This window comes from Spermophilus citellus, assembly GCF_964194105.1.
Source record: "Spermophilus citellus genome assembly, chromosome: 5".
Taxonomy (NCBI): Eukaryota; Metazoa; Chordata; class Mammalia; order Rodentia; family Sciuridae; genus Spermophilus; species Spermophilus citellus.
The window spans coordinates 70,933,312-71,077,490 of record NC_138186.1 but is presented as its reverse complement, the minus strand read 5'-3'; the positions used below and the strand labels follow the sequence as shown (position 1 = coordinate 71,077,490).

General features: G+C 33.3%; 1 protein-coding gene across 1 annotated transcript; it reads left to right on the top strand.

Annotated features, from left to right (window-relative positions):
* The first annotated feature begins 23,986 nt into the window (after positions 1 to 23,986).
* BMP5 (bone morphogenetic protein 5) lies at positions 23,987 to 143,686 on the top strand. The gene is made up of 7 exons (XM_081293803.1): positions 23,987 to 25,186; positions 79,361 to 79,553; positions 104,470 to 104,618; positions 127,461 to 127,655; positions 136,858 to 136,934; positions 138,448 to 138,558; positions 141,853 to 143,686. The coding sequence occupies exons 1-7, from the start codon at positions 24,697 to 24,699 to the stop codon at positions 142,000 to 142,002; spliced, it is 1,365 nt and encodes a 454-aa protein (XP_081149929.1). The 5' UTR covers positions 23,987 to 24,696; the 3' UTR covers positions 142,003 to 143,686.
* The last annotated feature ends 493 nt before the right edge of the window (positions 143,687 to 144,179 follow it).

Sequence of the window (144,179 nt, the reverse complement as noted above, 5' to 3'; positions counted from 1 at the left end):
TACATAGTCTGAAAAATCATTATTTCATCTAGGAAATAAGTGATTAAACAATGACCTTGATTCTCTACTTTTAGAGAAAATTCAAAAAACATAGGTGCTTCAAGATGTGACATAGTACCTGGCATGGTGGAACAAGCCTATTATCACAGCTACTGGGGAGCCTGAGGAAAGAAGATTGTAAGTTTCAGGGTAGTCTTGGTTACTTAGAGAGATAGGATGTCAAAATAAAAATCAGAAAGGGCTGGGGATGTAGCTCACTGGTAGAGTGAACCTGGGTTCATTCCACCACACAAAAGGGAAGAAAAACAAAAAAGATGTTTTTGCCATTGGCTATTTTTCTTAATGTGCTAATATTCTCAGGACACAATAGAAGTTCTAAGCTTTGAAAATTTTAGGAAAAGTGTCTATGAAAGTATAATTTTTGTGGAGTCATAATAAAAAATAATCAGCTCCAATTCATCTTAAAAAAACCCCAAAGACAATAAAGTGGTTGTATGTGTTTTGACAACTTGTATATAACTTCAAGGTCAGGTCTGAACACCTGAGCAATAGATTTAACTTCTAACCTGCTTTTCATATTTTTATATTTCCATGTGGCACACTGAGATAAGACTACTTGCTTCCCTATGAGGACACTACACAAACTGATGCTTTTGAAACTTTACTCAGGTATGATCTTTGCAGGATATTTGCTTCATGTCCAGCCCCACCCTTGTTCTCTCCTGTCAAAATTCCAGGATATTTCAAATCTCAGTTTGGGTCCTGTAACCTTTTCTTTTTCTATTTTTCCCTATTATTCTTACTTTTCATATTTCTATAGCACTTAGCAATGTATCTCTAGCATAGTATATTTTTGAGTCTGTCTTTTGATTTAATTTATTTTTTAATCTAAAGCATTTGTAATATTTTAAAAATTGAATTATTAATCATCTGTATAGAAAATAACATCTAGGCAATATTATAACTAAATTCTGTAAAATTTTATAGGGTTATATTATTTAAGTCATATAAAAATTTCAGATAAGAGAAAACAAAGGAGATTCTCCTTCCTTTTTTTGTGACTCTAAAATAGCCTTGATATCAAACATAGATAAAGGTAATAAAATAAAAGTAAATTAAAGGCCAATCCATGTACGAAAATAGGTGCAAAAAATCCTGTAAAATGCTGGCAAATGAATTCAGGAAATATATAAAAAATATAAATTGAAAATCTTGTATTCTAGATTTAAGCCTGGCTTGACATTAGGAAGTGTAGTAGTAAATTTGTTATATTAACGGACTGAAATGAGGAAAACTTGACAGAAATACATAAATCATTTGATAAGATTCAAAGCTTTTGGAGGATTAAAAATATCTTAAAAATAGGAATAGAATGCAGTACATACTAACATTCTACAGAAAATAATACACTTTTTTCCTTCTAATTAAAAAAAATAGTTGTAGATGGACACATTATCTTTATTTATTTATTTTTATGTGGTGCTGAGGATCAAACCCAGGGCCTCATACCTGCAAGATAAGTGCTTTACCACTGGGCCACAGCCCAGCCCAGCAAGTAATATACTTAATGAGAAAATGTTAGATACATTTCTTTTTGAATCAGGAATAAAAGGTATGCTCATTATCACCATTTGATATTATTTAGGTTCTCTGGGTCCTAAGAGTAAGCATGCATGATAAGTTCCTCTGGCAAGACTCAGAGAACCACATTTCTCCTATAGAATCTGATAACTGAAGTAGTGTAGGGTGGCAATACAGACTTGCCAATTACATTGTCTTGAGTATTTTTCTCCCTGAATATCAAAAGCCTAGTCTCCCCATGTATAGCAAATATCTAGAACTGGGCTGTGCATTATGGTAGCCACCATGTACATTGTTATTGTTTGTATATGTAGTGTCCCCATAAAGCTTATGTATGAGACAAAGCAGGAATGCTGTAACCTAATTAGTATATTAATATATTTAGTGGATACATAATTTAAAAGGACTGCTGTGCTGGGTAGTATCTGTAGGCATGTGGGTTATGGCTGGAGGAAGCAGGTCACTAGGGGCATGCCCTTTTGCCTATTCTTTCTGCTTCTCAGCTGCCATGTACTCAGCAGCTTTTCTCTGCCATGCACTTCTGCCATGATATTCTGCTGCATATCAGGCTCAGAGCAATAGAGTCAACCAATCATAGACTGAAACTCTGAAATTATGAGCCCAAAATAAAATTTTGCTTCTCTAAATTGTTTTGGACAGGTATCTTGGTCATAGCAATGAAAAACTGTCCAACACACATGTGTAGCTTTTTAGCCCTTGGCAGGAGGCTAGTGTGAATTGAAATGTACATTAGGTCTAAAATGTGACACTGAATATCAAAGATGTAATACAAAAATGCAAAATATCTCAATAATCTTTTGATAACATGGTAAAATGCAAGTATGTTTGATATATTGGGTTAAATGAATACATTATCTAAATTAATTTCACTGATTCTATTGTAGACTTATAAAATGAAGCCACTAGAATATTTAAAGTCACATATGTGGCTCCACTGAGTTGAATTATTATTTTTGCTGAACAGCTCTGGACTGTGGTAAATTTCGGTCAGAGAGCATTAGTCTGGGATGGAAGGTGTGGGGATAGCATAATGCTAGCAGAATGAAGGAGGAGGAAGAGGCAGCCACATCATTCACAATGGTCTGTAGCCATCACGTCTGGAGGCCTCAGCTGTGCTGACTGAGGAATTGGAGCTGAAGACTTTCTGGTTCCAGTTTGAGGTGCTGCTGCCATGACTGTCTGAGGTGGTAGCCAGTTTGGGACTGTCATAGTGCCATGACTGATTCCCGGTGGCTTTCCTAGACATGCTAAATTTGGAGCTGGACCTTTGAGGCTGGAGCAGTAATCTTATGTAATAATAATTTTCCTGTTTCTTGCATTAGACTCTAATGTTCTTGAGGAAGTTTTGGAGCTTACCTTCTTCCTCTCTCATACTACGTAACACAAGGTGTTTGGGACATGAAATATGTTTCAAATTTATTTCCTTAATAAAATTGGAATTATTTCTTAGTTTTAAAACTTTCCACAGGACCATTATTATTTTTCTTTGTTCACTACCACCATCCTTTAGGATAATGAGAAAACAGGACCCTTTAGCTTCCTCACACTGCCCAGTAATAGAATCCCTTCCAAACACACAGTGCATGATGTCTTTAATGTATGTTGGAGATTCTAGTATTAGTATTATACTATTTGTGTACTTTATAATCAATTTTAAATAAATTCTCACAGCCCTATTGAAGAAGCCCTTTAATATATGATCTGTGAAATTCCAAAATCATAATTAGTATAGAGGTATTTGAATGTCTCAGTTATGAAGAGGCAGTAAAATAGTTCTATCTTATTTCTTTCCCTTGATTTTCTTTTCCTTGACTCATTTTGCACAAACATTGCTTACAGATTCACATACTTTCTCATATTCTGAAACATCTACAGAGTAAAGCTCTATAAGGGCTAAAACATGTGAGGCATGTTCTCTGATCTTCATACAACTAATTACCTCGTAGGAAATATACACACCAATAACTTCAATACTGACTCCATGTGAAAAGTGTGATAGAGGTTGTAAAAAAATTTAAGACTGTTAGATTACTCAGGAAAAAGGGATTTCTTCCACCTGAGGAGATCTAAGCAAAAGTCCTTGTTGAGAGGACATCCAGACTGAGTCTTAGATGGTGAGTAGAATTTGGACATGTGGTAAAATTGGAGAGAACATGATCTACAGGCAGAGGGAAAGAGCTGAGCTATGTTATGGTCTTATAAATATGAAGTGTAGCTATTTGATCTGAGCAACAGTTTTTAGGGATTTTTACTCTGTAAATTAAAGTACTGTTTGCTTTATTTGGTGAGAAATAGGAAAGTACTGAAAAAATGTAAGCACCACATGATGAAAGCTGTTCTTTAGTAAGTTCATATCAGAGCATTATATAGGTCACTTAGAAGACTAAGAAGACATTATACTTCAGGAAGTCTTGATAAGAGAAAGGGATAAACGATAGGGCAAGTGTAAAAACTACTACAGGGAAACAATATATAGCATTTGGCAACTTATTTTTAATAGATGATGCATTAAATGAAGAGAGAAGTACAAGCAAAGATCTAGCTGAGACCAAGGAACTAGTGAAAAAATTATGTTCTTCAATTCTGAAAACCACTAGTCAAACTTTCACTCTTAAGTTTCCTTTTGATGGCAAACCTTTCTTTCCCCTTTCTGTCACTCCCCTAAAGTTTTTTTGTTAAATAATTGTACTCATTTACTATTTCCATACATTGCTTTACATACACTTTGAAATCTAGTTTCTGTGTAGGCCACTCCACCAGAATGTTTTAGGCAAAAGTTTTTTGATGAACCTCTAAGTAGGACAGATTCCTTATCTTACTTGGCTTCTCTGAAGTAATTAATAAAGGTAATTAATCCATCCTTTGAATCTCCTATCTTGCTTTCTGTGACTTGACTATCTTTGTTTCTTTTCATACTTTTCTTGCTGTTTAAAGAACAATGCTTCCCCATCCCTATTCATATGTATTGGTGTCTCTTAATTTCTGTTTCTAGCTATTATAACCTGGTATCCTACATTTGTATTCCCATTTTCAACAATCAATTCTGTTTTTTAAAACAAGTATTTATTAAATACTCTCTTTGCCAGACATTTTATTGATGAATATCAAATCAGCTCTCTCCTGTGCTCCATCTCTCAGAAGTTCAACTACCTTTTTTTTAAAATTTTTTTTATTAGTTGCTCAAAACATTACAATGATCTTGACATATCATACATCAACTACCTTTTTGAGTCAATCTCTTTGATTGTCACCCAGGCACTGGAAAGATAACCTTCTTCATTATGACTGATCCTCAGGTTTGCTCTTCTTCCTGTCTTTTTTCCTTATGAACTGTAATTTCATTTATCCAGTTGCCCCAGTTGAAATTCCAGGAGCCATAATTGACTCCTCATTCCAATAGATGACAGCATAGACAGATGCTAGTGGTCAGAAACTGATGTCTTCTTTTTATGACATAGAATTAAAAACCTTCTCAAGAAAAGGGAAAGTTAAAGGACAATCTGAAAAGCACTGTTTTGTTTTAACAGAATTGACTAAAATATTATAGTGGAGATTTAAAATTGAGACTGAAGTAAATTTCAGAAAAAAAAGTTAAATTTTTGCCTATGTGAGTGTAAAACTTAAAAATATGGATTAAATGTGTAATATTACAATATACTTCTAAACATTTTTTTCAGAAAATTTTGTATGATATTCAGGATGTATGGGAACCAAGACACTTTGCAATCTGTTTCACATTTACTTCTCTAACCTCGAAGCTGGTTGTAACCACTCTCTTAGTCTACCTTTGAATAACAATGCCTTTTCTGATCTCTGTGTTTGCATTTACATTTTCCTACAATGCTCCTTAGCCAGTGTTCATTTGAATGATTTCCATTAATTAATTAATTCATGAACATTTATAGAATATCTAACTGTGTATATAGCATGATCTAGCACTGAAGTCCCAAAGATTGAAAAGCAAAAATTCCTGCCTTTAATTGAACTCATTATTGATTGGAGGAAGTACACAGAAGAGATAAGTTTATCAATAAGGCATTAATAGAGATATATCACAGTTGGTGTTCTGGAATCAAGGGGAGGATCTTAGAAGACATCTTGAAAGGCATGAACACATGAGGACAACCATGTTTTCCATGATCAGGAAGTGCTTTCTCATGTTCAGAACTTTTTCTTTTTGTAGTTAATCTTCGGTTTCTCCACTGAAGAATGAGTTAATTAAATTCTAAGCCAATGCCAAAATTTAAAGTGGTGAGATTTGGAAAAATAAGATGGCTTGGCCCCATTAGAACCCCGTTGAAATAGGACCTTCAGTTGGAGTGTAAGAGTTTCAATTTTGAAAAATTCTGGAGGTAACAGTGATTTACATATAAGTAAGAGTGGTTATTAAGAAATCTCTACTGCAGAGCACACAGAAGAAACACAAATGAGAGTTCTGTTGGCAGTTTGCATTTTATTCAGAATGTATCTTAGGTAAATCTTACAGAAATTCTTCTAGGATAATTTTAAGTCTGGGATAGGTACCCATAAAAAAATCTGGGCTTAGCTCTATCAAAATTATGCATATCTGTATACTCCCCTAGACTTGAAGGTAGGAATAATGTTATTTGCTAAGAATAAAAAACATATTTTACATCTTTATATAGCAAAAGCTAAAATAGTATCATAAACAGAGAATGTTTGATAGATAGTAAAATGCATACATTCTGCACAATGGAATATGGGGGCTCAGATTTTGAAAGGGAGAAAATAAATTTCATTTTTTACATAATGTACAATTTGTTGATACAGTTGTAAGTGACCAAAAACTAGTTTTAGCTTTAATTTTATATATGATGTTTTAGTTGTGTATAATTTTGTTCATATGTAAATTTATGTATGTTTTGCATATTTATGTATATATATAATAATTAGAGGAGCAGAAGAGGATGAAGAAATAATGAAAAAGACATTAGATTTTTTCCTAAATATAGGAAGAAAAGGAGAAGAATCAGTGCCATATAATTCAAGAAAAAATTTTAGGATGAAAAGTATATGGTCAAGATTGATAAATATAACTGAGATGTCAGGTGTTGAGAGCTACAAGAAAGCCAAGAAAAGAGAAAACATATTTTGTAATATAATTAGGAGATCAAAATTGACATGAAAGCAAAGAGTTTAGGTAAGTTGTGGGGACAAAATCTTAATACTAGTTGTTCACAAAATACGTAGTGTTAAAATAGAAGTCTGGCCAGGAGAGAGATTGAATGATAATTTGAGGGATTAATAGGTGAAAACAAGTAATTCAGACAGTCATCCATTGGTGTCCACAATGGATTGAATCCAGACCATCACATACCCATGGGTACCAAAATTTGGGGATGCTTAAGTCACTATGCGCAGAATTTGCCCATTATCTATGAAATCCTCCTGTGTATGTTAAATCATCTCTATATTACTTATAATACCTTGTATAATGCAAATAGTTGTTATATAATATATAGTTCAGAGAATAATGAAAAGAAAAAAAAATATGTACAAGTTCAATTCAGATGCATTTTTTCCTGAATACTTTTTGAGTCAGAGCTGGTTGAATTCACAGATGCAGAACCACGTATATGGAAGGTTGACTGTATTATATTGAGACATTGGTGAGGTAGGAGAAAAGGACTGAAAAGGGAGGGTGGTATAAAACCTTAAGAAGGGAATGGATGGTGGAGGATGACTTGGGCAAGATAGAATGGAATGGAAACATTGCCATTGTAGGGCACTGAAGAGTTTCAGGAGCACCTCTTTGCAAGACATAGAGGAAAGAAGGTAGATAGGGATATATAGTCATTTTGAGGAAAAAGTGAATTTTAGTTTTTCTAAAACTTTTCAATAACATAGCATCCACTAAAGTTGTGTAAAGTAACTATAGAATGGGAATAGAAGGTTGAGGTGACTAGCTAAGTCACTTGGAGAGCCGCTGTGAAGATTTTAAATACAGGTCAGCAACTTACTCATGGTAATAAATGACTTCCAAAGTAGTGATCAGAATGACTGTGAACAGAAACAGGACAATCAATAGGTATGAGAACAGAAAGAGATTAGTTTGATGGGGGATGCTAAACATTTTTTTTAAATGAGGCATTTACAGGTCTTATTATTCTGCATCAACTGAATTAAGCGAACATTTGGACTGCAGGAGTGAAACAGTTATGAGTGAATGAATTGAGGAATGTGCTGCAGGAATCAAATGTAAACCCAGAAAGAAAAACCAAAACAAAGGATAAGAGGTGATTTCAGTGAAAAGAGCATCCTTTTGTACTCCTCATTGGGTGTTTCTCGAAGTTTTCACTCCCAGAGTGAGTGGCCCATAAAAGTCTTATCGTGAGAATCTCTCTGATTCTCAGACGTTTAGATTTTACAAGCTGATACAATTTCAGATTTCAATGGCATACCATTCCAGTTTTAATTTTTAAATTTATTTTGGTAATTGTTTACAATAAATGAAATAGTGTATGCTATTGCTATCATTGTTTACATCAAATGTGTTTTAATATAGAAAAAGCAAGAAAAGTATAATCTCAGAATAAAGTTCCACAAAAATAATATTTGTAGTTACCTTAATGTCTGAGTTTAATTTTTATATACATATGAATATATTTGTGAGTGCATTTATCTATCAAATCATTGTTATTTTTTTTTTTGCTTTATTTTGTTATAAAATCTTTACCATAATCTGGTACTAGACTGATGACTTGCATTTGATTTGTGAGGAAATGATTTTTCACCTGAATGCTGACACATTTGGCATAATTAGGTATGGGGTGGTACAGAGAAAGGTACTTCAGGTAGGAAAACCTACAATCTAAACACCCTACTGCAAGCAAGAATATGGTAAGTTTGAGAGACTGAAAGAAGGCAGGTGTGATTGAGAAACAGAGAATGGCAGAAGATGAAGATTTATAATAAAGCTGAAAGAAGGGGAGGGAAAATGCAAAGATGAAAAGCCAGTTCTTTCCTCCCACTGACTACTTACCTCCTCCACCAGGAGCTGCCTTTTCTGATCATTCTGGGAATTTAAATGGTGAGGAAGGGAAGAAAACATACTGGGTTAAATATAGTCCTCAGAAATGGATGTCCATCCATAATCTCATAATGTGCCATCATTTGGAAATATGATTTTTGTAGATGTAATTAGTTAGGATCAAGTCAGATCATGGTGGGCCCTAAAGCCAATCTGACTTGTGTTCTTATAAAAAGAAGAGAAAAAGACACACAGGAGAAAGGACCACATGCAGAAGGCAGAGCTTGACATTATCCATCTCCAGGCGCAGCAAGACCAAGGACTGCTGATAACCACCAGAAGTTAGGAGAGGCAGAAGAAGGTCTTTGCCCTTTAGCTTTACAGAGAACATGTCTTGCTGACACCTTATTTTGGACTTCTGTCCTTCAGGACTGTGAGATCACACTCTTGTTGTCATCACTCGGTGGTCATTTCTTATGGCAGCCATAGGAACTAATATAGAGAGGTGGGAGCCACAGGTTATTTCTTACATGGGAGGAATAGACAAACTCTAGATAGGGCAGAGAGGTGGGAGGGAAAGAGAGGGGGCAGGGGGTTAGCAAGGATGGTGGAATGTGATAGAGATCATTATCCAAAGTACATGTATGAAGACATGAATTGGTGTCAATATATTTTATATATAACCAGAGATATGAAAAATTGTGCTGTATATGAGTAATAAGAATTGTAATGCATTCAATTGTCATTTATTTTTTAAAAATCAATTTTAAAAAAGTCTTCCTGTTCTTGATTCCCATTCACTGGGCTTGCAGATCTTCTTCAATATTTATCCTTTTCTAAAGCACTTATGTGAATTCTTTATTTTAAAATATTTAATTGAAAAACAATGATTGTGTATATTCAGAAGGTGTACATGATGATTTGATATCTGTATACATTGTATAAAGGTTATCATAATCAGATCAGTCCATCCATCACCACCCATGCTGTAAATCAGAACCTCAGAACTTACTCATTTTATAATTGGAAGTTTTACCCTTTGATTAACATTTGTCCATTTTCTCACCTCTTGTCCCTAGCAACCACTGTATACTTTCAGTTTCTGTATTACTTTTTTAGATTCCACACATAGGAGATTACACAGTATTTGTTTTTCAGTGTCTGTCTTATTTCATTTAGCATAATGTTCTCCAAGTTCATTAATATTGTTGGCAGGGTTTCCTTATTTTTATAAATAAATAGTATTCCATTGTATATACACACTAAATTTTCTTTATCCATTCATTCATTGATGGATATTGGTTGTTTCCGTATCTTGGCTATTGTGAATAATGCTTAAATGAACATTGGTGCAAATATGTCTCGAGGATGCTGATTTAAAAACAAGTAAATAAACAGAAGGAAGACCAAATAGTAGAGGAAGGGGAACAGGGAAGGGAGAAGGAGTTGGAAAGAGATCGTACTAAGGATTAATATGGAGAAAGCTGTGCTATATGCATTTATCAATATGTCACAATGAATCACACTATCATGCATAGCTATAATTCACTAAAAAGTAAAAGATTTTAAAATGTAAGTGAGAGAGGGGACCCACGTTGAAAGCTACAATAGTTTTATGAGCTAAATCTGGAATGAAGATCCCATTGCTTCTTAATGTTACTCATTAGAAATAAATCAGTAAGATTAGCCTACACCTAATGGGAGAGTATTATACTTATCAAGAGGACTGGGAAGCCATTTTAGAGGCTACTTATCTTACTCATCAGAACTCCAAGTCAAAGTGAGAAATTTCTTGAGAAATTCAAATTTCTACATTGTAGGCTATGTGAAAATCCTTAGCAATAGCAGTTTTGAAGTCACTCTTACTATTTGACTGCTGCACCACAGAAAATCTTTTCTGAATATTTCAAGCAATACTTAGGAATATTATTAGTGATGACTTCTAGGGTAGTTATTTTTTAAATTTATGTATAAATATTGTATTGAGACAAAGACCCTGAATCTGTTGAAGAGGAACCTGCAATAAATAATGAATGCTTTACAGAGATATCCAACAATTTATTTTTCGTATTTCCTTCTCTTTATTTTTTTTCTGGCACATATGGAACTAATTCCTCTGGTCTATTTTCTAGTTCATTTGTTTTCCCCTTTAACTGTGTCTAGTTTGATTTTTTAATCATTTAAAAAATTTGGTGACTATGTTTTTTATTTCTGTAAGAATTTTGTTCTTTTAAAAAATCATTTTGTGGGCTGGGGATGTGGCTCAAGCGGTAGCGCGCTCGCCTGGCATGCATGCGGTCCGGGTTCGATCCTCAGCACCACATACAAACAAAGATGTTGTGTCCTCCGAAAACTAAAAAATAAATATTAAACAAAAATTTCTCTCTCTCTCTCTTAAAAAAATCATTTGTTCTTTCAATCTCTTTTACTTCAGGTGGTTTTATCTATTCCAGTTTTCTTAGATGTGCATTATCTCTTGATGTTTTGTTTGATGACTCTGTTCACTCTAAATCTAAATTGCTTTCCTTGCTTGATTTCTAACTTTTAACTTTGAACTATTTTCAGTAATTATCCCCCACCTCCAGCCCCTGTTGGAAAACCATGCACTCTAGCTTATTGAAGTGATGCTAAGCATCCATGTTATGTTAGGTTAATTAGTTTACAACTAGTTTTTAATTTCTAGGCCTGAGAATTCTATTATTCTTAAGATCTCAGTACCATTGATGCTTTTTGTTTTAATTTTTTTAAAAAGATCATTTTGTTTTCAAATTAGAACCAAAAGCCAAATCAAATATTCTTGTTACTTCCCTAGGTATTATCATTTTATCCCTCTCCTCTGTCACTTAGGGGTCACCCCTTCATTTTCCTGGCTTTTCTTAGGAATTTCAGGTTGAATGACCAACCTCAGTATATCTGAGTTTATGGTAGTGTCTCTTTGTGGGGCATTTAATTTGTAGAAATGAGACTTTATTTGAGTCTGATAAAGCCCTGAACATCTGCTGAGTCATTTACACATTCTCTGTGTAAAATTCTTTTTTGTTGCCATTACCTAGGAATTTCTCTTTCTTAAGTTCATCCCCATTTTGTTATTTTGGTTATGTATTTGTTTCTGTTTCTTTTTGCATTTCTGGTAATCTAACCCACAGGCTTGCACATTTCTCTACTTTGATAGCCAGAGAGGTTCTTTGTTAATACAGTCGACCAGGTTGTGGAACTAAACTGGGGGGGAAAAAAAAGAATGGTTTGCTGTTCAACAAGTTTCTTTATTTATTTTATTTTAAAAAATTGCCTTCTCTCCTATTCTTGATTTTCCTTGTTTTGTCTCCACTTTTAAATAATCTCATACTTTCAGGTTCAACCCTAAATGAAAATCTATGTCTGTGTATATATCTTCACTTCTTCATACCCACCAATTAGTACCTAGATGTGCCTAGGCACCTACTGTATCATTTCTACCCTGTAATTTAAAACTACACACAAAACACTTATGAAGTGCAAAGGCATAAATCCTTATGGCTGAAAGAAATGCAATTAATACTTTGGTGAATTTGATTGTGACCTTGCAAAATCATGTTTTGTTCAGTAGTGGTGTGGTCTGATATAAACAGAAGTAATAGAAATGTACACAGTAGAGCCCAAGATATGACCATTTCTTTTTGTTTTTCATTACTGGGTCATTACTTGCCATTCTTTACAAAATAAACAAGAAGAATCACTCCTAGTTTCTAAAGTTCAAGAATTTTTGGATAATCTTAGAAGATTGGGAACTGAAATACTGAAAATACTGTAACTGAGAGACAAAAATTGAAGATAAATATTTTCATACCAACAGAGACAGGATTTCTACTTTAAAAAGCTGAAAGTATGAACATTTCCATTCAAAAAGGCTGCAGTGAACTTCTGCAGCTTTGCAATTTATATAACCAAAAGGTGGCAGTGTTCCATTTGGTTTCCTTAGGAACCACATTTTTACAGAGGTAAAATTTTCAGCTGTATTCTGCCCCCAGTTGATTTTTCTTAAAAAAATATTAAGCAATACTACTATCATCACATGTATCAAAAAATAACCTGATTGAAGACACATTATGTTTCACAGTGGGATCATTATAGATTTTGCTATATAGAATGGTTTGATCTGAAAGGCCAAAATAAAATGAAAGAGAGAGACAGAGACACAGACAGAGATTTAAAAAATCAACATAAGATGTTTCATATCTAAGGTATTTTGTTCTTAGACTATCTCTTTGGGGGTTCTACTCTGTCTTGAGTATTGATTGATTCATTTTATAATATTATGCCAGCAGTGATATATTTTCAGTCTAACTAGTTATTAAGAAAAATTTGGATTTTGTGTGCATAATGATGCATTTCCATCATTATGCTTTAAAGTTTTCTTTAAGAAGCAAATGACAAACATTTATAGAAATTGATGAGTAGATTGAAAATAGATGCAAATATATCCCTAAGTGATTAATATTATAATGGGCATAACAAATACAAATAGCTCAAAGAATTCAATTCCAAATTCTGTTCCAAAATCTTAAACGAAAGCTTACTTGAGGCAAAAATTCTCCTGTACAAGTAAATCCTGGCAAGAATCTACTTAACAGTCAATTATTATAAACAAAATCCAGGTTTCTTAATTAAAATACAAAATATTGGCTTACCCATTTACTCTGAAATAAGTTATGTCTTACAAAGACTGCAATTATGGTGGCGCCTTCTAATGCCATTGATGGTCAGAGTCTGTCAGTGTCTGTATAAAACCCTTTTACTTTTTTTTTTTCCTTCAGAACTTTGCAACAGTGCTCTGGATTGCTATTTCCTTAGCTAAAGCTTGGCGTCAACATTCTAAAGCAGAAGAAGTTTAGGGATTTTTGTTTTGAGTTTGGTCTGAATGCCCAAAGACTTTCATTTTTACTCTCATAAATGCAGGAAAAAGTAAACTCTTCCATTCATTATGATTATAATTTTGAACTCCAGAATTTTATTCATCTCCTTGTACTATATATAGAAGTTATAAAATGGCTACCTTTGGCAAACAATAGAAAATACAATCAATGTACTGCATATAGCATTTTGAATTTTAAATAAACTTTGAAGCAAAGGCTTTATGTATTTGCATGATAGCTATTTTTAGTTGGTGAACAAAAATAATATTTTATAATTGGTTTTATGAAAATGAATAAAAATACATCTACTTTTGAGTTATATGCAATAGTGGCAGGGTTTTTTTTTTTAATGACTCATTCATTAAAGTTCCTTTACTACATGGCCTATCTTAATTTCTGGTGCAGAACAGGTTAGGCTAGTTTCGTTTTCATCTTCCTTGTCTTCCAATTGAAAGAACCCAAATGACAGTCAAATCATCTGTGGTTGATCAAAGAGAGAAAGTAAAAGTCATGAAATAATTTTATACCTCAGACTCATATAATGATTACTTACTTCTATGTAGTATTTTTCAGGATTATGTAATTTGAAAAAGTAAAATAGTATCTCTTTAGTTCAAGGAAACTGTTGTTAAAAGTGCATCTTTCTAGGTTCAAAAGTTTATCTGGTGCACTTAATAAAACAGTGGTTAGTGTTGTTATAGGTTCTGTGGGCTAAGAAAATATTCTTTAAGAGTTAGGTGTTGTGACCTGTTGTTTAGCTCTAGGTTGATGCTTAGAAAAAAATTTTTTCAGGGGCTGGGGATATAGCTCAGTTGGTAGAGTGCTTGCCTTGCATGCATAAGACCCAGGGTTCAATCCCCAGCACTGCCAAAAAAAAAATTTTTAAATTAATTTTTTGTGATGACGGGAATTTCCAGGGCCTCATATATGCTACATATAGTATATAGTATTCTAGCACTGAGGTCTTTTAAAATTTTATTTTGTTACTTGGTCTTGCCAAGTTGCCTATGCTGGACCAAACTTGTGATCCTCCTGCCTCAGCCTCCTGAATACCTGAGACTTATAGGCATGAAGCACCATGACTGGCTTAGAAAATATTTTTAAATGAATATATGGATGTTTAGCATATTGGGCATCTATATTGGGCATGGGATATAATAGTGCATAGGAAGAAAGTTCTGTCCTCTAGGAAGTAGTGAAAACTAATGCTCTCTGACATTGACATTCATTACTTATTATGGGACAAGACCCATGCTAAGTAATGAATTTCTCTTTCTTTCCTTTTTCATTGGTTCTTTTTCCTTATATGTAACAGTAGAATTTATTTTGATTTGGCCAGGATTCATGATAAGCACACACTCTCCACAGAGCTACTACCCCCGCCCTCTTTTTAAACTTATTATCTTTTTATTAAACATCTTAAAATTTCTTTTATTACATGAGATGAATTATCTTCATGACTACATTTGATTGAAATATGATATCAAGATCATGATCAAATGCAGATTTTTGGATAGTTGTTTAACCTGTATTAAACTTTACGTAATGGAAACCATCATTATCCTCATTTTATAGACCAGGAAACTGAGGCAGAAAATAGTTACACAGCTATGAAATGTCAAACCAGGATTCAATTTCAGTCAGATTCCTGAGAACAGCTCTTAATCACCACGTTATCTTGCCTCTCCAAGTGTAGTAAGTCAGATTGATTCTTTTCCAAAATGTGCTGGTCAAGGATCTGTTTTGCATAACCGCAATCAGTTTCTTAAATGAATGACTTCACGGTAAAATTTGTTTGGAAAATGTTGCATACTATATTTCTCCATCACCCCCATCTTTGTTTATTCTAAATGCTCAGTAGCATGCTAAATGCTTTGAGTAATCTTTCTATAAAGGTATGGAAATTAAACAACTCTCAGCAGTTGTGTTCTGAATAATATGTTAGCAAATGTTGTCACAATAATTGCTTTGCATTAAATTAAAGAATATTTATATATGATGTCATTTAAGAATTGTAGCAATCTCCTAAAACATAAATTATAATATTCAATTTTTTAGATGAAGAAACTGAGGCAGAGATGTTATGTGAACTTTGTTCCATGTAACAAAATAGTAGCAAAACCAACATTTAAATCTATACTTTCATCTGAAGCCCCAAATGCTTTCCATCTTGTAGAACAGATGTCTCCATTGGTAAACACCATGTCCTTGCAAGCAATTACCTATATGCTAAAATTAAATGTAAATTTAAAGAATAAATGTGAATTTAAACATTTTTTCCCTTGTTCAGGAGTCGGAACAGTTAGCTAATCAAGCCTATTTTTCTTTTTTTAAAATTTTCTTTTTCTTTTTAACTTTTGCCATTGCACTGGGATACAACAATAAATAATATGAGATAAACTAATGACACAGTGAGGCAGTGAGGGAATATCACCAAGGAGAGAAATGCTTCAAGAGATTGTGAATAAAGATAACAGCATGAAATCCCAGGCTTTGTCTAACTTTTTCTGTCCTTAGACATAACAACCTTATTTTGGAGAATGATATTTCCATAGTAATTCTTAAGTATTTTTCTCTGCATTAAGTGATTAAACAGGAATAGAAACATTAGGTCTCTGTTTCTTAGTGTAGACCAACTAATAGTAAAACTTAATAAGAATTTCAATTTTACTGGGCTGTGACAATAAGTTATAAAACATTGATTTTAATGAAGCATTTTCTCATACTTTAACTTAATACCTTTGCCAATTCTATGGGAGATATTCCCCCCCATTTCATAGATGGAAAAACTTTGATTCTGTAAAGTGACTGTTTGCACTCCAGTCGCATGATTCCAAAGCAGCTTTTCCAAGGTCATTCAGACACTAAGTGGCAAAACTAAGATAAAAGTTTAGTTTCCTCTGTAAATCCCATGCAGTTTCCTTGCCAAATTCAATGTTCTTCAAATATCCCTTGTGTAATTCATGAAAGTGGAAAACAATGTAAGCAAAAGGATTGTAGAATTTTTTACAGTCTTTGAGTATATGTTAAGTGATAAGATAAAATGAATGCCTATTAGAATGCCTTTCAGATAGCATTTGATTAGTTGCAAATATAATAGTGTGCAGATTATAGGCCAATGAGTTTTAAGCTTGTACCCTGAAGTTGGGGGTTTTATCCTTCTAAGTGATTCTGATTCCACTGTATTGTGATGATTTATACTTCCTTTAGGTGGTGGTGGCGGGGAATCATGCTGGTACATTCTTGGGCTTACTTATAAAGCTAAGTACCCAGTGAAATCTGTATAATTAGAAAAGAAAAAACTCAAGAGTATTTGAACTTGCGCAGATTTTCATGGAAATAACTTTTGCCAATTAGAACCTTAGAGATGCGACCAGTTGTATTGACATTTGTTCCACTCTGACCACTGGATGTTATCAGACTGGTCTTGTCTAATGAGGCTTTCTCATTGATTTAAGAAATATATTTGAAAATACATGTAAATGAATAGTATATTTATATATACTATAATATATTTATAGTATATTTATATATCCCTGAATTAAATTAGAAATTGTAGACAATTTGGCTTAACTTTATTTTTATAAAACTGATTGGAAAATGATATACAATTGATAAAATATTAATTATATCTACAGATTTTTCTTTTCTAGAAAATGTGGTTAAACCTTAGACATTTAGAAGACATACCACGTAGTAGTATTAGCACCTACTATTAAGACAAATATATCTTACATCAGAATAAAAAAATTTGAAAATAAGAGGTTAGTGATTTTGACTCAGTGAGATTATACTTTATGGTAAATATGGATTGACATTAGCATATAATTTTAGTAGTGGTAAGTAATTAAGCTATTTTCTTGCATTTTTATTATGTGGCTGCATGTCATTAAAATTCAGACTTCTTATTATTTGCTTTGTTATTGTTGTTATTTGTCCAGAAATATTTAAACAATTGTGAATGTTTCAAAGGGATTTGTATATACTATGAGAATTCTGATCTTCTAGAGTTGTGTCAATAGACTACAAAATTTGCAATAATTTCCGCAGAAGCATCTTAAAACTAAAATACATTTATCATATGGGAAGAATATTATCTTATTGTAATTTTATATCACCACTGCCTTGTTAATGAACATGCAGCTGTAGAAAATACAACTCTTCAAGAAGGAAGAAGAAAGAACTAGAGATTGGTGGGGGAGGGTAAAATCCTTCTCTGTAGGAAAAGAGGAGTGGTGAAAGGTGAGAGATAAAGAAAACAGTAACACACTTGAAAGGGAGTTCTAGATAAGAAGACTAGGAAGGATAAGGCTTTAAAAACTGGAGACAGATAAGAGTTTATTGTGAAATGGAGGAACAAAAAGATATAAAGAGAATGAAATTTTTAGGAAGAGAGAATCAGTAGATTTTCAATGTTAAAAGTATCTGGGAAATAAAGATAGAAGATCCAGGGTAAGGGAAACTTCAAAAATAATCATGTATATGAGGAATGTGAGCGTGTGTGTGTGTGTGTGTGTGTGCGCGCGCGTGCGTGCATGTTCCTGGTGACACACCTCTAAAACCCAGAAAAATGGGAAAATTTTAGAACTGAACATACCCAATATGGGCATGAAAGTCACCTGTTGTGTGAGTTCAGACGACTGAAATTTTAAACTGAATTTTAAAGTTATATAGTGGAGGAGTGTTATGATTTTAATTCAAGAAAGAACAGCAAATGAGAGTAGAGAGAAATATGTAATAAGTAGATACCATTTTGAAAAATACATTATTACTCTGTGATATAGTAGCACTTCATGTATAACAACTTTCATTTTAAACTTGGTATTTACTTATGTGAGGTCCTGGGTTCAATCCCTGGTATTGGGAGAAGAGGAAGGAAGGAAGGAAGGAAGGGAGGGAGGGAGGGAGGGAGGGAGGGAGGGAGGGAGGGAGGGAGGGAGGGAGGAAAATTTAAGTTCTGTATTCAAATACAAACATTCAACGAATTCTTCTAGAAATAATTGATCTTTGGGAAGATCAAGGATTGTCTGTTTTATTTAATGTTATAGAAGGTATGAGAAAAGATAGTATTTATTGTATATATGGGTATAAAATGTTTTCTAGATGTAAGCATGGTGTATTTGTTTAAATAACCACTCATTACATACCATGGAATTTTATTGGCAATCAAGGAAATTGATTTTAATTTTAATTTGGAAATCTTTTATAATATTGAAACATAGTCTTATTTTATGCACAGTTGTTGCATGTTGCCAAAATTATTTCTTAGGAGTTCTCAAAATTGTCTACAAATTAATAGTATTACAAAATTCTGATGCTTGAGTCCCTTCCTTAGGGGTATGACCATAAATATTTCTTAAAATCTTCTCCTGTCCCTAATATGCAATTCTAATGTGAAATCTGGTTTTGAGGACATTTGCATTAGAGGGATATTATATACTTGCAGCTTATATATTAATAGTGATTATCCGTCTTCTCCATTGTTGGTCATATTTCCTCAGTATTAAGTATTAAGAAACAGAGTCATATCCTTTTAATGTTGCAGAATATTAATGGATCATGAGTAAATACACCTCTTTTTATTGCTAATGGACAATTTCTATCATGTATTTGGGACTAATTTGTTAGGCTCTAAATTTATTCTGCAGTTTCTGGAGAAGATTCTATGAAACATTGTCTGTTTCATGGGACAAAATATGCTAGTAGAACCCTTTGATTAAAATGTTACAAATAATAGTAAGCATGGGATCAAAACAATTTTGTGTCAGATAGTTTTAAATCTTCCTTTAAATTGTCTCATTTTGAACATATGATTAGTGACATAGATTTTATTTTCTACTGGTGATCACCTTGCTGCTGGGGAATTATGGAGTAAATTGGTAATTGTGCCTTGCACTGAACTATTGCATTTCTGTGGGTTTTTATTGTTCAGATGCTTGTAGTTAGAGTCAGCCATCTGCACAAGTGAAAAGTATGAAAAGTGTGGGTTTAAAAACTTGGGTACTCTACATGCCTTATTTGGGGCCTTTTCCCATGTGCCCTACCCCACCTCCCACACCAGAGTTTATTGTGTAGTTCATCTCTGTTCAGCTTTAGCATGTATGCTGTTAATTGCTAAAGTTTGTTAAAAAAATGTCTTCATTTTCGGGGCTTCTTGCATTATAATATGGGCTGTTAAAATGCCACCAAAATAAAACACAACACATAAAAAATCCATTGTAATTCAAGGAATGAGGTATTAACAGACAGGAACGTTGCTCATATGGGTCTGGGGTAACTTTAATTCAGTATAGGGTTTTCCCATAATAATAGACCAATAGATTTTGCAATTGATGATGTAACTTATTGTATAATGCTTTTCCTTCTGAGTCATGACAGTTGTCTCCTATTGATAGGAGCTTGTAATTGTATAACTATGGGATAAGACCTATGATAAGCAAGTTTTGTTTGTTTAGAAATTTTAATAGGTTGGGGAAACCTAGCAACTAAGAGATACAGCATTCCATCAACTTGTAAACTTAGTGAATCCATATAACTGTGCTTCTAGAGAGAACTGTTGTTAAAAAGATCCCTTGTAATATTGTTCATCTTTGTTAAAAAATCAGTTATTCAACAAACATTGAGCTCCCAATATATTTCACATTGATGTACAAAATAAGTTCAGCCCCTATTTTCATTCAGCTTGCATTCTAGCTAACATATGAAGGGAAAAAAGTATAAATATATTTTAATTAATAAATACATAATTCTATGCCCTTAATCAATTGAAAAGATAATTCTGTATGATTATAAAGCTGTAACAACATGAACCTTGTGAGTTTGTTGTCCTATCTGAAGTATGTAGTATGTAATATTTTCATCACAAGCATATGATAAATGTTTCTTGAATGAATAAATGAATTAATGAATAATCCCAAATGTTGGATTATTGTGAATTAATTTTTAAAATTACAAAGTGCTCTACAAATGAAGATATTGTTTCACAAATGACTACAGTATTGCTTACCGATCAGCCTACCTAATTATTTAAAATCTGTTGCTATGGATGATGGATGAAATATCTTGCCAAACAAACTGACCCAATGTTTTGGGGTGAGCTAATTGGGGTCTACTTGTTGGGTATAGTCACTAGACTGGTGGTCCTCTCATAGTGTTGAATTTTTAATGATTGAATATTGCTTTATTCTCTATAAGTAATTATTAGAACACCTACTCATAAAGTAATATAAAAAATCTTAAAAACACATAATAATTCAAAGCATTTTGAAAAGTCATCTGCTCACTTAAAACTACTCAGTAATGCCACCATTCATTAAAAATAATACCAAACATTCCAAAGTTTTGGTGAGTATTTTTACTATTCATTTCCAGGTTTTCTTTAACAGCTAGTAATCAAATGGAGGAGAAGCAAATCTAAGTCAGATGGTGGTGTTGTAGCTCTGCTCTGCCTTCCTTTGGACCACTGCAGTATACACCATCTTCTGTTTATATGTTTGGCTTAAAAAGAGAGTGAACTGAAGGCAATTTGATATCACAGATGCTGCTCTGTTATGCCCGTGCAGCTGCATTCACCAGCGTGATTCCAGAAGGGGCTACCTTCCCTGCTCTCTCCATTGCTACCAGCCTCTTCAACCTCCTGAGCAGCTTCAACTCCACCTTTTTGCCTTACCCACTCAATGTAACTCAAGATAGCTAGCTTCTGCTTAAAAATTTTATGATCATATTATAATGGTTTTGTATTATTTTCCAAATTTGAGAGATACTTTAGGAATTTAAATACCATTTACATTGGGTATCTCTAGAATTTGGTGTAGTCTTATTTTCTGAAGGGAGATTTTGTTTCAAGGAGAAAACAACACACCAGCAAACAACAACAAACTAGAAGTGAAATTGGAAGAACCTTCTAGAACAAAACAGGCTAGTAATCAACTCAAATTCCTGTTGAGCTAGTGTCTTTTGAAAAAGCTAGAAAAAAAATGAAATTTGTCAATTGGACATGGTTGATTTCTATATCCATGGAATAAATGTGTCTAATTTTAATGAGAAAAAGAAACCTGAACAGAAAGAATGAGTTGAGAATACTTCCTATGTGGATTCCATTGTCTCTGCTTCTTGCCAGAAGGTCATTATGTTAGTATAGACCCAGGCAAAAACTAAATTGTGAGGGGTGGATTTTTACTAAGGTTTCTCTTCCTGAAGTGTACTTTCTTTAAGAACAAGTCTTGTGATGACCTGGGTTGTCTTCAGTCTTCACCTTTCTTCTCCTGCATATGATTATTCAATAGGTTTAACTCCTTGTCTAATATCAAAATACATGCTTTGAAATTTGGAATGTTTATACTTGGCAATGACAAAATATTTTATCTTTCAATTTGCTTTCTTATACTAAGATACAAATCCTACCTAGAAATTCAAATGATATGGTTAAAGGCATTTACTTTTCATAAAAAACAAATCAAACATTTTGTTTAGGCACTAGCATTTCCCCTTTATTCCTGGAAGGTTTTGTCTTTATTTTCTTTTCCTCATTGCACATGTTGATCTTTTTGGAAAAAAATGAATGTTTGCCAAATCTAATCTTAAGTTAGAAGGGAAGGTAGGGGGAGGGTGAACACTAAAACTTGTGACCAAGAATAGTAGCAACTGATTTCCGAAAAACGAAGGCTATGTGCCTGGGTAAGTGATTAAGTTATAATTATGCCAATTGATATCATAAATCATACTTCGGGAAAATGAGTTTTTGAGACTTGTGACACCTAATCTCATTTTTATTTTTTACATGTATTTTAGGGAAAACCACCACATATGGAAGATAATAAGAATGATTTCTTTCTCTAGTGTGGTGCATTTTAACTTTATAACTCCATGCTTAGCCCTAGAAAAATGAAGCAAATTGATAACATTGATAATTTATTTTAAAACACAGAAGAAAAAAGTGTAACTTACTATATGTGGGATATGTATTATAAATACAGAGAAATATTTTACTTTTAAAGTAGCTTATCTGAATCTCTGTTGAAGACAAGAAATTATTAGTTTGATTTGCAGATTAAATAAACTATTTCAAGGATTTAAGTAGTTCAAACCATTTTTTTATTGTTGTTGAAATAGTATTTCTTCACTTACTTCCAATCTATACTTCTAGTATTCTTTGCCATCGCTGCTACTGTGGCATCCTGCATGACTATTAATAAAAAAAAAGTTTCAGCAAGGCACATACCACACAACATCATTGAGTTTTAGTGTCATGAGTTTGTATAAGACAAATGATGCACACAATAAGATTCTGCAAGCCCTTTCAGCATCTTGCATTTACCAATAATCTGAAAACTTGTGAGAAATATGACTTTTCTTTATGCACTCAGAGGAAATATGTAAAAAGAAATTAAACAAGAAACCAGGCGCCTCTAGGTAAAGGAAAAACATTAAAATTTCATAACAGTTCTAGAATTTGCTCAATAAATTTATGTTGGTATCAGAATGCTATTCAAGACAATGAAAGTACTGTGAGTCCTAAGGTTAAGTGAGTGCTTGTGAGGAAAATTATAGCTGCACAAAAATATTGTAGACTTCCAAATTTTAAAAGCATTAAACATTAAGGATAAACACGTACTTTGCTCATTTCCTTGGATTAAGTATGGTATTTTAGAAAGGTGTACACTTTCCCCATTTTACCCATCAAATTTTAGAAACTCAAATTTCAATCTACATGTAGTCATGAAGAATATTAAATCCCAGCCAACTTGTATTTATTTGCATGGGTTAAAATAAATTAAAGTTCTGAGAAATATTTATGGGAAATATCTAGTTTGTAAGACTGTCTACATTTCAACTGAAACAAGTTAAGAACCATGATACAACATCTTAGGATATATGTGTTTCAACTGTACTGATTCAATAAGAGAAATATGACTATACTTTTCTATTTAAAAATTTGATATGTAAAGACACTTATTAGAGCTGTGTTATCTACTGAAGTAGTGTAACAACTATTTTGTGAGATATATTTACAAATGATTAAATTTCTACTGTGGCATTTAAAAAAGTCTAGCTATCATTTAGAAACAACTAATTAACCCCAATTTTCAACCTGTTCTTTTACTTTTTTTAAGAAGAATACATCAATGATTTTTGAAAAGCTAGAAATAATCTCATATAGAACTGAGAAATATCATGTTAAATTAGCTACAACCAGAGACTTAATGTAGAAGTGTATTAAATGTGTGCCCTTAAAAGACAGAGAGTTCTAAAGGAGTGCTATATAAAGTGGGTGGCAAAGTTTTTAGGAACTTCGCTACTTGAAAAACCAGCTTTTATTCCCCCTGGAACTCGTATGTCCCATACATCACTGTTCTATGTTAGATGTGTGGTTATAAAATTGTGAAAATGGAGGCTTTTCTGGTAGCAAAAGGGTTAAGTTCTTTTTGCTTTACCAGTTTCAAATTACAATGAGAAGCCTCTTCTTTCCCAGCAGGGTTGTGCTTACACTACTCTTTAGATCTCTCTGGAAGAGGGCTGGTATATTTGTGCCTGCTGGAGGTGGAATTAACAGTAAGAAGGAGAAAGGGATTGAATGGACTTACAGGAAGGATTTCAAGTAAATTCAGGGAAACACATTTACTTGAATAGTACAACCTTGAGTCTTATTTTACACTAAGACGATACAAAAGATGTTAAAGTTATCACCAAGCTGCCGGACAAATATATATTCCAACACCAAGGTGCAGATCAGCATAGATCTGTGATTCAGAAATCAGGATTTGTCTTGGAAAGAGCTCAAGGGTTGAGAAGAACTCCAGAACAAGTGAAGATAACTTGGGAACTACAGTTTATCAGAAGATCAGCTTCCGTTAATTCAAATACCAAAGGCCTGATTATCATAAATTCATATAGGAATGCATAGGTCATCTGATCACATAATATTGGCCGTCTTCTGCTCCATCAATGCAGCAAAAACTCTTAGCAACTGTGGATAACTGTAAATCTGAGTTTCAGCTTTCCTAGAAATAACTACTCTTGACACATTCCAAAATATTCAAAATAGGACAGGAAAATCAGTGAGGATGTCGTGTTCAGAAATGTCACTGTCATGAAGATAGGTAAATTTGTTTTTACAGCTACTGGGAAAGTGTACCTCCTAGCAACTTAGATTTCTTTTTAAGAACAAGGACAAGAAGGACTAAAAATATCAACTTTTGCTTCTGGACAAAAATGCATCTGACTGTATTTTTACTTAGGGGTGTTGTGGGTTTCCTCTGGAGCTGCTGGGTTCTAGTGGGTTATGCAAAAGGAGGTTTGGGAGACAATCATGTTCATTCCAGTTTTATTTATAGAAGACTACGGAACCATGAAAGACGGGAAATACAGAGGGAAATTCTCTCTATCTTGGGTTTGCCTCACAGACCCAGACCCTTTTCACCTGGAAAACAAGCATCCTCTGCGCCTCTCTTTATGCTGGACCTGTACAATGCCATGACCAATGAAGAAAATCCTGAAGAGTCAGAATACTCGGTGAGGGCATCCCTGGCAGGAGAAACCAGAGGGGCACGAAAAGGATACCCAGCTTCTCCCAATGGATATCCTCGTCGCATACAGTTATCTCGAACAGCTCCTCTGACCACCCAGAGCCCCCCTCTAGCCAGCCTACATGACACCAACTTTCTGAACGATGCCGACATGGTCATGAGCTTTGTCAACTTAGGTATGTTGTTCATTTATTTTTTAATCTGTGTTATTACAGAGTGGAAGTTTTCCTAATGGTAAAGTAGCTGCTTGGTAGGTGGCCGTGTTTATACAAAGTCATTTTCTATAACTCTTCTCTCTAGCTTCTGTTTCCTTTCTTTCACTGATAAAAGGTAAGATTTTCCTTTAGGCAACAAAGTCATGTCTATATCTATATATTTAATGTGAAATGCTAGAATTAAAGTTATAGTTTGGGTAGATTTGGGTCTCTTCAGAGCTTGTTAAAATTTCAATCTTGCTTAAATATATGAAGAAAAAGGCCATAGTCTAAAAAAGGGAAATTTATGAGGATAAATGCTTTAGGCAAAAAAGAAAAAGAAACAAGCACATATGGGAAAGTAAAAGTAACATCCTGAACCATTTTTTTTTGTTGTTGTTGGAAATTTAAAGAACGTATACTTTCATGTACTACTTAAAAACTCTCATATAGGTGAAGCAATTACTATAAAATATTGATAGGAAATTTACCAAGATCAAATAATACTGTTAAATATTACTATCAAAGAATCTGGGATGCAATTCTGAAATTCTATGAAAACTATTTTAGAAAAGAAGCCTCAACATAACATTTTTTTTAACTATAATGATGAAAATATATCATACCTACTTGATTTTTTCCACAGGCAAGAGACATGTGAATCATGCTTTGATAATCTTTACCTATACATAATTTTTCTTTTATTTGAGGTAAAATATTTAATTGAGGATTTCTGTAAGTAGCAATAATATTTGTGAATAATTTTTTAAAATTATGTTTTATTCAATGCTGGAAATTTAGGGTAGTTTTTAAATGTCGACAATATCAAATAGTAAATTGGTGCCCTAAATTCTCTCTGACAATAATAGTAAAGAGTTTATCAGTTCAAAAAACTTTTACAAGGGATGTTGTTCTTTTAAATATTTCTGTAAAAACTAAAGGTTAATATACTATCCTTAAATATTCAAAGGAAAATAACATTGAATGTTTAATTTTTGAAGACTAAAAATTTTACCAACAAATTTAATCAACTGGAAAAAGCTGAGAACTTTATAATGCAAGAACTTTTAAAACACTATTTTAAAAATTAAAATCTGCTTTGACTTAAAATCGACATGTTTTATTACACATTTAATTAAAAACTTCCTCATATCTCAAAGCAAATATTCTTTGAAAAGTCAGATAGCAGCAAATCTTAATGACACATGGATGCTTTTATAATATATGTTGCTTAATCTGCTCTGCTTATTTGCTTTTAGCAATGACTCCTAGCATGAAGGATAAGGTGCTTAATAAATCATATGTCTTATGTTGGAGACAAAGCTCTCATTATTAAGTTTTAGTAAGTCATCATTTGTGGTACTGGTCAGGCATTCTGGAGGCCTTTTCTTCTATATATAATTAACAGGTTTCACTTGGACTTCTAAAACAGCTTAATTCCAAATTAGTTTGATTCCTTTTTCCTAGTGTAAGAGGCATGAAAATGTAACTCAGAGTACATTTAACTCTGTAGCATTTCTAAAGTATTTTCAAGACTTTAAATTTAAGCTACAGTATTTTAATAGTAAATTTCCAATCTAGCATAATTTACATATTCAAAAAAAATTTAAATCACTCAAAGTATCAGTTCAGGTCATCTACAATCTGACAGACATCCTCTTTTTAAAGTATTATATACTTTAAAAAATCAACTCAGTCATTAATTTATTCTAATAATGTTTTATTTTAATTGAGTATTTGATCGTTTGTAAGAGAAGTATATGATTATTTTATAAAAATTAAGTCTTTTTGAATTCAGGTGCCATTATATTTTAGAAATCTACATACAACAAGAAAGTAAAAAACAATAAACAGCTTTATTAAGTGATTTCTATGTTCTTTTTTTATTAACAGACATATTTTTAAATCATTGAAATTTTGGTTATATTGTTTATATTATAATAGCACAGTGATTTATAAGTTTATTACCAAGAAATATGTTCATTTATTTAATTCTAGAGAAACAATATTGGATATAAACTTTAGAAAACTATTTTTATTATACTTGAACTACTAAATAATGGCTTATCCTCACTAACAAACCATATCATTTCTTCATCATCTAATAATTCCAAACTAAATTCTTACAAGAAATTATTGATTCTGATACTGGCTGAATGATTCTAGTAGTCTCTGAGGAAAATAGAACCATGATTTTATCACCCTTATAACATGCTTTCTAATATATCCACTTCTTACACCCAATCACTACTTAGTAAAAACTTATTAACTTCCGTATTATTCCACAGTAAAACAGGTAAAAGCATACTCAGAAAAGGTATAAATGTAATATTATTATGAACTGCCCTAAGACTATTACCTGCAACATATTTCATGATCTTATAAGACCCAGGAGAATTTTATTTATTTTTTGTGTATCTTACAAGATGTATATATAGTGGAGACTAAGTGCAAATGAGACAAATTAACAGCAGAAATGGATTTGTACTCAGGAAGTAACTTGAACATGTAAATATGTGGAAAGAATCTGTTGATATTTCCCATAATAAGGTGAATTATATGGAAAGAATATATACTAGAATACTTTTAAAGAATTCTTTCATATTGTCATCTTCACGCCAAATAATGGATTTGGTGCATTTATCTTATCATTTAGAAAGACATATTTTCCAATATAGATTTTGCTTATCAAGAACAGTTAAACTTAATCCAGACTCAAAATCATATTTCATGAAATATCTACTTTTAAAAAATGTGCAATGTATTTGTTATATCTACTTTTTAAATTTCCAGTGAGATAATTTTGTGTTCATAAGTGGAAAATATAATTTTCTAAAAGGCAAAATAAAATGTAAATAAATAGATTTAAGTCATGTAAACACCTAATAAAAAACCCAAGTTGTCATTTTAACTTTAAATTATTTTAGGTGATTTGCTCACTTTGAAGAAACAAATACAAATGATTAATTGAATGAAGAGTAACTTTTTACTCTTTTGTTTGCTTTATTCTTAGGCCCGATTTTGTCAGTCTCATAGTAGGAGATCTTTGCAGGTTGAATTCCCTTGTTTTTCCCTGAAACTGCTGAATACTAGTGGAAGTTTTGCTAAATCAATACCACTTTATTTTGTTTGTAATAAAATCACCTTACTGGTAACTTTTTTTTTAGCCTCTCCTTTTCAACAGTGTTCTGAGTTAGTTTATATATTAAATACCCATGCAAAGGAAAGCAGTGATTAGATTATGTGCTTTCAATATTTAAGTATATTCTTGTTTATATAAAGAAAAAATGCAGTGTATTTCTAAGATTTTTTTAAAATTAGAAATCAATTTTTATTTGATCTTGACAGTATAACTAAAATGACATAACATTGTGGATGTTTCAGAGGAAATTACAAAAAAAAAAAAACAGTAAACACAGGAAATTTACTTTTGTATTATTCTTTGTATGTCCTTTTATGAAAAAGTTGAACTTTGGTTTTCTTAATGTTATTTTATTCACTGATCAGCTAGTTGGCTTGCAGTCAAATCTATAGATATATTTCAAGAATATACATTAATGCTCAAGCATTAAAGTATGTAAATATGATGCTTAAAGTTTTTCATGTTTTCTAACCACATATTTAGTGTGTTAGATATGAAAGAAAACAAGGCTTTCAAAAACTTTAAATTAACTCCTCCTTTTCAAAATCATTGGACTCTCATGATATTGGAAGAAAAAAATGTTATGTCTTAAATTGACAGATTTGAAGGACATCACTGATATTTATTGTTGTTTCTGGCTAACTCAAGTGCCAGTAGAGAGGAATTTATATACACATCTACCTGAAGATGCCTATCTATGTTCTCTGAAACAGGGTTATTAACACCTGTGTAACATAAACACAGCCATAAACACATGCAAGAATTCTTTTTTGAAGTGGGGGATGGGTTGAGAGGAAAGATAATTTGAAACCAGTGTAATACATGCTCATGGCCTGTGCCTGGAATAATAAATGCTAATATTGGATAAAACAGTAGTCATTCTTTAAAAATTTTAGCTTTTGAAGAGAAAGACATTATGGAGGGAAGAAAAAAATTTTTTTCTCTTCCTCAATGACCCTTTGCATCCATAAATGTGACCACAAGGATTATTATTCCACTTAAAAACATTTGATTGTCAAATGCAGCTACCATACATAGTTATAATGATAGTTTAATTAAACATTTTTGAAACTTGCAGGGGTCACCGACAAATAGCCAATTTCAAAAGTTTAATGAGAAATAACAATGGGAATAACATCTGAAGACAAGGCCTGGAAGGATTTGGGAGTCCCCCACCATCACCTCCAGCTCCTTCCCTTTTCTCTTCTCTCTTCTCACCCCACCCCCAGCATTCTTTGGTCCTTCCTCTTTAATTCTGTGGTCTCTTTAGCCCCAGGCTGTCTGGGCACCTCTCTCCCTACTAACCCCCCTTCCTGGGGTCTGCCTTTGGTCCTAGTTTCTTCATACTTAGAGGCTTAGATTAGTTGAAAATCAATTAGTTCCAGTTTGAGAATGTAGGTACAGTCTCCTGTTTTCTCTCTGGTTAAGAAAGAAAGGTTAGAGATGTGCCAATTGCAGCCTCCACCCACTGGGAGAAAAGCTCCCCAGGGCTTCAGAGCAGCCCTGGGTTTGCCAGACCCTGTAATTGTTTCTCCTTCATCCCCTTCTTCAGGGTCTCCTCATCTCTCTTGGAGGCTTCCATTGAGAGAATTTAGTATTTCTTTTCCTCTAGCCTTAGAGAATCATTAAAGAATTAAAAATGGAAATTCAAAGGAAAGTGAAAGAGAGGAAACAGTACAACATTGAACAAAAATAATTTATCAAAATCCAGTTCCCATCTAGTTTATAAAAAGCTTTTGTGTTTATTATCTTTAATTAGTACACATGTCACTATAGTGAAGAAATTATTATTCCTTTTTTTAAAATTCAGAAGAGATGATAACAGGATGAAGAGATCAAAAGTAATAATTGGAGGCATAGAACAATGTTGATGACACAGACAGAAAGAAAACAGTTTGTAAAAAATACTTGAAAGAAAGAAAGTGACTGAAACCAGTCATTAAAGGCTAGTCTTTGAGTTTGCAGGTGGAGGGTGTGTTGGGAAATCCTCAGTCTACCTCATACTGACACAGCAGCTAATTCAACACCCCCAACCACATCAGCTCCAGGGAAAAGCCTTTCATCCTTCCATACTAAAATACCAAAGTGGGGAAAAGTGGGCGGGGGTGTCTCAGTATGTGTATACAAGAAGCATACAGAGGGTCTACTCATATTTACAGTCATAAATAATGTAGTAGCCCAGCTTTAAAAGAAATAAAACAAAACAAAACATAAAAAACAACCCACATGTTAAAGGAAGAGGCTTCCCTGACGCACAGAGAGGGGCTGAGATCAGAGGAGCCACTGAAGAGTTGGAGGGAAACAATGAATCCTTGTTCTAAGTAATATTTATGAGTGCTTCTTTGCACCTTTGGCTCATATTTTATTGGCTGGGCTGTGGGATTTCCCCATTTTCTCATCTCTTTAAATAATACCCTTGGCTAAGATGTCCTTTAAAACACACCAGTCTGTTTTGACAACTAGCTCATTTACTTGGGAGGGGAAGGGGAACTATTTTGATTTTGATGTCAGATTGGGATGATTAAGATTCAGCTTACAAAGTTTGGCAGTAAAATAAAAATAGTGATGATAGTATTCACCTGCTTTTTTCAGAGATGTTTAAGAGGATCCTAATAATCAACTGGTAACCCCTTGGTTTATAAGAGTCTTGTCCAAAACATGGTTAACACACTACAATCTAAAAAGGTAGACAAAAAAATCTATTAAAATATACAGTGTTTAAGATGAGGAGGAAAGTCATTTGTAGATTGGTAAGAAAGATCTTTGGGCTCTCCTGTAATATTTCCATACCAAAGCCTTGTTTAATTATGCAGAATTTTATGTAGAAATTAAACTAGGATTCTGCAATTTTACAATTTCTAAGTCAATGAACACCTTCTCTTCATAATCCATCCTTTTATTTTTCTTTTCATAAACAGTAGAGTATTGGTGTTTGCATTATAATAAATAATTTTGTATTTTAAAAATGACCTTCATTGTTTTTAATTAAAACAGGTTTCCTGGAGTAGTTAGAAATAAAGAAAATAGTTTAAAGAGATCAGGATCAATGGATGTAATTATTTAGATTTTAGTCAGGATTATGATTTAGGTCATATCTAGGTCAAAATTAAGAAAATATTTGATTTTTATAACATTTGCAAAAAATCCTTTAGCTATTTTTATGCCATCATGATATGGGAAGTTCAATATTATTTGTTTTGCATAGATTTGCAGCCCCTATTATGAATCTCTGATGAGCCTGTCTGTATAGGAAGCACAGTCCTTTCCAGAATTTAAAGTCCATAGCATGTTACTGCTCACATGGCTTTAATTTACAATTAAACCTAATTGTTTTCTTTTCTGTGCTTTTATCAAAGAAATAGAGTAGCATAGAAGAACCCAGAATGTTTGGATAGGAATCCCATATTTCTATACTTACTAGCAGTGTGTCTTTGGGGCAAGTTACTTCAATTATCTGTGTTCTGGCCCATTATCTAAAAAGTAGAGATACATAATAGCACTTGTCTCATTGGGTGTTGTGAGGATAAAATGAATTAAAATGCATACAACTTTAAGAACTGTATTTTAAATACAGTAAGACTTCAATAAATATGTCATTGTTATTAGTTTTGTACTTGTATCCACCATCTGTACCATATTTGCAGAAGTGGTACATAATCTGTGAAGCCCAGTACAAAATAAAAATATAAGCCCCTTGTTCAGAAATTACTAAGGATTCCAAGATGGTCACATCAGAGTATTAGACCAGACCCAAGGTTGTTCTGAGCCCAGGGCACCCATACAGACCTCATGCCCCAAATACTGGCCCTACAGGTTTGAATACATGTAGTGACAGCAGGACCATATCCTATTTATCCTTTTTTTTAAAACCCCCTTAGTGGTCTATCAGGTCACTGAAGGAGAGACAACATGTACAAACTGAATCATTTGCAGAATTTTTAACTAATGTTATGACTATATTGTTGTAGACAGAGCTTTTCAGCCAGACAAGGGATAATGCAATACTCTTAGATGGGTGGGGAACTTTCTTACTCTAGGGCAGAGGGCAGAAACTGTTTTTAGAAAACTCAAGGAGAGATGTATGGAGAATGTACAAAGAAATGCCATCTTATCAATCCCTATATATTCAGAGTGAAGAATAGATTCCCAGACCATACTTTTATGCCAGGTTTCCCATTCATTGATCCTGAATGATAGCCAGAGGATCAAGGAGCCAACTAGTGCAACTCATGAAAGTCAACTTTTTGATACAGAGGGTGGGGTAATGAAATGTGAAGATCTATTTGTGAGACATAAATTAAAAATGTCAGGCAAAATGGATAAATTAAGGATTGGGTATATGGTCAATAATCATTGTAGAATTACTTCAATTTCAGTGCATGTTACTCATATATATGTATATACTGTTTTGCTTTGTCTTAGCTAATTTCGGATGAATTTCAAAAGAGAACCATAATTTATAATGGTAGAAAATTACTTCAGACATTGATGAAGTAAAGTGATTAAAAACCAATCTTGGGTTATGAAAAAGATACTTAAGTTGTATATGGGTAAGTAATTTCAGCTGATACATTGAAACTAATTTAGAGAAAACTGAAGTTAACAACAAGGAAGCCAAGAAAAACCTCTCAAACAGGGAGAAGTAGCACTTTGAGGTCACAAAACAAAAAAGAGACTGCAATTTCCAATCAACAAACCCAGTAAGGAAAGTATTAGAGTATAGGCAAATATGTAGAGGAAATACAAAGAACAATACTTTTTTTTTTTTTAAACCTAAGCCTGTTTATTTTCAGTCCTGATCCTTCTGAAATGATCCCTTGCTGTGTGTTAAAGTTTTTGAATTCGGAGTGGAATCACGAAACTCATATTTACCATTTATACACCACGGCCAATGTTACAGACAACAATACTGTTAGGATGAAGTAAATTGGGTTTATTTTCTGTCTTGTTTGCTACCTTTACTCTCCCTGAAGTTTTTGTGACTCAGGCAGAATTTAGTGGAGGAGCAGGTATGTCAGCTATTTAGTTCTCATAAATAACAAACCACTAAGCCTTGAGGTCAGAACCATCTCCCTGCCCTTTCATCACACAAAAAACACTGACAAGAGAACAGCTTCTTTCCTGTATGGTCTATGTCCCGGCTTCAAAGCTGCTCAGGATGATAATTTTACTTCTGTTACTACTGTTATTATTCTATAGTTATTAAAGGTGGAAGAGGAGAAAATTCAACTTGAAAATTATGTAGCTTCCTCTGTAAATAATCTTGATGCAGATGGGAAAGAAGTGAAAGTCACTGATTAGATAGGGTTTATGTTAATGTTTTGAAGATTTTTTTTTTTTAATTGAGGAGGAATCATTCTTTCTCCCTTAACTATCTCAATAGGGTTTACATGTAAGGGCTTTGAAGTCAGACTGGTTTGAACACCAGCTTTGGATTTAGCAGCTACATATCCTTGAGCAAATCATTTTACTTTATTGGAACTGTTTTTCATCTTTATAGTGCAGATCATAACACAAAATTGTAGTTAGGATTTAATAAGGTAATGTTACAGGCCTATAAGCCTACATGAGATAAGTATTAAATAAATGGCCCCTACTGCTACTAAAACAACTGTTACTATGGTAGATTCTAAGTAGTCCTAAGGAGATTTTAAGGAGATCTACATATATATTCCATAAGACTTTGGCACAAAAATGTCAATGAAGTTGTGAAAGATACACATCACATTTCCTCTGTCCAAAAGAAAATCAATCATTGTATTTTAATGACTGTCTTCAGGTTGGACAGTTCATGGACTTGGTTCCCCCATTGGGGTGTCCTGAAAAAGTCATTCTGTGACACTGCCTTCATGTGACGGACTATCGAACTTCCTTTTGAACACCCAAGGCAATTTTCTCTGAGATGAGTTGCTGATAGTTGTTTTTCATATTACCTTTGGTCAGATTCCTAGAACTGCTTCATGGTTTTACTTGAGTTGTAGGTATTATTATAAAGTAGGGGAAATTCATTATAAGCTAAAGTAATAATAATACACAATTAAAAGAAGTCTCTGTGAAAGAAGGAAACAACTTGAACAATTTTTAATGCTTGCTTTCAGAAATCAACTTGTTTTCTGAGTTTTAATTTGTGTGTGTGTGCGCGTGTGTGTGTGTGTGTGTGTGTGTGTGTGTGTTACTGGGAATTGAACCCAGGGCCTCAGGAATGCTAGGCAGGTGCTATATCACTGAGCTATATATCCAGCACTGAGTTTTAGTTTTTTGTAACATCAATTCATGATGAAAATACAGGTGAATAAACTATTGAACTCTATGTAGGAAAGCCACTATGCTTAAATAATTATTCAATACTTAAGCTTTTAATATTGTTTATAACTTAAATCATGTTTGAACTTATGATTTCTAATTTTTAGCATTAACATTACTACTTGTATTATTATACAATTTTGGTTCTATTTAACCATCTAGCCTTAAGTATTGTGACTTTCCTGGACTATTTATTTGGACTGACTTGTTTTTTTTCTTCAGATGACATCCAGATCTTTGTGTCAATTTTCTTGAGTTGCCATAATAACTGTTATAATATTTAAAGCAGGATGGGAATTTATGAATTTGATACCAAAAGGCACAGAAAAAGCTACCCATGAACTGTGGACATATTTGGTTCATGGTATCTACATTGTAAATTTATCACAATTATTTTTGATATTTCAAAATATATTAAGTGAGAAAATAGGGGTTTATTAGTTTTTTATTATTTGGCAAGTTGCTAATGGGCATTAAAATCATCATTTCTAGCCTTTTAATTGTGGTGAGTAAAGTTCTTAAATTATGAATTTCAACTACATATATTTATATGTTCAAATTGACATTAAAGATTTTCTTCTTCCACATGACCATTTCAAAAACAGTTATCATTCTATAGTTGTTTATGTTGAGGAAGAATTTTACTTTTTAGAATTAAGTGAACCAGGGCTGGGGTTGTAGCTCAGTGGTAGCATGCTTGCCTGGGCCCGGGTGAGGCACTGGGTTTGATCCTCAGCACCCCATAAAAACAAACAAATAAATAAATAAATAAAGTATTGTGTTCTTCTACAATTAAAAAAAAATAGAAAAAAAGAAGTGAACACCATTTATTGCTTTTTTTGTGTGTTCAAGACTTTTAATGTATATGACATTGTCAAGTTGTAGTATAATTGTAGCAGCAGTAGTATTTAAAACAACAATAAGAACAATATAATTTTATGCCAGAAATGAGGATAAGTGATTTGCATGCATTAATTGAAAAATTAACCCATACTTTTTGTTTGTTTGTTTTTTGTTTTGGGTACGAGGGATTGAACCCGGGGACACTTAACCACTGAGCCACTAAGGGACTCACTAAGTTGCTTAGGGCCTCTCTAAGTTGCTGAGGCTGATTTTAACCCATATTTTAATTCTATTGGTAAATATTTTTCTCTCCACATTTTATGCATGTGAAAGTTTAATGTTATCAGCAGGTTAATGACTTACAAAAGACATCCAGCTAGTCATCCAGCTAGTCATACTGTAGCCATGATCTGTCTGGCTACAGCTTTTATGTTCTTGGCCATTATTCTCTAGCTTTATAACCCCCTACTGAACAGATAAGAAAGGTGCAACTTTTAACACTAATAATGGTTATGCTTTGAAAAGGCATGTGAATGTGCATTATGTAGCTTCATCCAAATTGCTGGTGTATATAGCACTCAAGGAATTAGATATGATTCCATAACACATATCTATGGAAATGAGCTCTGAAAGGTCATTCATTCAGTCATTTACAAATAGAAGCTGATTACCTACCATGGGGCCTTCCACTGTGTGAAAGACTGTGCATGTTTTACTGCCAAGATCACAGGCCTAGGCCCAAAATTCTTGATTTTTGTGCCAGGATTTTTTTTTTTTTTTTTTTTTTTGCTCAATGTTGCATATTTAAAATAAATCACATCAAAAATATAGCATTAAATAAAATTAAAAACACTAACAAAAACCAAACAATGCATTCTTTGTTATTAAAATAACCAGATTTAATTAACCTCCTGCACATAGAAAATATTTTTGAAACATCAATCCCTTTAAAGAAAATTTTTTAAAAACTCTTTTACCTTAAGACAGAACCTAAGGGCAACTTTTAGTCCAGAAAACAAGGAGTAAAGGCAGAATCAAGCTGCAGCAAAACTTAACGGCTCTGGCCAGAAACCTGTTTGTGTAGCTTAGGAACTTGGTAATATGGGGCCTCCAGTGATATTTAAGGAAAGGCCTAAAAAGAAGGTTAGATTTTACACAGGATGCTAACTGTGCATTCCAGAGTATAAGCATAGTTCAAATACTCATTTTTTGTTTGTGTTGCACTCAGGAAAGGAAAGTAAAAGAACAGCCAATTTTTAAAAATTAAGTTGTTTGATCTGTCTCAGTATTGGCCCTGGTCTAACCTGACTTATTCAACTGTATGTAATAAAGCTTTTTACCTGTATTCTGTTGCTAACAGGATTAAGTTCAGTGTTTACTTTGTTGCTGTCTATACTGAACATTATGTGGTTTCAGCTTATAATCAGAGTCAACAGAGATACTCTTTACAACTTAGAAAATTTTTAAAAATTTCAAGAATTGATATTAGGTCCTTTTGGTATATTTTCTTGAATCTACACAGGATGTTGGGCATTAAGTAATAATTATAAGTTAATTACTGGGAAAATTTGACCAACATTCTATGATTGTTTCACACTTTACCAACAGTCAACTATGATTATAAAAGGAAGATTGCAGCAAATTGTGGATCTGAGTCTACTGGCGGATCATCATCATTGTTGAATATCTACCTGTCAATTCACGTTAACAAAACCCCAGATCATCTAAGTGTAATTTAAAAAGTAGATCTCAAGACCTGTAATGAGTCCTGCTCTATTGGATGTTCACTGTCTTGGATAGATAGTACTGCTTATGATATACAAGTGGATATGAAAATATTTTTTCAAGTGCTAACTTATCTAAGTGACCCTATTTTATAAAGGTGGAAATCGAGACCCTGAGATATGAAGTCATCCCAAAGTGCTACATCTTGGAATAGGGGGAACTGAATTAGGAGTTCAGTCTACCCATTGCTGTGCTGCGCTGCCCTTGAAAGGCTGTTGTCGGGACATTGCTTAGCTCTTAGTAAAGCTTTATATATTTTCCCAACATATTGTGTATAGAATTTGCAGTATTTTTACTTAATTAGTAATGGACATAAAAATGTCATAAAGTGATATAAAATTTTTATGAAAAAGTCTAATAATGAGTTTACCAAGAGTCTTCCCCCTGGAGTTCAACTCTTATGGCCTTTGATCTAAGAATTATGCAGCTGTGGCTTTCTCAAGGAGGCAAATACTATAAAGAAGTACTTTGCAGACACCAAGCATACTGACCTTTGTGTCATGCAAACTAGCTGTTCAGTAACAAGGAATAGAAAAAAAAAAAAAAACTTATCTGTGTTTTTGATTCCTATCTTTAAAAGAGAAACTGGGCAGGAAAAGGAGTAACATTTGGCAAAATGGGAAAGAGGCAAAATATTAAAGTTACAAACAGTAATAGGCCACAAGAGCAAGGGTTAGAGGTTGGAATAAATAATAGAGTTCATTTGGGATGCTGGAAGATTTCCAACCTATTGGCCAGTATAGAAGGCCACACAAGCAGGGTTGCACTGCAGCTAAGTATGAGATTTGTCTCAGCTTCTCTGATCTCACCCCAGATTGGCCAGTGAATCTCGTGAGAAACCTACTAAAGTGGAAGTTTGGGCTATAGAAAGATCTACAACCTATCAGTTAGGAAACCCCTGCTGCTGCAGATAGAAACTGGCAGATAACATCTGCTCGGTGCTGCAGAGCAGCAGCTCCTCTGTGTTCCATACATCCCTGAACACTCCAGATTTGATACTCATCTCTTAATCTGTAGCATTTACAGCCCTACTCATTTGTATGTGTAATGTGACTTCCATTCACATAGCTTACTCTTTGCACCTGAGCTGCGCAAAAGCTAAATGCAGTTTTTCTTCTCTTTACGTATATTATAAATTAAAAGTTAAAGACTTTGGGTAATTAAATTTTTTTCCTATAATAATACCTCTGGAATAACAAAATTTCTCAAAATAAAATGCTGAAGTACATGAGGACAATTCAGTCCTAGTTATCCTCAACTCTCAATACCATGCAGGGGTAAAACAGCAACAATAAAACCAAACAGGGAAAAAAAGAGATGATATTGTTGATTTATTAACTTTTAGCTAACTGCCTGAAAAGCCAAACAAGATGTAACTAATGAGAAAAAGTTGAGTGTTTAGGATATCATATGCTGCTTTTTAGAAATTCAGTTTTCTCTCCCGACATCCCTAAACTTAACATTCCTTCTCTGCCCACCTATACCATGGCTGTTTCATAGGGAGTTGTATGAAGGATCTTGACTTCTCATTTCTAATAATTTAGTCTGACCAGGAAGTCAGATGCTGAAATTAAAAGCCAATGAATAAGCCAAATAATTTATTTAAATTTAATTAGATGAATTTCATTGACATATGATAACTAAAGTATGTGTTTAATCATAATTGTTCAAAACTCTTAGTCATTTTCAATCATTTACTTTTTAAAATCAGAATTCTTATTCATCATTTACTAAAGTATATTTCATTGAGAACATTTCTATCTCCTTTCAGGAAGTGTTTTCAGAAAATTTGGAGTCAAATAGATTTGAAATATGTGAATAAATAGTAATTGAATGGGGTTTTCCATTTTCAGGACAGGACTTTGCATTCATTATGCTAATGAGTATGTGAATCTCTGCAAGGCAGATATGGATTACAGTGTCTCACATCCACATTGCACTCTGGACCCTCTAACAGAGCACCATATGCGTGTGCCTAGTATTAAAGGAAGTCATCCTGAGAAAAAGTTCTCTTTTTTGAGGAATGTCTATTTTATCAGAGCCATTTTGGAAATACAATAAGTAGTGCTTTGTGAAAATCAACTTTGTTGACACTGTGGGCACATTGTACAAAAATTTTAAGTAAGCAGAAAAATAAAAAAGAGTATAATTCCATGATCTAGAAAACTATTATTGATATTTTATATTTTTTTTAGGTGGTGCTGGGGACTCAAACCCAGGGCCTGAACTACATCATCAGCCCTATGCCTTTTTCATATACTTGAACAATGTTTATTTACTTTATTTTTGTTATTTTAGCATATGACTTTTCTTTTTTGTTCATTTGCTTTTTTGAGCAAAGTTTTTATTTTTACTGATACATAAAACATAAGAATTAAACATATTAATGGCATAACATGTGGTTTCAATACATGTATACATTGTGTAATGTTTACATCAGGCTAAATATATCTTTCTCCTAAAACATTTACCATTATTTTTTGGGGAAACATCCAAAATCCTTTCTTCTAGCTTTCTGAAATATACAGTACATTATTGTTATTTGTGGTTCCCCTTGTCTGTGGTAATACACCAGAACTCTTTGCTCCTATCTAACTACATTTATCAACATTTCCTCATCTCTTCCTCCCCTCTGTTTTCCTCTGGCTTTGGTTACCACCATTCTATTCTCAACTTCTATGAGATCAACATTTTTAGATTCTATAAGTGAGTGAGATCATGGATTACTTGTCTTTCCATGCTTGACTTATTCACTTAATGATCTCTGGTTCTATCTATGTTGTCGAGAATGACAGGATCTATTTATTTACGTATTTATTTATTTATTTATTTAATGACTGAAAAGCATTCTGTTGTGTGTATGTGCTCTAGGTTCTTCATCCATTAAACTTAGGCTCTTTCCATTTCTTAATGTTGTGAACAGTGCTTCAGTGAACATGGGAGTGTAAATTTCTGACATACCGATTTCATTTCCTTTAGGTTCATACTCTGTAATGAGACTGCTAGGTCATATTATAGTTCTATTTTTAAATTTTTTGAGGAAACTTCATATTGTTTTCCACAATGGCAGTGGCCTTACCAATTTACATCTACCAACATTGTGTAAGATTCACTTTCCTCCACATTCCCACTAGCACTATTTTTATCTTTGGTCTTTTTGATAATAATAATTTTTACTGGGATGAGGTACTATCTCATTGTGGTTTTCATTTGCATTTCTCTGATGATGAGTGATGTTGAACATTTTTTTCATATCTGTTGGTCATTTGACTTCTTTTGATCAATGTCCATTTAGGTCTTATGCCTATTTTTCAATGGTATTATTTGTTGTTTTGCTGTTGAGTTTTTGGAGTTCCTTAATTCTGGATATTTAACCAATCAGATGAATGGTTTCAAAATATTTTCTCCCATTCTGCAGGTTGTCTCTTACTCTTGATTTTTTTTTCCTTTGCTATGAAGAAGCTTTTTAGACAGATATACTTCCATTTGTCTGTTTATTTTGGTTTACTGTGCATCTGGGTTTTTCCTTCTCCAAAAAATCTTTGCCTGTTCCAATATCCTGAAGCATTTCCTTTGTTTTCTTTCAGTAGTTTCATATTTTTAGATTTTTGCATTTAAATTTTAATCCATTTTGATTTTTTTATAACTTATGATAAATAGGTGTCTAGTTTCATTCTTCTGCATATAATATGGACATGTTTTTAATGACTGAATGATGTATCAGTTAAACAATTTAACATCATTTACATAGATATTCTTCAATTGAAGGACATGCCAATTTTTCCAGTTCTTACTATTGCATATTCTTTTGTAATGGATGTCTTTGTACATAAGTGCTAATAAACATTTCTGACTATTTCTGACCATTCCTTACAGAAAATGACTATTTAGAACAAAAGGTATGATTATTTCTAAGCCTCCTGAAAAAATAATAAAATGTTTTTCAATAAATTTGCTATAATTTCTATTTGTACTAGTTGATGCTAGCTAGTATTTATTTACCAGATTGAAACCTGAATAAAGCATAATATATATTTTATTACTGAAAATCTAATATATGCATTTTTTTTCAGTTGAAGGGATTTGTTATTTCTCACATTAATATTCTTAGGGTTTTCAGACTTTTGCATTTATATTATTTTGCATTTTAAATTACACTAGCTGTGTGCATTTTTAAAAATTTAAATTTATTTGTGATTTATTGGTTATTTATATTTTCTTTCTTGGAAGTTCTCTGTCAATAGTTTTGCTCATTTTGTTTATCTTAGTGCATTGTAGCATATGCTTAGGAATTGCTCCTGCAACTAGGTATCTGATAATTATTCCCTGTATTTTTTTTCCATTTTATGCTTTGATTTCTTACTTTCTAGATGACTTTTTATTTGTCAATAACAACCATGTGAAGATATTTCCAGATATTTAAAAAATTGTGAAATATATTTTATTTTACTAATAATTTCTCAAAGGTATACTGTAGCTGATTGCTGATTAAAAATTAAATGGGAAATTTATAGTTTACTAGGATTAGAGTTTGAGAATTAAAATCAGATGAGCAAATAGATGGTCTAAATAGCTTTATGTTCATATAACTTTCCATGATTTGTGAAACAATAAGATGTATGTGACTGAAGAGTAATCAGAATTATGCAGGTATGATCCCTCATTAGTTATACTATTTAAAGGTGCTATTCTGGTATTGAAGGAAGGGACTAAATGCAAAACTTTATTTTGAATTGATCAGCAATTATATACTTTTACCTAAAAATTACATATTTTTAGTTCAGTATCAAATCTTATTTTTGAGTCAAAGCCCTTTCAACTATGTGAAATATTCTAAGATGTTTGGGAATCACTTTATAGTATGAGCCATTTATCTATCTATCTATCTATCTATCTATCAATCTATCTATTTATTATGGTTTGTATAAGAGCAATCTATTTACTCTTTATATTTGTATAAAGAAATATTGAAGGGCTAGGGTTGTGGCTCAAGTGGTATTGCGCTTGCCTGGCATGTGCGGGGTGCTGGGTTCAATCCTCAGCACCACATAAAAATAAAATAAAGATGTTGTGTCCACCGAAAACTAAAAAAATAAATATTAAAAATTTTCTCTCTCTCTCTCTAAAAAAAAAGAAATATTGAAAAAGTATAATAAATGTTTATCAGTCTGTGTGGTTATAGTTGAAGAACAGAATTAATGGGGCACAAGCAATATCTTAGACCGTGTTTTGCAGAACTGTTATTTAAATGATCATATTGAATGAATCTATTAACCCACTTTTATAACCTTTGACATCTTTAGTGCCTTCATGGTGGATAGTTATTTCTTATGGTTATGAAAGAGTGCCAGCCATTGCATTTTTGTTTTGGCTAAAATTGGCTTCTAACTAATAACTGATGAATTTTTATTACAAATATACAGCATCTTATCAGTTTCTCAGCATTGAAAAATTTTCAGTCATTCATAAAAACTCTTTGAGTTTCATTACTGTATTAGAGTGCAGTTTTTAAAAAGGCATTTTAGTAGCAATCAGAAATATATACTCATATAAGATATTGTATTAACTATAAAAATAACTCAACTGAACTAATAGTCAGAAAATTAAATTTTGAATCAAAGAATAAATTATATTAAGACTAACAAGTAGAAGAAAGTGAGGGTCACAGTTTTCTATTAGCAAGCCTAGGATTCAAGGAAAAATGAATGTTACAAAGCAGAAAATTCACTGTGTAAAAATAGCTATAAAACTTTATAAAGCTCGGACATTGCCAAATCTTTGCATGGAAAGAAATTAATCAGGGGCTGGGGCTGTGGTTCAGTGGTAGACCGCTTGCCTAGCATGCGTGAGGCACTGGGTTCGATCCCCAACACCACATTAAAAAAAAAATCAAAATGTATAGGCAAAAATTGTTAAAAGTGCAAGTAAAAATTAGTATAGGCAAACCTGTAGTATGAAATCTTATCATATAATTAAAACTGCACAACATAGCAAGCCCACATACTAAATGTGAAGTAATGGTGTGTTTGAATAATAACAACTAATAGCATTAAACTAATTTGACATACGCCAAGGATTGTACTTTGAAATAAGTTGACAAGAATCAAATTGTGTAGAAAATACATGTTTTGAAATCCCACAGATTTAAATAAGTCACTAATCAGGTGTACATTCCAAAATATAAACATTATGGACAGCAAATAAAGACACAAAAACACATTTGAGGGCGAACAAGATCATAAAGATGGGGAACAAATTAGTGTTTCTCAGGGATTAAAGGTACAATAAGAAATTGACTACAAAGCAACTGTAGTGATGAGACTATTCTGATTGTTGTGGTGGCCACAGGATTCCACAGAGTGAAAAGCTATAAAACTAATGGAAAATTTTATTTGAAAAAAAAAAAAAACTAGATGAGGCAGATATTTATGTGTCCTATCTATTGTTAAGTATATAATTACATAATATATTTTATAAACATTTAAAATAAAACTTTTAAATAACTAAAGTAAATTTACTGCTTATGAAATAATATTTAGGAAATACCATAAATATCAAAATGTAACATTGATTGCCAAAACTATACTCTCTGATAAATTAATGCCTTTAGAATTTTGTATTTAAAATATGGAAATGAATGTATATTAATAAACAACTGACTCAGCATACCCCATTAAATCCTGAAAGAATGACATACAGAAACAAATTCAAAATAGACTAAACTAAAAGATAAAAACTATAGAATCATTTAAGGCTTGTTAATAACTGATCAATAAACTTTTGGCAAATGTAATAAAAATAAAAGGAAAGCAAATAAATAAAAAGAGAAATAACATGTAATTAAAATATCAATCATAATACTTTATATGTTACTATACTGAATATATATTAATAAGTTGAAAAATCTTAATGAATTAACTCAGACATGATAAACAGGAATAAACAACACCAGTAGTTGCTGTTACTGACAATTTGATCCTATCCTATTTTTCAAAGGAATTTTGAAGTTTTGCCATTTTGTTGAAAAGGGAATAAAATAAGATTGGGTTAATAAGATTTTAAATGCATTCACAATGAACATTTTCTGCCAAAATATCCTTATGAGATAATTAATGAGTCTTTTATATTGCTTTAATGTATTTTTTGATTCACCTTACTATATTTTTGAAATAAAGAAAATATTAACCAATATAAACATATTGGTCAGACATTTAAAAATAAAGATAAATTTGTTAGAAATTCATAAAAATTGTCTTTCACCATCAACTCCAGAAATTGCAGTATGACATGTTTTTGTTTGTGTTGCAGCTAGAAGATTTCAAATGTGAAAACATTTGAAAAATTTGTAATAAGATATCCTCAGAAGAGAATTTGCCATAAGATAAGATGATATTGTATTTGGTATAAATTTCTAAAATTCATCATTATTTGGAGTTGTTTCAGCTTACTCAGGTGCTGTTTGTGCCAATAAGTTCTGTGGTCCTGCATATTCCTGTGTCAAAAGAGATTTGATTTAAATAATGATAACATGGTGCTTGTAAAGAAAAAATAGAACTAAATTTTTGCTCAGCCCTTGTAGCTTTGGTTATATAAGCAGTAATTCTTCATAGAGTACTATGTATATTAAAGTATAGATAATAAAAATGTGCTTATTGCAATTTCATAATATATTCTGAAAATGCAATATTCATAGTGACAATTTTTGAATTTTACCACTAACTTTTTTTTTTCTGAGAGGAGTATTTTGTTACTGACACTGTTTAAAAATATTGAGACATATGATAATAGAAAGCAGAATGACTTATAGTTGATATTGTTTTGCATTTAAATTCTCCGCAGAAATAAATTTCTTTCTTTCATGGACCTGGCATGGCTCTATCCATCCTCCTACCCTGGGTACATCAGTGATCTTCCTAGAAAGTTAATGGTGTCTGATAAAATCAACCTGGTTCCTAGAGAAAGGGGTGGGGGGCAGCAACAGAACCTTGACAGCAAAAACTAATAAGTGTGTTGGTTTATCACCACCAAAAATTAACATAGGACTGAAAGTTCTGAAAATGTGGAAAGTCTCAGAAGCATAGAGTCATTAGTAGTGCTTACCTCAAAAATTAATTGAAAAGTTACTAAAATAAATTGGTATGAATAAATGAGCAGAAATAAAACTAAGAACAAAGCACAGTAGATTTCTTCAGTTTAAACTACAGCCAGGTAGAAACTCTGATGAAAAGATTACATTCTGATGCAATAGGAGTAAAAGATATACCAACATAATAGTGAAGAAGGTTTAATTGGAACCCTTAATTAAAAAGAACAGGTAAGACTTCTGAGTAAAACTATAAAAATAAAAATAAGTTCAAAGACAGATAATCTCATGAATGAGAAAAAAGATGTAAAATGTATATAGGTTTGCTGCAAATCTCACCAAAGTTCTTAACTAGATCTTTCTTGAATCTTGAAGAAAACACATAGGAATTCATTTTGCAATGAAAACTAGATAATAAGTAGCAGAACAGGAAGTTTAGTAAGTCTTCTTACCAAATCTTATGAACAAAGCTCTACCAAGTAATATAGCATCTTGTCATTATGTAATAGTAGAAGCAGTATAGTATTTGGGTATAAAAGGGTATATATCCATGAAAGAGGATAGCCAAGAAAGAAATATCATTCTATATAAGTCTGTATGCAATAAGTGGATACTTACTAGTCAAAGGGGGATTAAATGTTTAATTAGTAATGTTTATTTAGAAATATTCATTGGAGAAAGAAACTATATAGTTAATGGAGATGGAAAAATCTTGGGAAAAATGACAGCTATATTTAACTAGACAGCTATATTTAACTATATCACAAATGAGCAATTTCTCAACCTGAGAAAAAGAAAATCATCAGAACATCAACAACCAACTGGACTGAAATATTTGGAATAAATGTAAAATATAAACATTGCCTACTACATGGATAATGAGCTTATATAAATTAAAAAAATAATGTCTCTAATAGATAAAATGTGCAGAATGTAATAGATGTATGGATCAAACTACACTTAAGGAATATACAACTTCTTATGCATATGTTTTGAAGACAAACCACAAATTGCATAAGAAGAACTGCACCAATGTTCTTATTCACTTAGTATCTGAGTAATAAATCTTATATTTTCTTCTTTATATTTATTAGTATTTTATAAGATGGTATATAGTATTTTTATTATCATAAACAAATATTATTAAAATACCTATACCAAAATTTCTTCATGTTATGTGTTTTATATAAGTTCTAGAGTTTTTTTGCATGCTTTCCTTGTTTTCTTTTTCTTTTTTATTGAGCACCTATTATTTGTAGAAAAAGATTTTATATAGTATGCTTCCTGATTTGGATTGATTTCAAAACAGTGAGGACAGATAGACATAAACATAAAAAAAAATTCTGGATGTTTTAATAAATTCTCAGTACTGCGGCTGGGATTGTGGCTCAGTGGTAGAGCACTTGCCTCTTGTGTACGAGACCCTGGGTTCGATCTGCAGCACCACATAAAAATAAATAAATGAGATAAAGGTATTATGTCCAACTGCAACTAGAAAGTAAAAAAAAAAGAAAAATGAAAGAAATTCTCAGTACATAATAAGGTTATCATTTTTTTTCTATTTTTCAGTAAAGAAAGGCATGAAATTTGTCTTAATGAATTTTTTTTTCTGAATGTACTAAAAATTAATGAAATCTTTTAACTCTCTTGCAGAGCCATACACTTGAGATAGCAATGAGATAAATTTCTTAAAATCTGACACAACCCAAATCTAAGCTAAAGGAGGCTTTTCAGAAATCATGATATGAAGTCCTGTAAAAAAAATGGAAATGCCCTCCATATTACAAATTCTCAGATTCTTTTGATGTCCAATGTAGCTCTATTGCCCATCCCCCTCTCAAAGAATATTTCAATAATATTTTCTGGGGTTTAAGGCCCACTTTGTGTTTCTCTTCCAAGGGCACTACTTCCTGCCTCCATGAATAAACTGGCTTTGGGCCACCTCCTTAGTCTTGCTGTTCCTGCCTGTCTCCTCAAAAGCATTAGCCCCTCTGCTTCCTCCTCTGACATATGTAGCATAGTCCCTTCAGTTGCATTCAATTACTGGTCCAAAAAAAAAAGTCGGAAGGGGAGGTTTTCTACAAGTAACCTTTATTTCTGTGATAAGATAACCCCCTGAAAGAAAAGATAGCACAACAACCTGTTTAACTCCTTAGAATGCAGAAAGGAAAATTAATGGAAAAAATTATAAAGAGCTTTCCTTTTCCTTATTCTCTTCAAATAACAAAAGAAACAAGAAAAATATACTAAAATTTCATGACTCCATACTTTAGGGAATATAAAGAAGAATGGGCCACAATTTTTTTTTAAAAGAAGTGTATAGTAAGTCAGGCATGGTAGAGCACACCTGTAATCCCATCGGCTCAGGAGGCTGAAGCAAGAGGGTTGCAAGTTCAAAGCCAACCTCAGTAATTTAGCAAGGCCCTAAGTTACTCAGTGAGACCCTGTCACTAAATGAAATACAAAAAAGGGCTGGTGATGAGGCTCAGTGGTTGAGTGGTTGAGTGGATTCACTACCCAGTACAAAAGTAAAAAAAAGAAGTGCATAATCTATTAGATACTTCCAAATGATAACTTTATTATCCCCAATTTACAGATGAAAAGCTTGAGGCTTGGAGAGACCACATTTACACAAGTCAGGAAGATGGGATTATAATCTTTCTCCTAACCACTGTGATGAATAACCTCCATATATACATTTACTGGATGCAAAATAAATATGTGATGAGAGAATTTTTGGTAGCAAGCACACAGCTTATGATATATGATAGTGCCTCTGTCAAATAAGCATTATTTTGAATGCCTTCAATCAGGTCAGGATGACTATGAGTAGACAGAGGATGATGGAAAACAGGTGCCCCAAACAAGGCCCACACTGAACAGATTTTGGGACAACAGAGTTCTGTGGGATAGAGTAATGGTTTGAATAATGCCATGCATATATTTATTTATTTATTTTTAATGGTGCTGGGGATAGAACCCAGGGTTTCCACACGCTAGGCAGGCACTTAACTAATGAAGCCACATCCCCAGTCAGTGGTGTACATACAGATTATGCATATATCATTGGGTCCCTGGTAAAGATATATCTACCTACCAATTATCTTCCTATCTAAAAATTTTTAAGTGCATATGTGTATATCATAAGCATATATATGTGTGTGTACATATATAAACATATAGTTAAAATACTTATTAAAATAGTTTAAAATACATATACACACAGTAGAAATAGTTAACATTTATGTACTACATGACATCTGCTAGGCATATCCTGAGTACTTTATATGCATTATTTATTTATTCCCCAACAACAAAGTTATAGTGAAAGTATATACTATTATTAATCCCCATTTATAGATAAATAAAATAGAGTATAGAAAACCCAATTAACTTTGTCAACACAGTACTCCTAATAGATAACACCTGGGATTTGAATCCAAATCATTCAGGAAAAGGTGGCACATTAGAGGTAAACTTGAAGTTCTGCTCTAGGCCAAAAAATAGAAAAGAAAATTACAACACTGACAGACCTTAGTAAAGGCCATGTGTGCGAAAGATTTGCAAGTGATTTTTGACCACAAGCTCAAGAGGAAACAAATTTTGCCAGAAAAACTTACTGAAAATTTAGGTTTATTAATAGAATAGATTATCAAAAACAAATGATGTGACTCTACTTTGTGTACAACCAGAGATATGAAAAATTGTGCTCTATATGTGTAATATGAATTGAAATGTATTCTGCTATCATATATAACAAATTTTTTAAAAAAGATGGAAATAGTTCTATCTTACTTGTCAATAAGAGAAATCTAGAATTATTTTTATTTATGTCTGTTCCCTGTAATTTGAAGTACATGTAGAAAAAGTACAACAAGTTCAGAAGAGGCAAACGTTTGGCTGTGAGAGTATTCTAAATAATTTAATTCAGAAGCACTTGAAACATTTTAAATGTTTTCTATCATAATTAGGATAAAATTCAAACCCTTATCTGTGTTGAACAAGGCTAGAAGTAATGTAGTTTCTGGTGAGCTTTCCTACAAAAAATTTTTTATTAATATTTTCTTCAGATCACTCAAATACAGTTTGCTCATTGTTCTGTTTCTTACACAAGCTAGTGCCCTTCCTCAGGGCCTTTGCACCTGCCTTTCCTGCTGCCCTAATATTTGTCTCCAATATGTGTATGCTGCTTACTCTCTTTTTGCTAAACAGTTACTTCCTCAGTGTCTGTCCTTGATCATCATACCTAAAGTAGCATTCACATTACTTTCTATCTTGTTTTCTTGATATATATGTATGAATATGTGTGTATATATATGTGTATACATAAGTCATAATCAATGCCTGATAATACATATGTGTTCATCAGTTCTTAGTATTGCTATAGTTTTTTTTTAGGAGATAAAACCTGAACTCTAAGGATAGGGGCTTTGTCAGTTTAGTTCATTTCTGTAGTCCCAATCCCTAGCACTGTGCCTGACATACAGTGGGCTCACTGTAAATACTCATTAAAGGAATAAATGACAGGCCATTAACTTGGAGAAGGGAAAATGCAATGAGGAAAGTTGCTTTCATCAAAATATTTGAATTGCTTTTTTAAAAAAATTTTTAGATGTTAATAGACCTCTATTTTATTCATTTATTTATATGTGGTGCTAAGAATTGAACCCAGTGTCTCACACATGCTAGGCAAGTGATTTCCCACTGAGCCATAATCCCAGTTTTTAATAGTTGTGTGATTAGACATAATCTGAATGAAGCTAAATTACTAATAACCACTTTGGGGCTCAAAATGAAGATGGATCTTGTCACAGTTGCAGCTAGCAGAGAAAAGGTGAACTGTTTGTTACAGGTGGTGTTCTTTCTTACCAAAGATGCTCTAGCATTGATGGCCTCATTGGGTAAGATTTACAGAGGATCATACTTGGACAAGATGAACTCCAAGAGATAATTGAACTTGCAATCTTTAGTTTCATGATTAGAAAGGAAAGAAAAACATCCCTGCAGCATCCTTTGTCCTACTTGACACCTGAGTCATGTTTCTATTTTAGGGCTGAGAAAGACTAGAGAACTCATAGAAAATCAAGTTGAAAACTAGGAAAAGATATTACCCTTTGCAACAAAGTTCATGATAGACATCCACAGACTACAGCATAAAATCCTCACTCTTCAGTCATCAGTAAATAATTATTAAGCTCCAACTACATGCCAAGCACTGTTTTCATACCTGAGATTACACAACATGGGAGGAATAGGATGTTTTTTTTCCTCATCTTGATGACATCCATCATTTGGTAGCTAAACTTATATGTATAGTTAGGAGGTACATGTATGTATATATAGTATTTATATACAACATAAATATATTGAATTTTGACTAGTACACCTATCAAACAGCTAAACTTTGTGCATTGCTACTGAATGAAAAAAGTCAATAAAATGTGGGGACTGGGAAGTGCTGTTTTTGTTTTGTTCACAAATTCACATTCTTTTGGCTGTTGAATGATTACACCAAAGTGACAGTAGTTGGTCAACCAGCAATTAGGAGTCAGCTGAATTTTTGCAGGATATTTATTCTTACATTAGGGTGGTCTTCCAGGAAACAGAACAACAAACAGAACATTTTACAAGCAGCATTATAGAAATATACACAGAGAAGCATTCTGGTTGAAAGTGGAAACTTTTGACCTCGCACAGGGAAGTCTAAATGTAACAGCCCACACTAGCAGTTTTGACTAAGAAAGTAAATACGTATTTGAAAAGTTATTTGTAAAATAATGGCTTAGGCATCTTAATGCATAGAAGCATTCATCCTTAGAAAAATTAATTGGCATAAAATGAAAACGGCTCTTACTGAGAATATTAGTGATCTTTGTGAAAAAACTATTGGTATGACATGAGTTATTGTAGAAATCCTTTTGAAACTTTTGGAGTGCAATTATCATCCTGAGAGCATTGACATATATGACTGACATTTTGTTTACTGGAAACACTGTAAAAATGGACACCCTGTACAATCAAGATCTGTTTCTTGTATAAATTTCTAAATGTATTAGGTGATGGAGATGCTAAATATCCTAATTTAATTATACAATATGCCCATGTATTGAAACATCAAAATGAAAAAAAAAAAACAAATAGAGCAGAATTTCAGGCAGATTTGAGTATATAAATTACTATGAAGAAAAATAATACGGACCTGGGTCACTTACACATGAAAAGAGAAAGAGGATAGTCATTAGTGTGTGGATAAGAGTTCAAGTTTAATTGAAGGAGGAACACTTGACAAGAGAAATGATCCGGTGCTGAACTTGAAAAACTGAGAGACTATTATTTTTTCTGAAATGAGGCTGTAAATAATTCTATCATGAGGCCTTCATGCTTCCATCTTTTCTAAACTACCTTCTGTGGCATTTCTCAGGTGATCTTCAACAACTATAATAATAAAATTATCAAGTCAATACTTGAACTTTCCTTTTTATTTTATTTAAATTATACATTGACTAAACTACAGAGAGAAAGCAAATAATAATTCAAGATAGTGCCTTTGCCCCACGTCAGCTTCCTTATTCATGTTGAATTTTTTGTATTTTCAGATAAATTCTTATAACTTTTTCTTATTATTAATATATGCACAATCATTATTAATGTATGAACAATTTATATTTATGGAGTTTATAGTCTCCCAAGTCACTCAAAGACTGTGTGGGAGCCATGACAATTTATTCACTATGAGGAATTCTGACATTCCAAAAGATTTTTGCTTTTCCAGCTAGATTCCAAGGTTCCACATGTTTTTATACTCTCTGTATAGGACATCATTCTGCCTCTGAGATTTTTGTGTCTTGAAAGAGGATGATGATAGAAAGAAGAAGGAATTAGTTTTGTGTCTTTGTTCCCAAATACCTTCTTTCATAAAAGGATGTGAATAAGGAGTTAAAAATATCTGCCTAATGGTACAATGTGTTTTCCAAGAACAATGGCATGGAGAAATTTTGATAAATTGAATCCAGAGAGTTTATAGCATAACCTCCATATAACAGAGGACCAGAAGCACCTCTGCTCCTGTATCAGAGGGAACTGATTCTTGCTTCCCAGAGTTTCCTGAAAGGCTTTCTGCAGTGCTTTTTATGATAGTTCAATCTCACATTTTAATCAGGATGAATATGGTGGAAACATAAATGACATCAAAGTGACAATTCAATGTTATTATCACCCAAGTATAAGCATAGAAAGCAGAAATCATCTTAAGATAGTAGGAACATTTAGTACAGTAAGTGGAGCATTGCACATTCACACAATTTATGGAAATTCCTCCTCCCTAGTTATATCACTACATCAAAACATCAAGATCATAATTTTGTTCCAGAAATTGCTACACAGACTCATTTTAGGTCTCAGCTAAATTTGTTAGAGTAATTTATTTACTTGCAGTTGTCAAGTGATTTGTATGGTAAAATCATATCTTGGAATAATGCATAAAATTCCATGTTTGTTTTTCATTGTCTCAGTGAATCTGATTTGTTTTGAGACTAGGATTTCTTGGCAAAAATATAAATCTCATTATAAATGTCCATTGAAGTAAGTATGACGGCTCTGTTTCTTATTATGTACATGTGCAGTGTGAAGATATTAGGCATAAAATTTGGTGAATGTCCTCTGGGGAATTTCAAATTTTAGTATGTTTCAAATAATGTGCAGAATAGCATTTGTTTATGGTTTTTCATGTGTATAGGAAATAATAAATACAACTGACAGTCATATACATGGTGAATTAAACCAAAGCTATATGATATATACAAGGTGTCATATTTTGCTTTTTAAATGAATTTAGAATGAATTAAATGTGTCATAGTCAATATTTCAAAATGTACAGTTTTAGTTAAACATCTAAGTCTTTTAGATTCTTTTAGAAAATATTTTGGTTGGTGTTAAACAGCATTATTACCTTTTTTCTTGATAACTTTTATATCTTGATGATTCCATTTATATGAGATCATAGGTATGTTTCTGTAGAATTTCAAAAGTTCTGACGGCAGGAGTTAAACTGTACACTTACCAGATTTTAAAGGTTAAGGAAAGAAATTTTCAGAAGAGCATGTAAATTTAAAAAAAAAATTAAAATAAAGCATTGGGATTCCATTTATTGAATACACATTGGTTTTTAACTATCTGCTATGATCTATTTTGGAATCTCAAGTTTGGGTAACAGAGTAATCTGCTAATTTGTAGAAATCATAAAATCAGTCTCAAGGAAAAAAGTTCATTGTAAATAGGAAATTACTTCTGGTTTAAATGCATGATGTTAAAAATGAGTTAAGATATTCATAATCTATTTTAGTTATAAAGTTGTATAGTTTCCCATATTACTTTCCCATATTAATAGTTTTTGGTTTTGATTTTTAAAAACTTCCTGTCTTTATAGTGACATCCAATGAAAGGGAACTTGATGGTGTTTTCATTGATTATTCAATTCAAAATTAGGATTAATAAAACATATTGACAGAAGCATAGTTAAAGAACAGATAAATTATCAGTGGAGTACCTCTAAACTCTGTTCTTCCTCTTCTGAGCCTAATGTCTTTACTGGGCGAAATGGCTTAGTCTAGAAGAGAGAATGATCCATTCTTATGCTCATGACTTACTGAGTCTTGACTTATATCAGAATATATTTATAGCTTTCTTACTTTATCTATTCCTGAATGATTGTGCTTGCAGGAGAACCATCTAGTACTTTACAGGTATATGCCGTCTATTCCATGGGAAATTCAGTCCCCAGGAATTAGGTTAATGCAAAAAACAATGTAACTCTGAATTTGGAGGAAAATGTGATTACAACAAACATGATCAAGTGTTTAAGATAGCATGAAAGTCTTTGAAGCTTTAGCTACACTTGTCTTCATGGAGATGCACTCTTAATCTTTTGTTGGTTATATTTTCTGAATTCAAAAGCATCTTAGTTTATGAAATGCTTAAAAATTTAAAGAAAGCTCTTTAAAATTTTAATGCTTTCATAAAACTATCTAATGAGATGATCAGTTTATTTTAAAAGCTAGTGATTTATCAATAGTCTAAAAATCATATATCCTAATTGGTAATGCTGGAGAGAAATAGAAAGGTTATTTTTACAATAGGATAAAGTAACCATGAAAATTAGTTGTCTTCTTTTTTCAAATTCAATATGCCTACAGAAAAAGCAAACTTGAAAAATGTCATAGCATTTTTATTTTTTAATATATTTATGTTTTTGCTTTAAAGTTTTCATAATACTTTGTATCAGTGGTCAGGAAGAGGATTTAATGATATTTGTTCTTAGAAAGATGCATTTGGTGTGGTCAAACAATTAGTTTTTTTTCAGCCCCATAGCCAAAAATGTAATTGAGTGAAGAAAAATAATACTTTACAGTTGAAATTAATTATTTTAGCTCAAAAATTTAAGTTATGTAAATATAGTTTATTCTTTTGGTTGTAACAGACTAACTGGTTTTAGACTTATAGTTCAAATGTTACAACCAAACCAAACAAAAATCCAATAAATCTGGAGAAAAATTGTAGGTAACATTTCTAGGCTTTGAATAATAGTCAGTAGAGAACTAAATCTTCAACAGAGTGGTTACACACAAGGTAAAACCCCCATTAGCCCAGACTTTTTGATTGGAGGCATCTTTGTAGAACCATAATGCATGAAAGTGGAACCTAAGCAAAGAACAACAATCAGTAAACTGTGAAGGTAGTGAAGGGAGTCCTAGACTCCCAAAGTGGATGGGAATTTTAGGAAAAGGTAATATAGGAAACCGCGTAAAAGTACTGAGCTTTCCTTAAGAACTTGGCTTAGGTTTAGCCTCTACATATGCAAGTTAAGACTCTAAGGTCTAGCAGGGAGCAGCTGCTACAGGATGACTATTGCAGATATGCCAGAAGTCAAGCCACAAGAGACCTGGGGGTTATTGCCCAACCAGAGTAGAGAGAGCTTGCTGACTTCCTGGATATTCATTTAGAATCCCAGAAAGGCCACATGTTAGGAATAAGAGTACCTAAGCTAGAATCATCCCTAGAACTAAGACAATTTGAAGTAGATTCACTCTGAGGAATTTTACAATGAATTGTGACTGGATTAAGAGAACACAAGTGGGGCCTGGGGTTGTAGCTTAGAGGTAGAGCACTTGCCTTGCATGTGTGAGGTACTGGGTTCTATACTCAACACCACATAAAAATGAAAATAAAGGTATTGTGTCCATCTATAACTAAAAATAGAAAAAGAATTTTAAAAAAGAGAAATTTGTCTGGCATTTAATTTGCTACTAGAATAAAACTCAGCCAGCCTTAAATAATGGAAACATGTATATTGTCTCCAGAATACCACTCAAAATGTCCAACTGGAAGAACAAAAAATGATGCAGTCATGATCCAAAGCAGTCAACAGAAATTGACCCCAAGATGATACAGATATTTGGATTAGCAAATAATGATTTGGGCATTTAAAAGCATGCTTACGGTTGGAAATCAGTCTATCTATCTATCAGGTTGATCTTCTTTATCCATAAATGCTTTGTTCCTTCCAAATTCATATTTTGAAGTCCTAACTGCCAATACTCCAGACTGTGACTACAGTTGGAGATGGAGCCTTTAAAGAGGTGATTAAGTTGACATGAGGCCTTTTGGTTGAGCCATAATCTGATGGAACTAACATCCTTATAGGAAGATGATATTTGAACACACAGAGATACCAGAGATGTAAGCACACATGGACAACATTGTAAAGAGGCCAAGAAAAGGCCTCAAAAAATCAAATCAAAACAAAAACAAAACCTACCAACCTATACTACTTCTAGCTTCCAGATCTATGAGAAAATAAGTATCTGTGATTTAAGCAGCACAGTGTGTGTGGCATTTTGTCTGGTAGCTCTAGAGAACTAGGATAATATATAAAGGAATCAAATGAAAGATGGAATGTGGGTTAGTGAACTTGAAGACAAATGAATAGAAACTATTTAAAATTTAAAATGAAGACTAAAAAAAAAGATTAGAAAATAAAACAGCTCCAGTGACCCCTGGGACTCTCTGTTAAGTGAATCAAGAAAAAAAAAAGTTGAGTAGACAAAAAATATATTTGAAGAAAAAAATGGCTGAAAATTTGGTAAAAAATGTCAACCTAGAGATTCAAGAAGCATAGTGAAGCCTAAGCAAGAAAAAACAAAAACAAAAACAAAAAAACAAAGAAAATTACACCTAGTTACATTATGTTCAAGCTGTTAAAAACCACAGATGAAGGAAAATTCTAAAAGCAACCAGAGCCAAAAAGGACACATTACATTAAAACAATGATTCAAACAATAACTGACTTCTTATCTGACACAATGGAAACAGACAACAAAAGAAAAATACCTTTGAAATGATGAATTAAAATCAACCCAGGACTGGTGTTATAGCTCACTGATACAGCACTTATACCCTGGGTTCAATCCTCAGCACCACAAAACAAAACAAAACAACAACAAAACTACTATAAGAAACACTAGATGAAAAATTTCAGGGCACTGGGTAAATATATTAGTATTTTAAAGAATGTCTATGTGACATCTGTAGTTAACATTATGCTAGAAGGTGGGATAGTAAGTCATTTCCCTCTAAGATATAGTATTAAAATAAGTATAACTGTCCTCACTGAGACTCATACATTGATGGAGGTCCTAGTCAGAAAATTAGATCGGGAGAAATAAAAGACATAAAGGTTGAAAAAGAAGTAAAACACTCTTTATTCATAGATGACATAAATATATACAAAATACTAAAAAAAAAGTTTACACAATCAAGAAAAGAAAAAAAAAATAGTGCACTTAGCCTATGAAAAGGATACAAAGTCAGTACAAAAAATTGTATTTCTATATCTGACATCCAAAAATTGAAAAATAAAATTAATAAATACTATGTACTATAGCATTGAAACAAATTCAACAAAATATATTTAAGACTTAGATATGAAGATTATGACATATAGCTGAAATAAATTTAAAGAGACAATTGGAAGGAAAGATCAACTTCATGGATTTTGAAACTCAATGTTATTGATATGACAATCTCCCTCAATTTGATTTATACATTAAATGAAATAGCAATTGAAATACCAATAAAATTTGAAGACACTGAAATTGATAAACTGCTTTTATACAGTATGTGAAAATGTGAAAAATCTAGAATAGCCAAAATAATAATGGAAAGTTGGAAGACTTTTCCCATCTAATTTTGGGAGTTAGTATAAAATTATAGAGTGATCAAGGCAGTGTGGTATTGAAGTAAAAACAGACATATACAACAATGAAACATTTGAGAAATCCCCAAAATTAGGTCACAAAATTACTTATGAATTTTTGACAGTGTAGGCAAGGGGAAAAAGAACTTTAACAGATAAGAGAAATTCCTTTTAATAAATGGTGTTGACACAATTCGAACATTTTTTAAAAAGCTGCATCTTAACTCCCACCTCACCCTCTGAATTTATATTACTTAGATCATAGTATTAAATGAAAAACTTTAACTATAAGATTTTTAGGTGAAAACAAGATGATACTTTCATGATCCAGAAAGAAAGAACCATTAAAAAAAGGTAAATTGGACTTCATCCCCCCATGATAATTTCTGATCATATGTCACCATTAAGAAAATGAAAAGGAATTTTGCATGGTGGTACACACCTATAATCCAGCTATTGGGATACTAAGGCAGGAGGATCACAAGTTTGAGGCCAGCCTTAGCAACTTAGTGAGACCCTGTCTCAAAATAAAATCCGAAAATAAGGCTAGAGGTGTTGCTCAGATGTTCAGTTCTTAGCATGTGTAAGACCCTGGGTTTAGGGGGAGAGAGAGAGAGAGAGAGAGAGAGAGAGAGAGAGAGAGAGAGAGAGAGAGAGAGAGAGGAGGGAGGAATGGAGAGAGAGAATGGTGGGGTGAAGGAGAGAGAGAGAGAAAGTCATATTCTCAGGGGAAAATATCACTATACATATCCACCTAAAGGACTGACATGTAAAATACATGTTGATTTCTACAATACATAATAATAAGACTAATAACCCAATAGCATATGGACAAAAAAATGAGCAAGAACTTCAAAAGAAGTGAAAGGGAAAAAACATGCAAAAAGTTCTTGAATATCATTAGTTATCATTAGGGAAATGTAAATTATAACTACGCTGACTAGCAAAATTAAAAAGGAAGATGGCCTCAGTGTTGGAAAAGAGAGATAATAGAGATGCTAGAAGTCTCCATGTATTGCTAGTGGAAATGTAAAACAGTACAGCTGTTGAGGGACATATGCCCTATGACTCAGCAATTGTATAATCATATACTTGAAATTCTATGCAATTCATTATATCTCAATTGTATCTCAGAAATTAACTCCATATGATTTTCCCAATAACTCTAACTGTAAAGTTCTTTGTCACAGACAAAATATGCTAGAGCACAATCTGTGTGTGTGCTACCATGTGGTTGTCTGTGAAATCACACACACACGTAAACCTTGCCTTTGCGTGATGGCATGTTAACTGAAACTTATGCATGTTAGAACCGTGTCTTTGCTCCGAATGGTTCCATGCAACTGAAACCATGACAGAACACTGCCAAGTGAAGACAGATTCAATATGCACAAGTTTCAGTTAACTTTGTATCATGCAAAGTGAGCTTGCCTCTGTGCATTTGTGGATGTCTGTTTTTATTTTTTTTTTCCACCAAGTTTACCAATTTTTTAAATTGGTAAGTTTAAATTGGTAAATTCTGCAATCTTCCTAATTTTTTAAAATACACAATCAAAATATCACTTCTGTGGCTTTTGGAGTTGGGTTAAATTCCAAAGAAAACGAGAATTAAATGGTATTTGGAACATATTATTTATAATATATTATGTTCCACACAGGTATAGCAGCAAAAGCACCATAAGAGTGTGTAATTGGATGTTTCCCTGGTGTAATAATAGGACATAAAAAAACTTCTTTAAAAAAGATATAAATAACTTGGAGGAGGTCCAGATATAGAAAACACCCACAGAAGTATTTGAAGCAGTATTTAATGAAACAACTTTAAAAGGCTGGGATGATTCAGGCCAAAGTAAACTAACTGTCTGTCTCTCTTTCTCTCATTCTCTCCCCAGCCTCCATCCATTAATTATATCTTATTATGGCATAAAGGATTGTTTTAAAACTCATTTATAAACTATCTGTCAAAATAATATTTTAAAAATAACATAAAGCGTTATTTTAAAACTTGCTCTATTTAGGTAATTTTCAGCAATTCTTTCCATATTTTCAATTCTGGGAAAAAACCCACTTGACACTAATATGTTTTAAAAAATCAAAGAAGCTTATATATAATTAATTTATTTTAGCATTCCATATATTTTTTCCTGATTTGAATGTTTATATCCCTCAAGTTCAGTATAAGAAGTGTTTTAAAATTGTAGTCTGAGATAGTATTTACATAAACTTTCTTAACATTGATATTTTGTATTGAAATAAGAGATTACAAAAGAATAACTTTGTGAATCCATTATTGGTTAACACCACCCTCTGGAATATGTTAACCTGGAATGTCTCTACATCCTACACCTTGTCAACTGGCAGTCTACAAAGTCAGCAGACAAGAATCTCATTCTTACGACTGATTCATGACACTTGATGTTTAATTTCATTTTGCCAAGTTCAGTTTTCACACTGGATAAAGCAACTATTGCTTCTAGATGTATAGTTCCTTAAACTGGTAGAGGAATGTTTTTCTTTGTTGGTTTTTGCTTTTGAAATACATCCTCATCAAAAGTTCTACATACATATGCATTATAGGATTCAGTTTATATTCACTACTTAATGCTAAATAGTTTTATTGCAAAAATTCAGTAATAATCACTTTTAAGATTACTTTGCATCGATTTATTGATTTTTATATAGCATTTAATAAGACAATGATTATTATTCCTAAATATACTGTATGACATACTTTGAGCCCTTATAAAACCACATGTAATTAAAATAATTATTCATTCTCTGGTGTTTTTAGGAATCCTTTGCATATCTTCACAAATTTGTTAATTTTTCATTTTGGTTTGGTTAGGGAAATTGAGCCATGTAGCCTTCACTTAGATAAATATTTATATGGTATTATAATTCTATTTCATACATAAAAAAGAAGTCAGTACTTCATTATGTTAAACCAAAACATACTGAAAACATACCAACAGTGGTATGGATTATATGCCTATTTTTTAGTTCTAAACTAGTGCTGTTTAACTTTAAATTCATATCTCACTTTAGTTTTAAATTTAAATTGAAAAGTGTTTGTAACTCTTTCTCCCAAATTGTTTCTGACAGAAAATTTCTCTCTTGGTCCCTTGTCACTGAAGTGATTTTCAAGTGTTGCGAATCTGCTGTATCTGGTACTCTCTTTTTGAACACAATAAATGCTAGAGTTGGCATTCTAGAAAAGAAAAATGGGTTACTAGAGACTGGATAAAATCCAAGTCTCAGACAAAGAGAAATGGAAAATGGAACCATAGGCCCTTGAGCCCCGAATAATGCAGATTAGGGTAAAGCAAAAAAGTAGTGTCTATAATGTCTATACTTGGCAACAGTATCTGCTTCCACTTTGAACTTCAAGCTGAGCACTTTATGCATAATATGTGCTCAGTAAATGTGAACAGACAGATTTGCAGTTTATTTACAAGTTTATTTGCAGTTTATTTTTGCACTGATATGCAGTGCAAAAGGTAAAATAGCATTATTTAACTTAGTTTTTCTATACATGTGTATTTGAAAGCAAAGTTTAGTTACTCAGGACATTGTATCCCATCCATATTATTCAATTATTTTTATAAGCTTTGATGAAATCTTGGGTGTTTTTGTCTTTTCATTGTTGGGAAGTTGGTGAGGGAAATTTGAGACAGTGTACAGGTTTTCATAAAATTATTATTAGACACTCTCTTAAAAAGTAACGTGAATAGTTCCCTGCAAATAAGTTTGTATCAGAAAACTAAACAGATTTCTATTCACAATGTTGTCTTCTCAAACTACCCCTATACAGATTTTGTGTCACTTGTTTAGTATTTTCCAAGCATTTATATAACTTGTTTCTGTCAATTTAAATATATTCTTTTACTTATTTATAAGTAAATTGGTGAGAATATATAAGTATTGAGTTTCACTTATTTGGGGGAAAGGGCAATGTGTATTCTCATGGACATCTAGCACAGTGTCTGCCATATGCAACAGTTTAATAAAATGATGATTTAATTGAATTTTTGTAACAAAATCGAAATGAATGGGTACTGACCTGCAAAAGAACTATATAAACTAGCTGAGCTTGTTTTCCTTTGTGATAGTTCAACATCCTACAAAAAGTAAGGACAGCCTTCTATATCACAGACAAGTGGCAAGAAATGCTCCCCCAAAATATGTAGTTTTACTCATCAATCTAATGCAGGTAGCATTGATAATATGTATGTTTATGGAGTTATTTTCTCAAAATATAAGTAAGAGTGAATGGAAAGTAGGATTTAGGGGAAGATAGGACATACCTGTTCATAGAGTCTAACCTAAAGTGACTGAGAACAGGACTATTTTATATTACAAGAGAGACATAAGACACACATGGAAAATGCTTAATTTAATTAACACTAGTTTTGTACTTCTCTTCATGATCTACATTTCTTCTATATTTTAACTTTCTCAGGGGGTAATTCTTAATTGCCTTCAGTAAGATCACTTTTTGTTCTCTCCTTCCCCACCTTCCCTTTTGTTCCCCAATCTTCTCTGCCTAAAATTGGTGACTTAAACATTCAATAAATTTGAGCTATACTTCCTTTTTTACTCTCTCACTAAATACATACTATTTATTCTAAAATTGTCAGCATTCAATATAATGTCTTGTAAATATTACTTATCATTTTTCTAGTTACTAGTATTCTTGTTAGTGATTCTCTGAAATTTACATATTCAAAATGTCTACACAATCTTCATAAACTCATTGGATCATTCCAGGACTAAATATGGGATATCTTGCATGATTTTGAGAAAGAAGAAAGAAGACACTATAGTCTCCAGTTTCTGTGTTATCACATAGTGAACAACACAGAATTGGCTTTATTCTTCTGAGATTGTTGTCCTGAGTACATCATATTTTATGACATCCCTTGCTTGAGTTTATTACATAATGAATCTTAACACCATATTCTCTCAGATGCATTCAATTTCTCTTTCAAATGAGTTTACTTGACTATTTCCTCTACTGTTCTCTGTCTGTTCTATTTCAGGATTATTTATAGCTTCTTAGAACTAATTTTAGTTTTACTGGTTTCCTTCAGGAAAGAAAAAAAGAAAGATTAGTTCTAACTGGAAATATGTGAAGTATCTCTTAGGTTTGAGATAATTTTGTTTTTCCAGTGTCTCTGAGTTCAATCCCCGCCCCCCATCCCTGCCCCCACCAAAAAGAAAAAAAATAAGAGTAATTTGAACATGTTTTCAAAGTCATGACTTGTTTGCTGCTATGAGCATACATAAAGAGGTGAGAAAACAAAACAGAACTTTAAAACATTTATATACAAGAACAATTTTTGGTGTGTTTGGGTGTGATTATAAGAATAACAGAAGGGGGCTGGGGATGTGGCTCAAGCGGTAGCGCAGCTCACCTGGCATGCGTGCGGCCCAGGTTCGATCCTCAGCACCACATACCAACAAAGATGTTGTGTCCACCGAGAACTAAAAAATAAATATTAAAAAAAAAATTCTCTCTCTCTCTCTCTTTCTCTCTCTCTCTCTCCTCTCTCACTCTCTCTTAAAAAAAAAAAAAGAATAACAGAGGGATTTTGGAGAGTCTAAATAGACTACACTCTGATCAATGCCATGTGATTTACTGAAAGTCCTCTCCAAAGTTAGATATTCCAAATCAACTCTATGATTTATTTTTAAAGGAGAAGTTGAAAAAGAGTAGCATTTTGGAATTAGCATAAATATTGGGACAGTATGTAAAGATAAAATTTCAAAATCCATGTAGTAACCTCATGGAATGTTTTGTAAAAGGCACTGTTAAAACTAGATTTGAAACCATGGTTCATGATTTTCCACATATATGAACTTGGAGAAGTTATTTTTTCTTCCTTAGTTATATATGTTATATTTTATCAAATACATTTCACACATAATTAAGTATAAAACCAATTACTATTAAAACAGATGTGAGGCACAAAACTCGATATTTAAGTAAAGGTATTTGGGTGAGTGTTTCCAGAAGATGAAATAAACACAGCATTTGAGTAAAATTTTGATTCAATTGCTTGATAGATTTTAAAGACTCCTTTCTGGGGAGGTATGCCATAGGAATTTGGGGAGACTGCTGTGTGGCAAGGCTACTTATGGTCCAGCCAGCCAACCCACAGTGAAAGATATGAGCTCTTCTGCATTTTCAGATTCTATGCTCACCAACAGTGCTGAGTCATGCTGTCCCAGTATGGGCTATTTGTCTTGGTGCCTGGAGCACAGCTGTCATTTGAGATCTTCCTTGATCAACATTCTGGGAATTATATTTCATTTTTGTGTTGAACCTTCTTTTTACAATATCCATGTCTTCATCTTCTTTCTGAATTATTTCCTTGTTTTGGTGAAGCAAATTCTTTAGGAAGTTACCAAGTTGTTTTGGGAGGATTCAAATTTTTGATATCATTGATGTGTAGAAGTACCCTTATTATAATAATGAAAATTTGATAGTTTGGTTGGATATTGAATTCCAGTTTGAATACTGATTAATTTTCCATCATGATTTTGAAGGCACTATTCTCTCGTCTTCTAGATTGGAGTGCTGCTCTTGAGAAGTCTAAATTAATTTTGATGTCTGATTTCTATGTATGTAATTTGTATTTTTGTCTCTGAAACTTTGCAGAGTTTTCTGACTACTTCCAGTGTCCTCAATTTTCATGACATTGAGTGTTCAGTGAACTGAACACACAGTAATTTTGAATCTTGAAAATTTGCATTTCAGATCAGTGAATCAAAGTTATTCCTTACCTCTTGTTGTAGAAACACTATTATTTGGGTTAAATCTGGACTATTTTTTCCTTACTTTTAACCATCCTCACTTCTTTTCCACTCCTTTGACTAATTTCTTTTCATTTTGACAGTTTCTTCAAGCCCATCTTTCACATTGAGGTTGATTTCTGTTTTACTTCCAAGACATGTTTTAGCACCAAGTATTACTTTCATACAGCATTTTATATGTGTTTCATAGATGCAGCAGTTTCTCTTAGTACTCAAAAGATATAATGGTAGTTTTATAGTGGGTTACTTCAAATTCCACTTTTTAAAAGTTAGGTCATTTTAAAATTTATATTTCAAGGTTGAAAAATTTCTGAGAGTTTATAAATTTCTTAGAGAATTTATAAATTCAGACTCAAAACCAGATACTATCAATCTAATTGATATCTATTAATCTTTAGTTGTCTGCTCTTATTTAATAGCCAGATATTAAAATGTTGATTAGAAGCTCTTCATATATGAGTGAAACTTGTCAGTGCCATTTGCTCTCTTAAGATATTTTACTTTTACCTTCTATGGAGATAATCTTTTCTGTGGTAAGCTCAGATTTCAAGGAGAGGTCTCTCATTCTCTTATCTAGAAGACAAAAAGCTGGCTGTCAATGAGTGAGGAAAAGAAACTTGGGAACTCAGCATCACATATACATGTATTTGCTGTTCTTCTGTTTTTGTATACTGTACTGTCACACTCTTAGCTATGCCTAGTGATGCCAATCAAGAATTCTCTGTCTTTCCCTCTCTAGAAAACTTCCAAAATTCTGCTCACATTTACTCAGAAACTCAGAATGTGGAGGGAATCTGAGAATTTACCGGATTTGTAAACATTTAATGCTCAAGGATACTTATTTTAACTTCACACTTCTATCTGTTCTTCACAGTTGGTTTTGAAGGTACTAGGTTTTATCAATGTCTGTCCATTTTGAGGAATATGCTTTAAATCAGGTTGGCATCCAGCTTTTTTTTCTATTGCTGAATTCGGGCCTTTATGTAACAGTACATATGGGCCGATTGAATGGATTACTATGTTATTACTTATTATGGGTTATTATCATTAAAATAAGGTCAAACTTTCAATAATGAAAGCATGAGAAAAGAGCTTTCTAATAACTAGTATAAAATTGGATTGGAGATTCAGGAAATTATTAAATTTGAATCCAAAATGAGATGGTTTGACATGGATCTCAAAAGACTTATTGTTCCTTCCAGGTGTGCATCTTATGAAAACTTAGAGGGTTTACAAATTCTGACTCAAAACCAGATACTGCTCATAGATTCACAGCTGAATTTTGTTCTGAGTTTTGTGGTTGACCTTAAATCCCTACACAAAGGAAAGGCTCAGGAGTGTGAAACCAGATCAACCAAAATCTGAGACTGTTCATATGAAAAAACTGTGACCTGAGACCACTAAGGATCCCATAAGTCTAATTACAATGTGGTCTTATTCAATGGATTATTATAAATGTAGGAAGACTGTGTGATTTTTTTATTGATTCTGGCACTTGTATCTTTATTAAATCTTCACGTGTTCTGAAGTAGGTCTCCAGTCACAGAAAACATCTCTTAATGCAATATATTGATTCATATAACTCATATTTTAATAATGTATAACTAAAACTTGTTAAACAACTCATGTACAATGTATTCAAGTTTCCAGCTGTAAACATAAAAACTGATCAAATGAGCTTTTACTTTGGAGGATGATATCAGAAAAACTTCAGTCATATAAAAGCCGTTGTAACATCCAAGCAAAAAATAAACAAACAACCTACCTCACAAAACAACCATATTTTTGATGCCATTAAAATCCAATTTTTAAAATTTTTACCATAATAATTAATATAAAATTATATTAAGAATTCAAACAATCAGAGTGCATCTGGTTAAAAACAAAGACCCTATTTCTAGCTCTTAGAATCTGTTTCCTAGAGGTAACCATGAATACATGGTTCATCATGAAGACAATTTCTTCTGACTTTTTAACATGTATACAGAGACATTTAGGCACACATATGCATAACTTTGGGATTACCTTGAGTGTATTACAGACGGGCTATTTAAAATATCCTTACTCTTTCTACCTATTTTGTTCGACTTAAATAGTTGCTGTACCAGGAATGAGAGAAAGATAGGCAACAAGACAGGATGAATGAAATCAAGGAAAGGAAGGTGGGTGGAAGATGGAAAGAGGAAGCATGAAAGACAAGGCAGGGCAAAGACAGGAGGAGCCTACATATTGTGATGCTGAGGACAAAGACCATGCAAACCCAGGAATAGACATATTCACCCAAGCCTACTCTCCTGCCTCTGGAAGTTCTGGAAATTGCAGGGGGTATGGGGCTTATGATGGATGTGTAGAAGCTTACATTTTTTTGGTGTTTGAATGTTATACCAATCCTGCATCCCTGGGTTGATTTATATAGACAAGATTCTCATTTGGGATAGTACAAACAACCATATTTTTAAGGAAACCAAACATTTTCAACATTTTAGAAGTTTAAAAATTATGAATATATTACCAAATATTTGGAGTAATTATGCATGCACACACACCCACACACAGAGAAGTAAAACTTTTTTATATGTAAAACTTTTGATTAGTTTTGTGAGAAACACCAGTGAGCATATAGGAATTAGATTATTTTTAAAAACAGAGTACATAGTGTCTTCTACAACATATCATTCATTCTGTAAATTATTTCAAATAGAACTCTATTACTTATCATAACTTAAAAACAAAATTATTTCTGTTTTCATTTTTTCTCCTTCCCCAAGTGTAATATATTCACTAGGGAATCATAGAGTTCATGACTAGCCTAAGCTAACATGTATTTTTAAAGTACCAACACACCTAGTATAAAATTGAAAATAAAAACATGACCTTAGGATTCTGTCTAAAATATTGTTATTTATTTATTTGAATTTCTTTCAAGCAAAGGAAAAATATAAATATATTTTTGGACTAATACTTATTTATAACATGGGCTGGGCAAATTTAAGAGATGTTTGAGAGGTTCTGCTTTTGAATTAATTGGAATTACAAGGTCTGGATTTACTCTCCTTCCTGAGACAACCAACAAACTAAACCAAACAAAACACCCCCCAAAGCTAGACATGTATTTCTACAGTCATTCATTATATGTGTATGTATGTACTGAACAGGTACTGTGTAATAGGGATTGAAGTAGAGACTGAGTACAGTAATGAGCTAAGCAGAAATACTTATATTTTAAAGCTTAAAATCTACTGTGGGAGAGAAAAAACAAATAATCACATTTTGGAAACAAACACAGACCACCATTGGCCCCTTGCAGTGCTCGCTTAAATAGAATGGACAAATCAGCTCTTACTATATGGAGTGTATATGCAATATATTCTTATTGTTTTATTTATCTTAGAAACCAAGTAGTTGTTTTTCATAAAATTTCTTTCTTTTCTTTTGGTTTCCCTTTAGTTATATATGACAGTAGAGTCCATTTTGATAAAATTATACATGATTGGACTATATCTTATTCTAATCAGGGCCCCAGTCTGTGGATGTACATGGTGGTGGGATTCAATGTGGTCTAGTCATATATGTACATAGAAAAGTTATGTCAGATTCTTTCTATATAAACTTTATATGTCAATAAGTCTAATCATATTTCTCTGTAGTTTCTTTCAACATTCCAAACTTCACAGATACAACCCATTTGGCAAAAATAAATTTACATTTGTTTTTGTTTCAAAATGACAGAATGAATCACAAATTGAACTTGAGTGAACCCTATAAAAGTTATCAAACCAATTTAAACTTTAAAGCAGTTAATTTGAGAAAGACATTTATTTGTTTATTCAGCTAGAATATTTCAGATCCTTTACACTATGCAAACTCTGTCTTAAACTCACTTCCTTCATCCCCCATAGAGAAGTCCTGAACCAATTTAATGTCAACTTTAAAAATTTTTCAAAGATTGTTTTCATTGAGCATAATCATTTTTTTCTGAATAAAATATTCTTAAAGTTCTACAAAATAAACATTGAATACACTAAAATTGTGCCATAAAAACTTTGTTAATAAAAACCCTAACTATTGATAAACTTACCGTAAGAAGCTTCATTTTGATGGCATATGTAAAATGACATCTAGATTATCTCTAAATTGTGATCAAAAGAAGTGAAAATGGATTTCAGGGCAGGGAAAGAGCTATTAGAGGGTAATAGACATTTGATGTCTGTCTTTTCACAGTAGCACAATAGCTAATCCTGTGACTCCTGACCTTTTAGTGTCTTGTAACCAAGTATTGGCATTAATCTGCTGCTTATCTGTCACCCACCACATTTGATAGTCCCAGTCTGTTTTCAATTATCAGTCATTAGAGAAGGCACTGAGCAATTTCAGAAGAAAACTCACAAAACCTTTGACCTCTTGTTGTCAGATAACCACAAATACTCACTGTAGAGAAACTATCATTTTATTGATTTCCAGATGTAAAGGAAAGTTCTTCGCTGAGCATGGACTTACTGTAACCTCTATCACCTTGAGGTGGTTAAAAAATGGACTGTTTTATTTTACTGGTGGAGCAGAAGAATTCACAAGGTCATTAAGTGAAATCTGGATAGATAAGAATGGTTGACCTCTAGCTGCCAGGCAATCTATAAAAGGAACAGGTTTTTCCACTAAAGAAAACACAAGAGCTAAATATTTACCAAAAGGTCATTATGGGAGAGTTGTGCCTTTGTGTTGACTCTTTACAGGCAAATGTGAAAATTTTTCAAATATTTGTCCACAGTGTGATTGAAATCCATTACTTACATTGTAAATGTATTCATTAATCTTTAAGGATCATTTTTTCATTATACAACATGAATTAATCAAATACCATCATCTGTATTTATTCTGAACTAGTTTTTGACATTTAATACTAATATTTAACCCACAAGAGATGAATATTTGTTTTTACTTCCAAATAATACTTTCCTTTATGAAATGCTCAGAATAAACCAATAGCAAAATATTTCTACATATTAGCATGTGTTTAAAAATAGCTAGTGAATTTAAGTCTCCTGTAGAAAGGAGTGTGTCAGAACTAGCAAATTTTTTTTTTTACTGATATTTCTGGTAAATACACAAACATAAAAATATGTGTTCCTATATGGTCTATATCTTGTAGATGAAAATATCTAAACAAGATATCAAATAAATTTAATTATTTTCTATCTATCCAGTTTTATAATATATCTAGCCTATAGACTTTAAAAAACCCTCTACAATAACAAAATTTTTTAAAAATCGACTTTACCATTAATCTAACCTATGTTACAGACAAACATAGGTTTTTATTTTTATTTTGTGCTGAGGATTGAATCCAGTACCTCACACATGCTAGGCAAGTGTTCTTCCACTGAGGTAACTGCCCAGCCCTTTTAATTTTTATTTTTGAGACAGAGTATCACCAAGTTTCCCAGGCTCCTCTCATACTTGGAATTTCCCTGCCTCAGCCCCCCCGAGTAGCTAGGATTATTGGCATGTGCTACTGTGCCTAGCAAGTTCTTTGGTTTTTATGTCAGTTAGCAATCCTACATAATTAAAGTTATATTGATCATTTACTGTTTGGGTAGGTGGAGAAACAAAAAGATAAAAGTGCAAAACAGAAAATATGGATACTTCTTGGAAGTATACTACTCACATAGTAAATAAAAAGTGACTGAATAATTACAATGCAAGTAGAAAGTGACAGAAGTAGCTATCATGACAGCAGTTTCTTTTTGAGAACTTGCTATTTTCTAGGTACTGTGGTATAATTCTCTCTCTGCCCCCCTTTGCTTCCTCCCTCCCTTTCTCTTTCTCTCTCTTTCTCCCTCTCCCTCCCCCTCCCTCCCTCCCTCCCTCCTTCCCCCCCCTCCCTCCACCTCAATTTCTTTCTTTCCTCTCACCTCATGTGAGAAATACCATTTAATCTTTACAACAACACTGTGAAGAAGACCCTTTCATCATTTCCATCTTGAGCTCTTAAGTCTTTTCTTTTTGCATTTTCTTAACTATTAGAGGTCATCTCAGAGCATGCATCTAATAATTATTTCAGGGTTGGGTAAATGTAGTAACAAAACTGTTTTTAAGGAAAATCAAAGTGAGTACATAAGAAATGCATAAGGAAGGTAGAATCTGACACCACAAAATGCCTGGACTTATCCCCTATGTCTTGTAGTTACTAGAGGGGATGGCACCTCAGTTAGCCTATTAAATGCGATCAATGTCACAGAACAACCTAATTAGACAAGAATTCTGTTACTATGAAGGAGGAATACAAAAATATCACTTCATAATCATATCTGACCAATGTTCTTAAAAACAAGAACATTTTTCAAATTTCAATAATGATCCCTCTCTTTCCTGAATAATATTACTGACTGCTGCTTCTTTACCAATTAAAGCTTTATCCTTCCTCCCTTATTCTCACATTTGGTACCAAATGATAAAATTACCTCTTCTTCCTCAGAGCACAGTGTCCTCAGCAAAACTCTGCCTCTTATAGCCCTCTACTACTCCCTTAATAATCCCAAATAAACCCTTTCTAAGACCTTTGCACTGAGATTCCCTGTGGTAACTGTCCCATGACATGTGTTAGTCAAATTTCCATTGCAGTGACAAAGTACCTGATATAAACAACTTAAAAGGAGGAAAGATTTATTTTGTCTCATGGTTTCAGAAGTTTCAGTCTATTATCAGCTGGCTCCATTGCCTTGGGCCTGAAGTGAGGTAGAATTATGGTGGAAGGGCATGGTAGAGAAAAGGTCCTCAGCTCATGACAGCAGGGAACCAGAGAGAGCAGGAGAGGAGGTCAGGGACAAGATATAGTCCCCATAGACACACCCCTAAGAGTTTAATCCTTTCATCTTGGTTCCATCTCCTACAGTTTCTATCATCTTCCTATAGTGCCACTTGAATATGAATTCCTCAGTGGATCATCTGTTGATGAGGTCAGAGTCTTCATGATCCAATCGCTCCCCCAAATGTCTACCTTGAATGTTGATGCATTGGGAAACAAAGTCTCCAACATATGAGCCTTTGGTGGATACTTTACATTCAAACTATAACAACATATATTGAAACAAGTAAAGAAACACAGCTTTATTCACCTTAGGGATATTCCCAGTGCTCTATTTTCTTCAGGGCATTGACATAGGAGGAGGGAGTAGCTAAATACGAAAGAAGTGAAAGCAGAAAAATGGGTGAGGGAGACTGGGGTCAAGTAGAAATATTGATCTTGGGATAGGAGAGAAAAAACTTTTGTCTTGAGGCAGAAACAGCAAACATTACTAGTTGAAACTATGGTATAAACAAAAATCTACAGGCTATTCATAGCTTTGTAGTTAACTGTGATTTTGAAGAAATTATTGTGTTTTTTTTCCTTTGCATTTTGGGAGAAATAATGGGGATTGTATCTTGTTAGATCAAATGAAGGAGAAGAAAAGAACATTTGGAATATATTAATTTTATTATGTCAATCATAGATTAATTGTTTTGTTTATGATCAATTTAAATGTTGAATGTATTAATTTTTAAGCCAGTTCTTGATAGGTTTAGCTATATTATCATAGTATCCTAAATAATCACCAAGGAGGGCTCAGTGCTGGTTCAGGAAGGCAGGAATAATTATGGACCATTTTCATTCCAATTCCAAAGATTTACTTAGATAAGATTTAATTCTTTGTGCTCTTAACTTGTTTATATTTTTTAAAAGCAAAATAAAAGCAAAATAACATAAACATCTAGGTTCCATCTCCTATAGCTTCTATCATCTCCCTATAATGCCACTTGGATATGAGTTCCTCAGTAGATCAATCTATTGATGAGGTCAGAGTCTCATCAAATTTCAAAATATATGCATTTTATTTTATTTATTTAAAAAATTTTAATTAGTTTTATATGACAGTAGAATGCATTTATGCACTTTGGTATATCATATATAGATGGGATATAATTTCTCATTTTTCTGAGTGTACATGTTGCTAAATCATATTGTTCATGCAGTCACATATATACATACAGTAATAATGTCTGTTTCATTCTACTATCTTTCCTATCCCCACATCCCTTCCCCTTTCCTCCCATCATTTCCCTCTACCTAATTAATCTAAGGTAACACTATTCTTCCCTAGTGCCCCCTGCCTTATTGTAAAATAGCATCCACATATTAGAGAAAACATTTGGCCTTTGGTTTTGTGAGATTGGCAAACTGACTTTGGATGATATTATTATTATTATTATTATTATTATTATTATTATTATTATTATATATCAGAGTATTTAAATTATTTAACTATGTCATCTTTTGTTTTGAGATTTTCGTTCTTTATAAAATTGTATTAATGGAGCATGTGTGAGTAAAAATATTTCAACTACTGAAAATTTGAATACCAATTGAAATTGCTCTTTGAAACCAAACTTTCAGGGGTCACTTTGCTTTTGTTCAGGTCACACATTACTGTTGTTAAAAGGCTCTCAGGACTTCTGGAATCTGCAGTTTACCACACTCTCTGGGATGGTTATCCATTCGTACAAAGCGTGTACATATGCATTCACTGACCAATAAATAGGTCTTTATAGGGCCAAGTTTATGTTTCTAGGTGGACTAGTCAGTGAAAGATGTCTTGCAAAATGACACATTTTGGTAGTCACATGATAGCTTTACTCTTTTTTTTTTTGTTTTGTTTTGTTTTTCCTTTTTCTTTTAAAATGAGACACAGATAAGTAATAATTCTATGAGTAATCTCTTAATGATTTTTTGCACTCAGCAGCAACCAACAATCTGTATTCTTTCAACAGCTGGTTAGGCTCCTGGGAGAATGCTATCTTTGCCTGCAGCTACTGATCCTAAGTTACAGCTCTTGTGTGGGAGATTAAGACTGATTGCCCATGAATGCATCTTCTTAAAGCTGCACATAAATCACTAAGTAGATAAAATTGTAATCTTCTTTTAATTAATTCTAGTCTTCAGATACTGTAGACAGGAAACTATTTAGCACAGGACATTTCTATTCAATTTCTATTAGTTACAAAGTCATTCAGAGAGGTATCTGTTTGGAGAAAAACAGTCATTAAATTCTGTTATATCTCAATAATAAAAGGTTTCAGTGTGTGTCTTAGAAGTTTAATCTTTGTAGGACTTTGGCAATTTAGAGCATTTATGATATAGTTTGGTGCTTACAGAAAGGCAATCCTGTTTCCTTTTAGTATCAGCCCATTAATCATGGAATGTGATTTATTTTTTTTCTGGTACTACTGGGGATTGAACCAAGGAACTTCTGCATGCTAGACAAATGCTCTACCATCAAACCAGACTTTTTTAAAAATTTATTTTGATACAGATTCTTTTTAAGTTGCCTGGGCTGGCTTTGAACTTGCCATCCTCCTATCTCAGCCTACTGAGTAGCTGGGAATACAGACATAAGGCTGGCTGAATTGGAATCTTTTGATTCAAAATTTTACTCCTTGATTTCTCTAATATTCTGCCTTTTTAACATCAAAGCATAGAAATAAGTTATTTCTCCTTTTCTACCAGAGTAATTCAGTTTTCGGTTGCTCTAGATAGCTGTGGTTTCACAGAGATAGAAGTTTGGGGTGTGCATAAAATCTTAGAAGCAGAAGAAAGTGTATTTACCACCATGATGATGATGATGATGATGATAATGATGATAATTTGGGTGGTAAAATGTTTAAATTTTGCTGATCTTTTGATGGATTGTTTTCTGTGAGTTTGTGTATAATAACACAGCTTAATATATGTGTATATACATACATATTTACATATATACACATGTACATACAAATATATAAGAGAGTAGTGTTTGCAACCATCAGTTGCTGAAATGTGGGATTATCTACATGACCTCATATAAGAAAATAAACTGTACCATTTTAAGCTATATATATATGATATGAAAATTTAGAGAGGTACACATTCTTTTTAGATACAGGGATGATGGGTGAATTGATTGATACAGTGTGTGTTTTAAATCTAGCTATACTTGTTCCTAAAATATGTTTCTTATTCACATGAGAGAAATAATATCAATGGTCTGGATAATAGTTTCTACTAAAGAAGTAGTAGATCTCAGTAAGTCTCCATACTATGTCCATCCCCTTGGGTAAGTCTGGATCTGAATGAGTTAGCCCTCCTGCTTTTGTTGGTTGGTTGTTTTTGTTTTATTTGTTTTTGATCAGTTAGTAAAAGACTTTTCTAGCACCAAGCAGGACTCAGGCTTTTATGGAGCCTCAAAATAGATAACATTTACTTGCTAAGATAAAGTTGGAAGGCAGTGTGTTGAAGAAGAATGAACAGAGTCCATAAAGAGTGATATTCCCTATTGTAGAAATATCTTAGGGGCCAGCATTCTTTGGAGAGAGGAGAACAACAGCACTTAAAAAATATTTACTTTCCCAGAAAACAGCCAGATTAATAAAACATTCAACAAAACTACAGCCAGAAAAAGACTTAGAATTATATTGATGAGGGGAATTGAAAATCTTGATGCTGGGATGAAATCTTTAACCTTCCAATTATAAATTTTGGGCTCTTAGGCAAGTCATAAATCTGATGAACATAAGTAGGGCTGTGAGAGTTAAATGAGACATGTGTCATACAAACAATACTTAAAGAAGTTACTATGCCTCCAGCCAGTGGGGGAATTCAGCAAGATCACACTGGAAAGAGAGGACTGGTGTTTGGACCATTTATTCATTTATTTAACTCACAACTGTCTGCCTCCTTCTCTGGATCAGGTATTGTGTTTGTTAGATGCTAATTACACATTGGTGAACCCCTTGTTCTCTAGTCTCCTTTTTACTTCCTTGTGTACTTCTAAATGACATTGTTTAAATATACTAACAGTGAACTTGTCTTTAAGTGCAGAAGAGTAGGCTGTCACTACTTAGGTGGTATGGGAATTAACAAGGATTTATAATGAGCTTTAGGAGACAGACATCTGTTATTGCCTAGCTGTCATCACCCAATTTCTTATTTTTAAGTCAAGGATATTAATATTTGCCACCTCCCTAGCATTACTATTTGAGGTAACTGAGATTACCCTGTTGAATATTTGTGGGCATCATTAGGAGTGCAAGGCTATATAAATACAAGTCTTATTCCATTACTCACTCCAACATGTCCCATGGAATTTATTGTTGCAATTATGATTCAAAGCAATAGGATCTAGGAATCTGAATCACTAGACAAATCTGCAATGCCACTTTATTCTGTGTGGTATATTTAATACAACATTTTATTAAACTCTTTGAAAATTTGTCCCCTTAAGGGTTTAGGTTAAATAGCCTGGATTAGAAAACTGAAATTTTATAATAACAGCTGAAATTCTAGCTTTTCACTTTATTACACTCACATCTCACATGGGATCCAGAACAGTAGATGACTTTACATAACATGAATTCAATACTCATCTGCATTATGCAGGTGCACACTCTAGATGGGAGCCTAAGAAATTAATGTCCCAGCTCTTATTTCTAGTACTGTTAGTTTTTTGGTTTAAATTTCAAATATAGAATTTATCATTAATGAGAAAATTGAATAATTGTTGTTATCACTTAGAATTTTGAATACTGTCTTTCTCAATGCAGAAAATACAATAATTGTTGGTGCATATATCATGGTATATGAAACTCCGTAAGTTCAGGGACAGAGCAACTAGGCAAACACATGAACATTTCTATAAGAAAGTGATTTAAATAAACTAGGATAGACAGAAACTGTAAATCACTTTGTATATCTTAACTTCCAGTTCATCTTTCAAATGAGATTAGAGCCAAATTTGATATTTTAGAATTTTTTTTTGAATATTAGACTTGGAAAGTCATGGCTTTAAATCTGTATTTTAAAAAAAATGGGACAAAGTAACATACAAATAGAAACAGCACATCCTGGCATTTAAGAGTCATAGGCCAAATTCTCAGGTTCAAATCTGTCTGTGAGGCATTTATTCCCTAATATTCCTTAGTTTTTGTTTTATTTTCAAAATGAGCATAATAATTGGACCTATCTTGAAGGATGTTATGCAGTACAATATTAATAGTAATAAAATGATAAAATGCTTTGAATAATAACTGGAACGTAACTGCTACTTAACTACTGTGACATAATGTCATCTGCTTAACTTTAGGATCCCAAAATAAGAAGGGAATGAGTTAAATTTAGTTCTCTGAAGACAAAATTTGTGGCTAGTTTTAATATTCATACATGCACATTGAGGTATTAGATATCCAATTAGTAGGTATTTTTTACACTTAAAATTTTTCTTTCCTATGTCTTAGGCAGGAAAATGGAGAAAAGGAAGATGAAGTGCTCATAGAAGTCTGCACTATTGCTAGCAGAAATTTAGAAAGAAAAAAAAAATGTAGGGCTGGGGATGTGGCTCAAGCGGTAGCGCGCTCGCCTGACATGCGTGCGGCCAGGGTTCGATCCTCAGCACCACATACCAACAAAGATGTTGTGTCCGCCGAGAACTAAAAAATAATAAATATTTTAAAAAAAATTCTCTCTCTCTCTCTCTCTCTCTCTCTCTCTCTCTCCTCTTTCACTCTCTCTTTAAAAAAAAAAAAAGAAGAAAAAAAATGTAAATTATGGAAACAAAACAAATTAAAATAACCTAAAACAAACAAATGAAAAATTAAAGAGAGAAAAAAAGGGAGAGGGAATTTCATCAAAACAGAGGAGAGATCAGTAGAGTGGATGAAGGGGATTGAAGAGGAAGGAAAAAATGGACAATAGAAAAAGGGAAAAACAGGGGAATGAATCTGACAGAACTTTCAGATATGCATGCAAGAATGTGGCAAGGTGGGTCCCAGCATCATGTATACACACAGGACGCTAATTTAAAAAAGAAAGGAAGGAAGTAAACCATAAATGGATTGAAGAGGGCTCTGTGGAGCCAAGGGAGGAAAGCAGGTTGGAGGGAGTGCTGGGAACTGAATCAGACAGAGCATGTTGTGTTTAATGCTTTTGTGATAATGTCAGAGTATGTCCTGGTGCTGTATGTAACTAAAATGAATAAATTTTTTAAATGGAATTTTCAGCCTTATTTAGGAAAAAATTGATTAATGATCCCTCTGGAAATGGACCTCTCTAGGAATAAGATAATGACATTATTTTCAGCACCCCTGCTGAGCACTGTAGGACAGACATGCCTCCAGATGTGACTGACTTCTGTGTGTAGCTTAGGTATCTGAGGTGCAGGTGGAGATGAGCTTCTGTTGTCCTGACCACGTCCTACTTTTCTAGAGATAATAAACCAGAGGCTTTGTGGAGAACAAAGGCAAGGACTCTGTGAGCTTCCTTCAGTCACTGAGCAGTCCTGGAACACAGTTTCCTGGATGTTCCCAGATTGTCACCATCTTCTCTATCCCTTAGCTAATTCTTCCTCTTAAACTCCCAAGTCTCATGTATTTATGACCATGTTGATATAATTTCAGTTGATCTTCTAAAGATATCTTTATCTTAATCAAATTTTTTGAAGCTCTGAATCCATTAGTACCACTTGTAACACAATTTTAGCTATAAAATACATCTTTGGAAAAAATTTTCATTGCTATAGGCTATAATTATACAATACCTTGAATGGACTTTTTGTAACACTGCCCTATAGTATCTGAGATACCTGAGATTTTTAGAAATCTACCAATACTGTGAAGCTTAGCTCCATTAAATGGTAGTCTGTTTCATGAATGAATCCTTTGTATGGGTAGCTCATTAAGAAAGTTTCTGGTGTGCACTAAATGTATATTATATCAGGCAATACACTCTCCAACCAAATGACTCAATAAACCTAAGACTTCTTGTCCTAAATCCTTTATTATTTCTTTAAATTCTCAAGAAAAATATTTATTTGACATTATTTGGTAGGAAGGTTGCTAAATTCTAGTTTCCCCTCTCAATTCTGAGGAAGAAGAGACAGAAGTCTTGCAAGACTTTATGCTGCACCAGGATAAAGAATTTATAAAATTTGTCAGAAGAAGAAGGAGGAGGAGGAAGGGGCATGGGGAAGAGGTAGGAGAGGGAGGAGGAAAGAAGGAGAAGGGAGGAAGGAGAAAGAAGGTGAAGAAGATTACATTTGCTGAAAGAGAGAAACTTCTGGGGGAAACATTCTAGAAATAATCTTTCTCTTGGCTATGAAGTTATAGCGGGGCAGGAATAAACAGCTGGGCTTGTGAACAGAGGATGGCTCTAGATAACAAAGATGTCCTTCAAGAAAGGACTTTCAATGTTTTCACCATAAGAAATGATAAATATCTGAGGAAATATGTTTAACTTGGTATAAACCAATTACACAATGTATACATGTATAAAACATCACATGGTACCTCATTAATATCTATAGTTTTTTTGTATCAGTTGAAAATAAATTAAATTTAAATGAAAATATAGTATTTCTGTAAAGAATAATTTGTTGTATTTACTTAATTTTTAAAATGCCACTAATACAGTTCTTTGTGCCTCCAGTTCCTTAGCTCTCCTTCCCATTTTCCCCACTGTACTAAATTCAAAACTGACTTACCTGGAATTCTGGAGGTTTCTATGACATCCTCCTAATTCCTGAATGAAACCTTCTGTGTTCTGGTACTTGAAACATACTGGTAATCACTTTACCACCTTCGTTTTCAAAAACGTTTTGGATAGCCTTTCCTTTAGGATCCTGGAATTTGTATAAAACCACAGAGGTTACACTGCTTTTGAACTAAAGGTTGTTGGTTTGTGGAATTTCCTTTAACTGGAAACACATACGAGTCTGTGGTTTTAGTGTTTTCTCAGTTTTATACTATCCTGCTTGTTTGTTTTCATTTTCAAAGGTAGAGAATTTCCATATTTTATAAAGGGCTAACTTTTTCTCTTTTTTCTTTCTTTCTTCTTCTTCTTCTTTTTTTTTTTTTTTTTTTTTTTTTTTGGTTCAGTTGAAAGAGACAAGGATTTTTCTCACCAAAGAAGGCATTACAAAGAATTTCGGTTCGATCTTACTCAAATTCCTCATGGAGAAGCAGTGACAGCAGCTGAATTCAGAATATACAAGGATAAGAGCAACATACGATTTGAAAATGAAACAATTAAGATCAGTATATATCAGATCATCAAGGAATACACAAATAGGTAATAACTTTATATCTAAATTGTTTTTTCTGCAAACAAATGTTAAATCCTCGTTAAAAGTTGTTGATAACCTATGTGATCTGTCAAACCTTGTTTTCTTTGGAGGTAATGACACTTAGAACTAGGTATAGAAATACTGAAAAGTAAGAGTAATTGATCTAAAACTTTCCTTTCTACTCTTGACACCAATCCATGTACTAAATGGATTCCCCCTGGGCTTTCCAGATCTTTTTATGCTGTAAATTTGTCCTTCACCTAGGAAACTGCCATTTTATTCTGCACATATGAAATTTTTAAATAGGATGATTTAAATCATTTGGTGTTCTGTAAGTCAGGGGAGAGCTGCTTTACTTTTCTCCAATACAAATGTAAATCATATGTGCCTTCTCATGTGTATTTTTAGGTAAAATTGTTCTTTAGCAACAGGTCCTAACAGTTAACCTTTATGTATTCTGTCTAAAAATGCTTAATTAAGAACTGTACTAAACGAAGTACATGAAAACCTCACTGACAATTACTACAAATGAACCCTCAAACATAATAGCTGAAAAGGAATGTTAGAGTTGTTCTCTGACCTTTAACCTGATATAGAAATCACTTGAATAGCACCTTTTACAAATGTTATTTTTGTTTCATATGTATGTTACCTATACAAATGTGTGTGTTGCATACACACCAATTGAAACTCCAACTGAAATCCTATATCTGTCTTCTAGTAGTGTCTGTGCATCAGATCTAGATCTTTCTTTCAGTGAAATACTGTGTCTTTCTTTGATGAGACAAATATGTTCAAATAGTTTTCCTGTCCCCTCTAAAGCACACTTCTGTCCTTGCTGACTATTTCTGATTCCTGATGTTTAGATTTTTTTCTTGGTCTTCCAGTGTTCCAGTTTCCCAGCAAGTCTTCCATTGGAATACTAGTTCCCCATAATATTCAAAGAAGATAAAAAGCTTCTAAGGTCACAATACATTTGAAAAGCCTACTTGTAAACCATTTTTTACAAGATTCATAATGCAAATCAGAACATTAAGGTCTTAGAAAGGCTTTGTGGTAATGATAAATACCTATTAATTTTATTTGACTGCAAACTTTGGCTTGTAGTGTACTCCTGGTGTGTGGTGCTGTATATTGAACCCAGGGGCATTCTACCACTGAGACACATCCCCAGCCCTTTTTATTTTTCATTTTGAGATAGGGTCTTGCTGTGTTGCCAAGATTGGCCTCAAAATTGCCATCCTCCTGACATAGCCTCCTTAATCATTAGGAATACAGGCATGTGCCACCACACCTGACTGGTGTATAGTACTTATTAATATCCTGTGGAACACTGGCTAAGCAGAACATATTTTAATATTTACTAATTTATATGCATTCTAACATTATTTTTACAGCAGTAATTTTAAGGCATATAGGCCTGTATTCCTATCTCAACTTTATCACTAACTAGCTCTTTGTCTGTAGGTAAGTAATGTTCTTTTTTTTTTTTTTTAAATCTCAGTTCAGTGGTTGTATTTATAAAATGAGGACACTAACACTGTTTTCTAGTAGATAGAGCCTGGCTTACATAGTGAATACTATAATACATTCTTTATATTAAATAATTATAGTGTTTTTTGAAATAAAGTGGAATGAATTGAAAGCAATATTCAAAATTTTACTTAATAATAATATTTCCATAATTAACAAATTATTTTATTTCTAATTCTATTTCTTGGATTCTACATCTGGACTGTACACTCCTTAAAGAATGGTTAATGATGTTGGGTATGATGGTGGATACCTGTAATCCCAGCTACTCAGGAAGCTGGGCCAGGAGGATTGCAACTTTTAGCAAGATTAAAAAAAATTCAAAAGCAGTGGGGATATAGTAGTAGAGCACCCCTGGGTTCAACCCCAAGTACCAAAAACAAAAAGAAGATGAGATAACATCTTAAGTTACTTTTACTTATCTCTAGCACTACTAATTTGCTTGGTCTGAATTAATATTATGAAATAATTATAACTCATTGTTGAGATAATTCTTTTATCAACATATTCTAAAATGTTTGAATTATGTTTATTTTTAGTCAGTCACATATTTTTATACATTTAAATTATAGATAGTTATTTATTATTGAAAGTACTTTTCACAGGAGCTATTGGTATACCACATTTCTATCCTCTGGAATATATATTTTGATTGAATCTAAATACAGAATTTTTCATTTACCACAATTAAAAGATCTAACATTTATTTATGTCCTGTTGTGGTGTGGGAGGTGCTGTGGACCTTTAAGGGGTAGGACTTTAAGTGAGGTTCTTAGATCCTTGGAGCATATCCTTAAAAGGGATTGTAGAATCTTGTTGCCTTGTTTTTCAACACTTGCTTCCTGGCTGATGAAGTAAGTTGGCTCTGCCACAGACTCCTACTATGATGTGGTACCTTATCAGAGGTCCAAAGCTATGGTGCCAATCAGTCATGGACTAGAAGTTCCAAAATTGTGAGCTGAGACAAATGTTTTAAGTTAATTATCTCAGGTATTTTATTATAGTAACAAAATTAACTAATACAGGTCTGTGTAAGCACAGGTCTGTGTTCTATGTGTTCAGGATATTGTTTTGAATATCATCTTCTTAAAGCTCTCTTTGAACTTTATTTCACCTATTTTGTAAGAATATGATTCATATAATTTAATACAGGATAAAATGATAAAAACAAATAAATAATAGAAGAGGCTAGTGCTAATAAGTTTTGGATTTATTTCTGAATGAGCTAGAGATGATTTTATTAGTAATACACTTTGAATATTTATGGTTATTGATGTCTAGTTTATTGAATGTGCTAGTTTGGGAAATTGTAATACTCTTAAAAATGGGACATTTTCTATCTTGAACGTCATTATTTTCTAATTACACTTGATTTTTAAAATATTACTCTCAAAGTTTCTGTAATTACATCTGTAGTTTCTTTTAGTATTATATAATTTGTCTAAATCTTACTTATTTTGATATTTGTTTAAATTGCTCTTGAATACAGTATTTTAATAATTTTTTTCCTGTGTCTTTTGAGTTGATTTATAAAATCTAAAGTACATGTATGTATTTGCTTGGAATTCTCTTGCATTGTCATTCTGTATTCTGGTCTGGCAAAGGTTCCTAACCAATTTCCTGAATAGTATTTTTAAAAATTCACTTCAAACAATTCAATATTAATTCAATTTTAGAAAATTTAATATTTTCAACATCTAATATTAAATATTGTTGCTTTTCATATTCTAGAGTTATATTGTATATATTGTCCCTCATGGTATTTGCTTTTGCCAATGTATTTGAAATTTTCTTTTACCAGTTATCTTTTTCAAACTCTAAAGCTTTCAGACACATTCATGTATATCCTATATTTGAATTTTATATATTGTTGATTAGGTTAGAGATTCTCTGGCAAAACACCTCCATTGTCTTTGAAATAGGCATTTGCCTATTACCAGGAGTTCTTTATTCTTCATAGTAAGAAAATGTAATCCCATGCCTGTATATACAGGATTCACTTTTTGCACTCCCCTTTTTCTTCTATAGAAAAATGTTCAAGGGATAGAATATTTCAGGGTTCTTTTTTTTTGCAAATTTTCAAGATCACAATTTATATGTAAAACCCAAACCTAGAAAATGACTAGAAGAAAACATAGGGTAAATGATTTAGGATGTTTGTCTAGGCACAAAGTTTTTTAATATAACTTCAAAGCCCAGGAAATAAAAGCAAAAATCAACACATGAGATTACATCAAACTAGAAAGTTTCTGTAGCACAATGGAAATAATCAACAAAGTAAAGAGGCAAAGTATAGAATGGTTAGAAGGTATTCTCCGGGGGTTGGAACATGGCCGCCAAGGAGGAAGCAGCGATTCTAATGTCTCCACATTAATGGGATCAAAAAGACCCTTTGGAACAGCGGCAGTCTACATACCGAGGAACTTCTAGCAAAATTCCGTGAAGAGGGGTCCCGCCGGGAATTGGTAGGTCTATTAGAAGTGTCAGTTTGTGGCCGCCGGGACTCGGGCCCGGGGACTGCGGTACTTGCCGGAGAGGGGCTGTCGCCTCCCCGGCCCCGGGCGCCGCTGGAGCCGCGAGCCAGAAAGACACGGACCGGGCCGCGGTGCGGCTAGAAGCCGGGAACGCCGGGGGCGGAGAGAGCGACTGGGGCAGCGCTGGCTGTGGAGGCCGCGTGGAGAGAGGCGTGGGAGCCTGAGGCTGAGACACACTGGAGAGAGTGAGCTAGCGCCCCGCCATCATCCCGAAATAACGAGAAGAGGAAGATGGCGGCGGGAAGTGAGTAAGCCTCTCTGAGCTCCGCGCCCCGTGCCGCCGCGTCTGAAAAGCTGAGACAGACAGCTGCGACTAGGCATTAATCCATCCGGCTGAGGCGGCTGGTCAGTCCTTCACATCCTACGGAGGTGGATGCCTGCCGGGCCTTCGTGGGTATTGGCCGCAGGGTCCAGGCGGGGCTTGGGGAGAGACAGTGGAGACCCGCCCGTTGCGTTGGTCGCCCGGCAGGGGGAGGCGAACTGTCGCCGTTTGCGGGGGACACCACTGTGGCGGAGGGCTGGCGTCGCGGGACTGCGGCGGTGGAGATAACTTCATTGAAGCCTGCTGCTACAGGTGTGTGGACCCCTGGCTTTCCCTCTCCACGCATCGGGGAAACCTTAAGGGCCCCTCCCAGCTCTCCCATGAGTGCTACAGCCAGCCCGAGGGAGTCAGCGGCGTGGGACTGCCGCTCCCACCAGGGCTGACTGCTGAGGCCTCTTGCACCAGCTACGGGGGAGTGGCTACTGGAGGGTAAGTCAAATTCGCTGAGGATTCTCAGCCCAAAGCTCTACAAACTTAGGGTCTGAGGAAATGGCAATCTGGAGGAGTGTGCCCAGTCGTTCATGAAAACAGGGCTCCCGGGAGCAGCAGACCTGGCCTGTAGCCAGTATTGTGGTGAGCGGCACCCGTGAGAGGGGCCTGGCTAGAGGAAAAGTAGAAGTGACTAGACACAAGAGGAGGCCCTAGGCACTCAGGATTGGAGACTCGCCCAGTCTGGGAGGAGCTGCTGCACACTGATTGGTTCCCGCGTACTGACAGGAGAGACTTGGCCTGGTGGGCACAGCACCACCTAGTGGAAGAGAAGTTAATCAAACTCTAAGACGGCATTTATTAGTTTTTTTTTTTTTTTTTGATTTGGGTTTTTCTTTCATCTTCATTTTTATATCTTGTTTTTTTTCTTCTTTTTTCTATTTTCTTCTTCTTTCTCTTCTAATTTTAATTTTAATTTTTTAATTATTATTATTTTTTTTTTAATTTTTTTTTAAATTTTTTTTTCTTTTTTAGTTCCTATTTCTTTCTTCTTTTGTCTTTTCATTTTCCTTATCCCCCCTTCATTGAATTCTACCTGCCTACTCTCATTCTCCTTAGTGACTTCTTCCCTTCCCTCCTAATACTTTTCCTCCCAAGCATCAAATAAATTTATAGGAATAAGCAGTAACTCAGCAGTCAAACAGAACAAGAAGCAACATGAGCAGCTTCAAGAAACAAGGAAGAAAAGGAGTACAAACAATGCAGGACAGCCTAAATATTCAGGAGGACCTAGAGTCATCAGAAAAATGGTCATATAAAGACCTCAAGGAACACCTTAGACAGATGGAATGGAACCTTAAAGAGGATACAAGACAGCAAATTCAAGCAGCGAAAGAACACATTGAGAAGGAATTACATAAAGAGCTAAAAGAAGAAGTTAAGCATCTTTATCAGGAGATAGAGATTATAAAAAATAATCAAACAATAATTCTAGAAATGAAGGAAACGATAAACCAAATTAAAAACTCAATTGAGAGTATCACTAACAGAGTGGAGCAAGTAGAAACCAGAATGTCAGATAATGAAGACAAAATATACCATCTTGAAAAGAGTCTAGCCAACTCAGAAAGGCTGGTAAAAAATCACGAGAAAAACATCCAAGAGTTATGGGATAACATGAAGAAACCAAACTTACGAGTCATAGGGATAGAAGAAGGTACAGAGATTCAAACCAAGGGAATGAGTAACCTGCTGAATGAAATAATTACAGAAAACTTTCCAGAAATAAAAAAGGAAACAGATATACAAATTGAAGATGCATACAGGACACCGAGCACACAAAATCACAGTAGACCAACGCCAAGACACATTGTTATGAAGCTATCCAATATACAGAACAAAGAGAAAATATTAAAAGCTACAAGAGAAAGGAGACAGATTACATTCAGGGGTAAACCAATAAGGTTAACAACGGATTTTTCATCACAGACACTGAAAGCAAGAAGGTCATGGAACAATGCATTTCAAACACTGAATGATCAATGGGTTACAGAAGACATAAAGGAGGAAATCAAAAAATTCTTAGAGATAAATGAAAATACAGACACAACATATCGGAATCTATGGGACACAATGAAAGCAGTTTTAAGAGGAAAATTCATCGCCTGGGGGTCATTCCTCAAAAAAAGAAAAAACCGACAAATAAATGAGCTCACACTTCATCTCAAAGCCTTGGAAAAAGAAGAGCAAAACAACAGCAAATGTAGCAGAAGGCTAGAAATAATTAAAATCAGAGCGGAAATCAATGAAATTGAAACAAAAGAAACTATTGAAAAAATTAACAAAACTAAAAGTTGGTTCTTTGAAAAAATAAATAAGATCGACAGACCTTTAGCCATGCTAACGAAGAGAAGAAGAGAGAGAACTCAAATTACTAACATATGGGATGAAAAAGGCAATATCACAACAGATGCTACAGAAATACAGAAGACAATTAGAAATTATTTTGAGAACCTATATTCCAACAAAATAGAAGATAGTGAAGACATCGATAAATTTCTTAAGTCATATGATTTACCCAGACTGAGTCAGGAGGATACACACAATTTGAACAGACCAATATCAATGGATGAAATTGAAGAAGCCATTAAAAGACTACCAACCAAGAAAAGCCCAGGGCCGGATGGGTATACAGCGGAGTTTTACAAAACCTTTAAAGAAGAATTAATACCAATACTTTTCAAGTTATTTCAGGAAATAGAAAAAGAGGGAGCTCTTCCAGATTCATTCTATGAGGCCAACATCACCCTGATTCCGAAACCAGACAAAGACACCTCAAAGAAAGAAAACTACAGACCAATATCTCTAATGAACCTGGATGCAAAAATCCTCAATAAAATTCTGGCGAATCGAATACAAAAACACATCAAAAAAATTGTGCACCATGATCAAGTAGGATTCATCCCTGGGATGCAAGGATGGTTTAACATACGGAAATCAATAAATGTTATTCACCACATCAATAGCCTTAAAGATAAGAACCATATGATCATCTCGATAGATGCAGAGAAAGCATTTGACAAAGTACAGCATCCCTTTATGTTCAAAACATTAGAAAAATTAGGGATAACAGGAACTTACCTTGACATTGTAAAAGCTATCTATGCTAAGACTCAGGCTAGCATAATTCTGAATGGACAAAAGTTGAAGGCATTCCCTCTGAAATCCGGAACAAGACAGGGATGCCCTCTATCTCCACTTCTATTCAATATAGTTCTCGAAACACTGGCCAGAGCAATTAGACAGACGAAAGAAATTAAAGGCATAAAAATTGGAAAAGAAGAACTTAAATTATCACTATTTGCAGATGACATGATTCTATACCTACAAGACCCAAAAGAGTCTACAAAGAAACTACTAGAACTAATAAATGAATTCAGCAAAGTGGCAGGATATAAAATCAACACGCATAAATCAAAGGCATTTCTGTATATCAACGACAAAACTTCTGAAACGGAAATGAGGAAAAACACTCCATTCACAATATCCTCAAAAAAAATAAAATACTTGGGAATTAACCTAACAAAAGAGGTGAAAGATTTATATAATGAAAACTACAGAACCCTGAAGAGAGAAGTTGATGAAGATCTTAGAAGATGGAAAAACATACCCTGTTCATGGATAGGCAGAACTAACATCATCAAAATGGCGATATTACCAAAAGTTCTCTATAGGTTTAATGCAATGCCAATCAAAATCCCAATGACATATCTTGTAGAAATTGACAAAGCAATCATGAAATTCATATGGAAAAATAAAAGACCCAGAATAGCAAAAGCAATTCTAAACAGGAAGTGTGAATCAGGCGGTATAGCGATACCAGATTTTAAACTATATTACAGAGCAATAATGACAAAAACAGCATGGTACTGGTACCAAAACAGGCGGGTGGACCAATGGTATAGAATAGAGGACACAGAGACTAATCCACAAAGTTACAACTATCTTATATTTGATAAAGGGGCTAAAAGCATGCAATGGAGGAAGGATAGCATCTTCAACAAATGGTGTTGGGAAAACTGGAATTCCATATGCAACAAAACGAAACTGAGTCCCTTTCTCTCGCCATGCACAAAAGTTAACTCAAAATGGATCAAGGAGCTTGATATCAAACCAGAGACTCTGCGTCTGATAGAAGAAAAATTTGGCTCCGATCTACATATTGTGGGGTCGGGCTCCAAATTCCTTAATAGGACACCCATAGCACAAGAGTTAACAACAAGAATCAACAAATGGGACTTAATTAAACTTAAAAGTTTTTTCTCAGCAAAAGAAACAATAAGAGAGGTAAATAGGGAGCCTACATCCTGGGAACAAATTTTTACTCCTCACACTTCAGATAGAGCCCTAATATCCAGAGTATACAAAGAACTCAAAAAAATAGACAATAAGATAACAAATAACCCAATCAACAAATGGGCCAAGGACCTGAACAGACACTTCTCAGAGGAGGATATACAATCAATCAACAAGTACATGGAAAAATGCTCACCATCTGTAGCAGTCAGAGAAATGCAAATCAAAACCACCCTAAGATACCATCTCACTCCAGTAAGATTGGCAGCCACTATGAAGTCAAACAACAACAAGTGCTGGCGAGGATGTGGAGAAAAGGGTACACTTGTACATTGCTGGTGGGACTGCAAATTGGTGCGGCCAATTTGGAAAGCAGTTTGGAGATTCCTGGGAAAGATGGGAATGGAACCACCATTTGACCCTGCTATTGCACTTCTGGGACTATTCCCTGAAGACCTTAAAAGAGCATGCTACAGGGATACTGCCACATCGATGTTCATAGCAGCACAATTCACAATTGCTAGACTGTGGAACCAACCCAGATGCCCCTCAGTAGATGAATGGATAAAAAAAATGTGGCATCTATACACAATGGAGTACTATGCAGCAATAAAGAATGACAAAGTCATAGAATTTGCAGGGAAATGGATGGCACTAGAGCAGATTATGCTCAGTGAAGCTTGCCAATTCCTAAAAAACAAATGCCAAATGTCTTCTTTGATATAATGAGAGCAAATATGAACAGAGCAGGGAGGAAGAGTAGGAAGAAAAGAGTAACATTAATCAGTGACATGAGAAGGGAGGGAAAGGGAGAGATGAGGAAAATTGCATGGAAATGAAGGGAGACCCTCATTGCTATACAAAATTACATATAAGAGGTTGGGAAGGGAATGGGAAAATAAACAAGGAGAGAAATGAATTACAGTAGATGGGGTAGAGAGAGAAGAAGGGAGGGGAGGGGAGGGGGGATAGTAGGGGATAGGAAAGGTAGCAGAATACAACAATTACTAAAATGGCAGTATGTAAAATTATGGATGTGTAACCGACATGATTCTGCAATCTGCATTTGGGGTAAAATTGGGGGTTCATAACCCACTTCAATCTAATGTATGAAGTATGATATGTCAAGAGCTTTGTAAAGTTGTGAACAACCAATAAAAAAAAAAGAAGGTATTCTCCAATTATACCTTTGACAAGGAGTTAATGTAAAGAACATACGAGAAACAAATAAGTCAAAAACAACAAGAAAAAAACCAATCTGATTGAAAAATTAGAAAGTGCAAAAGTTCTGAATATATCCTCTCAGAAGAAGACATCCAAATGGCCAAGATATCTATGGAAAAAAAGAGCAAAAATGCTTAATATCATGGAGACAACAATCAAAACTACAACCAGATGTCACCTTACTCTACTTAGAATTAGTTAGAATGGCTTTTATCAAGTAGTCACAGATAACAAATGCTGGTGGGGATGTGGAGAAAGGGGAACTCTTATACATGGTTCATGGGAATTAAATTATAGCCTCTTTGGATAACTGGGGAGGTTCCTCAAAAAATTAAAACTAGACCTATCATATGGTCTAGCATTCCCTGTGTTAGGTATATGTAGTAAGGCTATGAAATCATTATGTTGAAAAGACATCTGCACTCATCATATATTTATTGCAACACTATTTACAAGAGTCAAGAAATGGAACCAACCTAAGTGAAAGTATGGCAAATAAAATATACATCCACTTTCTGGGATACTTATCCAGCAATTTAAAGAAAGAATAAAATCCCGTCATTTGCAACAGACCTGGAGAACATAATAATAATAGAAATGAGCCAGGCTCAGAAAGATAAATGTCATGTGATTTCACTTATATGAAAAATTTTTAAAAGCTGAGCTCATAGGTGCCAAGAGTAGAATAGTGGTTTCTAGAGACAGGGGAGGGTAGGAGTGAGAGGATATGGGGAGAGATTGGTTAATGAATGCAAAAATACAGCTAGTGAAGATGCATAATTTCTGGTATAGTATTATATAGAAGGATGATTATAATTAATGATATTGTGCTGTGTAAATCAAAATAGCTTGAAGAGAGAAGTTTGAATGTTGCCACTGTAAAGAAATGATAAACATTTAAGATAGAAAACTAAATATCCTGAGTTGATCATTATACAATGTGTCCATATACTTAAATATCACACTGTAATGTATAAATATACAATTATTATCTATCATTTTAAAAAATCAAAAATAAAAATTTAAGTATGAAAATAATCTAAAATAATATAGCAATATGAGCAAGGATTTGGGCATTCATATATGGGAGAATGCTGTACCTCTTGGAGTCTCAGTTTAAAAATCTGAAAATAATAAAAACAAAAGGGTAAGTATTACAGTACAAGAAAAAGTATTTCAGATGTTTGGAAAGGACAAATGTTTAACCGAATGCAAAGACTATAGTTGATATGTAATAAATAAACAGCCAATATATATTCAGGTGACATAATTGGGGCATCTATTTTGGTTTGGAGAATTGAAAGTTAAAGGAAGGAAAAGTCGGTTGTCACTATAATAGCAATAGACACTGTTTGCTAACACCTATGTTTATGCAAAATAAGGGAAGTTTTTTTATGCTGGGTGCCTTTATTCAATAAATATTTTTATTACTTGATCTTTGGTGCATTCAAAGAAAATCAGTATGTGTGAAATCAACACCTCCCATTTAATAGCAATTCTGTTAAAGCTCTCTGTGAACAGGGAAGCTGAAAACTGAAGTGTTAGATAAATGATCAAATTTTTCTTTAAAACACCCCCCCCCCTTTTTTTTGGCACCAGGGAGTGAATTTAGGGCACTTTACATTCAGCCACATCCCCATCCCCAGACTTTTTTCATATTTTATTTAGAGATAAGATCTCACTGAGTTGCTTAGGGCCTCACTAAGTTGCTGATCTGCCTTTGAACTTGCAATCCTCCCGTCACAGCTCCTGAGCTGTGGGGATTACAGGCATGTGCCACTGTGCCTGTCCTTTAAAACACATTTGAAGTGATATGATGGTGGGCTGGGCTGAGGTGGGGATTTCTTCATAACTTGATCTAACAGAAATATCAGACACATATACAAGTGTAGACAAAGACTCATGTAAACTGTCACTGTATTATTATTTATAATCATAAATTTAAAACATTTCAAAGTTAAATGAAAAGGGGAAAACAGAACTTATGTTTTACTCTATTTCCTGGAAAGATAATAGTAAAAAATAATTTTGTTGTTAAAGAATATTTAATAACACTGGAAAGTTCTCAGGCTATAACATCAGTTGTCCAAAAGGAGTAAACATAATTATGTACAGTACTATGCTAATTTAAAATAAAGTTTTGTTTAAACAAATTGGAAAGAAGAATCAAATATTCATTGCAGGCTTGTGAAGAATTTAAAATTTTAATTCTTTAACCTTTTCTGTATTTTCTAAAGCTTTATGATGAAGATTATTTTGATAACTTAAAATGGGCATAATTATAGTTGAGTGAGAGAGAGTGAAAAGATAATGAACAATTTTATGCTACTTTTATGTTTTTACAAAACATACAAAAAGCAGAATTCTCAGTTTCTCCCTGGTAGACAGCAGCAAACACCCAAGCACTAGGATTTAAAAATAAGTTGCTCTTATTTTTTTTTCTTAAGTTATGGAAGACATTTTACCCCCAGAAAAAAAATGAAGATAAAGAACTAATTTTTTCTTTCATTTATTTGATAATAAAAATTTCCTGCTAATTTGAAAATTTGACTTTAAATCTCTGAAAGGAAGTATAGTGTCAAAATACTTACAAATCATATGATCACAGTTAAAATAGAAAGTCTTTAAATATGAAAAAGTGATTTTAAGATCCAGTTTAAAAGTTTATTGATGGTAAAGGAAACACACACACACACACACACACACACACACACACACATTTCCTTTTGTTATTTTTAAAGCAAAAGTCACATCTCAAAAATTCTATCATTAGCCAAGTGTGGTGGTGTATGCCTGTAATCCCAGTGGCTTGGGAGACTGAGGCAGGAGGATCTTGAGTTCAAAGCCAGCCTTGGCAATATAGTGAGGCACTTACCAATTCAATGAGACCTGTTTTTAAGTAAAATATAACAAAAGGGCTAGGGATGTGGCTCAGTGGTTAGGCACCATTTTGAATAAAACTCAAAAACATTTGAAAGGTCAGTGCAGTTTGTGCTCTGTGCATTTAACACATATATAGTTCCGCATATATAATTCTTACTTTCCCTAAGGAATTTCTTAGATGTGTCTGGGTAGGGATCCTTGCAGTAATCTAGACTGATGTTTTATGGATGTTTCATATTCAAAACATCATTCAGTGTATTAACCATATAGTCCATGAATACTTTTGACAATGCTATGTAATCAAATTTAAAAACTGGCACAGATTCATTATATCATGTCTTGCCCCATTTACTTACTTTAGTAAGCCTCACAACTCATAAAATTATATGTAGTATTTCTACCATCTATCACCCCCCCAATTTATGCCTACATGTATTTAAATGTGTGTAAGAGTATTCTGATATTTATCCAAATCTCTATTTTTCTTGGTAAAAAGTTAACACACTTTGTATCATTTCACTTATTTAATCTTTCATATAAGGCTGACAGCCCAAAATTATTTATAGAAGGCATTGCTCTTCAGTCACACCTCATATATGTGGCATTATTGGGAAATGAGGTTTCCACATGATTGAATTTTCCAGATAATTCTGCTGAGTTTGGCATGCTTTTGTTAAGTGTCTACCATGTGGCAAGCATAGAGGACATAAGGCGGGGTAAATAAGACCTCAAAAGCTTATAGCCTGAGGGCTAGGGGCTGTGGTGGGCCTGCCTCACACAGACTTTAATAACTATAATATAGGGTGCTAAGCACTATGATGTAAGTATGCACTAAGTGTTGTGGAAATACAAATGAAGGAAAAATTAATTCTTTATGTGGGAGGGTGGGGACCTTAGGGGAAGCCTCTGAGTGGTTTTACCTTTCAGTTGAGCCTTTTGAGATTGGCTATAGGCAAACAGAGAGACAGAAAAAGAGACAGAGAAGAGAGATGTCATAGAGTAAATGTCCATAAATATTGAAATGCTTTAATGAATAATTAATTAAATAATATTGTACAAATAAAATGATCCATGCCAGTATTACCACTAATAAGAATGGTAGGTAGCACTTAATGCATTTAAGAGATATTCACTATGTGTCTGGCTCTATATTTAGTGCTTTACTTGAATCAGATTTCTCTCTCTCTCTCTCTCTCTCTCTCTCTCTCTCTCTCTATATATATATATATATATATATATATACATCTATATAAAAATCAAAGAAAATGTGCTATATATAAGTCAACATTTTCCTGATGCTTTGCTCTGAATATACATTTCTGTACTCCATTGCAAAAATATTTAAGCTAGCCTGTTCGATGTCATTAGCCACCTTCACTACTTGGATATATTTAGTTAAGCTGTCATCATTCCAGTTCACAGCCAGCTTCATTTTTACATCATCTCCTTCCTCCTGATTCTTTAAGATTTGGGATTCTTCTGTGGGCATTCTTTGGGATATACACTGACATTTTCTTTTCTTTTTTTAATACCTTCATTGTATTTATTTATGTTTATGTGGTGCTGAGGATCAAACCTAGGGCCTCACACGTGCTAGGCGAGTGCTCTACTGCTGAGCCACAACCCCAGCCCTACACTGACATTATCTTTTTTTTTTTTTTTTTTTAACTGACATTTTCTACTCAGGGATATTTCCTGGGCTCTTGAGAGCAGTATACCACAGTAGAGAACTCAGATGTTAAATGATGTTGTCTCTAAAGCATATAAGAACAGTATGCAAACATAGCTTGCATGCCTCTTTGTGCAGAAATCATCTTCTATCTCAGTGTTTCTCAACTGGGCCATCTTGGTCCCCAAGGAAACATTTAGCTATGTCTGGAGGTATTTTTGATTGTTCCAATTAGTGAGGTTGGGGTTGGAGCTGTATGCATGCTGCTGGCATACGTGTGAGTATACTGAGATAAGTTATGCGGGTAAGGACGTTACTAAAACCTTCTGCAAGGGACAGGGCACTGTTCTCCACAACACATATCACTAAGGTTGAGAAATTTCTCCTCTATTAGAATATTTAAGTCTTAAACCTAAATAAAATGTATCTTTTAATTATTCTTTGACATTTGTCATTTTGGGTAATAAGATGAATAATATAAAAGAGCTCTTAGGAACTCGTTCTAGGTACATTGCTCACTCATTGGGTACATGTGGCTGGCTTGCTGGTTGAAGTTTATCTTTTTTACTTGTTAAATAAAGGACCTACTATTTGTATACCTGGTAGCAACATTTAGATTTTTCTCTGCAGGGGAAAAATATGGGATGATGTAATTCAGGAAACCAGCTAAATATTAAAAATATCTTGATTGAATTTTCTTAGTCTGAATTCAACTTCCTTTTCATTTCTGCTATAATATTCTTTCAATCCCAGGTAACATTATTATTTTACCTATTTTAATCTAGATCTTTTAAATATACAATGAAATTAGATATTCTGAAAAACTGATATTTGGTGAGATTCACAGAATTCTAAAAGTTGCCATTCAAAAATATTAATCATTGAGTAAATACAAATTCTAGTACTTTTAAGCCAAAACTGCTTGTGAAATAAACTTTTAACATAAACTCTGGAGAATATAATTTATTAATTTACAGTCTCTTGCTAACATTCTCAGTACAAGAACTGTAGATTGGGTTCCTAAATGTTATAATGGCATTTACATCAAATACCTAGAAAAAGATGGATGTTTTCTCCTTTGGTGGCCATCATTTCACTTTTACTAGAACTCCATAAGCTATTCAAAGAAAACAGGAAATGGAAGGAGGTGAAATAGTTACAAAAATAGAAACGCTGGGAAAAGTGATGTCATTGTGGACTGTAAGCTTTGTGCTTTGTGGAAATGAAATAGTATAGCATATTTTCCTCTAAAATTTATCTGTGTAGCCTCCAGCAATTTCTCAAAGCTTTTCTTGGCTTGGTTTAATGCTTCATGATTAGATAGGGGAGTAGTTATACTCTTGGTTAGCTATGCCTTTTTTTTTCTCTTTATTCATACACACACACACACACACACACACACACACACACACACCTAATGAGGGAACTAATTAAATGATTATTTTAGATTTTGACTTTTTGTCCATACACTTTTCTTGTGTTAAAATGGTGAGAGATGTTCTATTTTCTGAATATGAATTTAAATGCATCCTATAAACATCTCATATATCTGTTAATGAAAAATCTCTCAACTTGATTCTGTTTGCACTTACTTCCTCAAATTTTGCACTATTTCTCCTTTCCATATTTTTAACCAAGTTCACTGTGTATCTCTAACTCTCTCTCTCCTCTGATATAAGGATACTAGTTATATCGATTTAGGGCATTATCTTTTGAGTTCAAATGTAAAACTTTTTATAAATAAATAATATTTTAACAAGAAGGAGAGAGTAAAATAACATGCACTGAATGGATCCTTTATTGGACTCCCATTTATCTTTCACTACAATCATTTTTATCAAGTGTACTATATCACAGACTCATGACAAATAAATATTCTTGCTCTATTTTAAATATGATTAACAAACATCTTAACTTGATTACCTTTACAAAGATACCGTTTCCAAATAAGATCACATTCACAGGTGCCAGAGTTAGGACTTCAAGATACTTTTTTGAAAGACACAATTGAACTTATAATAGAGAGTAAGTCAGTTAGTATTTGGTAAGAGGAATGGAACCATTTTGAGTGACAGGAAATAAGGGATTTGTTGTAGGGATTTTACTTTCTGCCATCATGGGACCTGGATAAACAATTCATGTAAGGTTGTGGCTTTGACATCTGGTTGTGGGACTAATGTTGGTAATATAAATAAGGAAAAGGGAAGGAAAATTGATAAAAGAGAACAAGAACTAGAACTTGCCAGGATAAACTGGAAATCCCTGGACAAATTGAAACCCTTGTCTGACTCATGCCTCTCGAGCCTTCAGCTTCCATGATGTGAGTAACCTGCAGGGGAAGCTGATGTGCTTCATCATGAGTTGCACATAACTTTTGCCCAGCATGTACAGAAGCTGATGGAGGTCATCTTGCAAGGGGAATTACAGGCTAGGTTTTCAGAAAGCGAATTGAGTCAATACTCAGTGGGAGCTGGAAGAGCTACAACCTGTTCCCCAGCAACAAGGTGAGCCAGCAGAGCAGTGACAATGCATGTGAGCAGCGGGTAAGTCTGGCACTTTACTCATTGTCTAGTTATAAACTCAGGTGCTTCTTTCCTTCCACTATCCAACTCATGTGCAGATTTTTCTCATAGCTAACTTTTAACAAAGAACCAAAGAGGGAAAGGAATTTGGGGTTACATACTTCCAGTTTAGTTAATAGGGCAACATACAAAGGTACAGCAGCCCGATCAATACCTTTTATAACCATTCATAACTTCCAAAAGTATAACAGAAAAATAATTCTTCAGCCTTTTATTCCATCATTGGATGTTGTTTACTCCTTATCTGGCTAAACAGTATTCCCCGTTTGATATGCTGTAACTTCAGTCCTGAAATATGAGGTGAGGTACTATAAAAAACTACTTTTATTATATACTAAGTGGATGAGGAATGGAAGAGGAAAAAGATAACTGGTTAATATATGCATACATATGTTAATATCAAAATAAGAAAGAAATACCATAATAATATACTCCTCATTTCAATAACTGGTATGTGTAAATTCCTTCTTCCACTATCCAGTTTATATCCTCTTTGTTTTAGCAAAAACTATAGCTGGTTATTTTTCTTTACCTAGTGAGATAAACCAAACACTGATTCTTTATTTTATTACATTAGCACAGCTGGGGATTGAACCAGAGCCTCATGCATGCAAGGCAAGTGCTCTATTACTGAGCTACATCCCCAGCCTTTATTTATTTAATTTTATTTTGTGACAGGGTCTAAGTTGCCCAGGCAAGCCTTGAATTTGAGATACTCTTGTGTCAGCCTCCTGAGTAGTGGAATTACAGGCATGTTTGGCATTGCCCAGCTAAACACTGATTCTTAAAGTCTTTGGCTCATTATTAGTAATAACTGCAGAGAGCTACAGTTTCCCATTGAATTGTGTTATATGAGATTACTAAGAAATAATACTCCAGGAAACTCCCTGTATTCTTCCTTACTCATATTATGGTGACAACAGTCCATTTTATTTTGATATTTAGGATCATTTATCCCACATAGTATAGTAGATTCTTATTGACTTCTTGATTCACAGTCATGAGAACACCAAAATGGCCAGGTGGCTTTTTCAACTTCCAATCTAAAGGAACCATTGCTATCTTTATTAGTGTTAGAATTGTGCCATTGGGGACAAAGAGCTTTGGACCACTCAGAGACCAATGTTTCAGGAATCAGAAGCAAAACTTTTGCTAGTTTGATCAGGTAGAGTGAGTGAATAAGAAGAGGCCTGCCATTCCTAGCCTTTGATTTCCAGACCTATGATTCATCTGGCTATGAGAGAAAATAGTTATACTGGCTATCTTAGTTATTTATTTAGATAATATAAAAATCTTATTCCTTTAGATATTATTTCTATGGATATAAGTTTATTCTTGTAAGACATTGGTATCCAATTTGTGGAATAACTCAGTCATCAAAATACCATTCCATTGTCCTGGACCAGGATTTCAAAGTGATGTGAAACCTCAACATCGGTGAATTCCATGAGCATGAGAACATTCTGCCCTCTGTTTTCTCTAAAATGAATTTGTCAACCAGTAGCAATGCTGTATACAATTCTATGAATAAGTGAATTAAACATTCTATAAGTTCATGATTGGTGATTTTGTGAGAAGCATCAAGGGCAGATAAGGCAAATCCATGTTCATAATAACTATTTCAGGGCTGGGGATATAGCTTAGTTGATAGAGTGCATGCCTTGCATGCACATGGCCACATGGCCCTGGGTTTGATCCCCAGCACTAAAAAAAAAAAAAAAAAAAAACAAAACAACAACAAAAAACCCATAATACCTATTACAGAAAGTACATAGTACTGTCCTTATAGTGCTGAAGTCAGTTGTCCAAAATGATAAATCAAACACAAGGTGGCTGTCTAATCCCTCTGGGGAACACTACCAGAAGGAGTTATTGCAGAGATTTGACTTCCATGATGGTGTGATTTAACAGTCCACGTAAGGTTTTTGTTTTGCTTTCAATGCTGGACATTAGGTTCACAGGACAGTCAGAAAGGAAAGATAGGTGTGAGTTTGAGGAAAAAAGAAAAAAAAAGCACAACCTGTGAAGATATCTGGAACCCATGAAGACAAACAAACCTATCCTCAAGCCACCAACTTCAATGATGCAGGTGTTTTCTGGCTACCAGATCCTTACAGGTGTTCACATGCTTTGTCCTGGATCCTGAGAAACAGAATTAAGGAGAATTAGTGGGATCTTAAAAAGCTGTGGGTACAACTTCTGCTCACACCAATAAATGGTGCCAGCATATGTTGACAGTACTCCTAAGCTATAATAATGCTTGATCATAAAGCAGACTTCCAAGCATAAATAAGTCTACTGATTTTACTTTCACTTTCCAAATGTTACCTAAGTTTCTTTTGTAGCCAACCCTAATCTAAAATCATGCAGAAGGCTTCCAGTTTTGTCGAATTGACATAGTAATATAAAACCACCATAAAGAGTGTATAAATGTTAAACTGAAAAAAGTGAATGAATTAGTGAATAGATGGATGGATTTGTGTGATGTTTTAAGTCACTCTTTGGCTCCATTTTGACCCAAGTGGGTTGTTTTAACCTAGTGGCTCAGTTCAAACTTTTAGTGTTCCAATCCAAAACCCCAATGATTTTTTTTAGAATAACTAAAACAATTAAGGCATAGTTTGAGACTAAAGGGAGCTGTTATTTTATAAGAGAAAGTTTTCTGAAATTGGCTTATGGAAACCTGAGCTGTTCCTCCAATTGCCTGAGTGACCATGGGAAATCAATTTATTTCTACTGAAAATTCCTCATGAATAAACTGCTTTGCTAAGTAATTCATATCTCACTAATTCTAATATTCTATGATTTATTTTAATTACTTTCAGGAGTAAAAATCACAAACAACTGATTTTACATCAGACACTTTCAGACATAATCTTTTTGTGGTCTGCTAATGAGATTATCCCATTTATTCAGCTCAATAGGTGGGAAAGAAAATGAACATTTCAAACATCCAATACAACCTGCAGGTTTACTACTAGGCATGTTTTCACTTCTTATATACCTGATTGTAAGGAGAACACATTATCATGATATAACCATATAGATAAAGATATTCCCTTTTACCCAGGTAAAAAAGTCAAACAAATGAAGAATAGGAAATTGAATATTTATGCACTTGGATTTTTGTTTAGACATAGGTATATGATGAGTACACTTAACATGGTCATAACTATAAGAGTTTATTAACATAATTAGTTTTACTCTTTTTTTTTTCCTTAAGGTACAGAGGATTGAACCTTTCATGCATGCTAGGCAAGCACTCTACCCCTGAGCCACATTCCCAGCCCTATGTATGCATATTTTAAACCATGATTATAAAATAATTTATTTTTCTTGTTTTACTCTTGAAACGTATATGTGATGACTCTTTTCAAACATGTATTTTTGACATTATATATTTATCACTGGAGCCATATTTTGAATCATATATTGCAGAGTTAAAAAGTAAATGGTCTTCACTTCCATTTTTGTTACTTCAAAAAGAGTGATTTTTAAAATTTGTGTATGATATTGTCAAAAGAAATACTGCCATCAAAAGCCCAAGTATCCACAGGTTTTTGCTGTGGATAAATGCTGTATCTCAAATGCAATATCTACTTCTATGCTTATGTGAGTTGTTTTTAAAAGGGTGAATTACTAAGACAGGCAATAGTTGGATATTTGAGACAATATTCTTAGGAATAACTATTATATTTCTTGGGTCTTCTTCTTTTGTACTTCCTTCTTTTCTTTTTCTTCCTCTCCTCATTCTGTTAACCCCTCTTTCTCCCTTTGTCTTTTTTTTTCCTTCTAGTAAACAATTCTAACAGCTAATTTGAAAAATCCAAATTGAATATTGATTAATATCATTTGAAGGCAATGTGGCTTCCCACACATTACATTTCCAAATCTCACAGGTTAAAATTAAGCAATTAACAGACGTTTGTGTTATGGTAGATCATGTAAAGATTCAACAATAACTTGTCTGTTCTTTCTTTCTAATATATATTATATATTGTCTCCATATTATATTATATTGTATTATATATCAGTCTTGAGAAAACCTGTTAAGTTTTTATCATACCATGTTTTTATACACGGGGAAGCAGAGACTGAGAAATTCCTTGATTGTTCAAGTTCTGTCCCCAAATCCTTTTATTTCATTATAGTCCACAGATATTGGAATAAAGATGATAAAGTTTAAGTTTTAGCTCTTCCATCATCATGTTTTTAGATATTTATCTCAGTTTTCCATTCTACCAATTTGTATTCTCAGATGAGTTATAAAAATGGTGGTAACTCAAATTATGCCTCCTGCCGCTCAGTCTTGAGAAATGTCTCTACCCTTCTGAAATTTTAAGATTCCCAAGGCTTGTATGCAAAATTCTTTTCTCTTTCAATAAATAAAAAGCACTCTCACAAATAAGTATATGCCAACCCAATGATTTCCCATACATGATTAGACATATCTAAACCTCTGATTAAAGTTAGATCTGCTCAAATGTATTTGTATTGAATATAAGAGTTTATACACAGTGTATATTATATTTTTTACCTTTGAATACTTATACTTAATATGCCTAGATATTTCATATCAAATAAATCTATTTGGGTGAGTACTGCAAATTCTTTATCTTTTTGTTGTTGGTTGTTTGTAGCACTACAGACTGAATCTAGGGACCCTGCTTGCTAAGCAAGTGCTCTACTACTGAGCTATATCCCCAGGAACCTTCCCCCTCCTTTTAAATTTTTATTTTGAGACAAGGTCTCTCTGTGTTGTTGAAGTAGGATTTGAACTTGCAATCTTCCTCCTTGGGCCTCAGAGTGGAAGAGATAACAGGTATACCTTGTCATATCTATTAAATCCTTTACCCATTAAACAAGATTCAGCATTCAAAAATGCATGATGACTTCATTGGCTGGAAAGCAAATTATTATGCTGATTTATATCATGATTTATATCATGATTTATATCATTCAGGCAAATGCCAAAATTTTACCTGAAAAGGAAAAATACAATTTTAGTTGTTATAAATCTCTATCAATATAAATTTATTTTCATATATTTGTTTTTGCAAACATTTCAATATTGGTAAAATTGCTGTAATGTCAACAAATACTGCATATTTTCATATAGGATTTTCCTTCCTTTTATAAAAGAAATACTTTTAAACAGTGTTATAGGCTGAATTTTGAGTCCCTCCCCACAAATTCATATGTTGAAGTCTTAGCCTTCAGTAAGACTTAGCCTCCATAATGTGAGCTAATTTGAAGATAGGTGCTTTGCAGCGGTAATCAAGTTGAGGTGGGGTCATTAGGGTAGGTCCTAATTCAATTTGACTAATGTCAAAGTTGGACACAGAGACATTTATAGAGGGAAGATGATTATCTATATGCTGAGAACCCTGGGACAGCTTCTTCCTTCAGACTTCAGAATTCTGCTAACACTTTGAGTTTGGAAGTATATCCTCCAAAACTATGAGACAATAAATTTGTCTTGTTTAAATAACCTAGTCTGCAGTATTATATTATGGAAACCTTGAGAAATTAACACAAATACCATTCTGAAATATTTGCTTGCATTCATTCATGTAAATGGATTTTATTTACTTTGCTAGAAGGTAGATTTTAATTTTAGTTTTGCTAAAGTTAATTTTCCTGAAAATTAGTTTTATTGTCATTGTATGAAATATAAAGGGATTATAGAATTATTTCTGCTATAAGTAGATATATTTTTCTATATGTGATTTCTCTCTACTATATACTTTATAAATAAACTTTAACATTTTTATAAGAATTTCTTCAAAAAGTTAAACAAAATAGTAAGACAGATCAATTTTGACAAGTTTATTTTATACTGTTCGTAGGAAATGCTTAGGATATTTTACTATTTCCACTGATACAAGTTCCATATTTCAGTGGACAAATTTTATGCTTCAAAAAATCATATTTAACTTTTGAAGAATGGGTGGGGATTTATTTTTAAGATACTATTATGAAAAGTGCTCTATGAATAAAAATTACAGAATTGCTTTCACTAAGATTATTAGTAATAGCTTTGATTTTCTGAAGAGATGTCTTTCAAAAGTTATCTTTGTTCTTTTTTTATTTTTTCAGGTATTTTAAGAATGGCATTATATGCTTTGTGGAGTTGATTAGGACATTTTTTACCATATTTCAAGTGAAACTTGAAAGCAGTGGAGCCCTTGAGTATTTCTTAAGTCACAGAGTGATTCCTTCTTCTGTTTAAGAAATGAATACTGTGGTTGATTCCACGATTACAGTCTGAGAGATATTTAGCAAATATCTCAAAGCTTTAAGGACAATTCTTCTTTTCTTGGATTATGTTTTTTTGGTGGGTTTTCCAAGTTAGGAGAAAGAGGAAGAATTTGATTGACATTCTATGACTCTGTGACTATAATGGGTCCTTAAAATTCAAGTTTGAACTAAATGAATACTTTTATCACATTGTACTGTATGCGTGTCGTGTCTGCAGTATCAGAAACTGAGTCATTTGTCACATCTAACAAAGCAGCTGAAGGCTTCCTCTAGAAAACACTATTAATGAAGTGGTATAGAGAGAGTAAAGTAGGTGTAGTTCAATATAGGATATAGGATAGCCAGATGATTTAATTGATCCTATTACATTTATTTAACTTATCTAGGTCAATGGGAGAATAGTATAAGTCAAATTAAAGAAACAAAGATGTCAGTTCTAAAATATTCAATGGGTGTGTTTTACTTTCATTTCTGTTAAAAATAGTTTTATTTTCAATTTTAGGGTTCTTTGCTAAGATAAATAATATATGTGATTTATTCAAAAATTGTTTTTTACATTTTGTAAGCCACTTTTGAAGTGACTTCTATGATGTAGATTGATAGCAAATGCAGTAGAATAGTACTGTACTTATGACATACCTCTGATTTTCTCTATATAAGTAAAATGCTTTTAAATAGATTCAGCATAGAATAAAAGGTCATAAAAATGTATAATACTGCTATTTCTACTTTACCTTGAAGGAGTTTCAATTTCATTATAATTAACCTATTTGAGCTTTAATTTCATCAATATGAATGATTAAATGAAATTTAATAAAGATAAAATGTCAGAAATAGTTAACATTTAGTTTAGAGGCTGCTGGTAGTAAGGAAACAATGAACAAAATAATCTGTTATATTTCAACAAGTATATACATTTGTGAATTTAATGATAAAATCAAATTTCATAAATGTTAACAACCACACCCTGTGCAGACTATCCTGGAACAGGCGAGTTCCTTTTCATGGCCACAACTGTCCCTGGGGACTTACTCTTTCAGAGGATGTTATTTTCAGTCATTGTAGATTGTGCCTCTCAACTCATGGGATTCATCACTTAATCCAATAGTGCCCTCTGTGACCCCTCTTGGCCTTCAGTATCCATATAACAATTATAATGAAAAATGGAAAATATTAGAAAACTATCCCTGAAACAGATGCTTGACTCATATCCTGCCTGTGCTCCATTCTTTTGAGAATCCATATTCATCCAACATGGAGCAGCTTCTTTCATTTCTGACTGTATTTATTTGATTCTTTGTTTTGAGGACTACTTACAGATGTTAGTTTGAGGGAATACTGATGACCAGGGACCAGATTAAGACCACTAAGTCAGTTTGGAAAGGCCGGGAAGAAGCAGGAAAATGGAAATTACTTTCAGATATTACTAATCTGCATCAGGTTTGGATTAGGAGACCAGCAATAAAGGGTTATGTATCTTATTACTCATCACTTGAGTCACTTGTTCCCTTGTTCTTTAATCAACTCCTGTTATTTTAAAAAGTGCTTTTGAAATGTTTTCACTTAAGGATAGGAAATGATGATCTTCATTCAAACCTTTAACTTATTTTTTGTTCCTTTTCTCCTTAGGGATGCAGATCTGTTCCTGTTAGACACAAGGAGGGTCCAAGCTTTAGATGTGGGTTGGCTTGTCTTTGATATCACTGTGACCAGCAATCATTGGGTGATTAATCCACAGAACAATTTGGGCTTACAGCTCTGTGCAGAAACAGGGGATGGTAAGCACTGAATTTCATTTTTTTTTTTTTTTGTGGGGCTTCATTGAACACATTGAGAGTCACTGCTTTGTGTGGGATTTAACCAATATGTGGTTTACACTTATTTATAGAGTATAACACATTCCATATGATCATGCAGTATATTAATTAGTTAACTGATTTAGGTACTCATTCATCCACTACACATTTCTTAGCAGGCTTTGAGGATGGGAGGTAAAGAAAAAGATTATACTGCTCCTGACCTCAAAGAATTTTCAGTCTGATGTTCAGTACCTTTGTGAAAACAAGTAACTACTATAGAATAAGAATACCAAAAGAAAGCCATATGTAAAGTGCTATGGAGCTATGTTATGATTGTGGTGGTAGTTGTACAACTATTTAATTTTTAAAAGTTTTTAAGTCTGTACATCAAAGAAGAGTGAGAATTACTGTAGACAAATTTTATCTCAAAATGGGACTAAAAAGTGACAAATATATCCAAAAAGTGCTAGAGAAACCAAGGAGATATCAGGGATATAAGGGAGGAGAGAGGATGAAATTCAAACAAGAGTCTCAAAAATTTCATAAAATAATATCAAATTAGGTCATAATGCAGTCCCATGTTTGGTCAAAGACAACTGTTCCAGAATTGTTTGTGGGAGGGTCTGTAGGAAATCTTTTATTTAAGAAGCCACAGAAGAAATTCTAATTTTTATGCTCCCAATTTTTATTGAGTGCCTACTATTTGCCATGTGTTTGATTGAATATTGGAGATACAATGGTGAACAAAGGCAGAGTTGCTCTAAGAGGTTTATAATCAAATGAGACATGGGATATTAATCACACAGTAACCTTGGTGAACACATGTCAATATAAGTTGAGGAGTCCAGTGGACATGTGAACATCAATGAACAGATCTGAATTACAATCTGAAAGATATGATTAGGGGAAGAACTTGGTAGGGGTGGGGACAGGCGTTTTGGAGAAATAGAACATAATTTGTAAAGACTATGTGAAGAAAGACTTTGGCACATTCAATTAGAAGTTCAGGGAAGCCAAGGCCAATATATTTAGAGCTTTGTCAGCCTCTAATCACTCCAAACATTCCAAATTGAAATTTAGATTTCCAGTTCATTTGAAATCATATTTCTCAGGATAGGAGGATAGAGCATAATATCTTTAATGATGTGTTGACTTGATTAATAATTTTAAAACATTTAGAAATACACTATGAGGATATATATGGTGCTCTTGCCTCTACCTTACAAATGTTACCATCAGTCTTATGGAGGCTAATCTTTAAGAAGAGAATAAACCTTATTTAAATTCACTGCCTTTAGCTTTCCTCAGAATCAAACAAGAGAATATTAGCCACAGAGCCTGTCTCATTCATTCCTCCTCTGTGTATTTCACTAAAAGCCTACTTAATAAGCTACAGAGTGAAGTACAAGTTGGGTCTGTCTGGGACAGGCTAAGACTCCATTGGTGGCATTTTTTCCACCTATAATAACTCACAGCCTGTGGATCATATCATAAACAGTTTGTGACTCCAAGGATTGAACATAAATAATGAGGATGACAGATACAAATTAAGTAGATCACAGGGTTAGCCTAGTAAAGATTTCATGAAACTCAGATGCTGATCTGGATAAAGAAAGTTCTTTCTCACTGAGACTGTTAGGGACAAAGTTTCATACCTTTCCTCCACCCCAATCCAGACCTTTCTATAGATCTTAATTACAACACTGAACTTTTGAATTTTTATAAACAATTCAAGTATTTTGGATTATAGGTTATTTCCCTATTATGGTTTTGAGATTATTGTTAAGGATCCTCAGAGTTCAAGCATTATAAATGTAGGCTGAGAAAAGCACATGTTTAAATAATCTTCCAAGAATTCTTACAATGTTAAACTACTGTACATTTATGGTCAGAAATGTGACTGGGAAATCTGCACCGTGGGGGTAAGCCAATCGTTTCTTCCCTGGTATGTGGCCCAAACAAGAAAAATTAAATTAGTGGTATGTGCTTCTCCCAGTCTTTTCCTTGGGGATATGCTTGAAATGTCTAACTAAACAAATCAAGAAATCTATGAAATATGATCAGCCTGTTTCCTTTTGATTTCAACCCCCCTCGTCCCATATGAATTTTCTTAAGTTTCGTTCTTTTGTTTTTTTTCACTCTTTTCTTATATTTCTTTTACAATTTGTATAACTTAACTTTCTGTGAATTTATCTTTTTTTTTCCTCTGAGAACTACTTTGTATTTTGAGTTTTCCTTTCTCTTATTTCTCTTTTATCTCATAGGTAATTTTACTTTAAGTACTATTATATTATTTCTCTATTTTTTTTGAGCTTAAAATGAACTAACATTTAACTCTTCAAAGGTTTCCAAATTTTAGGATTTGTTTTGAGATATGGCCTTTTTGTTTTTCTAATATCGTCTAATTTGAAGTATATTAAAATAGTTGCATGTGCTAGGCTAGCTGGATTTTTGCATTTATGCAATCCTTAAAATAGATTTTAACCAGAAGTGGAGACTATATGGCCTTGGAAAAGCAAGTGACCTTCCTGGTACCTTAGTTTTATTAACTGCAACCTCATGGAGACTATACACATGACGTTTTTCTATAAATATGAAGAACCAGATGCTTCAGTGTGTTACAGTGTCACTCATTACCACTGCTGGCATTCCTAGTGCAACATTGCTTCTAACTGAACTAACAGACCATCTTTTATTGGCAATAATTGTTTCTGAGTATGTTTATTTCTCAGCAAAAGAATTTAGAAATCAAAAGGATGCTACTCAGGAAAGTCTGCTTTCAAATTCATTTGCTGGCTATTATTCATTTGCCTGACATAAAATTACTGTCTATACATGTTAAAAGTTGAAATGTTCAAAGAGCATATACCTGGGACACAGATACATGTGTGTGTATTTAACTGTAGAAAGAATAAAATACCTTCCTGATAAAAATATGCAATTAAGACACTGTGAAAGTCAGAATATAGATGATTAAGAGCAAATAGAACAAAGCCAAAAGAGCCTTGTTTGGGGTGGCATTTAAGCTGCATCAGCTGGGTAGGATGTTAAGTAGTAGAGGTGAAGAAGAAATCACAGGGGTGGTAGTGAGAACAAGAGAGAATTCATTCCTGGATGAGGAAACAATGTGAGTAAATACATAGAACGGCAAATGCATGGCATATTCTGGAAAAAAGTTATAGTATAGAACTGGATAAAAGAACACTTATGTATAAAATATGATTGCAGATGCTATTAGGAAAGTGATCTAGGAACAATTCATGGGAGAAACATGGCATCTAAATTAAGTATACTGAATTCTTGTAACTTAGTTCCTAAGTCATAAAAGTACTAGGCTTGTTGCTTAAATAAATAACAGGAACACAATTATGATTACATAGTTGAATGAATATCCATTTCAGGAGGACCTGGCATGTGTATCTCTCCTTCATAACTATGTCCTTGATGCTTGGCATAGTGCAGGTTGTAAATGCTAAAAAGATGTCATGGATGATCATTGAATGAGCTTGTTACTTAAAAAGTTCTTTTAGGCCATCTGCCAGTGAACATGTCTAAAGAAGACTTTTTGATGCTTATTTGGGGTGATTCTTAACCAAACCAATTTGATATAACACAGGAGCAAAATTTTGTAGAGCAAACCTGTATACTGCAAGAGTTAAATAGTTTTGATTATAAGGTGAGAAAAGTCAGTGATGTATATTATTAAATTTAGTTTACCTTACCTCTGTAAAAAAAATAGCAAAAAGGACTAAATATATTTTGGAAATCAAAAGGCTGTTGAAATCAAAAGTAGCACTATGATTCCTAAGAGCGCCTGTGCAAAATATGGCAGTTTGTAGAATATTCTTGTTAGAAATTTGTTAAATGAACTGCAGTAGATTTGGCAAGAGAGTGTAAGGGTATTTTATTGATTTTTTTTTTTTTTTGCTAAACAGATAATTATCTGAGCTCCATATGTTTGTTTCAGCAAAATAAAGCAAACACATGAGCAAGCAAATTAAAAAAAAAAAGCATAGTTGCTTCTTAGTGGCAAAATCTAGAGATTCCAGACAAATTGTTTTATACAATTGTGCAAAATCATTTTCCAAGTTCTCAAGCACTCTTTTTTGTCGTTAGATCTCTATGATAAAATAGGTACTATTTTTATTTTTAATAGCAAATGAGTAAGCTTAGATCTATATTATAGTCCATTGTAAGATTTTCAGTTCCCTAAATTGGAAAGACACATTAATCATCTTACTTATTAGTTCTTTATTAACATTTCTAATAAATTTATGGCAGTGATTTTTTCCCTAGATGTATACACATGGTTTATTATACATATAGCAATTTCATCTAGCTTTTAAGACTTGAATTTTCCCCTAAAAACTATAATTTTCATTGTTTGATGCTTTATATAGTTTTAACTTTCCAAGTAAATTAATTCTTTTTTTAATCATGGGTTTATAGAATAATTTAAAGAAGGAAAAACAAAGACAGTATTTTTGGGTTCATTATAATGTCTTTTAAAAACCCCTATGTTTTCCAACATTTTAGGGCTGGCAGTACTCAGAATGAATTTTGCCAGTGACTTTTTTCTTTTTTACTCAATCCCACTTATATGTCAAAGAAAATTCAGTCCGTATGTTTCTGATTCATTTGTATTCAAGTCATCAAAGTGTTGTTTTGTCAGAATATTGTTTAATGTTTAAGAAACAGTATGATGTCCTTTTTAAAATAAGACTCTAAAGGCCATTTTTCTTTGACAAAGCCACAGTCTAATATCAAGGTAAAATTTTGGGTTTAAATTCAGAGATTTCAATTTTCACTGAATTTTGTACCAATATCAAGAAAAAGATTTCAGAAAAGAGAGGTATTAAACTGTCAAATTAAATCCCATTATAATTGGTGCTTAACGGTAAAATGAATTTATAAGTATTGCTTATAGATAACTTGGAATTTAAAGTTTTAATAATTAATTTAAATGAGAAGGATAAATAGAATCTATAAATATTCTGGATATATAAGTCACAAGAAGAAATCATTAGGAAAATAGATTAAAATAGTGATGTTGATGAACATTAATATTTTCATAAATATTAAAATAAAATGAATATGATAACAATTACCCCACAAGAAGTGTGAGGTTTTGTTGGCATTAGTATCTGGCATGTGGAAGTGCAAGAATTCAGGTCTGTACAGTAAAATGAACTAGAGATTACACAGTGACTTTTCACTCACCTTAGATCTGGGAGGTTCTCCTTTCAATTAGGACAAGGTTTTTATTCAGGCAGTTGAACAAATTATTTAAAGAGGGTTTGAATAAATTTACAAGTCAAACTCTGTGTGTGTGAGAGAGGGTTCTTAACCTAATTTTTTTAACTTAATAAATCCTGGAATATATTCTTTTTAGATGGAAGTTTCTGGATAAATACATAGGGGAAGGGTAAAATTGATACATGACCTAAATTTGAGTTGGCAGCACAGTGTTTTGTTCTTAGGTTCATTTTCAATAACTTTGATAAAAGCTTACTGATAAGAAACTTTTAAATATGTTCCAATCTAAGACACAAAGCCAAGAGATATTAGCACAAAGAGACATGTATCATGTTTAATGGAAGTTTGTATTGGTTGGCTATTCATAGGTAACATAGAATATTAAATTATTATTACTTAATATGGTAGTAAGGCTCAATTATTTTATTTTTAGAAAAATAACAGTTATTTGGGGGGTAATTAATTGCACCAAATGGAAATAGGACAGTTTTTTGTTTCTCAATATGGTTATGTATACAAAGCTAATTTATGATAGGCTGATCTACATTAACATCAGAAAAAATTTTCAATTTAAAGATGCCTCAGACATTACAAGGACTTCTTACAAAAAAAGTAGAATTACAGGCAGGACTTTAATGCTCATGGAACACATGGTTTAAGAAATAGTGACATTCTTTGCTAAAGACTAGGAACTAATGGTTCCTAAAAATACATGTTATACTGATATTTATAGCAAACTATATAAAATCACTACTGTATATAAATAATATTTCCCATAAAAGAATGAGAAAACAAAGAGATTTCATGAATTGGTTGGAAGAACATTAAGACAGGTCTTATGGGGGGGGCGGGGTTCATGGGGGCAGGAAAGATGGTGGAATGAGATGGACATCATTAACCCAGATACATGTATGATTGCATATATGGTGTGATGCTACACTGTGTACAACTAGAGAAATGAAAAGTCGTGCTGCAGTTGTGTACAATGAACTAAATTGCATTCTGCTGTCAAATATACCTAATTAAAATAAATTAATTAATAAAAAATAGAAGAGAGGTTGGTAAGGAAACACTGAATTTTTCTCGTAGTTAAAATCAACCATTATGCCAAGATTACACTCATTTCTAAGAGTCAAAGTACAATTAACTAATTATATTTTACCAGGTACTATATTCTAGACAAACTAAAAAGAAGTTGCTACACTAAGTATTTCAGAGCTTTATTCATATTGAGAATAACCATTTCTATCATCAAACAGCATCATACATCAACAATAAACACTGTAAGTACTAAAAAAATTTCAAGAAAACAGACCACTGTAGGGGCCTCCTGCTCAGATTATAAACTGCACCAGTCTGCATGTATTTCCCACAGATGTAAGGAAGTTAAGTGTTTACGTGTGTATGAATGTCACGATGAAAGCCACCAATATGAATAATCAATCTGCACCAATAAAAATAATAACAAGGTAAATTTACAGCTTTATTATGCTTCTAGGTTCACAATAGTTTTTTCTATCTCATTTGTCATAGACTCAACAATTTAGTTCCCTTTTATTTTCCCAAAGTTATTGTGAAAAAATCCAAAACATCTCAGTCATCAGAAAAATTAAATGTAAATCAAGATATTAAATTTTATGACCCATAATTTTTCCAACTTCTATACTCTTTAACCTGTGATTATTCTTCATTCATTCCAGAAATTGACAACTGTTATGGCTATTTAATAAGGTATTATGGTTTGGATATGAAGTGTCCCCCAAAGACTCATGTGTTGAAACATTGGTCCCCAATTCAGTAATATTCAGAGGTTGGGATTTGGGGAAGTAATAGCATCATGAGGGCTCTGACCTCATCAGTGGATTAATCTATTGAGGGATTCATAATTTGATGGCATTATTTGGAGGTGGTAGAATCTGGAGAAGATGAGGCTTAGTTGGAGGAAGTGGGTCATTAGAGGTGTGCCCTGGAAGGGTTTACCTTGACTCAGGCTTCTTCATTACTCTCTGGTTCCTGGCTGCCCTGAGGTAAGCAGCTTTCCTTCACCATACCCTTCTGCCATGATGTCCTGGTTGACCACAGGCCCAGAAATAGTGGAGCCAGCTGATCGTGGACTGAAACCTCTGAAAACGCATAAGCCAGCATAAATCAACTCTCTGTTAATTAGATTTTGTCATAGCAATGGAAATCTAACACATGGTATGGGATTAGTTGTTTTCTATAACCTTGATTTTTAAAAATTTCTATTGTTTCTTACTATATGAGGAGTAATTTAACATACTAATAAAATTTGTATTCAAATTTGCTATACCCTATAATGTTTCCTAAATATGCCCTGTTAAAATCACATTTTTCCAAAATTTTATAGTGTCTTTTGAATAACAGCATATTCCTAGTTAGAAAAACAGTCTAACATCTAATGTTTGCATGTGATTATAGAGTATACAAATGAGTATGTTGCTAATTTTTTCCTTTTACCTTTATTAAGAATAAGTGTGTTTGTTAGGGTGGGATATAGCTCAGTTGGTAGAGTGTTTGCTTCACATGCACAAGTCCCTGGGCCCAATCCCAGCACCACAATAAAATAAAATAAAATATAAGAATAAGTGTGTTTGTGTGAGAGATAAAGAGATTTTAATATAATATGTACTTAATAAGTCTGAGATGTATTCTTTTCAAATATAACTTTATGGTTAAGTAAGTTTGTCATATTATCCTTACTGTCCTTAAGACAGCCATTTTTACCTCAGGGGAAAAAAAAAATCTCAAAAGTAAGCATCTGTTGTTAAAGAACTATCTGTGTCAAGGGTCAGTTGATCTATGTGGCTGGTTAATCTGAATATCAGCTGACAGAGCTAATAAGTAGCAGAAGAAATTCAAAGATCAAGGGTGATATTTTTCTTTTTCTCCTGCTGTTTTGACTACAGTTTCTCATTATTATTTATCTAAGTTCACAAAGTTAAATTATGTCCACTTATCACAGGATCTTTTAAACATCTTAAGATTTGATAATATTCCTCTCCTTTTTCTGAATGTTATCTTATAAAGCAATTAAGTCATTTTTGTTTATAAAACCATATGGCTCCCTGTGTGCTGAATTTATGGTGATGACAATTAGATTTAAATACATGAGAATTTCTATATCCAGGAAACAACAAGTTTTACATATCTTTCTAGATGGTTCTGAAAGGGAAAACACACACACTCCCATGATTTGTTCTAGATAAATATTATAAATAAGTAGTCCTTTATGCTTTATGTATTCTTTCAAGTTAAGGATAAGCAGAGCTTCAGTCTTAAATAAATATTTAATAATAAATTAGGAAGATAGTTGAAAATAGTTATCTTCAAATACTTCTAGAAATTAAAAAGTTGGACTTTCTCCGTAGTCCAGAAGTCATATAAATGTGTAAAAAGGGCAGATTTAGAGCCCAATGCAAGAAAAAAGTGCCTGAGAAATGGAAGTTAATGGTCATGGAATTGTTTGTTCTGTGAGGGAGTGAACTACATGAGACTGGAAGAATTAATCATTTAGCTGATTAGGGATGATAGCAAGAAATAATTTCTCAGGTAATTTCGAAGGTTGCTTAGAATGTTGCTGAACTACATAATGTAAGCCAATTAAAACCTATAAGCACATAATTACACTTTAAGCATCATACATATGTAAATAATATATGCAGAGATAGTACTTAAATAGAAATGTGTCATTTTTTAAAAAGCTGGTATTAAATAGTTATATTCAAAGAAAAACTCAAGGTATTGATTTTCATGTGTAAAATATGAGACAAGGAAACTGGCAAAAGGAAGCAAGAAAGATTAGACATCTTTCTTTATGTGTGTAAAAGGGAAATATCCAGGCATATACACATTCTCAAGTATTCATGTGAGAGATCAAATATAAATTTTTAATTAAAAGTCTGTATTTGTTGAGGTTATCATAAAACTCCTCTTCATTGCATTTAGGCTTATATTTTCTTCTACTTTTAACTGTGACAATGATTTACTTAGAATCACAACAAAACATAAAACTCAAACTAAATTTTTCCAGAACACATCAATTTTATTTGCATACTTTAATTTTATTTCATTTTTTGCTAGACTGGGGAGTAACCCAAGACCTCCTACATGGTAGGCAAACCTCTACTACTGACACTTGAAAGCCCAGAGCATTTTAGAGTGACTTCTGTTTATATCATATTTCTATAGAATTTCATAATCATTAAAACAGAAATTAATCTTTAAGAATGTATTAGATTCTGAAAATCATTTTCTGTATGAGCCAAGCCTTGGAGAGATAGTTCAGAGATGGCTAAAGGAAACAAGTGCATTTGTCATTTTTTAAAAATATTAATTTTTTAAGTTGTAGGTGGACACACAATACCTTTATTTCATTTTTACGTAGGGCTGAAGATAGAACCCAGTGCCTCACACGTGATCTGTGAGCACTCTGGTCATTTTAATGTGAATGTTAACAAAAGTAGACATTGAAAAAAATTCTTGTACATTTTTAAAATGTTACTAGATTGTAAAAATTACTAGATTTCTACTGAAAATTACCAGATTTCTACTGAAAATAAAGATGACATAAATTTCCCTTGGGGATTAAAATCAGTATTTGTTAATTTGTCAAACCCAAGTAGGCTGTGACCCATGGATTTTCTAACTGGGGTAACATCTTAAAACACATTATGAATATATATCTTTCCTGTTTTCTTAGTTTTTTTGCCCTTTGCCCACTGCTTAAAATTTTCAAAATCATCAGTGTGTCTTTTTTTTATGGCTAGAGTAAATAAATGTAATTATTGGAACACTGATAAATTTCTACTTTATTCAACCAAAGAATTTATATTTTTTATTAATCATGATTTTCATAAACTGTACTTCATGTGTTTTCAAACATATCAACATTTATTTTCTGACTATACAAATCTGCTTTATATATTCTTATTTTGGTAATATTTTTACTAATAGCAACTGTTCTTCCATGCTATTATTTCACCTTTTTAAATTCTATATTGTCAATTCAGGTTTTGCCTCCTAAGGACATCTTTAATTCATTTTTAATAAGTATTTAGACCATGAATTTGCGCGATGAGCAATTAAAATCATGTTAATTATATTAGTGGAAACTAACATTTTCTGACAGCTTACTAAATGCCAGGTATTTTGCTAAATTCTTTGAAAGGAATGTCTACTTTTTCTTCTCTATTATTATTATCTCATTTTGTACATGAAGAAGCAGTCTTTGAAAGCATAAAAATCTTTTGCCCATAAATCTAAAATGGACTGGTTTTCAGAGCCTATCTTTTATATACTAACTCTTGATTAATCTTATACAAATTCCAAGCTAAAAAATGTACTTTTATAATTTCCTAATAAAATGATGTTACTAAAAATGATTATTATAGGACAAAATTGAATCTTATTTTGGATCCATTGGGAATTACCTTTGAGTTTCTTTACTTTCTGCCTGCAGTTTAATTGTGATCTGACCCACACAAAACAACAGCATTTCTACCATTTTTTCCCTAAATCTAACTACTTCAATTTTTCTTTTAGTCTCTTACATAATCATAGTTAATTTGATAAATTCATAAATTGGAAAGAGGAAAATGTAACTTTTGTTAGTCATTTACTTCAACATCTAATTACATTTAGCTAAATTTAATTTATTTTAATTTGATAATGATCTTCCCCCTTCTTTTCTGTCTTATGCTGCTTAGTAATGTGTTCAGACTTCCTTCTCTTATTTTCTCTATTTTTCCCTGGCTCATACTCCCTACCATGGAATCTTTATATGTACTCCTTCCCCCCTACCTCCTCTTTAAAAGACTTTATTTATTTATTTTTCAGTATACAGCAGTCTTTAGGTTCAGAGAAAAATAGAGAGGAAGGTTGTGAGATATCCCATGTGTCCTCTGCCCCCATACATTCATAGCCTCCCCCACTGTCTACATGCCCCACAACATGGTACATTTGTTACAGTTTATGAGCCTACATGGACACAGCAATAGTGCTCAAACTTTGTATTTGGGTTAACTCAGTGTTGTACTTATGCTGACTATTTTTTATGCCCTAAAAATGTTATATGTTCTATTTTATGCCTCATTCCCCACCCTGGCAAACACTGATCTTTTTACTCTATAAAGTTTTGCCTTTTCCAGGATATTATATAGTTGGTTTTGTTCAATATGTAGCCTTTTCAGATTGGCTTATTTTATTTAGGAATACACATTTATGTTTTCTCCATGCTGGGAGGTGATTGAAGCAGGAGGATCATAAATTTGAGGGGAGCCTGGGCAATTTAGCAAAACCCTGTCCCAAAATAAAATTTTTAAAATGGGCTGGGAATGAACTTCAATAGTTTAGTGTTTTCCCTACTCATTTCTTTTTTTACTGAATATTATTCTACTGTCTGTATATACCAAAGTTTATTTATCCATTCACTACTGAAGGTCACTTTGGTGGCTTCTGTGTTTGGGCGATTACTAATAAAGCTGCTAGGAAAATTCATATGCTGGTTTTAGTGTACATACACTTTTTCCTACTTACCAAGGTTTGTAGGATCCCATAATAAGAATATGTTTAGTTTTATAAGAAACCACCAAACTTTCTTTCAAAGTGGTTGTGCCGTTATGAATTCCCATGTTGATCAGTGAGTCTTATTGCTCCATATCTTCACTAGCACTGGTATGAGTGTTCTGGATTTAGGCCCTTCTGATAGGTGTGCATTTCCCTGAAGATACGTGATGTGGAGCATCATTTTCTAGGCTAATGTGCCATCTGTATATGTTCTTTGATGTGGTGCCTATTAAGATCCTTGGCCCATTTGTTTTTAACTGGGTAGTTGTACTTGAGTTTCAAGAGTGTTTTGTGTATTTTATCAGATATGTCTTTGGCAAGTATTTTCTCCTTCATTCTGGCTTGTCTTTCCTTCTCTTGACAGAAGAGATTTTTAATCTTAATGAAGTCCAGCTTTTCAATTTTTTTTTCCCATGGGTCATGCCTTCAGTAACCCCCTTCTCTACCTTTTCTTAAAATATTACCTGATGCTTAAGCTTGTAGTTTAAAACAGGTACAGCAGACTCACACTGAGACTAGTCAAGTATTCAGTTTCTAAAACTTATTTACTTTTACACAAAATTTCAGCATAAAATCCATCCTTTCTCTCAACCTACCATCCCATCTCCAAGTATCAAAGCTGATAATCAGCATTATCTCAGCCACAAAGAGTCCTTGTGCTACTTGGATTATATTTTGGAGACCAACACATTGGATGAACTTTTCCACCCAAAATTTAGAAAAATACTCTGTCATTTAAACCTATTTTTATTTGTCAGTGTGTTTTGCTTTTCTAAAAACCTCATATTTTGAACAAAATGGTTTGAATATAATTTGCAGATCCCTTAATTTAGTTGAAAATGTAGAATAATTATCCTGATTTTTAAAAATTATATATAATTTAATATTTTTTATATCTGTTTTATATTTTTCTTCAATCAGTACTCTGAAATGGACCTTATGCATAGTTCAGTTTATTCCTGTATAATGATTCATAGGGAGGCAATATTTTTTCCTTAATAAATAGGAAAGGTAGCAGAATACAACAATTACTAATAGGGCATTATGTAAAATTGTGGATGTGTAACCAACGTGATTCTGCAATCTGCATTTGGGGTAAAATTGGGGGTTCATAACCCACTTCAATCTAATGTATGAAATATGATATGTCAAGAGCTTTGTAATGTTGTGAAAAACCAATAAAAAAAAGTAGGAAAAAAAGATTTAAAAAAAATAAGTATGTTTATAAAATATATTCAGTAATAAACTAAAAGATTCAAATATGTTATTTTATCATGTCCACTATATATACAACATTATAAAATTAGGCTTTAAAAGTAATTGCTTTTGTTTGAATAGTATATTTATATTTGAATGAGAGCTGCATGGTAAACATAATTACTTATCCAAAGGTTAGCATCACAACTCCAGAACATACTTGAAAAGGGGTTTTTAAGATCAGTGATCTAAAGTAAGCAGTGACAAACAGGAGTTAGTTGTGGCTCATTATCTGGTGAAAGATGTATTTTACCATTTTTAAATATTTCTCTCAATGGAAAGAGATATGAAAGTGTTTAGCTACATCTGTATTTCTGTTTTTTATTTTCCCTAATTCAGAACAGTAACCATGGAGCACCAATCTTGCCAAACAAATGCCAATGTCAGGAACATATTTCAGTTTTTGTTGCTTTATTCCTATTCTAGACTCTTAACTATGGCTAAACTAATGATCTGAGGAGTAAATATTTTTCATGGTAATATCAAGTTGCAGCCATGAAAAATGAGAAATACTACTTATTATCATCATGCACTTCAGTTAACTCTGTCTTTTCTATTCTTTCCACTTAAGTTTAACTTCTTGCTGATACTGATTTCTCAAAGATACATTGCAAAAATAACAGTAGAGCTGAGTGGGAAGAGAAAACCTTTCACAGGAGAAGGGAGGAGCTGTAACTGTGGTTCTGTGCTGCCAAGAGTTGAACTTTGGCACTCTAGGAAAACCCAACAGATATAAACAAACAAACAAACAAACAAACAAATATAAACTAACAACCAGAGCCATGGTATGTATTGTGAATTGTGATCCCAATTTGGAATTAGAGAAAGCATACTATGATAGAGTGATTATATATCCCAGCTTCTTTAAAATGCATACTAATTTCTCTGTACTGTGATAAGTTTCTTTTTTTTCTTGGTACTGGGGATCAAGTTCAAGGCTTTATGCAAGCTAGGGAAGCACTGTGCTACTGAATTATATTTTCTTTTTTAAATTAAAAAAATTAATGTGATATATATGACAACAGAATGCATTACAATTCATATTACACATATAGAGCACAATTTTTCATATCTCTGGTTGTACACATAGTAGAGTCACATCCTTTGTGTCTTCATACATGTACTTAGGGTAATGATGACCATCACATTCCACTGATTTCCTCCCCCTACCCTTCCACTCCCTCCCCTTTTCCCTTTTGCCCTATCTAGAGTTCATATACAATGGAATATTATTCAGCATTAAAAGAGAACAAAATCATGGCATTTGCAGGTAAATGGATGGAGCTGGAGAATATAATGCTAAGTGAAATTAGCCAATCCCCAAAACTTAAATTCCAAATGATTTCTCTGATTTAAGGATGCTGATTCATACTATGTTGAGCTACATTTTCAATCCTTCCATTTTTATACTCTAGACAGGGTCTAGGCTCTCTGTAAGTTGTCCAGTCTAGTCTCAAACTTGTGAACCTTTTGCCTCAGTCTCCCAAGCATCTGGGATTCTAGGAATGCACCTCTGTGCCCAACATAAATTTCAACTTGAATGATAGAAACTAGGGAAATCACCAGCTTCTCACAGCTGCCAAGGAGTATTGAATACTTATATTCCTACTTCTTAGGAAAGACTAACCCTGAACTTAATGAAACAGGCAACTATCACAATACTAAGTAAAAAAAAAATACATATATATATATATATATATATATATATATATATATATATATTTAATGTGTGACACTGACAAGCATGAGATGAATGGTTTTCCTTAATTCTTCTTAAAGTGGAAAGCTTTTATACAGAGACCCAAGATGAAAGCATCAGCCCTAACCAATTACTAACACTGTAATCTGAGGGGAGAGCACACTACTTTAGGAATAACAAGGCTGTTAAAATCTGGCCCTTTGTTAGATTGATTGATTAATTAATTAATTTGGTACTGGGGATTGATCCCAGGGGCGTTTAATCACTAAGACTCATCCGTAGCCTTTTTTTATTTTTTATTTTGAGACAGGGTCTTACTAAGTTGTTTAGGTCTTCACTAAGTTTCAGAGCCTGGCTTTGAACTTGCAATCCTCCTGCCTCAGCCTCCTCAGTTGCTGGGATTAGAGACGTGAGCCACTGTGCCCAGCCTTTGAACATTATTTTATCATTTTTAAAGATGTGATTGTCATCTTATTGTGAAAAGTAAATAAGATGATGTACATAAGTCAACAGGTAAAACATCTGTCTTCAATAGCTTGTAGCTATTACTTCTGTTTTGATTTCAGAAGTATTCAATCTGTAAACCTCTCAATTCCCAACTTCCTAATTCATTTGAAAGACATGCTTCTTATACTCTTAGGTATGATTTATATTTATGTGTGGAGGTATTCTTTATAGGATTTTTCTCTGAGGTGACACAACTAATAGAAAAATGAAAATTGTAGTTATGCTATGAGGTCAGATGTTGCAGCTGAACTGAGTTGAGCAAAGGATAAATACTCCTGGAAATCAGCTATTATTTTGCAAGCAAATGGTTCAGAAGGATGCTTTTTCTCTGGGTGCCACCATGAAATCATGGTGTTATGCCTGGTCGCTAATGTAGGGTAAGCCAGATTGCGTTTTTGACATAGAGACATGAGAAAACAATGAGGAAAAGATCCATTTCTTTTTACCTGGAAGAATGCTTTGTGATCATACTATTCTATGTGAAGGAAAGAATTAAGCCCTAAATGTCTTAACTCCACATTTTTGGAAGTAAAAGTAGATACTTACTATGGCATATTATATTAGGTATTTCAGTATTAGTTCGCCACTGTGTATTTTAGAAAATACCTTTACTTTTTTCACTCTTCTCTTCACTAGGTATTAAAATAGTTTATTTTTCCTCCATTTTGGTAGTATAAAAGTAGCTTGTAATCATTTTACAGATTCATTTATCAAATAAAAGTGAGATCAAATATTTAATGAACTATGATTTGCCATATTATATAAAGCTTTTGAATAATATATCAAATTAACTGATAAAAAGAACTCTTATTATTATATTATAACACATTATATTTTTAATACTTTTGGTTGATTTCTGCTAAAACTTTGCTTCTCAATAATTTTATTTAAATCTTCCATGCTATTAAAAGAAAGAATTCTCTGTCTACACTTTTTTTTTAATTTAAAAAAAGCCATATAATAACTGGAAAATAAACTAAAAATAATTCACTCTTCCCATGGTTTTGTGAGAAGAATGTTTCTTCTTTCTTAAAATAAATGAGGGCTATACAACCAACTGCTAACCAATCTTTTGGGGGCATGTGAGAAATGATGTCGGTAAAGCTCATAGGGCCTCTGGGGAAAGGTGCTATATAAAGACTAGAGCTATTAAAAAATCAGGGCTTTTGTGCAGGTAAACCACAATTCTTAGTATGAGATTCATATTTCAACCAGCAGAAAATATTGGGCCCCAGGATAAACCATCTGTTGGGCATGTCATACCTTGAGACCCAAATCCATGGAAGGAGACTTGCCATTATTCATCACCTCATCTCTGCCCTTCATGCAGTAAAAGATTTTAACATTTTGGGCAACTTCCACAATCGTGAACAAACCTTGATCCTGCTCCTTTATGACTCTCAGTCTCTTGGTTCCCAGGCTTTCCTTCCTGGAGTCTCATGGGCTTCAGTTCCCAAAGGTTTGTGTTTTTCTTGTCATGCCTTTAGTCATCCTGCCTGTGTTTGTGACCAAATATCCTCATTCCTTTTCTAATCCCCACCATGTTCTCAAACTGTAGGGTATTACAGACTCTCTGTACAATTTTTAGAAACAATGTCAACTCTTTTAAAAAGCTCTTCCCCTTTAACTTCTCCACTCCTTGTGTACCCCAGTCAGAGAGGAAAATGAATTTCTTCTGCTGCTATAAGTTACCAGGATCCTTACCACATTACTCATCCTCAGAAAACTCACAGTTCACATCCCTGTGTCAGGGTATGTTCCCCAGTGCCCTCCTTGGATTTTATGTCTCCAGTGTGTCTGTTTTCCTTTCCTTCACCAGCAAAAAATCATATGCTTGTTTACACATATTATTCCATTTTTCCTTCTCTTGTTTTTATAAATTTTTAATATTAAAATAATTATAAATATACTTGATGTAAAACCAAGTGGTTATGTTTAAATTACTCTTATAAATTCCAGTATACAGATGAGAATGGAAAATTCTAACAAAGCATTGCATGAGAAGCTTTGTTTGCTAAATAGAACTCAAGAATTACTGTGAAGAATCACTTAAAAATCTTACCTTGCATTCCACAGTTCAAAGAAATATTTTTCAAATACCCCTTAACAGTGAGTTTCCATTACCACTGAAACAGTTTTAAATCACAGCTTTTCCTTGTTTTTGTTTAAGTTTATAAGGCCATGTAAACCATTTTAAAATTTGAGCAGAAATGTTAAATTACATTTGTGGTATTTCATATCTGTGGCTTATATGTGGAAATGGGTCTATGTTTTTAATACAAAACTGAAAAGTATGCAAAATTTTCATCAAAGTATAACAAAGTTGAAATTGTAACTAGATTACAATATGCTTAATTTAAGGCTACACTGAATTAAAGTATATATGGAATTTAAGTAGACAAAATTCTATCTTCCCTACATTTCTTAAAATTTCATGTAAACATGATTTAGTCTATATGCTGGGTAGCAAGTTCTGGACGTTTTAAATCATCCCTTTCCAAAAAGAGTAAAATTTCAGTATAATTTAGAGTAACAGAATCTGTAATTGAAAAGTATCAGAACCAAAGTTAACCACAGGTTGAAAATAAGTGAAGATCAAGTAGAAATGTGAATGAGAAATAATGAACTGATTTGTCTTCCATGAAGTAGTCTATAAAGGATGCTGGATGTCTTTCTCTGAAAGTCTTTCTCTGAATGAATGAAAGATAATTTGTGCATCAGTTTCATCACAGGTGTTTTGGGTTAAACAGTCATTGCTGTGGGTTTATAGGAGAAAAACCAAAGTTGGATTCTTGCTAACATCTCCGAATGATATCAACGTTTAGACTCTGATAAATCCTCAAATGAGCATTTTTCAAACTGTGTATCCTACAAGGAAACTAAATGCTCATATTTGGAACCACTTATCCTTATAACATCAACATATGTCTAAAGAACTGTTTTATGTCAGAATCTCCTTTAATAACTGTGTTTTAAAAGAAATAAACAATTCAAATGCCACATTTTGCAAAAGGAATGGTCTGAAACACAAAACCACTGAGTTTGAGATGGATCTTTGGTTCACCAGCTGACCTCCATTAATATAAATTTGAAATAATCTCAGTTGGGTTCTTATGAAAGGGATATCCTGGGACATTACTCAAATCTATACTCTGTCCCAGTACTCAGATAAAGTCGTAAGGGTCAGAGTGTTAGAACTGGAAGTCGGCAAAATTTAGTAGCCTCATAAACTTTAGTCTTAATTCCTGTAAGCATTTCTTTAGAAGATACCAACCCAACCCTAACTTTATTCATATTTATCAACAAAACAAAAAATAAAAAAACAAAACCAAAAACTTTATTTTACCTTGCTATCTTTACAATAAGCTTGAGGTGAAAACAAAATGGCCAACGTATAAATAGTTCTAAAAAACCTTTCCATATGCAAAAATTATTGGACATCTCATTACCAAACTCTGGACTCCTATAATTTTTTCATTACTCCTTGTACTTCATCATGCAAGCATTCCATAATCCATAAACCCGGGATAAGGAGACACAAACTGCCATCAGTGAGATCAGTGGAAGACTGGCACATTCTTCAAAGAATCTGTTCTATATCCTCTTCATCATCTCCTCTCCCTTCCCACTTGTGTGGGAGAACACAAGTGCATCTCTGCTTGAACAATTCCCAGCAAACGTTCTTCACTTCCTGTTATCACTCCACATGTTTACCAGATCGCAGCCTTACCCCAATCCTGGTGTATATCATAAACACATGTGTATTCCACAGGGATTTTTTTCTTGCTCTGAGAGCATATTCCAAAGGGAGTTTTCATCCCATGACTGGCCATCTCTTGCTCTAGTGCAATTTTCAGGGTGCCTGAAGAATGTCATTGCTGTCTGATTGCTATTTTGATCAATTACCTTCCATTGGCTGCTTCTCTTTTCTGGAGTCTATGCTGATGCTGACACTGGAGCAGATGCGTGATTACTAGCTTGTTCCATTGCTGCCATCCTCTCCCATTGTGAAACTGCTCAGAAGCTATTTGTCTAATGTAGGGAGAATATTTTTCTACTACTGTGTCACATTCTGTTAATCAAGTGCCAAAGTAGTGCTACCTTGTCCTCCCATATGTTAAAGAGACTTTGTATTAAAGAGTTAATTAGATTTTCTTTGAATCTCTTTCCTTTAAAAATTAGAAATTCAACCACTGGAGCTGTGCCAGAAGTAACTGAATTTATAGGCTCAAAAATCACTACTTCCTTTTGCTCCCTGAGATATTGTTATTATTTGAATCTATGCTTTCGGGGTTCACCTTTCCCTTAGGTTGACTTTTTGCCCATGAAGTAGCTCCTCTTCATTCAAATACATGTCTGTTAAATTAAAACTACCAATGTTCTAGCTATATCTAAACATGGCTGAAACCACGGTGACTAAACTTGATATCTAGCTGGTTTGGTTACCATACTTTTATTTTAATGCTCATTTTATAAATGGTCTATCTTACTTTTCGTTGTGTTGTCAGTATCTCCATCTGTCTAAACTATAAACCACTCAAAAATAAGGGTCAGCTCTGAAAAGCATATCCATGGTGGTACACAGACCATGTATAGTTTTCCTTAATCAAAATGCTTTAGGTAGTCATCTTTAATTATGTATTGGTAATATCTTAAAACATACTGTATATTTAATAACAAAATATAAAATGCTCAAATAAACTTTTATAAAGTATTCACTATTTTAATATATGCAATATAGACTGGATTCCTGACAGTATTTTAAACAAAATTAATTGTTCAGCCACTCAAAAGCTTTAGTTAATATAATCAGTGTAGGTATACTGTGTCTTAAGAAGTAGGCTAAATAGTTAATGCTTCTGTGTGTAGTTCAAGACTAAGGGTAACTGAGCAAGCACTAACTTATGGAATCTTAATAGTCACCTCATTGCTGGAATAAAAAGGAAACCAAGAGGAAACTTAATAATATTAAAAGTTATTTTAAAGGGAGTTCACATTGATTTGAAGGGTACTTTGCTTCACATACAATATCTACCTTTGTAAAACCTAAGAAACCCATATTTGTAGCATACATCTTTATAGTTTTCAGAACATAAATCTTTAGAGTAGTATTATTTCTACATAGATAAAAATTAAAAGATTGAAAGTCTTTGGAATAAAAATAAAAGAAACCCGCTTACAAAGCAAAGGAAACTTGGAACTTTGAGTTAAGTGCATATTTAACTTTAAAAGGGTCAGTGTGTGTAGTAATGAATGGAAAACTGATTTTATTATATTCCATTTGTGAACATCTAGCAGCAACCTATTTCAGCATTAGAAAGATCATATATTAAAAATGATTTCTGTAGTCATCAAAGTATACAAGTAAAAATTTAGTTCCTGTTAAATTAACACTTCATTAAAACATCAAAATAAAAGCTTTGACAAATACTTTTTTATGTCATACCCAGAGACAGAAAAAAGTTAGAAAATTTGAAGAACAGATTGCCAGTTATTCTATTCTGTAACAGTTAAGTTTCTCAGTTCTTTCTTTCTTTCTTTCTTTCTTTCTTTCTTTCTTTCTTTCTTTCTTTCTTTTCTTTTCTTTTCTTTTCTTTTCTTTTCTTTTGCTGAGCTCTCTGTCACTGGAAACATCTTAAACCAATTTCAAGTGCTACACCTGAATAAACATGTTGTAAAAGTGTTTATGTATTGAAGTGGGTCAGTTCAAGGTATGGTATTTGGCTGGAACTTCTAATTTCTCTTTTTACAGCAAAAGGGCTGCCAGAAGGAGGAAGTCTGAGCTGAATTAATACATTTGTTACAGTGGAAGTAGAATGGAAACTACTCTGACCACAAATCAAACTACCTCTTTCATTTATGCCAGTGATAGAGTTTTTCTAAGAAATGTAGACTCTGGCATAGAGCCACTGTAAGTTTGCATTTAAAAGAGAAATCTATATGCTTATTTGTTCAAGGTTTACTGCTTTGATTATTTGTAAGTCCTTTTTCTAGTAGGACTGAATGTAGTGGCATTTGTGAGGCAGATGACCATTTTAATACTTGTATGCATTAGATAATTTTCCCCAGTATGTTGTAGTACAGTTGTTGAGGACACCTATGCTGCCTGGATTGGGGCAGACTCTCTTTTAAAAATCAATATCTCCACATTTAAAGGACCTCTGTGTCCTTCCCAACAGCTGCATAGTCTCACATGACACAATCTCATATTCTGACGGTAGAAGCTCTCTGCACAATACCAGTATACACAAAAGTGTTTATGCTGCCAAAATAAATTTTGTTAAGAGCAAGGGTTTATTTGCTAAAATGCCATTGATGCTGTTTCAGGACTTGTTTTCTTTTTCTTTCTTCTAAGGTGGGTCAGGTCTTATAATGGACTGAGACTGCTCCACAGACTTTACAGAATAAATATTTTAAGAAAACATGCATATTTCTCAGGGGGAAAGCCGGAGTCAATCATGCACATATTTCAAACCACATTATAAATTATTCTTACAGGATTGGTAGTGTCCATATCTAAGTAGTAACTTTGTATAAGTTTTGAGTAATTCTCAACTAAATTTACAACTTAAGGTTAAATAATTCATCCTCTTTGAGTGACTTTTAGGGAACCAGATATCAGTCAATGGTTTTCTTTGTATACATAGATATTATATATAAGTTGATATAGTACTTCTATAATTTTTACATAGACTATATTTAATTTTTAGTGACAATTATTTTAAATTAGAAAAGGCTAACAAAAGTGAATTATAAAAATTCACCTGAACATTTTTCTCTTTCCTGAGAGTCTTCAGACTTGGTTTTCTTCTTCTGAAACTTTTTCAATAAAAATTATTCAGGTATGTCAAACTCAGGAGTGGAATTCTAAAATTTCCTAGTTTACTTCAAGATACTTCATAATGAGGATGAAGTGCAACTTAAAAGCAAGCCTCCATCCCCGGAAGGGTCTTCCAGAATGACCTGTGAAGAGCTTTAAGTAGAGCACAGAGTTCTCAAGTTTGCTAAAGCCCTGGGCAGAGGCGAAGGCGGAAAGGCTCTCAGCGTTAATTAATACCTGAAAGGCTGAAATTGGCTGGAGAAAGTAGAAACACCTTCTAGGCATTCAGCTTTTACCACTTAGAGGAAAATTATGAGGTCTTTAGTGTGGAAGAGTCTGCAGATGAGATTTCTGGAATTGTTATTCAATGTGGACATTTCCAGGCTGATGGGTAGTCAAACCTTTCTAGGAGTGTCCCTGACTTTGAGGTCTGAGAAGGTATCCATGAGTGAATGTGGCCCAAGGGTGTTCTGTGGTGAAAGTATGATCACAATAAAAAATTAAGCATGCATGTTTGTCTGTAATAGTAACCCCACGAATGATAAGAAACTTGGCCTATAAAGAAAAAAAAAATTCTGATACTGCTTTAAATTCTGATACTGCTTTTTTTTTGCCTTTTTCAAAGTACCCTCAGAATTGATTCACATCAGGTAAATTTTATCTCTTGTAAAATAATTCCTTGTGCGTTGTATTCTAGGACGCAGTATCAATGTGAAATCTGCTGGTCTTGTGGGAAGACATGGGCCTCAATCAAAACAACCATTCATGGTGGCCTTCTTCAAGGCCAGTGAGGTACTTCTTCGATCAGTGAGAGCGGCCAACAAACGGAAAAATCAAAACCGCAATAAATCCAGCTCTCATCAGGACTCCTCCAGGATGTCCAGTGCTGGAGGTAAGATAAAACTAGAGCAGCAGTTGTGCACAGAGAGTTATGGGGTCACATGTTGCAAATCAAGTAGCCACAATAAATTTATCCTCTGTATAGACCTTCATTTGGTATATTAAATCTTCCAGTGATGTTTCTAGCATCCCTAGAATGTTTCGTCAGTGAATCACTCAGTAATTCATTTCAAAATAAGTAGGACTTGTCTTCATATGTTGAAAGATTCAGTTCAAATTATAATCAAACTGGCATTAATTAAATTATGAAATGGCTAGATCAACAAAGTCAAGCCCAAACTAAATGACATAACTTGCTTCGTTTAACCTCCCCAGGGCCTTTAAATATGGATGGTCAACCAGGAAAATCAGCATAAATTCTTCTCTTTAGTGCTATTTACTAAATTCTTACTCTTTAGTACTTAAATAGGGATAAAGCAACTCATTTCTTATCTGAATATAGGAACAGGACAGATTGTATGATAATTAACATATATTTATATTTCCATAAATTCTTTGGAGGACTGTTATTTGGTGTATGACTACATATATATTCATAAAATGTTTTGGCAAAATATTGATGTTCAACTGATATCAGTGTACTAGGAGTTTAATCTGTTATTTAATAGAAGAGGAGATAAAATTACAAATGATCAGAACGCATCTAACTTCCAGAATCTAAGGTGGGAAAATCAGGCTAATTATACCAAGAAGACTTTATTGAGTCCAGGCTACAAACAAGTTTGAATAACTTGTTCTTAGATGAAAATGATGGCCATTTTATTCCAAGAAATTATTTTTATCTACAAAAATATGTTTGAACAGGGATTCACCTAGAACAAACTATTGGTTCATTTATACAATATGTATTCATTTTTGTTAATATCCCCTGGATCATGTCAGGGACAATGGGTGAGCTGGTACCCAAATAGACATCATTCCTTCATGTGGTATTTCTGCAAATTACAATTGTAATTTAAAATTGCCTTTGACATTGTCCCCCAAATATTCATTTTCCCAGGTTTCTTGAAAATGAAAAATCATCCAGCAGCTATTTATTATTCACATTTATTATGTATGAGTGTTTAGATAAGAAACAGATTGTAAAAACTTTGGTTTTTGTTTTTATTTTTCTGCATCTGAAATTCTCCACAAAAATACTAAATGAAATTCATTGAAGATTTCCCAAAATGTAAGCACCAGGAGAATCATGTGAGAATGAAGTCCCTTTGGTGCCCAGCAACAGAGGCAGGAGGGAAGAATTATGCATAGAAGAATTATACATTATACTGAATTAAATACTGCATAAAAATGATGTTTTAAAATAATTTTCCACCAAAGACATTTAACCCCTCTTTCATTTGGGAGTAAACATGATATTATGCTGTGTTACAAAGCTATTTTGTAAAGATCTTCACAAGATATTTAGTTTGGCAAAAAGTTGTAATTGCTTAATATGAAGAGGGAGAAAAATAACTTTCCAAGACCCTTTCTTCCTTGTAAATACTAGCCTGTCAAAGTTGTATATTTTTCTTTTCATGTAGAATGGCTCTAAATTTGGTTGAAATGTTTTTAATTTAATGTAGCAGACTGCATTAAGAGAAGGGTTGGCTAAACTTTGAATAGAATAGTAAATAATTTTTGAGGAAATTACAGAGAAAAGTAGAAGTCACATACTTAGTATTAGAATTCCTAATTACTCTGGCAGAGGCGTTCCAGCAATTGAAATCATCAAAGTCCTTTTCCCTATTGGCTAACTCTATTTATCTTCTTCCTGGCCACAAGTAACAAATGTACTTCTATACCCATAGATGAATAAAACACATGGAGCAGAAATCACGTAACTTTTCACCAGTTTCCTAACACCATTTAGAGTACGAAATTATTCTAATATAGACCAATATTTTCTTTTTAAAAAGTTTGTCATTGGCAACCATTTCTGTGAAATATGTGGTAGATGGTTTTGGAGCATGTTCATATTTTGATAATAAGAAGAAAGAAGGTAGCTGGTTTGTGTCTATGAGACTTAACCTTTCAATAGGTAGTAATCAAGGGAACTGGGAAAAACCTCATAGGATTTGGCCTAAAAGACAGGGGTTTAAGGAAAAGGAACACTTAGTATAAACAGAAAATTTGATACTTAGGGGACTTGAAATGCCAATGAAAATTTTAAATTATCTGAATATAAATAATAAATTCTACAACAGTACCAGCTTTTACAATAAAATACTGTTTAAAGGATCCTTGGCTAAGAAGGAATAGAAGGTGGCTTTTAGGGAAGAGAGTTGTATTCCATATTTAGTTGCATCTATCTTTCTTGTCTTTTTTTTCTCCCTCCCTCCCTTTCTCCCTTCCTCCCTTTCTTCCTCCCTCCCTCCCTCCCTCCTTCCTTTCCTTCCTTCAAAGCATATCATTAAATGTTGAAAATATCAAATAGCACACAGGATGCAGGAGGATTAAAATCCAAGTTATTTTTGCTGTCCTTACCCTCATTTCTTCCCTCTTTGCTGTCCTCTGATTTCTTAATGCATTTATTCTTCCATATCCCCATGAGAAAGCTTAGAACAGTGTACAGCACATAGTGGAAGTACCCCAAATCCCTATGGAATAAGTTAATGTGTTGATTGCATGGGGAAAATTAGCTTCCATAAAAACCATTGCATCTGGGTTTTCTGCAAAAACTGCCCACCTCTCCACTGTTCTTCTTCAGGGTTTTGGCAAGAAGTTTGAGCCAGGCATTCTGTGGGAGATATTGCCTATTTCACATTAAGGCAACACAATGAATACTCCCTTGAAATTTGAATATGTGTGGGAAAGAAATGGAAGCAATAGCTGAATTTTAAGGTAGCTACTCTTTAAAATATGAAGACAATAGATTGGTAGGACTTTTAAGGAACTACTTAAAGAATTACTTAAACTTAAAGAACTACTTCTAAGAACTACATAAAATGCTAAAAACAACCAAGTATAAAAACTCTGGAAGAATCAACAGGGAAAATGGTAGGTCCTGTTGTTTTAGTCATCTTTTTCATTGCTATGACCAAAAGATCTGTCAAAAACAGTTAGATGTGAAAAGTTTATTTTGGGGCTCATGGTTACAGAAGCCTAAGTTTATAGACAGCCAGATCTATTGCTCCTGCCCTGAGGTGTGGCAGAACATCAGGGCAGATGAGTGTGGCAGAGAGGCTCAGGGCATTACACAAGGAAGCAGAGAGACACAGACAGCTGCACTCTTGAGGGACAAAATATATATCCCAAAGGCACATCCCCATAGACTCACCTCCTCCATCCACACCCTGCCTGCCTACAGTTATCACCTAGTTAATCCCCATTAGTAGAATAATGCATGGATTAAATTAAGGTTCTCATAATACAATCCTTTCACCTCTAAACTTTCTTGCATTCTCACACATGAATATTTTGGGATCACTTTATATCTAAATCATAACACATGTCATTACAGGATGGTGAAAAAGATTATTTATAGCATGTTCACTACTAAGGATTCTTGAAAGTGGGTCAAAGTATGTGGTGGCCTTGCCTAAAATTATGGTGTTTCTTAGGGTAAGTCTTTCATACAGTTTCTGAATGAAAAATTCTACACTTACTTCTCAATTTAATTTTTTTTATTTTTTAAATTTTAATTTGTTATATATGACAGCAGAATGCATTACAATTTATATTACACATATAGAGCACAATTTTTCATATCTCTGTACATTTACTTCTCAATTTTTATAGGCATTGTCTCTTGCCTAATAGATTCTATATAAATCCATGCCTCTTGACACAACAGATATTAATTAAAACAAGAACATAGAATTAATTGGAATTATTTCTTCAAAATGTTTTATATTACATAATTAGTGTACTCTTTAGTATTTAAAAATAATAAAATCATAATGTTTTCCCTTATTAATTTTTCCATGATGTTGCCCTGCTATACTGATACTAACATGCTAAGTGTACTTCAAAATTTTTCTCCACATACATTTTCTCTCTCTCTCTAGAGGTACTAAAGATTTATTCCAAAGCTCCCCACATACCAGACAAGCACTCTACCACTGAGATACATCCTCAGACCTTTTTAAAATTATATTTTGAGATGCCACAGGGTCTCCCAAGATTGTCACAGGGTCTCCATAAATTGCCAGACTGTCCTCAAACTCAGTGATCCTTCTGACTTAAACTCCTAAGTAAATGAATCTCTTATCCACATTATTTGTATAGAATTTACATTAATAACTATTATCTGTTCCATGAATCATGCAAAATTCAGATACCATTCCTAAAAAAATATTATTTTAGTGCATATAATATGTAGTCAGCTAGCTTTATCTGTCCATTTTTTCATTTAGTTATGTATTGTCTATCTTTAATTTAATCTTGGCTCTACCACTTTCTAGTCATATAATCTTGGATTAGACACGAATTACTTACCTGAGGAAAAACATAGACTTTTTTTTTTTTTTTTGAAAAGTGAAGGGATAGATGAAACCATTGCAGGCAGATGTACACAGTTCCAGGATTATGTTCTGGTGTTGAATGGGTAGTATATGCAAGCATTTCTTTGTGAGAAGAGTGGAATATCAACTAGGAAGCTATGCTTAGGCCCTAAACCATAATACATATAATCAGAGACATATGAAGAAAGAGCTGGAAATGTAACTCAGTAGCAGAGGACTTGCCTACACAAGGTAGTGAGTTCAATTCTCAGTAATGCAAACAATCAAAAGCCCGCAAAGAAAAAATAAGAGATGTATGAGGTGAACAGAAATGAAGTATTATCCTAGGATTCAAAGTTACTGGAAGAAGACAGTGTGGAAGGATACAGTAACCAAGAGTGCAAAGGGCTTTCAATAGGCTATTAAAACTAGAATAGTGAAGTGAGCCAAGTAATGGGGCTTTGTGGACTAATCTAACATAGGATCTGAGGGAGAAATAAAGAAAATCAAGACTCTTTCTAAATTTTCAGGTATGGGCTGATGATATATTTCAGGTATGGTGACTGATGATCCTGTTAACTAAAATAGTATTGAAACAAAGTAAGGTCAAAAGTAGAAATAGTCAAATGGATAAATAAAATGTGGTATATATACACAATGGAGTTCTACTGAGCCATAAAGAAGAATAAATCTGTGTCATTTGATGGCATATGGATGGAAATGGAGAATATAATACTGAATGAAATAAGCCAGACTCAGAAAGTCAAGGGTTGAATGTTTTCTCTCATATGTGGAAGCTAGAGAGAAAGCTAAAATAAAATGGGATCTCAACAAAATAGAAGGGCAAGTAGTAGAGTAGAAGCAAGAGACCAAGAGGGAGGGGAGGCAAAGGGGAAAAAATGGGAAATTAACTTAATGAAATTATATCATGTGCATGTATGAATGTATCACAATATATTCCAATTCCATATATATAACTGAAATGCACAAATAAATGAATAAAAGAAGGAAGACCAATAAAGTAGAGGATCAAGGGGAGGAAACTGGGGAGGGAAGGGACTAGTACTTGGGATTGAAATGGAGAAAACTATTTTATATATTTATTATACACATTTCTATTATGTAGAAAATTATTCATATGTCAAAATAAATATCACTATTATGCATAATTTCAATGTACTGAAAATTAAAAATGGAAACAATAAAAAAATAAAAAGCAGAAATTGGAGGCATCTGGGAAATTTTTCAATTAGAGGTCTTGCAAGCAATTAGAAGCTAAATATTTTGCTTAAGTTTTTATTCCAGTGGGTTCTCAGGTGAAGATGTTAATTGGGTCATTCAGATGTATGACCTGCTGAGCAGAATTAAGGAAATAAACCAGACAGTTATTAGTTTAGGGTGTCTGTTTTATGTCACCCATTCATACCTAGACAAGCACAGATATCCCTATACTAGGAAATAACATAAATTGTTCCTAGTTTGTGCGTATATTCAAACAGTTAATTTGCTGGGATGGAATGTGGTGAATAAACTGGAGTAGCTATAATATTTTTAAAACCCCTTCTTTGGATGGGATTGCTGTTGTTTGTCAGTTTATCACATATTTCTCTATTCCCAGGGTCATATCAAATCTACATTACAGAATAGTCCATTGCTGTAGCATCATTCTTTCTTTTGTGCCTCTTTAACAGACCTTCCTTTACTGTCATTGTCATTGGCTGCAAGTAAAGTCCTTTGTTCTAATGCTGCAGGTGCTGACTTCCTTTTCCCTTTGGACACTGGGAATGAGAAAACTAACATCCTGTCTTGCTGTAAAGCTGTTGTGATGCTTAAATGCTAAATTCTATTTTGAATGTATGATTGACACCACACCTCCCCCCTCTCTCTCTTGTTTTACCTCCTGAAGAAGCTAATACTATTTTGAGACCAATGTCTCAAAATATTCCATCTATCAAGATGGAATTTTTTGGATTTAATTATTGTCTGTTGTTCTCTTCTTAGGGAGGCTAGACTACATTTATTTGTTTTCTCAGGAACTAGTATGCGTCTTAATATCTATGCAGATTTCAGGATATTTTTAATACCACTTTTTATGTCCATATCTTTCTTTTTCATATTTTCTAATATTTTAAAGTCATACTTTATTATATTGTTGTATGCATATATGAATGTGTGACAATAAAGCCCATCAATATGTAGAACTATAATACACCAATAAAAAAGTAGAAAAAAATTAAATTTGTACTGCATCTGGAAATTAGCCACAAAGAAATTTGCGTAAAATTCTAATAATAGTTTCAATGTTTTTGCTTTGTTTTCTGGACATTATTACCATTAAGGGAAAAAAAAAACCAGGAAAGTGCTATACTATAATGCCTGCATTTTGTTTGAGGCATGTTAGTGTACTTTTTCTAGGATCCACTGTGGCAACAGAACATTTTAGTAATTTTAGGTATGACTTTATTGTAGACAGGTTCATCGACAATAGAGTTATCTCCATTTCATTTTAATCTCCTAAGGGCTGCCAATTAATATTTTTAAATATATAAATCTAATTTCCTAGCCCTTTATCCCACAGCTTATTCTACCAGTCATTTATTGTAAATCTAACTGCAGACTTTGCTGGTTTGGGTACAACATTTACTTCACTTGATATCCATTAATTTTTATTTCTGACAGAATAAGCATATGGTCCTAACTCTATGAAATCAGACTCTTGGAACCATATTTCATTATAATTTCATTGCTCGTTACCTTTATGTGATGTTACATTATATACATCACTTAGCCTGCATGAAAGCTGCATTGATGGAACAGATATATTTGGACTTTAAAGTTTTACTTTCTTTCTTTTTTTATAAACATAGAATTCAAATAACCATGCATGTAGTTTATGGCTTTTCATACATACTTATCCATTTCATGCTTAAAGTACAGTTGTCCATTGCCTGAATAAAGTTAATTCTTTGTGCTATTATTTAGATTAAGGGAGACTTTTCCCTGAAGAACAATAGTACCAAGTCTCAAATAATTTATTTTTTCTCCATTTTTCATTATTTACTTTTAAAATTTGTTCCAATTGCACAGTAGAAATAATTGATCTAGAAATTTTAAAATCCTCAATTTCAAAATTTAATCACTCTCTTGTTTCCTAGACTGATATTAAAGATTATTTGAAGGATCCAGGAATGGCAGACAACAGGGCCCCCCATGATGGACCCCATTTGATCTCTGGTTTTATTGAAGTTTGAATAACTAAAAAGGCAGATTGCACCTTAACACAAACTTTCTTTGAAATAAATAATTTTTTCTCTTTCATATTAGAAACAATCAAAGTGAGTTAAGATGTTATTTGTATAAAGCATGAATATGTTCCAGAGAAGACAACATAGAAAAATATTCCATAAAGTTCTATGTTTCTTTAGTATTTTACTTCATTCCAAATGCAAGATTGGAGTTCTGCATTTATACTTACCTTTGAAACAATTATAAAATATTATGGGTATTCCAGATTACATTCCAAAATATGTACTGAAAATAATTTTTTGAATACTGAGAAATCTGTTTTATTAATCCTTCAAATGTTTATTGAATGACTACTGTGTGTCACTTACTGTATCAGACCCCTGGAATATGTCAGTGAACTACACAGAGCCAAATAAGACTCTTGCTCTGGTGAATTTACATTCTAGTAGGAGAAAACAGACAAGCAGCAGTTTATATAATAAATGAGTGAACATCATAGCTAGCATTTGACAACACAGTAAGGGAAATGGGGGAAAAATAGAATAAGATTAGAAAAATAAAGAGTATCAGGTTTAGGGTTGCAACATTAATAGGGTAGTCAATGAAGGCCTCCTTGAAATGATGTTTAAGCAAAGACTTGAAAATAAAGCCTTGTAACCACTGTGAGAACAGTTCACTCTCCCTGAGATGGGAACATAGTGGGACTTCCTCCAGGGAAGTACGACAATAAAGTTTACTTTTTATAAGACCCACTTGACTGGTTTTTTTTTTGTAGGAGAGCAAAGGCATAAGCAGGGAGGCTAGCATTGAAGATATTGAAGTAATTCAGGCTAGAAATGGTGGCTTGTAATGGAAGCATTGATGGAGGTGAGGAGAGTGGGTGGATTTTGGATCTATTTAAAAATAGCGCATAAAATGCCTGGACAGACTGGATGTGAAAGTGAAAACAAAACAAAAGACGTGTTTAGACTCCTGGTGTTTCTTTTAATTTTGCTTCGGTTTTTATGCCTGGGGCAACTGATGTCAGTCAAGAATGGAGAACTCTAGAAGTGAACAGGTTTTTGAGGAATGATCAGAAGCTCAATTTGGAGGTACAATGAATTTATGATATTAAAATAAAATCAACTAGTAAGATCCCAGTTGTCTGCTTGATAGAAGATGTTAAAAAATATTGTAAGAATATTTATTATAGAAAAATATATTATGTATGACTAAATTAATGAATGAACACATATTGAACAGTTAGTATACCATGAGTGGCAATCACAAGGTTATGCCCTGTCATACAGGTGGTAACATATTGGGCAGAAGATACTGTCTAGGTTTTACAAAAGAAGAAAGGACATGTGGCATGATTCAAATGCATGTGGTTGGTCATTGGCTCTAGCTTTAGGATTCAAACTGATAATTTAAATCTTCAAATATAACCCCTTTAAAAATCTTGACAGTGATCTTATAGAAGAAATATTGTATACCTGATATTCAGCCATTTATATAATATGTGATTCTTAAAACAATCTTCAGATTATAATACAAGTGAACAAAAACAAGCCTGCAAGAAGCATGAACTCTATGTGAGTTTCCGGGACCTGGGATGGCAGGTAAGGATTTTAAGTCAACTTAGATGCTTCTTTTCTCCTTTATTGTAAATCCTTAGAAAGTCACGATCTTTGTCAGTAATTTTCCAAGTATAGTTTTTGATCATTTTGAATGACTCCTCAGGATATATTTTATCCACATAATTTTCATTTCTCCCTTTGGCTTGCTTTCACCCTTGATGCATAATAAGTATATTTTATGGTATAATGCAGTTATCTGAAAAGAAGTATGAGTCTATAATATTTAGGAATTGAAAAAAAAGAATAGTGTTGTTTAAATATCCCCAACGTTAAATTGAAAATGGGTAACATATTAGTTCAGATTAGTACTCTTAGGTTCCCAAACTATCAGCCTAGGAAATAGAACTATAATCAATAATGTATCTGTCATAAAGTAGATGTACAAAAAAGATGTTTCTTTCACTTACAATTGTATTATTAGTAGCAGGGTGTGGTAGTACACACCTATTATCCCAGCTACTCAGATGGCTGAGGCCAGGGGATTGCAAGTTCAAGGCCAGCCTGGGAAACTTAGACCACATTTCAATATAAGAATAAGAAGGGCCAGGGATTTAACTCAGTAGTAGAATGCTTTCTCAGCAGAAGCAAGAGCCTTGGTTTAGTCCCCAGAACAAAACAAAAAATCATATTGTTGTTAAAATATACTTCATAACTAAATTGAGGAAGAGAATTTAACCAAAATAATTTTTAATGGCTCTGTGTGAAAAGAACTTAAAAATGAAATAGAATAGTCATTAAAAACTATTTTGTTATATTTCCTTTAATATTCTATTACAATAGATTCTCAACATACACAATTTTATTGATAAATAATATTAATATGTAAACATTTTCAAAATTTTCATAAACCTTCAACATGAATATCACAATAATTTTTACATTTACACTAAGTTTTATTTCTCTGGAGAGAAAATTCAGGGCAACAATTCTGCATTGCCAATGATTTAGCTTCCTGAAATTTTTCATGTATAGTTTTAAGGAATTTGTTCCAATTTATTTCTGCTAAGGAGTCCATAAAGTCAATGCAAGAATGAAAAGAAAAATAGCACATGGAATAAATATTAAATCTTTAGGAAGTTGTCAGACTTCTAAAATGGAGAATGAGTTATTAAGAAATAATGAGAATTATCTCAATTAAGTTTATTTGTCTTGTCCTTTCTGGTTCACTTGAACTTTGTGGAGTTCGTCGTTTCCTGTTTAAACAATATTTAGAATGCTATCTCATGATTATGTTTTTATTCACGAATGCATACATGGATTAATGCATGCTATAAATGTCTTACATAGCAACCTCCTGGGAGAAATGAGAAGAGGACAAATTCTTGCAAAAACATTTATACTTTTTTGGTAAATTTTAATTTAAAATTAAACTCTGTGGGAGAGGCTATCCTATTGGAGTGCTTGTTGGATCAAGAAATAAAACCTATTCAGATGAAACTTCTTTGAGTATTTTCAAGTAGGTGATTTTATTTTCTCTTTTCTCTGTGCATTTCAGGACTGGATTATAGCACCAGAAGGATATGCTGCATTTTATTGTGATGGAGAATGTTCTTTTCCACTTAATGCTCACATGAATGCCACCAACCATGCTATAGTTCAGACTTTGGTATGCTCTGTTTTTGTAGGATTGAAATGGTTTATAATGCAAGCACAATATAATGTTGTTTTAAAGAAAAGTTATCCATTCATAATCATCAATGCATTAGGATATCTTCCCAAGATACCTTGTTATTTTTTATAGCTAAGGTAACAACTGTGGATATAGTGGCTTAAATATTACAGAACAGGGAAGGATCCAGTTGGGAATATTGGAATAATCATGTGAAGCGGTCCTCTGCACTGATTTCTTCCCTACACAGTATGACTAATTAGGCAGGTACCCAGGGAACTGTGTTTAACGGAACAATTCATTAGTAATCATTACAAAAATATTGACTAATAGCTGTGCTGAATTTCATCTGAGAGTTTTTGCTTTAAATGTTGAAGGATGTCCTATAACATACTTTAGTATTATTACAGTTCTTCAATAAGGTATTAAGTAGGAGACTGATTGCCGTTTCTTGATTCCTTCCTTCCAGTCCTCCCTCTCTCTCTCTCTCCTCCTTTTTCTCCCCAGCCCCATTCTCCTTCTTCCTGTGTAATCTTTAAAGTGGAAATGATCTTCCTTTTTCTCTTCCACACTCTCAGAAAATTATCGGTGATTAAATCTCTAGTAACTAGGCTTATTTTGGTGAACAATATAGTGAAGTGGTGTTGACTTTTGATGGTCTCTGATTGTACCATCTCTAACAAACGTATAAAACCTCTGGAGAATCAGATGTATCTTATGAGGTTCCCAGAGGATATACTAGATTATGTGATATGATTCCAACTCAATGTTTGGATCATTATTAGATTTATATATCTATGTATGTAGGAGGAAAAGGGTGGAACACACACTACTTTAGAATCAAGAATTAATGTTAGAAGTAGAGCTGCTTGGTGGATGGCAACAAGAGAGGAATGGATATTAGGAAAAAAAACCTTTCTTTGGAGTGAGGCTGGTTTATGACCCCTACCAAAAAATAGTGATAGTACTCTTAGAATTTCAGAGAAATTGACTTTAGAATGTTGACTTTTCCCCCATAATTTATTTAAAATTTAAAGCCAGTATAAGGAGTATCCCAATTTCCTCCTGAATAAGGATTAATATATACATATAAACTGACAGATCAAATACTTGAATGCACTGATGTTTTACTTGCATCTTCATTAACTTCATAAAATGATACAAGATAATTAGGATTCAGAAATGCTCATTGATGGCAACGACAGTGTGGGCATTATAAAAATTTTGGAAATAACCTTGGGGTAGAAAGAAACATATAAAACAAACATGTATTTCTGGTAGGTTGTCATTTACAAATGTATTTCTTTTAATGAGATTACCCTAGTGCAAAATTCAGGTATAGAGTGAGTTCCTGGGGGATGCCTTCACCTTTGCTGTCTATAAATGCACACTCTTCTTGATGTAACATAGCACTTCTTGGGTAGTTGGGAAGGAGGCAGACTCTGCAAAGACAGTGTGTCATACATACCAAACCTCAACCAGCAGACAGGGGCATGCTGCAGCTTCACCTTTTGAAGGGACAGTCACAATTGCCATCTTTTTGTAGAGTCACAAAAGAAATAGCTCCTATTTGCTTATAAAGTAATGTCACTTAATTTCTCTCAAAGTTCTTTGCCCCTTTTTATTGTTAGTTCAATAACTGTATAACTTTTCTTCCTTTGATATGTATTTATCTATATCAAAGTTCCCCTCAGGCCAAGCAATGTTTGCTTATTGGCAGAAAGCCTTTATCAAATATTCCCTTCTCTCATCTTTTTCCTATAATAGATAATTATTATTTCAAGTCTTAAAGCTGAAGTCTAAAAGTCAATGTTGAGCAACAAACATTTAGAAAAGATCTGACATGAACTTGGAAGAAGACCTTGCACTGCATTGTTGTCCTGGGTGTAGGACATCAGTCTCTGCAGAATTCCAGCAGACATGGGAAGCTTGATTTTTTTTTTCCTGGTGTTGCGCATGCTCTTTATTTGTTCTATGAAGGACATGAAACAAGAAGACAGGCATGTTTGTTGTTAAAAGAAAGCATGTTTGTGACTAATAGACTTGAGAAATCATTCAAGAACAATCCGTTTTTTACAGAGTGACTGCTTCGTGGGGCTGCCAAGGCCATTGACACGTGTGGTTATCCATCATAAATGTGTGGGTTATGGAAGATAAAGCTGATGAGGGACACAAGCTGCATCTGAAATTCGTAGAAGCTGTCCAACTTTTAGTTTTGTGAGGTCTTAGGAAACTTCAAGTTCATGTCAGAACACCTCATTTTTTTCTGCTGTTTCTGTCCACATGCAGGGCTCCTATATCATTTCAGCCAGGGAATTATGCAGCCAAACTATAAGAGGCTGCATTTGCTTTTTGTAGATCCCTTAAGACTCATCAAAGGGACTTCCCATAAACTCCTTTGGGGGAAGGGCCAGAAGTGGGTGGGAAAGTGGGGAGGCACATTCTGGCTCCTTGCTCAATTATTGCAACTCACAGGCAAACTGCCAGTCTGATCAGAATGAGCATGAATCCTTTACTTAAGCACTTCACTTTCATGTATGGCCACCTTTTTAGGCTTCTAGCGGGATGGATATTCAATTTGTAAAGTATCTGGTCCCATTGCTTCTGGTTTAGCTTTGCTTGCTTCTTGGCACTTGTCTAGGATTGGGCAGAGGAGAAAGAACATACAATGATGTTAAACTTCAGTGAATCTGATAAAAAATTCTGTGAAGAAGAGTTGAAACCATTGCTTTAAAACAAATACTGGATTATATCTGGACTTCATTTCATTATGATTTTTATTCTTCCTTCAACATGGAAAATTAAGAGTTGACATAACATTTATGACTCACTTTTTAATTATCCTTTTAAAAAATAATCCATACATTTAAATCTTTCTGTAGTCCAACTGTGTGTCTTCATGGATTTGTACTTACAGCTTACATATTTCTCATGATGTGAATAGAAATTGTCATTTCAACTAAAAGCAACTCAGTGCAAGTTGTCATGTTCTTTCCCCAGGAAATTTCCACTGAAGAGACAGTTTTCTTTCTTTATTTGATGGACTATTTTCAAGCCTCCCACCCCTGCTTAATTAGAACGGGGACATTGATTCTTGGTGTTAGTGCTTAAGAATACATCCTTCACTACCAGCCCCAACCCCACACCAGTCATGGAACATAGTAAGAGAAAGTTGGTCAGATTAAGGGTGTGCCTGATGGTGGATGACAAACCAAGCATATTACTTTAAAGCTGCAAACAAATGTCTCTTTACCCTATTTCTTAAAAAGACATTTTTTTTCCCTTTCTCAGGTTCATCTGATGTTTCCTGACCATGTACCAAAGCCTTGTTGTGCTCCAACCAAATTAAATGCCATCTCTGTTCTGTACTTCGATGACAGCTCCAATGTCATTTTGAAAAAATACAGAAATATGGTAGTACGCTCATGTGGCTGCCACTAATATTAAATAATTATGGCAATAACAAAAGATTTGTATTAAGGTTTATGGCTGCAATAAAAAGCAGACGAAAGGGGAATTTCCTAAAATTAGTCTGGCTCATTTCATCTCTCTTCCTATGTATAATATCATGTATATAGTCATTTTTATTTATTTATATATTCTCCTTTGTGGATGCCTTATCAATTAAATCTGCTATATAGGTCACTATGTTATATAGCATGCTGACTCCAATTTCATTCCATTTCAACATTTTTTCTCCATACAATTTTTATATAATTTTTGAGATTAAACAGAACTCCTTTGACTGTTTAATATTGTTGAAGGAAATTGAATGCATTTGGTTACATTGTGCCAATGAAAACTATGATAGGATATTTATTTAGAAATAAAACTTAAAAAAATAACAACCCAAACAAAAAATGCTTGGATAAACATAATTTTTCTTTTACACTTTCTGCTTCATTAGATAAAGTGAAATGTTGAACTGGATTTGAATAAATAAACAGTAGGCAGAACATAGAAGCTGAAAGATTGCACATAATTGTTATAACCATTTGGTTTAACAAAATTTGTGTAACTGTAGGAGCATGTTTCTTCTTGGCTTGTGAACTGTAGATTTTGCAAGGAGCTCAAAGCTTCAGGAATTCTGTGGAGACAGGCTTCAGCCTGTGTCCATAACTTTCCAAGTTAACACTAAAAAAATTGTAGAACAACCTTCTTACCTCAAATAAATCATGTCTGCCTATTATCTAGAACACTACTGCTGCAGATTTTTTTTAAATTCAGATTTAAAAACTTAGTCCAAAATAAAGAAACATTTACATGTGCTCCATTTCTCTCCCTACAGACAAGAGTCACTGCATGCATAAAATGTGCTGGGGCCAAGGATGCCGACAGAGCCATTTTCTTTAGCCTTCCTTTATAACTGAGTTTGCTGATTGATGTGATGCAAGGGATTTTATTTGGAGTAAAAGCACTGAAACTAAACTGAAGGAAATTACCAAAAATCCCAGAATGGCTTTGACAGAATTGCCATTTTGAAAGAACAGCTGAAATCCATTTTTCATATCTTTGAGAATGAGCTCAGTGAAAACCTTTTTGTAAAGGGATTTTGGAAACCTTCCTTCAAGCACAAATAATTTCAAATGGGAAGATTATGTTGTGTGTGAGAGTATGTGAGTGTGTATATGTGTGTGTCTGGTGTGAATATTCTTCCCTTAGAAAATAATTTATTTTCTCTGTTGAAATGCTTTTAAAGGCCTTTCTTTAACAAACACTGATATTTGGAAGCATGACCTTTAGACTGATAATTTGCTACTTATGGTGGCTCTATGGTTAGGCTTATTTGCAGTTTACTGAAAATATTTCTAAAACACCATTTATTAATCATTCCTTTGGATCTTTCAAACAAATCTTGTATTAGCAATGTTTTCAGAATCATTCTGGGTTTGTTTGTAATTCAGGTATATTGCAATATTGTTTTAAAGTACAGTTTATATTACAGAATATGCTATTAACTATATTGGGGTACATTAAGTAATATATTTTTAATTAATAGTGTACCATTGAGAGAATAAGAAATGGAAGTCTATTATATTATTCTTTAAATATGCTGTTTAAATATATTTTAAAATACATTAAAATTGTAATGCAAGTTTCTGCTGTGCTTGATTTGGTTCTTTATTTAAGATAAAATGTGTTTATACCATAAATGTAGAGTATAAGAATATTTATCAAATGTAAAACATTTCTGAATTATGTGACTTGTTATATTACTTCTGATTACCACAATTTAAAAAAAATATTTTTTAATAATTAAGTCACTATTAAATGGACAAAGCACCAATTCATGAACCACAGATTTTCTTGATCTATTCAAACAACAAAGAAATATTAATAATAGTGAAAAATAATTACAATGAAAAATGCCTCATACTTTTTCATATAAGAAGGGATATAATTGGCATTATTATTTTTGCATTCTTTAAAATTACATATGATTATATACTCACATTCTCAACTATTATAATAAATTTTTAGTATTACTTTACAATACTCTTATCAGAAATCAGAATAATGACCTATTTTAACAGGTAAAATTCATATCTGGTTAGATAGTTAATGTACTGTTGTTTATTTATATATTTTCATTTTTCTGCTTTACATGTGTTTTGTTA

Excerpts from the sequence above, each read along its gene's own strand:
- BMP5 (XM_081293803.1), top strand. The coding sequence starts at position 24,697 with ATGCATCTGACTGTATTTTTACTTAGGGGTGTTGTGGGTTTCCTCTGG. Across the intron at positions 79,554-104,469 it reads ATCAAGGAATACACAAATAG|GGATGCAGATCTGTTCCTGT; the intron begins GTAATAACTTTA and ends TTTTCTCCTTAG. Across the intron at positions 138,559-141,852 it reads ATGCTATAGTTCAGACTTTG|GTTCATCTGATGTTTCCTGA; the intron begins GTATGCTCTGTT and ends TCCCTTTCTCAG.